Source organism: Macrobrachium nipponense, chromosome 5, assembly GCF_015104395.2.
Source record: "Macrobrachium nipponense isolate FS-2020 chromosome 5, ASM1510439v2, whole genome shotgun sequence".
NCBI lineage: Eukaryota > Metazoa > Arthropoda > Malacostraca > Decapoda > Palaemonidae > Macrobrachium > Macrobrachium nipponense.
The window spans coordinates 19,143,912-19,277,298 of record NC_061107.1 but is presented as its reverse complement, the minus strand read 5'-3'; the positions used below and the strand labels follow the sequence as shown (position 1 = coordinate 19,277,298).

General features: G+C 39.9%; 1 protein-coding gene across 3 annotated transcripts; it reads left to right on the top strand.

Annotated features, from left to right (window-relative positions):
- Positions 1-12,690: 12,690 nt before the first annotated feature.
- Positions 12,691-126,180, top strand: LOC135215228 (cysteine-rich with EGF-like domain protein 2). 3 transcript variants are annotated; one of them, XM_064249733.1, is made up of 8 exons: positions 12,691-12,751; positions 23,170-23,365; positions 45,738-45,884; positions 49,070-49,267; positions 72,658-72,819; positions 82,822-82,972; positions 86,754-86,849; positions 106,012-108,825. In XM_064249733.1, exons 2-8 carry the CDS (start codon positions 23,171-23,173, stop codon positions 106,248-106,250), a joined length of 1,188 nt encoding a protein of 395 aa, XP_064105803.1. In that variant the 5' UTR covers positions 12,691-12,751; position 23,170; the 3' UTR covers positions 106,251-108,825. The 3 variants fall into 3 exon arrangements, with proteins under 3 accessions (XP_064105803.1, XP_064105802.1, XP_064105804.1); XM_064249732.1 differs by lacking the exon at positions 12,691-12,751 and adding an exon at positions 12,803-13,004; XM_064249734.1 differs by lacking the exons at positions 12,691-12,751; positions 106,012-108,825 and adding exons at positions 12,816-13,004; positions 125,852-126,180.
- The last annotated feature ends 7,207 nt before the right edge of the window (positions 126,181-133,387 follow it).

The following is a 133,387-nucleotide window of genomic DNA, read 5'->3' as shown; positions in this document are numbered from 1 at the left end:
TAATTGATTATGTTAAACATCCTGACCAACTAACAACGCTGGATTCGTTATATATTAAAAGACTGGTGCCCTCATTAAACGGTAATTTGTTCTCGTCACCTCTGTACCTGGCATAGTTGTCGCTTCTCTCTGCCAACTGTAACTCATTCCATCTTCACCTCTGATCATGGACGGTTGGTGTTTTTAGTAGTCTCTCTTTTTATTTACTGCTCTTTTTTAATCTTTTTTAGACTTTATTTTTAAAAATTGTGAATTCCTTTTAACTTTATGTGATTGTTTATAATATGTCTTTGTATTTTATTCACAGACTGATGATGCACACAGTTGTGCGAAACGTATCATATGTAATAAACTTGGCCTTTTAAATCTGATATCATGGACTCCTTCTGGACACTATATAATTGAATGCTGAAGCACCCTATATATATATATATGTGACGGTACTACTTTCGTACACAGATCTAAGGTAACGTGTGCCGACTTGGAGGCTGTACCTTGGGGAATTAGGTAAAAAGGGTTTATATTAGGATGAGAAATTAATTGATATGTTTCTTTGCATTTAAGTTTATTCTTCGTTAGGGGTTCTTACAAATGTTTTCCACCTTCTGAGTTACTGAGCTCTTGGACTGATAAAACTTAATTGGCACTTGTTGCAATTACGAGTCTATAGGGCGCGAGGGAATTTTACTGAGTATTGATTGTCACTTTCATGTCTTTGATTTCTTCGCACGCCACAGCACCTGTTCTTCTTCTGGGGATTCTTCTGTCTTTCTCTCTCTTCTCTGCCTGTTGCTGCGCCACTGGTTCTCCCCTCTTATTCCCCTCTTCGTCGTTATCTTCTCTTGACTTCTCTGTTCCCTTTTTTCTCTCTGCTCCTCTCTCTCTGTCTTGCCTTTTTGTTGGTTGAAATCTCCTTAGCCCCCCGCCTTTGGATTTTTGGGATTTTGACTGGGCATGGTAACTTCTGAAAGACTTTTTGTGTCTTAGTGGTTATAGACATTATACAAGACCGCCTTCCTGTCATGTCTTCTACAATGATTCGTAGGCTTTGAATTTGTATACCGCCTCCTTCTTGATGTCCTGGCTTCTTAGGGGTGTATCCTTTTCGTAACCTCATAGGTCATTCGTTGATACACATTTCTGGGTATCCCACTGATCTGGCTCTGCTTCTTGATTCGTCGAAGTCTATAGGTCTATCTCGAAAGGGTGGAGCACTTAAGATTCGGCACTCCCCTCCTTTGAACAACTGGGTCATAGAATTCCTTTTTAACGTATGCCAGATGGCTCTCTCTGACCTGTTCACGAAGGGAACGGCGATTAGTCATAGGCGCTAATGAGAGTAGTTTCCATTTCTCGAATATGCCTGGGCGATATCCCTCGTTGACATAATCTCTTGTGGTCACTAATCGCTGGTACGGACAGAGGCTTTTTTTGGGGGAGATGAAAACCAGATGTCTAATGGCTAAAAGCCTAATGTTTGGAGTAACAAAATCCTTCGCTAAGAAAAATCATTATCTTATTCCTTTTCTCTTTTCTTCTTTATTATCCGTTTCGTGCCTTTTTCTTAAGTATTATTAAGTTATTGTCTTTTGGAATAACGACACTGTGCCACACTATTACAGTCTCAGCCCGCTACCTCGCTGACTCCGACAGCGTTAACTAAGCTGAAGCAAATATTAAACCTACAAGAGGGACTCCTAACTTATGCTTCTTTGAAAATCATATTGAAACTTTAACTCAAAAAACGTCAAAAGTGAATGTAAATATGAGCAAATCCTTGATTAAGTAACGTTAAGGCTAACAATCAAAATTGAATGTAAACATGAATAAATTCTTGAGCAAGTAACATTCAGAGAAACATTAAAACTGAATATGAATATGAACAAATACTTGATTAAGAAATATTAAAAGAATCATCAAACTGAATTCAAATATGAGTAAATCACATTAGGAAACATGAAACTGAATGCAAACAAAAAATAAATCACCAAAACCAAGAAAAACTGAAAGTTAAACATAGTACATAAGCCCTTAAGTCACATAATTTATATAAATGCATGGTAGAAGCAAAAAAAATAATGGTAACTATCCAAGTTTTACAGTACATGATTGGTTCAGTCCTCGTCCTATTCTATCTAGGTGGATATCGTCTTTCTTTTATGGAAAATAAATTTCGTTCTTTGTTGACGACACTTAATGGCTTCTTGTTCGCTGCGACCTGCTATCTTGGTGACAAGTCCTTGGAGAAAATATCCCTTGTGTATTTGTATGCAATAACAAGTGTGTCCTTGACTTCCTACTGAGATTGTGTATTGTGTTTAGCAAAATTTCATTGGACGTTCTTACTGTAATTTCTGAGTAACCTTGTACATTAAACAATATAACTTCACTGCTTGATACTAAAACAAAATTGGCAACTCGGTAAAGGAACCGGTTAGTGGTTAATACTTGTAGGTTTCTTCTACTGTGACAACAATTAGTAAGCTTTTCACCAATCAATATCTTGTTAGTAAGTTTTCAAACAACTACTATCTTGTTAATGAGTCTTCATCGATTAACATCTTATTAGTAAGTTTTCATCAATCAAACATCTTATGGATTTGAACAAAGTAAGTGTATTAATCACCCCTTCAAAATCTTAATAATTTCTGAAACGAATTCTCTTATCTTAAAATCACTTAATGTCTATCTTAACCCGTCTTATTTATTCTTTTACTTCTAAGAATGTTCTTATGGAACGATTAAACTTAATATACGTCTTGAAATTCTTATACTGCGCATTGAACTGTTTCTTACATACCCAAATATTTCCCTTCAAGTCAAAAATAAATTTGAAGTTAAGTGCACTTAACCCAAAATTTTGCTACAAACCAACTAATTAAAGTAAGAATTGTAACAATAAAGGATTATTCCTAAGTCGACCGATGAAGGTAAACTTAGCAATAAAGAAATCAAATAAATACATGGGAATAATGGGATGAATTAATGGGTTGTTCTTCTGTTTCACTGAAAAGTGACTCTTCTATTTCTTAGGTTATATCTAGTTCCTTCTTCTGGAATTTCTTCTGACGTCTCTGTCATTCGGATTTTTCTTAACCTTTATCTTAGTTTCTTGTACCTCTACGACCTTGTATGGTCCTGTGAATTTTTTGGCTAACTTATAATTAATACCACTTCTTAATTCCTTCTTAATATAGACTTCATCCCCTTTCATTGTAGTCTACAGGCCTTAATCCTTCTTGATGCTTCTCTATCATATTCTGCTGGGCTTCTTCCTAAATTCTTGTGCAATTGGCTTGTGGATTACTTTAAAGTTCCCGATTACCTTATCTTCATGATATCTTCAGAGTAATTAGGCTGTATTGGCTGATTCAGCCAATGCATAAGGTAATCTGGGTTGCATATCCCATCAAAGCTTTTAGGGAGTTGCTCGAGTACTCGTATGATGCCTTGCATTTAATGATAATTGGGACTAAAGGTAAATTGACGTCCCAGTCAGGATCCTGTCCTACGTGTGACGTAATACGTCTAAACCTTCCTGTTATTCCTTTCTACCAAGCCATTACTAGCTGGGTGATACGGCTGTATCGCTCCACCTTTTCCTACCTTAAAGGCGTTACAAATTTCTTGAACTAATGAGGTTGTTGAACTCGGTCCCATTATCAGAAATAATGAGCTGTGGGCAGAATTAATTCTGCAAAATATCTTATCAAAGAGAGTGGTTGCACATTCCTTGGCACTTTTACTAGTTAGTGGTACCAACTCTGTATATCTCGTGAGCGCGTCGATACATACTAGTATATTCTTATTCCCTTTACTCGTGGTATGAGATTTGTGATAAGATCAATAGATATCTTTCGAAAGGAGTCTGTGGGATAGGATATTTCCCTAGTGGTACTTCCTTGTCTGTTCTTCCCTTGTAGCTGTTGCATGTATTGCAACTCTTCACATAATTACTGACATCTTTGTGAATTCCCTTCCAATGGAAAGTTCTTTGGATTAATCTAATTGTCTCATCCCTTCCTGGGTGAGCTCTCATGTCATCGTCGTGCATTAGCTCATGACCTTGTTTCTTAGACTCTTAGGTACTAACCTTTTGTGCAGTACACCTAGAAATTGACCAAATGGATCATATTCGTGACACATCCAAATTAATACGCCATCTATGTCCGTTAGTGCATCCGTGGGACATCCAACCTTCCTCACCTAGTTCGGTTAACTTCTTGTTTGGCTGTGTTTTCTTTCGTTTCTAACGTATTTGAACAGTTCCCTTATATCTTCATCTCTTTCTTGTTCTTTTATGAAATTTTGCCGGGAAAGCTCCTCTGTATAATGCATGGTGAGTACATTTACGTCACTGCACATTGTTTCTTTCTTTTCTTCTTCTTGACTTATCATATTTATACTATCACCTTGTGACACATATCTTGATAATGCATCTGCTACCTTATTCGTCTTCCCAGGGACATATTTCACCTCTATATCATAATCTTGGGCTGTCATGAAAACAACGGGCTCTTCGTCCAGAAAATTAGGTTCTTTTAACATTTCTACTGCAGCTGAATGATCCGTGAACACGGTTATCTTGTAACCAAAAATGATATATCTGAATGCTTTAAAGCGGTCTATAATAGCTAGAGACTCGAGTCTGTTACTGAATAGTTCACTTCTGAGGGCTTTAATTTCCTACTGTAATAAGCTATCGCATTATACTTATTATCTTGTCTTTGCATTAAACATGCTCCTATACCAATGTGGCTTGCGTCCGTGGCTAAAAAGAATTCCTTGCCAAAGTCTGGAAAGCTAAGTACTGGGGATGTGTTAAAATCTTTCTTTCAATTCATCGAATGCTTCTTGCTGCTCGTATGTCCATGTAAATGATACGTGTTCCTTTAAAAGTTAAGTTAGTGGAGCTGATATGACTGCAAAGTTCCCTATGAACTTGAGTAAAAACCTGCTAAACCTAAGAATGACTTTACGTCCTTCTTGCACTGAGGTGTAGGATATTCCCTAATCGATTTAATCTTGGCGTCGTTTACTTCTACGCCCTTTTCACTTAGTGTATGACCAAGGTAGTCTATTTTCCTTTTAAGGAAGTTACACTTCTTTAGTTTTAAGCTTCAGGTTGGCTTTTCTAATCTCTTTAGGACTTCTCTGACTAAGTCTATGTGTTCTTCCTATAGTTGTCTGTTGCTATTACCAAATCATCTATGTTAACAGTGTACGTCCTTGCCTAGTAAATCGCCCAAATTTTATCCATTAATCTTACAAAAAGTTACCGGGCTTGACTTTAGACCAAAGGGCATTCTTACATACTGGTATCTGCCGTTACTAGTGGAAAAAGCAGTCAAAGGTTTACTTTTCTTCGTCTAGAGGGATTTGCAAGAATCCCTGCGATAAATCTATAGTGGTGAAGTACTTCTTGGACCCTATAGTGGCGATAAGATCTCGCATTGACGGCATTGGATAAGGAATAATTTTCAGTAATTTGGTTCAATTTTCTGAAATCCACAACTATTCTATAAGTTTTTGTCCCTTTTAGGAACTAGCAAAAGTGGAAAAGACCATGGGGATTTAGATGGTTCTATTATTCCTTGCCTATTCATTCTTTGTACTTCTCTTTCAATGATCTCCTTCTGAGAATGTGCTACTCTGTAAGCTGGTATGTAAATTGGCTTTGTGTTTTGATGGAATGTCTATCTTGTGCGTTATTTCGCGTGTATTTCCCAAGGTGTCGCCGTCTAGAGCGACTATATCATTATATTCGCACAGTAAGTCTATGAATTCTTCTCTAACATGGTTTTCCTTAATGTCCTTTAAATGAAATCCTATCTTAGCTCTTCTCATGTTTTATGTCCTGGAGCATAATTTTCATTTCCTTTACTGATCGCGGCTACCGTTTTCCCTTCTACAACTCGGATAGGTATAGAGTATACTTCTGCTAGGCCTATCTCTCTACCTGGTGTTAACTTAACCTTTCCTCCTCTGTTATTCGTAAATCTGTAACGCTATTTTGCCCTGTCTGACTTCATGTAAACTAGAAGAATAATGTATTCCATTTACTTGCGACTTTTCAGTAAGCGTGAGAATTCCTTCCCTTCAAAAATTGGATTTACTGTACATTCTACCAGTACTTTCTCCTGGTTTAAGTCTTAATTCCCACTCTAACTTTAAATAAGTGCATTGATTTGATTCTAAGAGGTTATTGATCTGTTGTGAACTCGTGATGCATTCTGGATATCTTCCCTCTGTCTTTATCCTTCTTTAAAATACCTTTCATCGTGGGATTCTCTTGAGTCTGGGTCTTTTAATTGGCTTGCATATTGGTATTCTAGAAATCTCACGACCGTTTTCAATCACTAGTTGTTCTCTAGGGGCATCAATGCTTATCCCTTGTCTAGCCATAGTTGGATAACCTATCAGCAAATGAGCAAAAGCTAATTGTATATCTCTGGCTACCAGAACATTTTCTCTTAGAGTAATTCTTCCTAGCTTAAATGGAAATCTAACTGTCAATTACGTGGATATCATTGCCCTGGACGTCTGTGATTCTACAATCTACCGCTGGGTTCAAACTTAAGTGAGAAAATACAATCGATACACCTTTTCTGACATTATATTCTTAGGACTACCTGTATCAAGAATGTAATAATAGGTTTCTCTAAACCGACATGTGCGGGAATAATGGTCTATAATTATATTCATTTCCTACATCAACTTTGCTAACCTGTGTAGCTGGGCTTAGCCTTGACATTCCGGACGTTCTCTCTGTTTATAGAAGAAGATTCATTGTACCAGTAACAGAAAATTTCCTATTGCGTCGTCTGACATTGACTGAACTGATTGATAACCTATGCTTGCTGTTTGATTAGCATATCTATTCGGGCTGAATCTCTATTTCCTCTAGCTGGGGTGGGGGAGATTGACTATTGTTTCTACCTCTGCCTCTCGGCTGAGATCTACCTCTAGGAGCTGAAACAAATTTATTCCTGCATTTCTCGGGCACTATGTCCTGTTCTCTTATGGAAAGGACAGAAGGCTATCCCTCGGCAGTCACTGGCATAATGTCCTCTCTTCTGACAGTTATAACACGTGACTGTCGAAAATCCTCCTTGAGAAGATTTACCTGGCATCTTATTCTGATTTCTAGATGGTGTCCTAGATCTATTTGACCCCTTTCCTTTTGTCCTATAGCGACTAAAGGTCTGTATATGGATTCCCTTCAGGTCTTCTACCTAGGATTTTTGTTTCCTCCTCTTCAATCTCTGCTACATCATCGGATGTCTCCCACTTACGAGTCATCCTTGCAATGACTTCTGTTGGCAGGCTTCCAATCATTTATTGCTAGTCTAAATATTTTTTTTAATTTTTTTTTCATGACTCATTAGCATTTTTTGCTTGCCTCCTTCTACCTCTATCAACCTGTGGATTCCATGAAGTTACCCCATTCATTCATATTGTTATACAACTGAGAGCTAAACTCTTGATAGCGTCTTTCGTCTACTTAAATTGACGCACTATCCTTGCCAAGCTAGTAACTGGATCTCTTTCACCAACTGTGGAATGAACCTTCCTAAATACCGTTTCAATTCTTCCCAATTCTTAAGATCTCGGCAAGTCTCGGAGTGGACGTATCGTTCTAAGTCTCCTCCGGCTTCCAAATCAAGATAACTCTTGGCTTCAATAAGCTTTTCTCTATCTGTCCCCGTTATGCTATCTAGGCGTGTCTCCACCTGCTCTATCCATTTCTCTAGGTTACAAGCTAACTGACCATACCTTTTTTCCACAAAATTTAGCTATGTGATTAATTACATGTCCCTTATGTGTTCCCATTATTACCGCTGCGCTCGAATTCGCGGACTGTGTACCTTCCGGCATGGTTAATTTCCTTGTTTGACTTCTCGTGAGCACAGGCGTTCTTACGTTCTGATAAGGAGTCGGTCTCCCTTTGACCATCGACTCGTTAATGGATGGAAATTTTCTTAAGTACTGAGTATCATTAAAAGTATCAAAGTTATGACAGTAATATCCCGAAAAGAAAATGATAATAACAATAAATTGTTTTTTCTTAAGTATTCGATCACCAAAAAAAACTAAAAGAATCTTCCCCAGAAATATTCTCAAAGTCTTACGTTACCGGTAAGCGATTCTTAAACAACAACAAAAACCCTCTAATAGTTCTGGTAAAACGTTACTGAAACTGACCGTAAAGTGTACGCTAACGAGGAGACCTCACCCGTGAATTACCCTTGTTAAAACAAAGTAAAAACAAGTAAACATTCACTCGACGTAACAAGTAAAAAAAGCAAATAATAAAACAAAAAAAATCAAAGTATCAGAAATCATAAAAACAACTACAAAAAATCACAAAAAATAACATAAAATGACACAATCAAAATTCAAATTAAAATTTAGTTATTGGTTAGTAAATACAGATGTTTGGAAAAGGTCTTAGTAGCTGATTAGTGTTATAATTAGTAAAATAAGAAATATCGTAAGGTTTTGTTGCCAAAAAAAGTTCAGAGTGAAAATCTTTTAATCTTGAAATACCAGAAATTGTCTAACTGAAATGTTAATCGCGTAATTTACTTTTAATAAAGTTTAATGTTATGTAAGTGTGGGGACATTTATTTGGACTTAACTTCTTTCGTCGTCTTCGACATCCGGGGTTACGTCTGACAGCTTGCGTTCGCCTACCAGCGCGTTGAATGATGCGTTGTTACATCTGCGGGAAGGGGACTTCTCTCTCTCTCTTCTTTCCTCTCAGAGCAGGATTGCGTTGACTGATGCGTTTTCGGGATTGTGTTTTCTTTCCTCTTGATATTTTTCTTCATGCTTTCGACATCTTGTTCTTCTAGTGGAACGACTGTTCTTGTTCTTCGGAGTGGAGTTTTTTTTTTCTCAGTGTGGTGGCTTTTTTTTGGAGCGCTTTTATTGTTACGACTCGGCAACTGTCCTTGTATTTGGGGAGAACCTTCTATTTTGAGTGGCGTGAATGAATTGAAATCTCTTATGCCGACACTAAACTTTTGATTATGTTTCGCTGCCGCTGTTTTTAACTGTCATTCGTGTCTTCGTATCACGTCGCTAATCACCGTTTCTTTGCTGTCTTTATCTTCACCGCTCGACAGCAATTAATCTTGTCACTATATCAATCTTTATCTCATCGTATCCCATCGCTCTGCCACCAATTAATCTGTGACGGTACTTACTTTCGTACACAGCTCTAAGGTAACGTGTGCCGACTTGGAGGCTGTACCTTGGGGGGAGGTTAGGGAAAAAGGGTTATATTAGGATGAGAAATTAATTGATATGTTTCTTTCCATTTAAGTTTATTCTTCGTTAGGGGTTCTTACAAATGTTTTCCACTTCTGAGTTACTGGGCTCTTGGACTGATAAAACTTAATTGGCACTTGTTGCAATTACGAGTCTATAGGCGCGAGGGAATTTTACTGAGTATTGATTGTCACTTTCACCTGTCTTTGATTTCTTCGCACACCACACTTTTGCACCTGTTTCTTCTTCTGGGATTCTTCTGTCTTTCTCTCTCTTCTCTGCCTGTTGCTGCGCCACTGGTTCTCCCTCGTTCCCCTCTTCGTCGTTATCTTCTCTTGACTTCTCTGTTCCCCTTTTTTCTCTCTGCTCCTCTCTCTCTGTCTTGCCTTTTTGTTGGGTTGAAATCTCCTTAGCCCCGCCTTTGGATTTTGGGATTTTGACTGGGCGTGGTAACTTCTGAAAGACTTTTTGTGTCTTAGTGGGTTATAGACATTATACAAGACCGCCTTCCTGTCAGGTCTTCTACAATGATTCGTAGGCTTTGAATTTGTATACGCCTCCTTCTTGATGTCCTGGCTTCTTAGGGGTGTATCCTTTTCGTAACCTCATAGGTCATTCGTTGATACACATTTCTGGGGTTATCCACCCCTGATCTGGCTCTGCTTCTTGATTCGTCGAAGTCTATAGGTCTATCTCGAAAGGGTGGAGCACTTAAGAGTTCGGCACTCACCTCCTTTGAACAACGGGTCATAGAATTCCTTTTTAAACGTATGCCAGATGGCTCTCTCTGACCTGTTTCGAAGGGAACGGCGATTAGTCATAGGTGCTAATGAGAGTAGTTTCCAATTTCTCGAATATGCCTGGGCGATATCCCTCGTCGACCATAATCTCTTGTTGGTCACTAATCGCTGGTACGGACAGAGGCTTTTTGGGGAGATGAAACCAGATGTCTGATGGCTAAAAGCCTAATGTTTGGAGTAACAAAATCCCTTCGCTAAGAAAAATCATTATCTTATTCCCTTTTCTCTTTTCTTCCTTATTATCCGTTTTGTGCCTTTTTCTTAAGTATTATTAAGTTATTGTCTTTTGGAATAACGGACACTGTGCCACACTATTACATATATATATATATATATATATATATATATATATATATATATATATATATATATATATATATATATATATATATATATATATATACACACACACACACATATATATATATATATATATATATATATATATATATATATATATATATATATATATATATGTATATATATATATATATATATATATATATGTATATATATATATATATATATATATATATATATATATATATTATGTAATATATATATACTATATATATGATGTCATTCAGCACTGAAAGGGGAATGAGAGTAAATGTAAAAGGTTTTAAAGGTGAAACAAGAGGAAAACCTCCAGTTGCACCATGAAACAACTGTGATGAGAGTGGAAAGATAAAAGAGAATGTGAACGGAAATACAGCAAAAAGAATGAAATAGGTTGCAACTTGGGCCAAAGGGATACTGCAAAGAACCTAAGTACATAATGCCTACATTGCACTGTGTGAGGTGCACAGAGAGCACTAACCCCCTACGTGGACAAAATCCTTTAGTATATGTCCATAAAGCATTATGATTTATAATAACCTAAAGTGTAGTCTTGCTTTTTTCAATCTAAAGCACAGAATTTGATTTCCGAATCTTATTCAGCCTATCCATTGCTTGATTTATCCTTTTTTTTTCTTTCATTAAATTTCTCCTCCCCCCAAAAAAAAATTAGCTGAAAACTATTTTTCCTAAATATTTGGAAGATTCAACTTCGTTAATCATTTCTATCTCATGTAATGTCATCCTTTCGAGCATACTCTGCCCTCCTGACTTCACTTTTTCCAACTTATTTTAGGCACACATTCCATTGTACTATTGTGGCATAATTTGTTCCATTAGAATCCAATATCATTATTACACACACACACACACACACACACACACACACACACACACACACACACACACACACACACACTACATATATATATATATATATATATATAATATATATATATATATATATATATAGTATATATATATTTTCATTCTTTTTTTGCTGTATTTCCGTTCACATTCTCTTTTATCTTTCCACTTTCATCAAACAGTTGTTTCATGGTGCAACTGGAGGTTTTCCCTCTTGTTTCACCTTTAAAACCTTTTACATTTACTCTCATTCCCCTTTCAGTGCTGAATGACATCATTGATCCCAGCGCTTGGCCTAATTTTTATATTCTATTCCATTCCTAAAAGTGTATTGACTAGAAAACAAAGCCTTAAGCTTTGGACATGACCTTGCTCAACTTCCTGTGCGTGTGAATGATAGTGTTCGCTGGACTGCTGGAAACACCAGGAGATTCAGACCTATGTATAGTACTTGGATAAGAATGATAAGAGGGGATGCTAGAGATTTGTGGAAGACAGAACAATAAGTCAACTTGAATGCATGCTATTCATGGTAAGAATTTAGGACTCTTGCAATACACGTCTGAAGCTACGTAAAGAACTTATAAAGTTATACATAATTGCCAAACATTTGTCTAGAAAAAGAAAGAAAAATATCTAACTTCTTTGCTTATTCTGAACAACACTCCGGATGAGGAGTCATTATTAAATTAGTAATATTGTAGAAGATTACAGAAAGTTCATTCTTACTGAAAACTACTTTCTTATCTATGTATGTCAGCGGTAGTGATTAGTGTAGATACAGAGGGGACCACTATATCTATGGTGATTAGCTAATGTTCAGTGTAGCTAGCAGGTATATAGATAACAGGAGATACAAAGAAATAGTATCAAAATTAGAAGTGTGTAATTAATTACATTTAAGCATTAAAAATAGTTACCGTAATGCTTTAATATGATCCTAAAGTTCATAAGGAAATTTATATTTAGCTTCAGTAGAAATATCAATTCAAATTTCCCGGTCTTATGAATTCTATTGACTTGTGGAAATAATTCCTTGAACACACTGCTGTGGCGTCAAGTGATTGGTTGCTTTGAAATTCAGAATTTTCCATGAAATCTATGAGCTTTTCATTGTCTCTTTGGTATGATTCTTGAATATTTATGATCTCTGGAGCAATACGAGACACCTTTACCTCGTAGTTTTGTTGCTTTTATCAACGTTTGATATTCTTGACGGCTTAAATTAATTGCTGTTGAAAGACGCTTACGTCAATATTTTACTAACCTGACTTCGTTTAGAAACTCAAACAGATGATATTATCTAATGCTATGGAAATGAAACTTCTGATTTTGCTGACATGCTTGTACAATGTGCACTTTCATAATCTATGGGTAGCAATAAAACGTTCCGGTAATAGTGGGGAGAAATTAATATTTTAGTGACGCCATCTGTCGCATTGTCATCTATTTTTATCTCTACAGAGAAGGTATCGTATATTGATAAAATGAGAAAGCTGTTAGCATTAAATGGAATTGTCCGAGGACTTTTTGACAGCTAAGTAGATAAAAGAATCTAGAAACTACCAGCTGACAGTGCGCAGGTCGCTTATGGCGAGAATCCGAGTCATAACCTCCAATGTTTTGATTTGACACTTGTGTCGGCATAACTTTAGTCGTTAGTCAATGAGTTTGTACGTTTTGTTTTGATTCCTTACATTGGGGGACGTATGTTTGTAAAAAGTAAGTATTTTATGAGTCTGTCTGTTATGAATAATCTGAAATACAGTATTTTTATGAATTACTTTGAATTAGGTATATTGGGGTATGAATTTGTTGACTTCTCTAGACCCTAAACTGAGACACTTGGGTAAGGCTTATGGACTCTTAAGACCTGGGTAATGTTTGACGTTTTAATTCATTAATAGGTACTATGCTAGTGCATTTCTTCACCAAAGAAACGAAACAAGTAGTAGGTAGATTGCCAGTTGTGTGCTTTGTTCTCAAAGGATTGGCTGAGATTGGGTGGTTAGGTAGCCTAGGGTAAAATACCGAATGGCCACCTGCCTGCCACCTCTACGGCAGCGCGACCACCTTCCCGAAAATCGGGAATTATGGCCTAAGTAATTTGTAACTTGTGAGAAAACCGAGAAAAATTTACTTCGAGAGGAAAGTAGACTCAAGGTATTGCTTCGACGGATGCTGCTCTTTGACTACTACCTAGGGTTACAGGGCATGTTACCGTTATCTTTTCGGGGAAGGTGGTCACACAACGGTAGAGGCCGGCCATTTGGTATTTTACCCTATAGCCTATTACCTAGTATAAATATTTTGGCAACCAAAGGGTAGTACCTAGTAGGATCTAGGCTAGGTACTACCCTTTGGTTGCCTAAAATGGAACACTAAAAGACAATTATAAAATATAAGAAGCAACTTATTTTGAAAATGCACAAGCGCCCTCCAGAGGGATTCATCCCTGTGGAGGGCTATAGGCTACATACTACCTAGTAAAACCAAAGTGAACAGCCAAGCATGTACAGAATGAACACATGTATCCTTTTTCTCTCCTACTAGCCCCATAATGTTAACTATTTGCTTCCACGCTTGGCTCCCTCACTTCCTTCCCATGCCATTGCCAGTCTTGTGTCTGGTTCTACAGAAATTAACCTTCCAAGTGATTGTTGTGTAGTGGAGGAGGTGATTATTCTGCCCACCGGTTCTTTTAGACCCAAGTCACTGACTTACTTCCCCGCACCTGGGAGGACCTGTTTGCATGTTCCCAGGTATTGACAGACAGCCACTGGAAAGGCGTATTCATGGAAGTGTAATAGAGGAGCAGACTGCTCGTCCCGCCGATTCTCCTATGAGAAGGTCGCTGGCTCACTCCCCTGAACCTGGGAGAAGCCATACCAGAGGCCCAAGGAAGGTCCTTTGATACAGTTAAACAGAGGTAGAATAAGTCCTTGTCTTGGAACTTAAATGTGGTGCTTAAATGGCTTTCAAAACCCTGTTTCGAGCCTTTACACTCAGTTTCACTAATAGATCTCGCAAGAAAGACCTTGTTCCTACATGATTTACAAACCCTTGGTCCTTTACATTAGGAATTACTTTACAACGAAGGTGGAACATGGCCATTAAAACTCTTGAACAAGGTGGTTAGGCAGTAACTGCCGTCCGGTAGGCGGGGAGACCCGCCTGCCCGGACTTTGCTTTCGGCTGTCTTCCAATGAAGATGTATGTTTGTGAGCTCGTGCTGACTAGCCCTTAATCACAATTTCCCGGTGGGATCTTTCTTTTATTGTTTTGAATATACTGCTTGATATTAATCATTAATTTCATGTATGACACTTACCTGTCAGGTATATATATAGCTATATTCTCTGTTCGCACTGGCAGAATTTTCAAAACTCGCGGCAACCGCTAGATCACTGGTAGTTCAGGTGATCGCCACCCCGCTCCCGTGGCGCTGGTGCTCGGAATCATTCCCATTTTCGTCAGATTTTTTTCTGCCACTGAACCGGCAACATCGTTGTTGGTTCCCTGCTAGAATTCGAAACTCGTTAGCTGACTTTCGCTGTACTTGGATGCTTTTTGGGTATCGTATTGGAAAGTTGGATTGGCAATCGCAATTGGAAGTTTATTATAATGTCTGATTCTGGGTATAGTATTTCGAGTGTGTATGGAAAGAAGGGTGTAAGGTGAACTGCCGAAGCTTCGGTAGACCCTCACACAGTATGTAAGAAGTGTAGAGAGGTTTTGTGTACTGGGATAACTTTGGGATTGATAGATGTAATGAGTGTGAAAGTTTAAATGAGAAAGAATGGAAGACTTTCACCAATATGTTGAGAGACTTGAAAAGGATAGAGTAAGAAGATCGGTGTCTCGGATGAGAGTCAGGTTCTTCTAGTAAGGCCTTGAATACTTCTGTTATGTCTCCCCCTTCTTCCCAAGTAGAAGTAGTTTAATCCTTCTCCTCAGGTATCTCCTGCGCCCGCTGCTGTTTTCTGAGGATACTAATATTGTGAAAGTGTTGCCGCCCTTGCGTCCATGGGCGATCAGATTCAGCGTCTTACAGACAAAGTGGGTACGTTTGAAAGTGTCATGTAGTGGAGGGCGGCTGATCGTCTCACTCGTGCTCCTAGACCTAGGCCTCTGCCAAGCTCCCAGACCCAAGGGAGAAGGCATGTCGACAGTCGAAGGGAGGCGAGAGGGGTTCCCTTACGATCAGTCGTCCCTTCAGGCAGTCCTGTTGCGTCCCAGGCTGCAACAGTGCGCCATAGAAAAGGCGACACTGGGAAGTGTTTTTCCTCGACAGATAGTGCTCGTCGTCAGGCAGGTATGGACGTTATGCGGAAGCTTCGCGTCCTCTGAAGAGGACGCATAGACCTACGTCTTCTCAAGATGAACGTTATCCGCAAGAACGGTGGAGTAGTCCCGAGATTTTCTCTTCTAGTGATGAGGAAGAGGTGGTTCCGATTAAAAGGAGGAGATCCGTTAAGTCAAGACAGACGCAAGACCTCATGAGTAACGACGTTTCTCGGGATAGGAGCTCTCCGTCTGAATACGGAGCAGTCTCTCCGATATCTTCTCCTTATTGTAGGACTCAAGATCGAGTTTCTCGTGTTGATGATACGTCTCGTCGTCGTTCTCCGCTTGCTCAGACTTCCCGCCAGGAAGCAGAGACTAGGAACTTCCTTGAAGAGATGCAAGGAAGGTTAGCTGAATTTGGTTAAACTCGTGGGGACATCGGAACTTCCTCCTACGAGGCGTAAGGACGCCAGCTCTCCCAGTCAAGTCGTCTAAGAGGACGCATGATGGTTGGCCTACTTCTCGTCAGGCTTCGGAGGATTCTCGGGCAGGACGCAAGTTACGGGAGCAGGACGCAGGACGCAAGTTACGAGAACAGGAACAGGACGCAAGTTTCCGGAGCAGGACGCAGGACCGCAAGCTTCCGGAACAGGACGCAGGACGCACCTCGGAGCTCAGAAGGACGCAGGACGCAGGCGGCATGGAGCCGTTTTTCTTCCGCGAGGTTGGAGAAGATTTTCTGCAGCAAGACCTGGGTTTACAGGATGTGTCGTCGGCAGAAGAGGAAATAGAGGACTTAGAATCTGAGGAAGGAAAAGAAGGTGAAGCACCTTCTTCAGATTATAAGAAATTGACGAATTGCCTTATTTCACTTTTTGGAGGGGATTTTCAGCCTGCAGCTCCAACATCTCCCCTTTCTCAATTCTCCAAGAACAAAACTCCGAAGAAGTCCCTCGTTTTTGAAGATGAAATTTTTCGATTACGGCTTAAGAAGGCGCTTCAAAGAATTGATACGTGGTTGAAGGCAAAAGGAAAAGAAGCGGGCAAGACTGTGTTCTCTTTCCCTCCCCCCTGCCAAATTGGCATCGAAGTCCGGAATTTGGTTATGCGACAGGGAAAATCTCGGCCTGGGAGTGCCTGCCTCCTCCCGGGGAGGGGGATTTTTCCAAACATTGTTGACAGTTCCCGCAGACATTGCCTTGAATTCGGCCAAAGTGTGGGTGGTCCCCATCGAAATTAGATCATCTCTTGAAAGGGATTTCCGGACCTTCGAGGTTTTTAATTTTTTGGATTGGTCCTTGGGAGCTCTGGGACGAACAGTGGAAGATAATGAAGCAACGGCTTCTCAACTCCCAAGCAGTATTATGTCCTGCATGGACAAAGCCTTAAGGGATGGAGCGAATGAATTAGCATCTCTTTTCACCGCAGGAGTGTTAAAGAAAAAGAAAAGGTCACTCCTATGCTCTTTTGCTGCTAAGGGCGTTTCTAACGCCCAGAAATCCGAATTGCTTTTTTCCCACTTTCTGAGCAATTGTTTACTGCGGATATTATCAGGATATTTCGCTTTCCCTAACGCAGAAGGCGACGCAGGATCTGTTAACTTCTCGTAAGGAAATTTTTACCCAACAAGGTAGTTAAGAAGACCCCATAAGGAATCAAGGCAAGCTATTCAGCCCTTTCGAGGCAAGTCCTTTTCTCGTCCGGCTTTCAGAGCAAGAAGAGCTCCGTCCAAGAGGGGTTCGAAACCCAGTACTAAACAATGAACAGCAAGTCCTTCAGACATCAGTAGTGCCAGACTCCAGAAGTTTTTGGGAGATTTGGCAAGAAAAGGGAGCCAGATCCTTGGGTAGTCAAGGTGGCAAAAGAAGGTTACAAGATCCCTTTTCTAAAGAGACCACCTCTTACGACATCGCCAAGAGAGCTGGGAGCTCACTACAGCGATCCAGTGAAACAAGAAGCACTACAAGAACAAGTTCTTTCTATGCTCAAGAAAGGAGCAATAGAACCTGTTCTGGATCACTTATCTCCGGGATTTTACAACCGGCTATTTTTAGTAGCAAAATCCTCGGGGGGATGGAGACCAGTACTGGACGTAAGTCAACTCAATTTATTTGTGGAGAAAACAAAATTTACGATGGAGACGACCGATTCAGTACTGGCAGCGGTACGTCCAGGGGACTGGATGGTCACCCTGGACCTTCAAGACGCATATTTTCATATCCCAATTCATGCAAGATCCAGGAAGTACCTGAGATTTGTGATCCAGAACAGGGTTTTTCAGTTCAAAGCCCCTCTGTTTTGGACTGTGCACAGCCCCACAAGTCTTTACAAGAGTGATGGCGAGCGTGGCCAAGTGGCTACACATTCTAGGAATAAGAGTGTCTCTATACCTGGACGATTGGCTCATAAGAGCCCAATCAAGAAAGCAATGTCTGGAGGACTTAGAAATGACGTTAACATTAACGAAAGAGTTAGGGTTGATGGTGAACTTAGAAAAGTCGAATATGAACCCCAGTCAGGAGCTAGTTTATTTGGGGATTCTGATCTCCTCAGTGACTTTTCGGGCTTTTCCGTCTCCCAACAGACAAGATCGTGCATCCGGAAAGTGCAAGCCTTTCTAGAGAAAGAACAATGTTCAGACGAGAGTGGATGAGCTTACTGGGGACACTCTCGTCCCTGGAACGGTTCGTTTCTCTAGGAAGACTTCACATGAGACCCTACAAATATTTTTGAACCAAGTTTGGCCAAGAAAATCGCAACCAGATTCTTCCTGTTTCGAATTCCTCGCAAGATCAAAGAGGAGTTAAAGTGGTGGCTAACTCCGGGGAAGTTAGCAAAGGGAGCGTCTCTCAGCAAAAGAACCCCAGACCATGTATTGTTCTCAGACGCATCGGACGCAGGCTGGGGAGCGACTCTCGGACTTCAAGAAGTTTCAGGTCGTTGGAGCAAGGAGGAACGGCTTGGCATATAAACAGAAGGAACTGATGGCGATTTTCTTGGCCTTGAAGGAGTTCAACGCGGTGATTCGCAACAAGGTGGTACATCAACGCGGACAATACCACAGCTCTGGCGTACATCCGCAAACAAGGAGGGACACATTCAATCTCTCTTTGCAAGTTGGCGGAGGAGATCCTTCTTTGGGGCAGAGAAGGAAAACGTAACCCTTCTCACCAGATTCATTCAAGGGGAGAAGAATGTGAGAGAGGACCTGTTGAGCAGGGAAGGTCAACTTCTATCAACAGAATGGACGCTTCATTTTAGAAGTATGCCAGAGTGTGGAAATTATGTCGCCCAGTGGTAGACTTGTTTGCGACAGCAATGACGAAGAGATTGACGACGTATTGCTCTCCAGTCCCAGACCGTCAAGCAGTCGCAGTAGACGCCTTTCTTCTAGATTGGACGGGGCTAGACGTCTACGCCTTTCCCCCGTTCAAGATATTAGGGAAGGTTTTGAAGAAGTTCAGGGAGAGTCAAGGGACAAGAATGACTCTCATAGCTCCATACTGGCCGGCCCGAGATTGGTTCACAGAGGTACTGGAATGGACAATAGATGTACAAGGGACTTCCAGCAAGAGTAATCTACTCAAACAGCCTCACTTCACAGGTACCACAAGAACACCCTCGCTCTGGGTCTGACTGCGTTCAGACTATCGAAAGACTTGTCAGAGCGAGGGGGTTTTCTAGAGAGCGGCCAGAGCGGTGGCCGGCAGCTAGACAGCCTCTACATTAAGTTGTACCAGGCGAAGTGGGGAATCTTTTCGCAAGTGGTGCAAGAATCGGAAGATTTCTTCATCCAGTACCTCTGTGACCCAAATTGCCGACTTCCTTTTATACTTAAAGAAGGAAATAAAATTGTCAACTCAGACGATTAAAGGGTATCGGAGTATGTTGGCTTCTGTATTAGACTAGAGGTCTAGATATTACAAATAATCTAGATCTGAGAGACCATCATAAGGTCTTTTGCAACAAGGAAGGAGCCCCAATACAGAGCTCCGTCCTGGAATCTCGAGTGGTCCTGAAATTTTTAGGAACTAGTAAGTTTGAACCGATGGATCAAGCTTCGTTGAGAGATATCACAAAAAAGACCATCTTTTTGGTGGCATTGGCCACAGCTAAAAGGGTGAGTGAGCTACAAGCAATTAGCAAACATATTGGTTGGAAACATGACAAAGCGGTTTGCTCTTTTCAGGAGGGGTTCTTGGCCAAGAACGAGAATCCAGCTCATCCATGGCCAAGGTCGTTTGAAATTATGGGTCTTTCAGATCTAGTAGGACAGGAACAAAGAGATAGTTCTTTTGTCCAGTAGGCAATTGCGCTATTATTTGGATAAAACCAGTAAGATTAGAGGAACTTCAGATCACTGTGGGTGCTGCTGGTGAAGGAAAAAAAAACCAAAAAAGGAACCCTAGCAAGCAATGACCAAAACAAATGGCTACTTTACCATTTGCCTTTTTCCTTATAGGGAATTAATTAAAAAGAGTCCCTCATATGTTATGCCAAGAAGAAAATTTCGGCATCCTTAAGGTTAAAGCACACGAAGTGAGAGCAGTAGCTACTTCGTTGGCTTTTAAAAAGAATATGGCCCTCAAAGATTTAATTGAAACGACGTTTTGGAGACTAATTCAGTGTTTGCAAGTCATTACCTTAGAAACGTCACAACGTTTGACAATGTCAAACGTTGGGTCCATATGTATCCATCAGGAGCAGTATTGGGTTGGCAAAGGAGTTTCCACCCCATAACTTACTAACATGCTAGGTATTTTAATGAAGTGGTGTTGTTTTTACGGTTGTCTGAGAGGGTGATTTCCTCTTCAGTCTGTGAAGTGTAGTGTGTTAGGTTAGTGTTGTGTGTGGTTCAGGTGGTCTAACTTATCCTAGCATGAATGCCCGTGGTAAGAGAGGGCTAGGGTTTCTTGTCAACAAATTGGTCCCGTCCATTGTCAAACCCTTGTATTTAGCTTCATCCTAATAGGTCACGTCCTAGTTGGAAGCTACTAAGGCTTGGCAGGCTAAGAGGCAGGAATGCTGAAGTCAGCTACCTTAGCAGGTAAGGAATCTAAGAGTTAATTTTAAATTTTAAATTTTTAAAACTCTTACAATGTTGCTGTCTTTGACCCACCTCCAAATGTGTCAATCAGCTATATATATACCTGCCAGGTAAGTGTCATACATGAAAAATGATGTTATTATGATATAACAAAGTTTCATGTATACTTACCTGGCAGGTATATATAATAATTAAATTCCCACCCACCTCCCCTCAGGAGACAGGGTTCAGAGAGGAAAAATCTGACAAAAATGGAATGATTCCGAGCACCAGCGCCACGGAGCGGGTGGCGATCACCTGAACTACCAGTGATCTAGCGGTTGCCGCGAGTTTTGAAAATTCTGCCAGTGCGAACAGAGAATATAGCTATATATATACCTGCCAGGTAAGTATACATGAAACTTTGTTATATCATATAACATCATTTTATGCACCCACTTTTTGTGATAAGCCTTACTAGCTCCCTTTCCCCATTGTATGTTAAGGGTAGGAGTAAGGGTATATTGTGCACCCTTATCACTTACTCTCACCCTTTAATGATAAGGGCACGACTGTATATTTATTTGACATTTATGCTTACCGCCTTAGGAAAATTTACTGTGGGGGGGAAACTTCAGAGGCTTGCCCCCTTTTTTTTTTTTTTTTTGTCTCCCGGTATTCTTCCTTCTCCTTCTCCCTCTTCGCTTGCTTATCGGGCAAAAGGGGGATGTGTGTGTGTGTGTGTTGTTGATGTTTGGGGCTCTCTCGTTTTGGAGGGCAATGCCCTTTCGTCACTGGACACTGTTTTTACTTCTGTTGATGACTATACTTCATCCTGTAGAAGAAGTTCTGCGGAAGTTGGCGAAGAAGTTGAGGAAGAAGAGAGCTCATCAGGTGTCGTCATCTTCCTCATCGTTTTCGTCTTTGTCGTCGTTGTCATCTTCTGCTGCCTCCTCTCCTTCGACTTCTAAGGCTAAACCCCCGAAGAAGAAGAAGGTCGTCTCTTGTCTCCCTAAGAAGTCTCATAACAGGTTTTCTAAGGGTCTGTCCCCTTGCACTGAGGAGACAGTTGGGTCTTCTGCTGGCTCTCGCATTTCTTCGGAAAGAGGAACCGTCAAGCTGTCCCCAGGGTCTAGATGATGGGAGCCACAGGATTGCAAACTTTGGTTCTTGTTTCTGCTGTTAGTCCTAGAGTTGTTGATGCTGAGTCCTCTTGGCATCACAACTCGGGTGTAGAGCGGAAGAAACGGTCGAGTCATGCAGGTGTCTCACCCCTTCCTAGTGATCCTCCTTGCAGCGATCGTTTATGTCCCAAGACTGATGTGACGGTCTCGTGAGATTGTTCACACGGTGAGACTGGTAGGAGGTCCCTATTCAGTCCTCTTGCGAGGTTTCGACCTTGAAGAGGACTGGTACGCATTGAAAGGACAGTGCAAGTTCTCGCCAGTCAGGTGCATGCTCAACTCCACCCAGCTCGCGATCACGTTCGTGTGATCGCCCTAGCTCATTGGTGGCAAGCTTTTCTTCTGCCATGCAAGAGTCTCATGACCCTCCTCGAGAAAGTGTTTCTCCAGGGTGAGAATGCTATCCTTGACTCACATTGCAGCCATCATCACGTGTTGATGGCTGCTCGTACTGGCTGCTCCTGGTAGTTCTGCTAGCAAGGTGAGCGAGAGTGTCCGATCTTCACGTAAATGTTCCCTCTACTTCCCCAGGCTACGTTGAGAGGGGCAAGTTGAATAGGAGGAATCCTGCAGACTGCTCTCTGCAGGATTCAGCATCGGGGGCTTACATTCCTGGAGGGGTCATAAGGTCCCACCATACGTATGCCCGTGTCATTGAGGAAGGATCTTTTCTTTCAATGACGGAGAGACTTCTCACCGTCTTGACATCTGGTGTGCCGACGCTGATTCGAACACCTAGAGACTTTGTTCTCCCTGGCTCTTTCCAGCCTTTGGGCGGATTCCATTTCGCAGTCCCCTGTTGGGGGCTTGCATTTTGGTAGCCTCAAGTGCATATTCTGTTCAATCGCACTCTTGATCCAATCTTAAATGCTTGGTTTCTTGCGATTTCCGAGCACTCGGGTGAGACTAGAGACTCCCAATGATTGATCTTACGAAATTCAGGAGTCTCGCCGAGCACTAAAATATTCACTAGAATTTTTGGTGCTCACTGAGCGCTCGCATTCTTGTTATCATGAGTGCTTGGAGTGTGAGAGATGCGCTCCTGATGACTGTTCTTACGGGATTCAGGATCCTTGCCGAGCACTTGAAGTACATGGATGAAAGGGCATAAACAACTGAACTCTTTGCTGAGTTGGTTTCTTTTCACCCCAAAAGTGGGCAGGGTTAGTCACCTAGCCAAAACAAAATAGCGTTATCACGAATTTCCAGAATTCTAGCTGCCGATGGACAGTGAAACTATAGCTTTGTAATTACTTGGTAATTATGTATAAAATCTCATTTAATTGTTAAAATATCATATTTACTTTTATAAATTGTGATATAGGTTACTGTATTTTTCATGACAAATTTTCTAAATTCTCGAATTCTAATTTTTATTTTTATTTTACAGAATGTATCTTTTAAAAAGGAGAGGAGTATGCATTACTGTAGCCCTAAGTCTCAATTTTTTTGTGATGCACGTAATGGCAGAATCAGCTGGTGATGCAACTAAAACAGATAAGGGCAAGAGTAATAAGGAGGTACAAAAAGCAGCAAAACTTCCACCATGTGCTGCTTGCAAAGCTCTTACAGACTCATTTAAAAAGGTAATTACCAGCAGGCTTGTGCATAAAATGTGCTTTTAAATGTTTTACTAAGATAGGCACTCCTTTAGCTGTGTAGGGTAATTGCTGTCAAATTTATATAAACAAAGGTCTTTATGTATCTCATGCTTTACACTTTGAAATTTGTGGTTTTATACATTCAACTTACCTGTCAGATATATACATAGCTATTACTCCGTCGTCCGACAGAAATTCGAATTTCGCGGCACACGCGGCAGGTAGGTCAGGTGATCTACCCCCCACCCCCCCGCCGCTGGGTGGCGGGAATAGGAAACCATACCCGTTTTCTAATTCATAATATTGCAATAATCACCCCCTGAACACCTGAACTAGCCCTGGTCACTTACCAGCCCGAACCTCATTTATTAAAAATTTACCAAATCTTTGGTTAAAATAAACGATCAGTGTTGCCAATCTCCTGGCAAACACCCTCGTTACCTAGTTACCCAGCCCACCGCTAGTAGCCCTGCCTCACGGGCCGGTCACACCTGCCCTCTCACGTCAATCATTATCGTTCGCGGTGGGAGTACAAGATGTATCCACAGCGAACTCCTTTTTGGTCTTGCCCGGCCTTCATTTGCACCTTTGATTTGATTGAATTTGGTGACGAATTACGCATCCCTTTGGATTAACGTTGGATTGCTCTTAATACCTTGTCATTAGACATTGATTCTGCAAAGGAAGAAACAACACAGGCTACGACAACGACTACTGCATCCTCGGCCACGACATCACAGAAAACGACGAGCGGGAGTTCAACAACGTATCGTCTTTGCCAACGAAATGCAAGAAAAGGATGAGTACCCTATGACACGATAGTCAAATTCCTTATGCGTAAATTGTAGGCCTGTTCAATATAATGTAAAGACCAGATGTTTGGAATGTCAGGAGTGGTCTTTGGACCAGATGTTAGGGTATCTCAACATAGGAAAGGTCTCGTATTAAGAAGTAACTGTAGGCAGGAAGAGACTAACGTAGATCAGATAACACTTAGAGACAGTGCTCTTTAAGAGACTTGAGAGTACGCTGACATCGAGTATGACATCTCTGTTACCGATTTTATGTCAAGATTATGTGAGGATAGATCGAGCAATAGGGATACTGAAATTACTAATCGTTCTTTTCCAGCTACCCCCCTGCCTGTTCCAGAATCAGCCCTAACCGGTGCTGGGTGGGGGTTATGGGGATCCGCAAGCCCACGGGCAGGATCCGCCGTCCCCCCTGGCGCGGAGCAGGCAGTGTTGGCAGCAGATTCCCCTTCCCTCGATGTGTAAGTTCTCAGGATGATAAAAACTTAGGTCAGATATAGACGAGTGGGGATAATAGGCTACATAGTGTTTAGTTTAGGAAAGAGAAGTGCAGGCTTCTTCGGGGTCGGTTTTCTATTAAAAGTAGTAGTTTTAGAGGCCACAGTGTCCTTAGAGCATCTTTAGGCTTTTTCCTGCTTCGAGTTCCTTGCATCAGAAGCTTTTAGGCCAGAGTTGGTCTTTCAGATATGCTCCTCGTCTTTAAGGTTACTTTCCTCTACGCATACGATACGATAATTGTTAATATCAACTAATTCTCCGTTCAATGCATATTGACTTACGATATTCAGTATGAAGAGAAATCGAATAAAATTAACTACGGTTAGCCTAGTGTTCACAATGATATATCGTATGCATATTCACTAGCCTAGCCTAACCTAAAGTATTCGCTGTACAACATATCGGTAGTTATTTTTATTTTGGCTACGCTGTAGGCTTAAGGCATTCTTGACTTCGGATAATTCAATACAAGTGTAATTGAAAACGAACGAGAATCCGATCTGAGGATAATTAATATGAATGTAATCGAACAGAATGAAGATCGGATTCTGTCCGACTAAAGCATTATATTTGTATTATGTGATCATCATATTGGCGTAGTATAAACACTAAACTCGGCAGTCATTCACGCTGGAATCAGCGGATGACGAATACGGGTTTGCGTCGCCGTATCCATCTCATCTCTCCTGATTGACTAAAATGACTAACGTAACAACATCTCACTTATGCCAAGTTTGTACAAACGTCTTAAAGGAGAACGTTGTCTTCAACTATGTTGACATTTAATATAGTCAATGAGGTATCTATCTTGGGCATATAATCAGATGTCAATATAAGGGAATTTGTATGTATGACGTTCTTCATACGTTTATCAGACTATTGCCGTCAGTATTTACATTGAGCTTATGTCAATTACAGTTACAAATTATTACCAGTCGTATTATCAAATTACAATGTCAACTGAAATTTAATATTAGGCCTAATAAAGTTAATTTAATTACCGGTTTTAAATATTATTTTTATTACTTTTCAAGTTAAATTATAATTACACTAGCTTGTCGTCAAACAGCACTATTGTAAGGAGGTGTGGTTTAGACAGACAAGGATGCCGGCTAGTCTATTTTTTTTTTCTCCTTGGCCTTCGATTCAACCATATCACTTGGTCTCGGCTAATGTTTTTTGTCCTTAGTTAGCATATTAATGAATATCTGGATACTTAACTTATGTAACGAAGTCATACTGTTTCGTCTTACGATGTAATTTAAGACCAAAATTTGACTGATACGTCTCATCGGAAGCTAGTTTTTGCCCTCGGGTTAGATGGCGTTAAATTTAGGATTCCGTTCGTTTTTCACTCGTTTTCATAGGTATTACGAACCTTACACTTTATATACGTTATTAATCTTTGTCTGTGTGAAAACAACAGTAATGAGCTCTTTCATGCTATTAGTTTCTTTTACCACGGCTGCGTTGGAATTCATAAATAAGCTCGGGACTTCTGTCCAGGTTGCCGATGACGTAATTTTGCCTTATTAGCTTCAGCTGCATTTATAACATGAATACAGTAATTACCGTCCCACGCGGATGAATACAATAACGGATGTTGCTATCGGATTCGATTTACTGTCACACGCTGATCAATACAATAAAGTATGTTGTTATAGGAGTCGATCGCATTAGCAACAAGTTCTCGTTCGGTTTGTCATAGCTGTACGGAGTTATACGAGTATTATCGTTAAGATAATACCCTTTTAACTTGCTGCAATTTGCGGAGGTGGAGATATTAGACGATCGTAATTTCTCTCTCTCTCTCTCTCTCTCTCTCGATCTCTCAGTGCCTCTCTCTCTCCAATCTTCTCCTCTCATCTCTCTCTCGCTCGGCTTGTTTTCCCCTGTTTTATTTTATCTCTCTCTCTTCTGGTTCTCCTCCCGATTTTTATATTCTCTCGTTTATCTAGACACGAGTTGTGTTTATCTCTCTCTCTCTCTCTCTCTCTCTCTCTCTCTCTCTCTCTCTCTCTCTCTCTCTCACTGATTTGCATATTCTCTCCATATTCTCTCATCCTATTTTCCACGCTCTCCTAACACTGGACTCATTGTGCAACAGAGGTTTTTCTTCCTTTCACACCTTTTCAAACTTTCTCAATTTCCCTTCAGCGCTGGAACTGACCTCATTAGGTCCCAATACTCAGGCCTTTGGCCTAAATTCTATTTTTAAACCCAACAATCTTGCTGTCTGAGTTAGTATTAGAGTAGGGAGCGAATATTCGGAATATGTATAAGGTATTCATGATATGATATATCACAAGAGGATTTTAAGTATTAGGAAAGATAGGAAAGAACATGTCTGGGTCTATCTGAGGGTATTCTTCCAAGTGCCAACCAGGCAGAGTACAGACAGGCAGGTACAACACTACAAGAGAGGACATCACTACGATCGACGACACCGTTGTCTCCTCCGTACATGAGAGGCCTAAGGCCACATGGGAGGTCTTCAGTTTCCCTCCATACATGAGAGGCCGAGAGCCACATGGGAGGTCTTCAGATTCCCTCCATACATGAGAGGCCGAGGGCCACATGGTAGGTCTTCAGATTCCCTCCATACATGAGAGGCCGAGAGCCACATGGGAGGTCTTCAGTTTTTCCTCTACTCAGGTGAGGCACATAGCCAGCTGAGAGGAAACAGGTTTGTATCCCTTCCGCACTCAATGAGTTTTGACCTTAGGGTAGAGGTGCAGGGAGTTTTTCCCTCCACATATGGGCAGGCCTAGAAGGCCATACATGGGAGATTAGCTTGGACGAGTGACAAATGAACTTGAGACTGACTCGCGTACTCAATTATATTGACTGACAACTAGTACAGTGGAGGGCCGGGCCAGATTTGATTCCCCCACCTCCAAATTAATGTTGTTAATCGGGCTAGTTCAGGTGTTCAGGGGGTGTATTGCAATACGAAGTTTTTATTGTAAAACTAATATTGTAATACCTACCTGAACACCTGAATGATTCCCACCCTCCTCCCCTCTCATACAGAGTTATTGAGTTATGATTGACGTGAGAGGGCAGGTTGTGACCGGCCCGTGAGGCAGGGCTACTAGCGGTGGGCTGGTAACTAGGTAACGGAGGGTGTTTGCCAGGAGATTGGCAACACTGATCGTTTATTTTAACCAAAGATTTGGTAAATTTTTAATAAATGATGGTTCGGGCTGGTAAGTGACCAGGGCTTATTCAGGTGTTCAGGTAGGTATTACAATATTAGTTTTACAATAAAAACTTCATTTTTCTGTCGCTTGGAATGTAAACAACGTTTGCAGTTCCTCCTGATGGATTTTCGTGTTTCATCGCCATCGATCGTCTGGGCTAACTTTTACAGGGAAGTAATGGATCTTTGGTTCGGCATACGCTTTTGTTAACTTTTTGATAATATTAACTTCGAAAAATTTCGAAAGATTAGTGACGTGTAACTACCGAAGTTTTCGGTAGACACTCGTCCACTTTCACGAAAGTGAATTACGTATACTTTCATGAAAGGGAATTACTTATATTTATTCATTAATACAAATAAGTGTTAGAGTTTGATTGAGGAAATGTATATCTTTCTTCCTAGTTGGGGAAGTCAGAAAAGTAACTATCCTTTAGAAGTTTTATTAGCTCTTGTGTTAACGAGCAATTTATATAGATAACAGTACTATAGTTGTTGCATCCTCATCACCTTCTTACTCCGCAGAATCTACAATATCATATTTGCAAATTGTAGACTTGGATATAGTAGTTCGAATGCGAACTCTTAGAACGTAAGAAGTGAATATAGTGTTCCCCCATTACAATGGAGGGTGCGTCTGATCGGCTCTGTCTCGCTCTCAGGTCTAGACCTCTTCCAAGCTCACAAGCCCAGAGGAGAAGGAATGTCGAAAACCAGTAAGGAGTTTCAGAGAATCCCCACCGGTCAGGCGTCCCCTCGGCAGGTTCTGTAGAGCGTCCCAGACTGCCAGGGATAGCCATTGGAAAGGCATCCTAAAACAGTGTTTTCTCCCTTTTTATGCGTACGATTCCTCGATGGATAGAAGAACTTGAAATGAATGAAATTGGCGAAGATCCTCGTATAATGCCTTCTGGTAGAATTATTCAAAATTAGAATGACATTAATCGATCCACCTTTCGGAATCAGGCGACGATTTAGCGCCTTCTAATATTAGAGATCATTCGATAAAAACATTTTGGTGATACAGTACATTGTTCGAACATTTTGTTTTTTTTTTTTTTTTTCGCAACTAGACGAGAGCGCCTATCCAATGGGGGTATTTGAAATTGTTATTTCAAACATAAGATTCCCCATCGGTGCATTTTTGATATAATCTATTATGATGAGAACGATTTAGATTTGTCAATCGAATGAATTATATGGATCTCGTTAAGTGATAAAGCATATATGTATGACTTTTAAGCTTCTAGCTCCTACCATGCTTAGGACAAATCGCCTTAGGACTACGGTATGGCAAGGCATAGACACATACCAAGAAATTTATGCTGTAATGGTCAAGTGAAATCCTTACAAAATTTCCTAAATTAATACGGTTTACCTTAATGTAACAGTATTATAGAGGATTCTATTAAGCTAGAGTATAGTTATATGATGCTATCGTGTCTTCGAAAGAATGAATCGGAGAAGCATATCTTATTTTTGGTGGATTGAGATAGGATAGAACATTTTTCTTCGTGTTAGAAAGAGGTTTCCATGAATTTACCAGTACCCTTCTAGGACTATCCTAGGAAGGAATAGGTTTAAAAGAATTGTTTAGACGACACCTATTAGTTTCTAGACTTGCGAGTCTCGTTAGCTTAATTATGCTTATATAAAAACTTCCGAAGTTCGATAATAATTTATAAGATTCCTTTATTTAATGGAGTAACTGGCAACTCTGGAAAGGGAAGGCCAGACTCCTTTCGCTTTGAAGACCAACCAACGCAGTCGCAGTACCATCTTGTTCTCAGTCGTGAGAGGTCGTTTACAGCTCTCTCTCCTGCGGAATGGGTATAACTAACCGTATCTCGTCCCTACAATCGTGGTCTTAGCCTCGGATTGAGGGAATACTGAAGCTATCATAAATAATATATGTCCTGCCTTTTGTTAGGAATCTTTTTAATAAGAAGGATATTACACCTTTCAATGCTGTTTACCTAGGTAACAATGATTAAAGGATTCTAATGCAGCAGAACATGATATTATTTAATGCACTCATACTTACGAAAGCATGGCTTATTAGAATACATACTTATGATAAGAGAGATGTAATAGAGATTCACTTCAAGACTACGGTATGGTTAAGTCTTTCGAAAAAGGACACAACCGTATTTAGAATCGGATATTGCGCAGAAGTTGTATGAGTCGGATGGGAAACATTCTTTTAGTGGGAAATGGTTTCCCTGAATGGATTATACTGCGTATATAAAAGTTTTTCATAATAAGAACGGAATTAACATATGAAGGATGTCGGGTACCATAAATACACAGATGTTCTGGCACATAACATAAAGATAATTAGTAGGAGGCGCCAGCCTGGCGCAGATGCGCCACCCTGGGCGCGGGTTGCGCCGGCCTGGCGCGGGTTGCGCCACCCTGCGCAGGTTGCGCCCCCTGGCGCAAGTTGCGCCACCCTGGCGCAAGTTGCAGCCACCCTGGCGCAAATTGCGCCAGCTTGGTGCAATAAGCCATAGAGCACCATCCAAAAAATATTTCTCGTTTGAGCAGAGTTATTAAATAAAAAGCAATACAAGAATTTGCGAGTCCGTGAGAACCTCGATCGACGATAATAACTGTTTAAGTATGTCTAACATTTATTACAAAGAGTTTGTGAGAACCTGCGAGAAGTCTTCTTCATAGATCTCTTAGCAAGAAGAAGACGAATAACAGTCTTCCTGTAGACTGCTTCCTTTTCCTCAAACCATGCCATAAGGAATCATAAGCGCCAGCCAGACGCCTGGCTCTAACTAGAAATAATTAGTTAATAGATATACCTTAGAGCAAATTATGCTTTCCTACATAGAGCTGGGAAGTTACTCAGTCCCTCGCACTGGAGTGGTCCTTCTCGTTCAGGAAAAAAAAGGGGGGGATACGGAAGAATTAACCGAGGAAAGAATAATTCCCCTTCCGATATACTGTATTAGAGGAAAATTGAGAAGAAACATCCAACTATGGAAGGACTGTAGAATTATAGGATTCTTACAGCACCTCTTCTTATTTTGATATCGAGATTTCCTGACCAAGGTTGCGAGTAATAGGCCATAAAGGCTCCAGCCAGGCTTTAACCAAGCGATAGGCGCCAACCATGGCGCGAGCGCCAGCTAGGCGCGAGGCGTCACCCAGCCGCGCCAGGCTTTAACCAGGCGATAGGCGCCAACCAGGCGCGAGGCGTCAGCCAGGCGCGAGCGCCAGCCAGGCGCAAGATATCAGGATCTCCAATTTCTCAGTATTTGGAGATAGACTTTCCAAGAGTTTCCTCTTTGAGAACTGACACAAGATCAGTTTTTTCCTGACAGTGACACAAGTTGTCCGCACAGCGGCCGTGGCCCTTGTCAGGATTAACCTGAAATTGCGGAAGGTCTCTAACAAGAACAGACTTCTCATGTCAGGTAACATAGTGGTCGCGTGAGCGACTTCTTTCCTGGCAAGAGGAGTTGTTTTGGGAGAAACTCTTTTTGCCAGATCAACCCTCTACTGACAATTATTCTAGATATCGCCACAGGCGAACGTAGTACGTGTCAGGATAAGTGGGTTCTTCTGCTTTATAGACTTTACATGGTGAAGAGAACTGAATATCTTTAGAGGTCTCTCGCTTTCCTCAACCTTATGAGACAAGGGATAGAAAATATATCGGACTCATAAGTTAATCTGGGTGCAGGTTTTAGAAAAGACCTTAGCAACCTCTTTTATATTGCACGTTTCGGCTAGTCCCTTGAACCATGCAGCTCCATCTTTCTCCTCTTTCATTGTTATTAACAGGATGGTATATTATCCTACTCCCATGTAAACATATAACAAGGAAGACCTTGTAATGTTTTGGTACTAGAAAAGACTCGTAGGAGCTCTCAGTATTGGGTGAGAGGCTCTTTCAAGTATCTGAACCGTACATTACGGCTGATTGTCTAGGATAGGAATCTTAAATGATTCTCCTCGATCCTGGATCAGTTAGTAGGAGAATAGGATAATAATAATTTGTTTTGCAGAAGTAATGATGATAGAATTTTTCCATTCTCTCGTTGCCCAGGCACGAGGACAGGAAGAAAGAATATAAGAGAGAGGTAGCAATATACGCCATCTTTATGTTATAGAAAGGGGAATAAAATTTAGTCTTTTTCCCATAAAAGATAAACTCTTTACAGAATGTAAGACAAAGGGCGTCAAAGAAAGAGAGGATATATGTTATGCCTCATTTTAGACTTAGTGAGGTTGGATTCTCAGAGGTCACGTTCTTCTCACAGCAGGTTTTGGAAGTCTTTTCCAAGACAGTCTGAATATTCTTTCAACATCTATTTTAAATGGACCTTAACAACCTCTCCACTCTGAGTCTGTCTGCGTCAGACTGACCAGAAGTGGACATGAATGAGAGGATGTTTTTTCAAGGTAAATGACAGTAGTTCATGGATAAGATATATAATGTTACTGCAGATCGTGCTTGAGGGAATGAGGAAACTGTCTCTTCCGATACCTCTGTGAAACCACATAGCGGTTTTTTCTTCCCTTTCAGAGGGAAGAATTACCTTTGTATATATCTGCTATCAAAGAACGCAGTAAAAGGCTATACTCTGTCTATAAAGGGAATTGGAGATAGCAGAGCATTAAGATCTTCGGGATCTTACACAATACCTCTATACGACAAGACTTGGAGATCTTATAGTTACAATGGGATCCTATTTGGGCCTGTCAGATTCCGTGTTCTGACAAAGATGGAACTGCTCCTCATCAATGTCTCTCTTGGTACTAATCGACCAAAAGGACGAGTGAGATTTTGGGCTTGGAATCTGGAATCAAATTCTAGAAAGACTCGGCAATGGGTTCCTGCCAGCATGGTATGTTTGGCAAAAGAACTATAACCTTTTTATTCCTGGATCAATGCTTTCAGATAAAGGATTTGTTGTCCAGGCAAGGTATTTACATTGTTATCTACAAAAGAAGATAAGATTTAAAACATTTGCTGACAGAGTCTTTGGAATACGATGAGGGCTCAAAACTACTTCCCAGAAGGTTCGAAGAGATATTTAAAGAGCTAGAAATCGGGAATCCTCCCAATTTCAGCTCAGAGTCTCCTTAAACTTCCAGGCTCTTTCCCTGCCTTCGTGCAAGGATAGGGAAGATTTTGCAACGAGAGAACTCTTCACATGTAGGAAGAGTGCTCGTTAGCAACTGAAGTATCAAGTATGATCCTCCTCGGAGGAAGACTGGGTCTCTCGGACTATTAGATTTCCTATCGTCTACTGGATGTAGCTGACTAAAATTACCTCCCCTTGTTGCAGAGGCCGCATAAAGCTTCAAAGTGGAAAAGAATTGTTTTTCTTCCACCCTTTTCCTTTCTCCTGATAAACGATTGTGGATGTTCAGACTTCGGACAATGTAGCGCCATCAGGCGCCAAATGCCAAACAGTGGTTAAAGACGCCAGAGCAAGACAGTCCAATTAAACACTGTCATTGTCTGATGAGGAGAAGGAGTAGGCCCTCCAAGTCTGGCGCAGATGCGCTAGAGGCGAATGAATCAGGCAAATAAAGTGTCCGAGGTGGACATCGCCAGTTTTCATCGAGACTCTTAACAGCTCGAATCTCCAGCAAGTGGGAGAAGTCAGCCAGGCGCGAGGAGTCCGAGCCAGGCGCGAGGAGCCCCAGCCCGGCGCGAGGGCGCCAGGCAAGCGAAGACACCAAGCCAGACGCGAGCACCAGCCAGACGCGAGCACCAGCCAGGCGCGAGACGCCAGGGCAGGCGCGAGGCGCCGGGCGGCGCGAGGCGCCAGCCAGGCGCGACGCCAGGCAGGGGCGCGAGGCTCCAGCCAAGGCGCGAGGCTCCAGCCAGGCGCGAGGCGCCAAGTCAGGGGCGAGGCGCCAGGCAGGCGCGAGGCGCCAGTCAAGCGCGAGGCTCCAGTCAGGCGCGAGGCTCCAGTCAGGCGCGAGGCGCCAGCCAGGCGTGAGGCGCCAGGCATGCGCGAGCGCAGCCAGGGGCGAGCGGCCGGCGCGAGGCGCCAGCCAAGGGGCAGGGCGCCACCGGCGCGAGGCGCCCGACAGGCGCGAGGCGCCAGACAGGCGCGAGGCGCCAGCCGGCGCAAGCCATGCTCTGGGCTTCATCTAGAAGAGATCTGTTGCAAAGAAAGCCCTGGTCTTCTTTGGAAGAGTGGAATCTCTAAAGCACTTCTTGAGTAACTTGACGTTTCCTTCAAACAGCTAAGAATTAAAAGCGCTTGAAGTGTGAGCTTTTAACAATTCTTGTTCTTTCCATAACAATATGTCATGAGAGTCATATTAGCTGTATAACGGGAGATGCAACTCTGTGTTGACTTCTCTTTGCACGAAGGAGATCAAGTGGGCCGATGAGAGATCTTCTTTCTTTGTTATACGTGTCCACGGATGCGTGCTGGGATAGGGAGCCGACACTGATCCTTAACTAGTGAATTAAATTTTTTTATTTTTTATTTTTTTTTTTTATTTTTAGCATAAGTGTATTATTTTCTGGGGTTATTTGAAATGAGTTTGGGGATAGCTCTTTTCAAATTAAGCATACAAACCCTCGTGTTAGGATCAGGTGATCGGGATCGGTGTTGTGCTCCTTAAATTATGCCAATAGGCATTGGTGTATTGTCATGTAATGGGATAAGCCCCCATTGACAAATGACCACTAGATTCTGTCAAGTAAGTGGATAAGACCCCATTGACAGATCTACAAGAACTCTTAGCCATAGGTCACATCCTCGCTGAGGCTCTTGAGACGAAGCAGACTACTAGCAATAGCTAGGAAGTGCGACCCTTCGTCTAAACACATAGGAACCAACCAATGGTTATATTTAGTTTATTGACCTAAAACAACATTGTTGTTTACCTGTCTATTCAGTAATAGCTGTCTTTTACCCTCCACCAATGGTGTGAATCAGCTATGTATATATCTGACAGGTAAGTTGAATGTATAAAAATGATATTGTTATGATACAATAAAGTTTTATACATACTTACCTGGCAGATATATACTACAATTAAATGGCCCACCCAGCCTCCCCTCAGGAGACAGCTGGAAGAAAAATTATGAATTAGAAAACGGGTAGTGGTTCTTATTCCCGCCAACCCAGCGGCGGGGGGGTAGATCACCTGACCTACCTGCCGCGTGTGCCGCGAAATTCGAATTGCTGTCGGACGACGGAGTAATAGCTAGGTATATATCTGCCAGGTAAGTATGTATAAAACTTTATTGTATCATAACAATATCATTTTTAGCTCATTCCACCTTATTTATGCTCCGTTATTCTTATCAAGGGTACCTGTACTTGCAATACATGTTTTCATGTATGACACTTACCTGGCAGGTATATATATAGCTATATTCTCTGTTCGCACTGGCAGAATTTTCAAAACTCGCGGCAACCCGCTAGATCACTGGTAGTTCAGGTGATCGCCACCCCGTTCCCGTGGCGCTGGTGCTCGGAATCATTCCCATTTTCGTCAGATTTTTTCTGCCAGCCGAACCGGCAACATCGTTGTGGGTTTCCCTGCTAGAATTTCGAACTCGTTAGCTGACTTTCGCTGTACTTTGATGGATTATTGGGTATCGTATTGGAAAGTTGGATTGGCAATCGCATTTGGAATTTCTTATAATGTCTGATTCTGGTTTAGTATTTAGAGTGTGTGTGAAAGGAGGGTGCAAGGTGAGACTGCCGAAAGCCTCGGTAGACCCTTCACACAGTATGTAGAAGTGTAGAGAGGGTGTGTGTACTTGGGATAATAGATGCAATGAGTGTGAAAGTTTAAATGAGAAGGAATGGAAGACTTTCACTAAATATGTTGAGAGACTAGAAAGGGATAGAGTAAGGAGATCGGTATCTCGGAGTGAGAGGTCAGGCTCTTCTAGTAAGGCCTTGAATGCTTCTGTTATTTCTCCCCCTCCTTCCCAAGTAGAAGTTGTAGATCCTTCTCATCAGGTTTTCTCCTGCGCCTGCTGCTGTTTCTGAGGATCCTAATTATGTGAAAGTGTTTGCCGACCCTTGTGTCAATGGGCAATCAGATTCAGCGTCTTACAGACAAAGTGGGTACTTTTGAGAGTGTCAGTGTAGTGGAGGGTGGGGGCGGTCTGATCGTCTCTCTCGTGCTCCTAGACCTAGGCCCTCTGCCAAGCTCCCAGACCCAAGGGAGGAAGGCATGTCGACAGTCGAAGGGAGGCGAGAGGGGTTCCCTTACGAGCAGTTCATCCCTTCAGGCAGTCCTGTTGCGTCCCAGGCTGCAGCAGTGCGCCATAGAAAAGGCGACACTGGGAAGTGTTTTTCTTTTACCGATAGTTCTGCGTCAGGCAGGTATCGACGTGTTGCGGAGAATCGCGTCCGCTGAAGAGGACGCATAGACCTACGTCATCTCCGGATGAACTTGACGCTCAAGAGCGGTTGTAGTAACCCGAGATTTTCTCATCTAGTGACGATGAAGACGTGGTTCCGGTTAAAAGGAGGAGAACTTTTCGTTCAAGGCAGGACGCAAGACTTCATTTGTTTAGGACGGTGGTTCGCCTGATAGGAGCCCTCCTTCTGCATCCTGGCAGTTTCTCCTGTATCTTCTCCTTCTCGTAGACCTCAGGTTCGAGCTTCTAGTCTTCGTTACCCATGCTCAGGCATCCCGTCAGGAAACAGAGACTAAGGACTTTCTTAAGAGATGCAAGGAAGGTTAGCCGATCTAGTTAAATCGTGGGAAGCAACGAAACATCCTCCTACGAGACGTAAGGACGCGTCTCTCCCCGTCAAGTCCTCCAAAAGGACGCATGATTGTTTGCCTCCTCCTCATCGCACACTTCGGATTCTGCGTGTAGGACGCAAGTTACCGGGACAGGACGCAGGACGCAATCTCGGAGCGGATTCACGTTTGGTCGACGTATCTCAGAAGGACGCAGGACGCAGGCGGCAGGAGCCTTCTTCTTCCCGCGAGGTTAGAGAAGATGTTCAGCAGCAAGACCTTGGATTACAAGATGTTTCTTCGGCAGAAGAGGAGATGGAAGACTTAGCGTCTGAAGAAGAGAAAGATGGTGAAGCACCTTCTTCAGACTACAAGAAGTTAACTGATTGCCTTCTGTCAGTTTTTGAAGGGGAATTTCAGCCTTCAGCTCCGATGTCACCCCTTTCTCAATTCTCCAAGAATAAAACACCGAAGAAGTCATCGTTTTTGAAGATGAAAGTTTTCAATTACAGCTAAGAAGGCTCTTCAAAGGATCGATACGTGGTTGAAAGAAAAGAGGGAAGCGGGCAAGACTTCTTTCTCCTTCCCTCCAGCCAAATTGGCATCGAAGTCCGGAATCTAGTATGCGATGGGGGAAAGTCTCGGCCTGGGAGTTCCTGCCTCCTCCCAGGGGGATTTTTCCAACATTGTTGACAGTTCCCGCAGACATGCATTGAATTCGGCTAAAGTGTGGTGGACTTCATCAGAGTTAGATCATCTCTTGAAAGGTATTTTCCGGACATTCGAGGTTTTCAATTTTCTTGATTGGTCCTTGGGGGCTCTGGGACGAACCTTGGAAGATAAGGAATCAACTGCTTCGCAACTTCCAAGCAGTATTATGTCCTGCATGGACAAAGCCCTAAGGGATGGGGCGAATGAGTTAGCATCGCTTTTCACCGCAGGAGTTTTAAAGAAGAGGTCACTCCTGTGCTCTTTTGCTGCAAAGGGCGTTTCTAACGCTCAGAAATCCGAATTGGTTTTTTCCCCACTCTCGGATCAGTTATTTCCTTCGGATCTTATCAAGGATATTTCGCTTTCCCTGACTCAGAAGGCGACGCAGGATCTTTTAACGTCTTCGGTAAGGAAATTTTTACCCACCAAAGTGGTTAAGAAGACACCTAAGGAGTCAAGACAGGCTAGTCAGCCCTTTCGAGGCAAGTCCTTTTCTCGTCCTTCCTTCAGAGGAAGAAGAGCTCCTTCCAAGAGGGGTTCGAAACCCAGTAATAAACAATGAAGAACAAGTCCTTCAGACATCAGTTGGGGCCAGACTCCAGAAGTTTTGGGAGATTTGGCAAGAAAAGGGAGCAGATCCTTGGGTCGTCACGGTAGCCAAGGAAGGTTACAAGATCCCTTTTCTGAAGAAACCACCTCTTTCGACATCGCCAAGAGAGCTTGGAGCTCACTACAGCGATCCAGGGAAACAAGAAGCACTGCAAGAGCAAGTACTTTCTATGCTCAGGAAAGGAGCAATAGAACCTGTTCTGGATCACTTATCCCCAGGATTTTACAACCGGCTTTTCTTAGTAGCGAAATCCTCGGGGGGATGGAGACCAGTACTGGACGTAAGTCAACTCAACTTATTTGTGGAGAAGACAAAATTTACTATGGAGACGACCGATTCAGTACTGGCAGCGGTACGTCCAGGGGACTGGATGGTTACCCTGGACCTTCAAGACGCATATTTTCATATCCCAATTCATGCAGGATCCAGGAAGTACTTAAGATTTGTGATCCAGAACAGGGTCTTTCAGTTCAAAGCCCTCTGCTTCGGACTGTGCACAGCCCACAAGTTTGTTTTAACAAGAGTGATGTCAAGCGGGCGAGAAGTGGGTACATATTCTAGGGATAAGATGTCTCTATACCTAGACGATTGGCTCATAAGAGCCCAATCAAGAAGACAATGTCTGGAGGACTTAGAAATGACGTTGGCATTAACGAACGAATTAGGGCTGATGGTGAACTTAGAAAAGTCGAATCTGATCCCCACTCAGGTGCTAGTTTATTTGGGGATTCTGATTTCCTCAGCGACTTTTCGGGCTTTTCCATCTCCCGACAGGCAAGCTCAGTGCATCCGGAAAGTACAAGCCTTTCTAGAGAAAGAACAATGTTCTGCACGAGAGTGGATGAGCTTACTGGGGACTCTCTCGTCCCTGGAACGGTTCGTTTCTCTAGGAAGGCTTCACATGAGACCCTTGCAAATATTTTTGAACCAAGTCTGGCCAAGAAAATCGCAACCGGATTCCTTCCTGTTTCGAATTCCTCGCAAGATCAAAGAGGAATTACTTTGGTGGTCTAACTCCGGGGAAGTTAGCGGAGGGAGCGTCGCTCCAGCAGAAGAACCCAGACCTTGTATTGTTTTCAGACGCGTCGGACGCAGGCTGGGGAGCGACTCTCGGCCCTCAAGAAGTGTCAGGTCGCTGGAGCAAGGAGGAAGCGTCTTGGCATATAAACAGGAAGGAACTGATGGCGATTTTCTTGGCTTTGAAAGAGTTCAACACGGTGATCTGCAACAAGGCGGTGCAGGTCAACGCGGACAATACACAGCTCTGGCGTACATCCGCAAGCAAGGGGGAACGCATTCAGTCTCTCTTTGCAAGTTGGCGGAGGAGATCCTTCTATGGGCAGAGAAGGAAAACGTAACCCTTCTCACCAGGTTCATTCAAGGGAAGAAGAATGTGAGAGCGACCTGTTGAGCAGGGAAGGTCACTTCTGTCACAGAATGGACTCTTCATCTAGAAGTATGCCAGAGTCTGTGGAAATTATGGGGTCGTCCAGTGGTGGACTTGTTTGCGACCGCAATGACAAAGAGATTGACAACTTATTGCTCTCCAGTCCCAGACCGTCAAGCAGTCGCAGTAGACGCCTTTCTTCTAGATTGGACGGGGCTAGACGTGTACGCCTTTCCCCCGTTCAAGATATTAGGAAAGGTTTTGAAGAAATTCAGGGAGAGTCAAGGGACGAGAATGACTCTCATAGCTCCCTACTGGCCGGCCCGAGATTGGTTCACAGAGGTACTGGAATGGACAGTAGATGTACCAAGAACACTTCCAGCAAGAGTAGATCTACTCAAACAGCCTCACTTCAACAGGTACCACAAGAACACCCTCGCTCTGGGTCTGACTGCTTTCAGACTATCGAAAGACTTGTCAGAGCGAGGGGGTTTTCTAGAGAGGCGGCCAGAGCTGTGGCCGGAGCAAGAAGAGCCTCGACTATATTAAGGTGTACCAGGCGAAGTGGGGAATCTTTCGTAAGTGGTGCAAGAGTCGGAAAATTTCTCATCCAGTACCTCTGTGACCCAAATTGCGACTTCCTTTTATATTTAAAGAAGGAAGTAGGGTTGTCAACTCAGACAATTAAAGGATATCGTAGTATGTTGGCCTCAGTATTTAGACACAGAGGTTTAGATATTACCAATATCTAGATCTGAGAGACCTCATAAGGTCCTTTGGAACAAGGAAGGAACACCGATACAGAACACCTTCCTGGAATCTTGATGTGGTCCTGAAATTCTTAGGAACTAATAAGTTCGAACCGATGGATCAAGCTTCGTTTAGAGATATCTCGAAAAAGACCATCTTTTTGGTGGCCTTGGCCACAGCTAAAAGGGTTAGTGAGCTGCAAGCAATTAGCAAAACATGTTGCTGGAGCATGACAAGGCAGTTTGCTCTTTTCAGGAGGTTTTCTTGGCCAAGAACGAGAATCCAGCTCATCCCTGGCCAAGGTATTTTGAGATTATGGGTCTTTCAGATTTGGTAGGACAGGAACAAGAGAGAGTTCTCTGTCCAGTAAGGGCTTTGCGCTATTATATAGAGAAAACCAATAATATTAGAGAACTTCAAATCACTGTGGTGCTCTGTGAAGGACCCTAGCAAGGCAATGACCACCGAAAAATGCTATTGCCTTTTTCCTCAGGGAACTGATTAAAGAATCACATATGTTATGCCAAGAAGAAAATTTCGGCATCCTTAAGGTTAAGGCGCACGAAGTGAGAGCAGTAGCTACTTCCTTGGCATTTAAAAGGAATATGGCCCTCAAAGATATCATTGAAACGACGCGTTTTGGAGGACTAATTCAGTGTTTGCGAGTCATTACCTTAGAAACGTCAAAACAACATTTGACAACTGTCAAACGTGGGCCCTTATGTATCCTCAGGAGCAGTATTGGGCAAGGGAGTTTCCACCCCATAACTTACTAACATGCTAGGTATTTTAATTAAGTGGTGTTGTTTTTATGGTTGTCTTGAGAGGGTTATTTCCTCTTCAGTCTGTGAAGTTGTAGTGTGTTATGTTAGCTTTGTGTGTGGTTCAGGTGGTCTAACTTATCCTAGCATGAATGCCCGTGGTAAGAGAGGGCTAGGGTTTCCTGTCAACGAATTGGTCCCGTCCAGTTGTCACACCCTTGTATTTAGCTTCATCAACTATTGATCATGTCCTATTGGGAGCTACTAAGGTTTAGCAGGCTACAGAGGCAGGATTTATGAAGTCAGCTACCTTAGCAGGTAAGGAATCTAAGAGTATTTGGGATTTATTTTAAATTTTAAAACTCTTACAATGTTGCTGTCTTTGACCCACCTCCAAATGTGTCAATCAGCTATATATATACTGCCAGGTAAGTGTCATACATGAAAATGATGTTATTATGATATAACAAAGTTTCATGTATACTTACCTGGCAGGATATATATAATTAAATTCCCACCCACCTCCCCTCAGGAGACAGGGTTCAGAGAAAAATCTGACGAAAAGGGGAATGATTCCGAGCACCAGCGCCACGGGAGCGGGTGGCGATCACCTGAACTACCAGTGATCTAGCGGTTGCCGCGAGTTTTGAAAATTTCTGCCAGTGCGAACAGAGAATATAGCTATAATAAAGACCTGCCAGGTAAGTATACATGACAAACTTTGTTATATCATAACTAACATCAATATCAGGATCTGTATATTTCTGTTGTCTTTTTTAGTAAATACAGAAATGTGACTTTTAATTTTGATATGACAGAGTCAGATGTTGATTTAACACTGTATCTATTTGTTTTGATGAGTTTGGTTGAGGTACTTGTTTTGGTTTTTAATTCATCAATATTTTTACATTTCTGTGTTTCCCTTTTTTATTAAACAATACAAGTACACCACCATTTTCCCAGCACCCTTAGTTTCAGTGCCTTGATCCGTTAGCAGTTTTACCAGACTATTAGAGGTTTAGGTAATATGTAGGTAATACGCTTGCTAATTAGAGGTTGTTCCTTCTCAAATTCAAACCTTCAGTCTTTACATAGGATATTGTGTGTAAATGTGAGCTGGAACTGCTATTTAACTTTAAAACAAGGTTGTTAATTACCGATGGTTGGGGGGAAGCCCTGCCCACTTATCAATCTGCTCTTCACTTTGCTTTCGGTTGCCATCGTGTTCAGATGTCTTTTTTTTCTGAAATACAGTACTATATGGTGGTTTGTTGTTATTTGTGAAATAGTACTGTATACATTATGCAAACCCCTAATTTGTAACTGCTGGTGGAGAGGAAACAGTTAAATCTTAGGCACTGTCCAGAGAAGGACAGGCCTTGCAATTGGTTCCTCTCATCTCTTTAGATTGATCCACATATGCTGTGTGTATCATGCCGCAAGCAGGATGTAACCAATCAAGTCCTTGTATAAAGTGTTGACTCCGGCCTTCTGGACAGTGGATGACGTTTACTAGGAAAAGAAGTGAGAGAAGGAAACTTCTCCAGTGTCAGTGGAGTGCAATACTTCACTGGTGACATTGAAGATTCTTTCTGGTATTTTCTTGCCCCCAACCCAACTTACACCTGCTGTAACCACCTTAGGGAGCAGAGCAGGTACACCTGCTGTAACCACCTTAGGGAGCAGAGCAGTTTCTCATTCGCCAGCTACGTAGCTGGTAAGGGTCCCTGGTGTATGGATCCAGGCCAGTAAAGTTTCCCAGTCTACAGATGTGGCCCTGTCTACTAGCAGAGCCCAGTGAGAGAAGTGAATAGAGACTGGGCAGGCTTCCACTTAACCCCTTCCCAGTCTCCAAAGAGAGCAGTGCAAGGGTCCTGGAATGGTGATGCCAGCCAACTGGTCTGCTTATCTGGCCAAGACAAGGGAAGGTCCCCCACCTAGTCTTCATCTCCTTTAGAGGCTTCAGTTTCTAAGAAGACAGTAGCATGTCACGGGGACAGCCCCATTCACGTTTGTGTGATTGGGCTCGCTCTCCTTGACCCTTGCAGATGTCGTTCTGTAGGTTGATGACTGTCCATAGCCGTACTCACCTGCCGGGACTTCGGCTTCCAGCAGGCTGATGAAAGATGTTAGGGATCTCTCACCTGTCCTCTCCACCTCCGCAGGGTTTTCCGTGAGCCAGACAGACTTATGGCAGCCGTCTGTGTCCTTACTTTCGCTCTTAACTTTGTCAAGTAGCACTTCAAATTGAAGGTAATTCAACAAAGAATGTAGCAGATACATCAGTTCTATATCTTATTCTTTTCAGTTGATACTAGATGCATTTTAGACTTATCAGTGCTTGCATTTCAATGCTTTCTTTCATTCTGATATAATAAACATCAAAATAAGGTTGAAAACACATATGTTTTTTAAAACTAGCCTTTCCTAACACATTTAACATTAAACGCAGGGAAATTAAAATGAAATAATGATGTTTGGATGATAATCATTACCATGAGATCACAGACCATTGTGCATTTAGCACTCATGCCTTAGACAATCCTGATAAAAAGCAGGAACAAAAATAGTCTCAGTGATATGCAATACACTATTGAAAAACTAATGTATCTTGAACATTCAAATAACTGGAAGCATATGCCAAAAGCAAAAAAGAAAAAAAATAATGTAACCCCCAGCTGCTTTATATTCATATTTATGCGGGAAAGAAAGCACACCACGTTAAATCTTGACATTTTTTAAACACTGAAAGGATATTCAAAACACTATAAACAGAAAAAGGCAAGATTTATGTTGCCATCATCCCTCATTTCTCTTCTTTGACTGTATTTTCATGAGAAATTTTTATCAGAACAAATGTTCCACTTGGAGAATATACCACAGAAATGCAGATTGCTAAATCTATTAAAAAATAAAAACACACACACACAAAAGTCTTTGCACAAGCATGCTTTGGTGCATCCCAGAGACAGACATGTCCATTGGCAGCTTCTAGTTGCACAGCATATTTCTCTTGATGAACATCGACACTAGGTCACCTCCAAGCAGGCAGCAGTTGCAGGTTCTGTGGTGAGAAGTTTGGGCTTCAGATGAAAAGTATTTTGAACTCCCAACCATGTTCCTGAACAGGTGGCAACTTAAGGAGTGCTATGTTTGCTCTTTTCCAGAGCCACTTTATCTCCCAGAAATTTAGCAACTTTTTCCTTTCTGTCACTTCTGTATGGGCCTGCATTTGCACCATATTCATGTAAAAGGTTCTCAATGTAGTAATCCCAAACTGCTATTCCTCGCTCCAGCTCTTCCATGAGCATTCCAAAGCAATCTGCTTGCTCATCTTCCATCCCAGAAGAGTCCACTTCTGACCTCTTTCTTTTGATGAAAAGTACATAGCATTTCAAATGATACTTCCCTTCTGTAGCAATAATGTCATTAATGCCTGCCAATCTACATGCCATGGTCTGATCACATTTGCAAAGCTCAAGCATTGTATTGGAAGTGTGCTTTGTCATCACTTGGCAAAGCTTTGAGTCTGTAACATCTAACTGGCAAAACATGCATTTTGCCCAATTAATAGATCTTAGTCTGGTCTCAGAGACTTACTAACAGGTTCAGCCTCAAGGTCTGGTGAAACTTACATTTTGTGGTCTCCTGATTATGTCTCAACTGGATTTTGCTGACTTTTACACAGTCTTGCAAGACGTGTCTTAGGATGAAGAACATTGTGTTCTTTAAATGTCTCAATACATTTGAGATATGCTTGATCATGATGCTGTAGTCTTTCTACGATGCTGCCATCAACACTGTGCAGTGAATCCTCACTTCCTGGTCTCAAGGGAGTGCTTTTCTTTTTTCTTCTCTTATCCTGGCAGAATATAGTATAGAGATTGCATTTCACAGGAGTCTAAGAACAAACTTTTGAAAATGGCATTAGCAATCACTCAAAATGCAAAAAGTACCAACAGAATTAACATTATCACCCTTAAATTTAATTCCATCTAAATAAAAACTTTTGAAACATTTTGCATTAAAATGCATAGAAAAAGACGTAAAGTGTCTTTGAATTCCAACAGAGACCAGAAATATGTGAAAACCCGTATTTAAAAGTATGCTGTTTTGTATTCAATATGGTGGCCAAACTATTTGTTGAGCAGGGTGGCATCCCATCTGAATGCATTCACAATCATCATCATAACAAATTCAGATGAGATGCCTGCTTCTAACAAGCAAATGTGATCAAGTTCACCATTTCTGACCACAGCCACCTGAGTACATATTTACTCAGTATTGACACTGTCACCATTAATACTGTAGTAATATGTATACTATAATGTTTGCCATACATCCAGCTTTTGATCATGTTATCTATCTCCCTAAATTACTAAATTTAACCTGCATTCTTATATTTGAATACCATAGATACAACTTTTAGGTGTCTTAGAATTTATATTGGACAATTGGCAAATATTTTAGAGCATGTTTTTATCCAGTTCAGTGGTCTGAAGAAAGAAATTATTCGGGAATAATATTAAACATATATAACATTGACTGGGGTATTCACATAATTATCTGTTTAGCCTTATTAGAGTGTTAACCTTTCTGCTTGACAAACTATGTTCCTAGACAAAAATGTATTTCATGTTATCCTGTACAGTAGTAGTTGTAACCACTATGTACCCGACTTGTTTTTATTTTATGCAAGTAACCTAGTCAAATGTAAACTGTGTCCAGTATATATATTTCTTTCCCTGTTGCTTTGCCTTCATTTTTATGGTGGAGTACATACATACACATTGTACATGATAGCCTGTACTAATGAATACATATGTTATACTGTTTTGAATTGAGCAGGCAGTATGACAGTAGATTAAATTTTATTTTATTGTTTTCAAATATATTTATAGAGTAAAATGTTTTATTTTTTCATAGGGTGTGGAAAGTACAGCTCGGGGGAAATTTGAAGGTGGTGATTCAGCATGGGAGGAGGAAAAAATGAAATCTTATAAGACGTCTGAAATTCGTCTTATAGAGATCCAAGAGAAGCTCTGTAAGGATGTAGATCGTGGTCAGAAACAAGTGAGTGGTATATATAGTTTTGTATGTGTATTGCTCTTATGTTCCTTGTTGAGAAACCTTTTTTTCAGATCATCAGCTTTACCTTTCTTGAAAAGGTATGTGTATCTCAAGATGTTGCTTAATATCATTATAAAAAATAACATGGTTCTTAAGGAAATACAAACCTACATTTTCATGAATGGAGTTTCTTGTGCAAGGCATGCTTTGGGTATTACTGACTAACTAAAAAAATGAAAATCCTGTTGAGTAAGCATATGAGTCATGCAACCTATGTTCATCTAGCTTGTCCACTGTTTTCAGCTGCAATAGTGCTGAGTTGTCATTGTGTACTCTCCTGTTTTTTTTGTTTTTTTTATTTATAGATTTTCTCTTTGTGCATGCCAAGTGTGCATTATGCAGTGGTCTCCCTGTATTCGCGGGGAATGCGTACCAGATCTCCCCATGAATAGTTAGAACCTGCGAATAGTTGGAACCCCTATAAAAATGCTTAAATCCTCCTATTTTGGTAGTTAAAACTCAAGAAAAACCCACTAAAAATTTGTACACCTGGTTTTTTAATAGTTTTATCACAGAAAGTGCATTTTATGATGAAATTGATAAAAAAAAACCCAGGAATTTGTGGATATTTCTCATAGAAAAATACCGCAAATAGGCAGATTTTCTGCCAACAATGCAGGGAAACTTTCCAGAGAGAAATCCGCGAATGTGTGAGTCTGCAAATCTGGAGAATGCGAATATTGTGGGGGTCCACTGTATTCTCGTGTTTCTGCTGCAATGTTACCTTCATTGCTGATGGCCCTTCTGTAGACTAGTGATTGCAGAATTTATGCAAATTCATCAGAATTTATAGGCCGAGGTTGTAGTAGTGTGTGCTCTCTGTGTCCATGGTGTGTGAGCCATGTGGTCAACCTCCTTTATCTGTGTGTGTGTGTTGTGTGTCCTACATGTGTAGTGAGTCCCGTGTGTATTAATATGGCTACCGTGGAGTAGAATAAGCCTGAATTTAGGCATTAGGTGGACAAAGGCAAGCCATGAAGCAAATTTATGTCCCAATAGAAGTATTTCCATTCTTTGTTCCTACACAAACACAAACCTGAAGGTCTTTACTTAGGATTTACCTTGTGAATGTGACTTGTTTCTGAAAGTCAGCTAACAGAGAAAGACCCCCTGATCTCAACCCATTGTCGAGGTGTTTTGGGGGGGAGGGCTTAGGGGTCCACTATAGAGGTGGAATGCTCTGTTGTGCCATCCATTTCTGCAGTAGGTTCAACCAAACATTGCAAATCAGTCATTCTTTTACTCCTCCCTCTATTAAGTTTACCTGCTTCCTTCTCTTCCTCTATCATTGACATTTGCATGGCACTGAAATATGAACAAGACTGCTCTTATGAATTAGATGGAGGGTGGAGTTGGACAACATGCTTCTTCTGATGTGATTGATCAAGGTGAAACTTTTATATCAAACCTTGCCTTCAGTGCTAGGTCCAATCTCATTGGACTGACGACCACCTAAGGCACTGAGGGTATGGTGTATATCCAGGTGAGGATCCCAGAGCAGTTTCCACATTGGGTAACAGTATTGCTCCTCCCCCTGTTGGGCTTCCCTGGTGAGAGGGACCTCACCTTGGATGAATTTGAGGTTATTCGTTATATGAATACTAACGCAAACCTCCCTATGACTTCTGACATGGCAGTGGACACCTCTGAAGGAAACTCAGTTCTTATAAATAAAGAAGGTATTGATACACTACCTTCTTTGGAAGTGGAAGTTGGTCAAGGTTCCATACCTTAGAAACGGACAGAAAAAATATCTGCTGTGAAATTAGAAAACTGCTTACTGAGTAGACACTCAGCCCCTGAAATGTCATTCAGACAAATAAAAGACCAGATATGGCTAATAAAAAAAGATCAATTAGAACATTTAAATTACATTAGTATAACAAGTAGATAATGCAAGTGTAAAAATAAAAATGTAACAGTATGAACAGAGTACCATAATACTTCTTGATAATAATGATGAACCACTTGAAAAGAACATATTGTTGGATTCATTTAAAAAGAGATATACTAATGTTAAGATTGCAAGATATTTCCACGTATAAGAGAACCTTTAAATCCTAAAATTTACCTTTAAAAATTGGGGGTTGTCTTATTCTACATTTCTAAAAATCAAACCTTGAATTCTAAGATGTGTTTCGGTAGGCTAACCTCATCCTTGGTGTTATAGCCTAATTACCAACATACATGAAGATTCACGTTATGAAATAAACTGATAATAAAGGTAATAAACCATTTTGAACTTATACATACATTATTGGCAGATCTTCATAACAAATAGCCTATTTGAGGAATAATTCTAAATCAGCTGAGAATATGTAAACATTAAGTTACGGTTGCACTCACAGCAACCTTTATCTTTCAGTAGCCTTTCAGAAATTTTAATAGTAGTGTAATTATGGTAGTAATAACATTTAGGATAACATAATATTAATTTTTCATTAAAAATTTCTCATATCACAAGATTGATCACATGTGCCATCATCATAGGGATTCCAGTCTGGTTCTGATGAGTCAACTTTAGCTTCGTTGTCAATATCATACAAATCATCTTAGTACCATCCATGGCATTTTTAAATGGTTTTATGACACTTTCTGTTTTCATGTTCCCCCATGCTTTCACGACAAAAACGCAGCAGACATAAAGTGAGGCAGCATGTAATTGTATACGATAATTATCATTCATTATTATATTGTGATGAGAGGTTGTTTGAGAATGGTGATGAAACATAAAGAAAACAATGGTTTCCCTTTTAGGCGACGTATGTCTAATAAAGATGATATAGAATTGGCTTTATTTAACCCAGCTTTGATAATTTGCAAATGGAATGTATCTCTGAATTAAGTTCCACTCGGCAACTAAAGACAGTGACAGCTGAAGTGTTCCTTTCATGAGAAACTCAATTTTTTAAAAGCAATGGTTTGTGTCTTGAAAAAATACAAAGTTATCTTAAAAAAAATCTTATTTTAAAAGTTCATTTTACACTCTCTATAGCAACAGTCCTTTGAGTGAACTTGAGTTTATAACAGTCATTCTGCTAATCAGGTTGTTACAACACATAAAGAATTTTATCTAAGGTTTCTGTAGTTTTGGTATTTTCATCTTGATGATTGATTTTTTCTTGCAGTGTGAGTCTAGTGCAGAAGAACATGAGGGTCTCCTGGAAGATTGGTGGTTCCGAGAGCAAGATAAAGAACCAGATCTTCATGCATGGCTATGTATTGACAAGTTGAGAGCATGTTGTCCTCCTAATCATTATGGCCCCCAGTGTCTTCCCTGTAAAGGAGGAACTGAGACCCCTTGTGGAGGCAATGGGAAATGCAAGGTAAGATTTTCTTTAATGCATATAAATACTAGCAGTATGATGATGGGTTAGTAGTCATTGTGCTTGAAATCCTCTCATATACCATTTTTCATTTAGCTATAAATTCAGTATTACAGTAACCCAAAATTTTTCATTGACTAATAATTTGTTTGTTCTTACACAAATAGAAACCTTCATTTTGTAATAGGATTTAGCTGGTGAATGCGAGCTGGAATGGCCGTTTAACTTTCAGACAAGGTTGTTAACTACCAATGGTAGGGGGAAGCTCCACCCAGTCAAGAGTCTGAACTCCACTTTGCTTTTGGTTGTTGTCATGTGAAGAGGTCTATGCTTCTCTGCCTAACTACCGATTGCCTTCTGTTCTATTTGTTTGCTTGAAATATATTTGTGCAATTGTTGTTTGGTTTTATATACAAATCCCTCATTTACTTTAGCCTTTATTTGGAGATGAAACAGCAGGGTTTAGGCACTGTCTAGGGTGGACAGGCCGTGTAATCAGTTTCTTTCTTTTATTGAGGTTGACTCCCACTCATTATGTGTGTCATGCCATAAACATGAGTGTAATCAACAGCCTAACCCAACTTCCATTTCAGGTGTTATGATGACCAAGGGACTTATAGAGTTATAACTTTTCAAGGGTCTTGGGGGAGCCGAGTGCCTTTGAACTTTTTGATCACACATAGGCTATGAGGGGTCTTCCGGTTTCTGCTAAGACCATGACTTCACCAGCCATGGTACTTGCCACCTGTAGGACTGCCCCTACTTCCTTGGCAACCCCTCATGCTTCATCGGTAATATGTCCCCTGGTGCTGCTGTATACATCATCTCTCGGTGATGCTCTCCTCCACACACTGGAGAGGAGAAAGAGGTCATATCAGTCATCTTTGTCTTCATTGTTGAGTGTTGTTGCCTCCTCCCCTTCTTCTTCCAAAGCTAGCGATGAGAAGTGGAAGAAGAAAGGCATCTTGCTCTCCTGCAGAAAGTCTTGTAGAGCTTCCAGAAGCCAGCCCTCTGCTGCAGAGAGGGCTGATGGGTCTCTTGGTAGCGTATCACTACACCCTGTTGCCTAGTGCACAAATGCAATTGCTACCCAGGGTTCTCTGGGCCCCTGGTGTCCTGGTATACTGTTCCTGGTCACCTGCTTACCTAGGCCACTGGTACTGGCCCTGGTAAGCCACATACCGAAGCTATCATTACCAGCCTCGGTCTCTTGCAAGCGTTACTATGAGTACTGCTGCTCCCATTGCCAAGCGCATAGGTGGATCCACTACCCTGGGTTTTTCAGACCCATGGTATACTGGGATGGCAAGGGTCCTTAGTTTACAGACCTGATCCCAACTGCCAGCATGTCCCAGTGAGAGAAGGTGAGCAGAGAGCATGCAGGTGCTCCCTCACCACCCTCCAGTTTCCTGGGCAAGGCAAGAGGGGTTACCCTGCTAAGTCTTCTGTAGAAGTCAGGACATGTCTGGGGCTCGGGACTGGGATAGTTCTCACTCCTATCTGGCCCATTGTTTGTTTCTTTATTATTTTTGTATTGAATTTTATTTATTGTTATTTTTATTTTTTTATTTTATCTGTGATCAACAGGACTCTGATCATAATGAATTTCAGATTGACTGATGGCTCCTAGTGGCCACATGCTGAGTGGTTCCCGGACCAATTGGCTCTATTATCCAAGGTCCCAAGAGAGATTCCCTACGGCACAACCTGCTATGCCAGCTGCATATCAGAAGATACCACTAGGCAGTGAAAGTCTTCATGCCTGGAGACTATCCAGCGTTTCCTGCGAGGAAGAAGGTTGTTTCTTGATGCATAGTAAAGGAGATGTCTGGATACCTGCTGAAATCCTTAGCAGCTGTGTACCAGGGGAAATGGGCCATCTTCTGTAGTTGGTGTAGTCAGTGAGGTATCTCTCCATTCAGAGGTTCTCTTCAACAGGTTGCAAACTTTCTCACCTTTCTTCACCAAGAGAAGCTGCTCCCTGTTTTTGCCATTTAGGGCTATACAGCTTCCCATGGCCATGTCCTTCGGTTGAAGGGAATACTGTTATGCTTCTGAGAAATTTTGAACAGTCTTGGCCATCCAGGGAACTCTGAACCCCCGAGTGGGTTGTGATTCTTGTCTTAAGGAGCCTAGCTCATACGCTTTACAAACCATTAAGAGAGACATCAGACAGAGTTCTGACTCTATGACTGTTGTTCTTGTTGCCCTGGCTTCGGTGAAGAGAAAAGACAAACTTCATTGCCTCCCATGCTAAGCACTCGAGGGGATGGGGATCTATTACGCTAAGTTGTTCCTGAAATTCGTAACTAATGATTATTTATCAGTTTAGTCAGTTATATTTTATTTTTATTGTTATTATTTTCTGCGTTGCATTGGTGAAATGTGGTTGATGTTCAATGTATGGGAAACAAGTGTTTGATCTTGGAAAATGTCTGGATGTATTTAAGTTGTGTTGTGACATCATACGATGTGATGTCATAGAGAGAAGATGGCGGCGGCGTCGGGTGGAAAGATAAAAATTAACAAAGGAGAAGAGGACACGCAGTACTGGAGATTGGTTGGGTAGGAGAGAGCTTTCTGTCTGATAGGAGATAGTGGGTTGTAAATCTTGTTGTGGTGCTGTTCAAGGTCTTGTGTTGGAGTATACTGGGATTGGGAACGTGAACAGGTGGGTAGATTGCACATTTGTGTTAAAAAGGAAAGATTAGGCTAGGAAAATATTCAAATTGGTAGCAGAGCAAGGTTGATCAAAGATGGTTGGATCAGACAGTGAACAAAGGGAGATAATATGGAGAAGGGGATATCCAAGATTTAGCAGGATACAAGCCGAGTACAAAGGATGGAGAGGACAAATTGAAGATTGGCTGGAGGTGTTTGGAGAAGATGTAAAATACCCGTCGTTAGAGATAAGAATGAGCAGTGACGGAAGGAATAGATAGAGACGAACTCAAGGGTACTGAGGGTCCAAAGATAATCTTATCCAAACTAGATGAAGCCTATCTAAAAGACACGCTAATGGAGAATTACAGTAAAATGAAAAACCATATTTAAATAGGAAGAGAATCGAGTGAAAAGATGAGGGACTTTTTAATTAGGTACAAAAAGACAGCATCAGTGTGTGACAGAGCAATGGGGAAAAGCACGCATGAAGTAGAAGTCAAGGGTTTTCATGTATTGGAAAATGCATATATCATGGAAAATGAAAAACAAATGGTATTAGCAGCTTGTGGTCAAGGAAAGTTAGAATACGAAGCAGTGTCGCAAATAATGAAAAGACTATTTGAGGGATTAGGAAAACCCAGCTAAACGAATTAGTAGGATTTTCTTGGAGTAAAACTTTTAATGAAGTTGTAGTAATGGATATGGGAGAGATAGAAGAAAGTTCCTGGTAATGGTAGATATGGCAAATAGGTAGTGTCAGACTTTTTGGATAAAAGATAAGAAACCAGAAACTAATAAAGACAATTTTTGATGGTTGGTTTGCTATATTTGGGGCCCCTTCCAAAATATTGTCAGACAGTGGGGGAGAATTTCAAAATAAAAAAGTGAAGAGGATGGCAGAAAGATGGAATATTAAGGTATTAGCCACAGCATTGGAATCTCCATGGAGTAACGGATTATGTGAAAAGACCGGAGGCATAATCAAGGGAAGTTTAAGAAAGATGAGGGAGGATGGGGAAGTAGATTGGTCCATGCATTGAAATCGGTAGTGAGTGCTAGGAACTGCTTAATCAATAATGGAGGTTTCTCTTTTAACCAATAAGTATTTGGAAAAACTCTTCCTTGCCTAATCTAATGGGAGATTGATTGATTGATTTGTTAGTTCTTACTGGCATCGCAATGACAAGGTTATTGACGCTGATCTAATGGGAGAAGATAGTTCAAGTCCTGCAAGCAGAGAGAAATATGGAAGAGAGTATGGTAAGGGACATACTAAATGCAATGCATAAGCCAGAAAAGTGTTTATAAAAAATGAGTCATGTAATAAGATAAGAATTACGTTAAATAAAAACATAAGAGAACATAAATTTGAAGAAGCAGTGGCTGGAGATGAGGTATTCTATAGGAGAGAAAATGAAAATGAATGGAGAGGACCTGCTCAGGTAGTGGGAGTATCAGGGAAAACAGTAGTAGTTAAACATGGGGATTCTTTAAGAGAAGTAGCTAGAATACACATTACTAGGATTCAAGGACTATCACCAGAAACAGAAAGGATATCTAGAGTACATAAGTCACATGTGGTTAAAGGTAGATCCGATGGGCCAAATAAAGGGAGTGTAGATAGGCAGGAAGGAAAGGAGATAATAGTGGGCTGGAGAAGGAATGCAGACACAGAAGAGGCTATAGAAAGAGAGATGGTAGAGAAAACAATGGAAGACAACGGGGAAAGTGAGTAATTGAAGGGGAGTTAGTAGAAGAGATACCAAAATTCAAAAAGGGCAAACAGAGTTAGAGCGGTAAACAACGATACAGGACAAGTAGAAGAATGGACCATAGTAATCTTGCAGGAAAAAGGTCAAGCAGATCATGATTTGATTCGTACTATGTACAAGACTCATAGTCAGGTGACAATGGATGGGTTAACTTAAGGGATTATAGTCAGGTAGAAAAAATTGAGGATGAAGAAGTGTTGCTAGGATTTGAAAATAGAAGTGTAATGGAAGCTAAAGAAAAAGAACTACAAAGTTGGAGAGAAAACAAGGTATATGAGGAGGTAAATGACGTTGGACAAAAAGTTATATCAGCAAGATGGATAGTAACTGAAAAGGTAAAAGGGGGGGAAAGGATATGTAAAGCAAGACTGGTAGCTAGGGGTTTTGAAGAAGAGATGGCGGAATGGGAAAAAGACGCTCATACATGCAGTGCTGAAATTTTAAAATTTTATTTGACAATAATAAAATTGAAAGATTGAATAGTTATACATTGGATGTCAAAACAGCATTTTCATACAATCAACTTACCTGTCAGATATATACATAGCTAAGACTCCGTCGTCCCCGACAGAAATTCAAATTTCGCGCCACTCGCTACAGGTAGGTCAGGTGATCTACCGGCCTGCCCTGGGTGGCAGGACTAGGAACCATCCCCGTTTTCTATCATATTTTCTCTGTCGCCGGTGGTATCAACATTGTTGTTATTACCTCCTGACTTAGATTCATTTTTCAACCTTTGATCATCGTTTTCGGCTTTTTTGGTGACGTATTTGGATCGTGTTTTGGCATTCGCTACAGTGGACTGTTTTTGGAATAACTCTTTTGGATTTTTCTCAGTATGTCTGATTCTAATGTGAGTGTGAGAATGTGTGTGAATGTAGGCTGCAGGGTGAGGATACCGAAAGCTTCGGTTGATCCTCACACTGTATGCCGTAAATGTAGGGGGTTTCAGTGTTCTGCTATTAATACTTGTAAGGAATGCGAGGGATTGAATGCAGAAGAGTGGAAGACTTTGACTTCTTATTTGAAGAAGTTAGAGAGGGATAGAATTAGACGATTGAAAGGTGTGAGTTCAAGGCCTATTGAGCCTTTCACTGATATTTCTATTCCTACGATGTAGATTCTCCCTATGTATCTCATTCTCAGAGTGCTTTTTCGGATTCGGCATCGGAAATCGCCAATCTGAAAGCTACAATTAGAGACATGAAGTCCAAGATGGCTGACTTCAAAGGTAAGGCTAGTGAAAGTGAGCATTACAGTGAAGTGAGTTCTCCCAGTGTTGTGGAGGGGGCGTTTGATCGTCCCTGCGACGCTCCCACACAGGCCTAGACCTCTTCCAAGCTCACGAGCCCAGAGGAGAAGGAAAGTCGAAAGCCTTAAGGAGGTTGTGGGGAATCCCCAACGGTCAGACGTCCCTTCAGCTAGCTCTGCTTCGTTGCAGGCGGCTCAAGGGCGCTTTAGAAAAAGCGTCCTTCGCGAGTGTTTCTCGTCCTCTCCCTCTCCCTCACCTAAACGAGGGTGGAAGGAATCGAACTTGTCGAGACCGCTGAAGCGTCATATGACGCCTGACATGGATTCTAGTCCAGAGCGTTTCTCAGATGACGCTCCGTCTTCTAGCAAGAAAGCGAAGGGGGCGTCAGCGTCACCTGAAGTGTACGCGGAAGTACCCTTTCCTTCTTCTCCACCGAGTGATGACGAAAGACGTCATGCACTGGACGTGGAAGAAGCGTCAAGAAAGATCATTATAGCAGTGCAAGAGCAACTGTCATCTCTAGTGGGAGTTTTAGCGCCACGTCGGAAGGACGTGACGCTTCCAATTAAGAAGTCTCGTCCTCTCTTACCTGTTCAACGTCAAACGTCATACAGACGGGAAACGGCTAAACGTCTTACAGAAGCGTCTAGTGCGAGAGCGAGAACAGGTGCTTACGAGAGTTTTTCGTAACGCCAGAGAGACGTAAGACGTCTGTTAGACGCGAAGCGTCATTGGAAACGGAGCATAGACATGACGCTCCGTCCAATATTATGACGCCAAGTAGGACGCCTTTGGAGAGCGGAGCGTCTTCCAAGCGCGAAGCGTCATCGAGACGTCAGCAAAAGACGTCATCCATGACGCTTGGCAAACGCGGGAAGCGTCATGTAAGCATGAAGAGTCTTCTAAAATTCTAGAGAAGCCGAAGCTTATGACGCCTTCCAAGACTACTAGAGCAGGAAAGAGGAAGGATTACCATTCCCTTAGCCCCTCTCCTGTTAGGAGTTTGTCTCCGCAAGAAGAATGTTCGGAAAGGAGAGCGGAGACGCTTGTAGATCCACCCGAGTTGGAGGAAAACTCGGATGACGAATATAGTGGAAGAGAAGGTCTGTCTAACTATAAGGTGTTGACTACCCTACTTCTTGAGGAGTACGGAGACGAGTTTGACGCCTGCCGCTCCTCCTTCTCCTCGCTCGCTCTTTTCCAGTGCTAAGACGAAGAAGCCTTCGTCTTTTCTAAAAATGAAACCCACCATATCGATGAAGAGAGCATTACATTCCTTAGACTCATGGATGAAGTCTAAGAAAGACTTAGTGAGGACAGTCTTCTGCATGCCTCCAGCAAGATTAGCTGGGAAAAGAGGCATTTGGTATCAGACGGGAGAAAATATGGGTATTGCTCTCCCTTCTACAACCGAAACAGATTTTTCGACTTTGGTTGACGCTTCAAGGCGTCAAAGTCTCAATTCTGCACGGATTACGTGGGGAATTTCGGAACTGGATCATCTCCTCAAGGGACATTTTCGTGTATTGGAAGTTTTTAACTTCTTAGATTGGTCCCTTGGGGTGATGTCCAAGAAAGCCCATGATTCGGAAGGAATCGAACCTGAAGCCCTGTTATGCATATTGTCTTGTATTGACAAGGCGGTACAGGATGGATCTTTGAAATTTCCTCTTTGTTTGGGGCAGGTCTTTTAAAGAAAAGGACTGTATATGGCGCCTTCTTAACAAAGACAGTCTCTCATGCTCAGAGAGCGGCACTTCTATATGCGCCTCTATCTGACTTTTTGTTCCCTTCTCAGTTAGTAAAGGACATTGCACATTCTTTAACTGAGAAGGCAACTCAGGATCTGCTGACGCAGTCAGCAAGGAAGAAACCTGTTACTGCATCGGACAAGAAAAGACCCAGTACTACGGTGCAGCCCTTTCGAGGTGGTTCGACATCCAGACCTTCCACAAGGAGGAAGGCCACAGAGAAGAGAGGTAGATCTGCTTTTCGTCCCTTTAAGAAGGGAAAATGAAGATTCTCTCCTCCAAGCACCAGTAGGTGCCAGGCTCCTGGGATTTGTGGAAGCCTGGACACTGATAAATGCAGAAGCGTCATCTTTGGCGATCTTAAGGAGGGATATCGTATCCCTTTCCTGAACACTCCTCCCCTAACGTCAATACCAAGGGAACTATCAGCCAAATACAAGGATCCTATGCTGAGGGATACTCTTCGATCGATGGTGGAACAAATGTGGGACAAGATAGCGATAGAATTGGTACGGGATCAACACTCCCCGGGGTTTTACAATCGCCTTTTTCTGGTTGCGAAAGCCTCGGGAGGCTGGAGACCAGTACTGGACGTCAGCTCTGAGCAAATTTGTTCAGAAGGAGAAGTTCTCCATGGAGACTTCTGCTTCAGTCCTAGCGTCATTACGACAAGGAGATTGGATGGGTGTCTCTAGATCTCCAGGACGCCTACTTTCACGTCCCGATCCACCCTTCATCGAAGAAGTACCTCCGTTTCATGACGGGGGGAAGGATCTTTCAGTTCAGAGCCTTGTGTTTCGGCCTGTCCACAGCTCCTCAGGTCTTCACAAGCCTGATGAAGAATGTGGCGAGATTTCTTCACCTCAAAGGAGTGAATGTCTCTATGTATCTAGACGACTGGCTCATCAGGGCCAGATCGGAGAGACAGTGCTTGGAGGACCTAAAGTTAACTCTGGATTTGATCAAAGCGTTGGGATTGCTTGTGAACCTCGAGAAGTCTCAGCTGACCCCAGACAAGACCTAGTCTATCTGGGGATTCGGATGGATTCTCGGGGTTTTCGAGTTTTTCCTTCGCAAGAGAGAACCGCAAAAGGTTTGCGGATAATCTCTCTCTTCTTAGAGAAGCAACAAACGTCGGCGAGGGAATGGTTGAGCCTTCTGGGGACGCTTTCCTCGCTAGAACAATTCTTCCCTCTAGGAAGACTTCATATACGTCCGCTTCAATTCTTCCTCAAGAGGTCTTGGAGCTGGAAAACCGGACAACTGTCGGACGTTTTTTTCACATTCAGTGGAGATAAAGTCACACCTACAGTGGTGGTTGCTACCTCTGGAAGAGAACAAAGGGATCTCTCTAAGAACACAGAACCCAGACCTAGTGTTGTTCTCCGACGCGTCGGAGACAGGTTGGGGAGCGACATTAGGCTCAGAGGAAGTGTCAGGCACCTGGGAACCAGCACAGGTGTCTTGGCACATAAACTGCAAAGAGCTCTTCGCCGTACATCTGGCCTTGAAGAGCCTAGAACCTCTGGTGTCAAACAAGGTAGTGCAAGTAAACGTGGACAACACCACCGCACTTGCCTACATTCGGAAACAGGGAGGGAACGCACTCCTCCTTCCTTTACGAGCTCACGAGAGAACCTATTACTTTGGTACGTCTCACAGGAACATCTCCCTGCTGACAAGGTTCGTACAGGGAGTAAGGAATGTGAGGGCGGACAGGCTCAGCAGGAGGAACCAGGTCCTTCATACAGAATGGACTCTACACGAGGAAGTGTGTCTCGATCTCTGGTCTCTGTGGGGAACTCCTCATGTGGATCTCTTCGCAAACATTCATTTCAAAAGGCTCCCAGTGTTTTGCTCGGTCGTGGAAGATCCAAGAGCAATTATGGTAGACACCTTCCTGCTAAACTGGTCTCGAGTAGACGTTTATGCTTTTCCCCCATTCAAAATCCTGGGGTTAGTAATGAAAAAGTTTGTGGCGTCAAAGGAGACGAGGATGACGTTTAATAGCCCCCTTTTGGCCTGGCCCAGGAATGGTCACGGAGGTGGTAGAGTGGATCGTAGACTTTCCAAGATCCCTACCAGGAAGGACGGATCTTCTCAGACAACCACACTTCAAGAGGTACCATCAAAACCTCCCCGCTCTCGCTCTGACTGCCTTTCGACTATCGAAAGACTTGTCAGAGCGAGAGGCTTTTCTCGCGAAGTGGCAAGCGCGATCGCGAGAGCACGCAGAACCTCCACTACGAAAGTATACCAATCGAAGTGGAGGTATTTAGAAGGTGGTGTAGATCCAAGAAGTTGTCCTCCTCCACTACCTCTATAGCGGAAATTGCTGATTTCCTGCTATTCCTAAGAGAAAAATCTCATCTAGCCGTATCCACAATAAAGGGATACAGAAGTATGCTCTCGCTGTATTCAGGAACAGAGGATTAGATCTGGCAAATAATAAAGATCTCCACGATCTCATAAGGTCTTTTGAGACTTCAAAAGTCTAAGGAACCAGTACCTCCGAACTGGAACCTAGACGTAGTCCTCAAGTATCTGTCATCGGAAAGATTCGAACCTCCTCATCTGGCATCGTTTAGGGACATGACCAGAAAATGCCTATTCCTGTTATCTTTAGCTACGGCAAAGAGAGTTAGTGAATTGCATGCTCTGCAGGATAAAGTAGGATTCAAGGGAGACTCGGCTATTTGCTCGTTTAAGACCCTGTTTTTAGCGAAAAACGAGAATCCCACGAATCCCTGGCCTAAGTCTTTCGAAGTCAAAGGACTGTCGAGTCTCGTAGGCAGAGAAGCAGAAAGGTCTCTATGCCCTGTTAGAGCTCTGAAGTTCTACCTTCAGAGAAAGCATCAGATGGGAGGTTCTAGACAAGGTCTTTGGTGCGCGGTAAAAGACCCCACAAGACTGATGTCCAAGAATGCGCTGGCATTCTTTGTAAGAAACGTCATTACAGACGCTCATAAGGCCTGTCCTGACGAACAGTTACAACTGTTGAGAGTAAAAGCTCATGAAGTGAGAGCTATAGCGACGTCTCTCTCGTTTCATAAGAATATTTCGCTTAAAAACATCATAGATTACGACATTTTGGAGATGCAACTCAGTATTTGCATCTCATTACTTGAAAGACGTGCGTCGTGTGACATATGAGAAGTGTTTTTTCTCTAGGTCCTTTCGTATCGGCGGATACGATTGCTGGTACGGGAGCCGACTACCAATCCTTAAATGTATATACTGTTGCTTCTTTTTGGATATGGTCGAGAGTCTCTTCGAACAATGGAGGACTTGGCTCGCACGGGCGGCCGTCTATGTTGTTCAGTAAGAGAATTCTTGTCATATCCAATTAGTTGAGTATAATTTTTTTTTGGAAATTATGTATGTGTGCGTAGTGGTTTTTGAGTTACGGTTGTTGTGACGAGTTCGGGGATAACTCGTAACAATCCTTAGTTCTAACATATGGTTAGGATCAGGTGGTCAGGATTGGTTGTGTGCTCCTTCATAAGGTGTATTGTCATATAAGTGGATCAGCACCCATTGACAAAGTCCTTTTAGGCTCTGCCGAGTAAGCGGATAAGACCCCACGGCAGACCCACAAGAACTCTTGGCCATAGATCATATATCTCGCTAAAGTTTCTTGAGGTGATGCAGACTACTGGGCAAACACCCACGAAGTCTACCACCTATTAGGTTTGGAACCAAGGTTTTATTTATACCTACAACATATGTTGTTTACCTGTCTATTCCATATAGAAGCTGTCTCTTACCCTCCACCGAAGGGTGCCAATGTATATATCTGACAGGTAAGTTGATTGTATGAAAATGATATTGTTATGTTACAATAAAGTTTCATACATACTTACCTGGCAGATATATACAATTAAAGGCCCACCCAGCCTCCCCGCAGGACACAGGTGGAAGAGAGAAAATATGATAGAAAACGGGGATGGTTCCTAGTCCTGCCACCCAGGGCAGGCCGGTAGATCACCTGACCTACCTGTAGCGAGTGGCGCGAAATTTGAATTTCTGTCGGGACGACGGAAGTCTTAGCTATGTATATATCTGCCAGGTAAGTATGTATGAAACTTTATTGTAACATAACAATATCATATTTACAAGGTGACGAAAGAGAAGTATATTTAAAGCCACCTTGGGAAGATAGTTGGATTGGATTATGGAAGTTGAAGAAAACTGCTTATGGGCTCAAGGATGCAGCTAAAGCATGGTATTGTAAAGTGGTAAAAGTAGTGAAGGAGCTTAAAGGCGAGAAAAGTAGATTAGAGCCTAATATATTGTTTTTGAAAAAGACAATAAATTGAATGGCATTTTGTGTACACACACACATGATTTTTGCTATGGAGGAACTGAAGGATTTTTAAAGGAAACCGTTGGGAAATTGAAAGGGAAATTGCAAGTCGGAGAACAAGAAAGTAAAAGGTTTAAGTCTATAGGAGTAATAGAGCAGAAGGAAAGTAGATTTTGTCTAAATCAGTGGCAGTATATAAATTCTTTAGAACCAGAGGCTAGAAGATTTACAGGTAATAGAGTGTTAGGAGAAAAGGAGTTAACAGTATAGATCAGTGGTAGGATAATTGAATTGGGTATCGCTACATACCATGCCAGAAATATCATACGGTGTTAGTGAATTAAGTAAAGTCTTTAAAGAAGGAATGACTCAAGATATGAAGCAGCTTATTAAAATTGTGAGAGAAATTAAGAACATAATGGACGAAGTTACAATAAGTGAGATAGAAGAAGAAAAGATTTATTGGGAACCCTATGGAGATGCTTCATTTGGGAATATAGATGGCCATACTCAATTGAGTTATGTTATATCCTTGACAGATGATAAGAGGAGAAGCCCCATATGGTGGAAGTCCAGGAAATCCAGGAGAGTAACAAAATCCACCATTGAAGCAGAAGCTCTGAGTGTGGGGGAGGCTATAGAAGGATTGGTATATTTCAGACATTTGTGGAAGAGGTAGTAGAAGGGAGAAAATTAGAAGGGTTGGTTAATACTGAAAGTAAAACACTGATAACTGCAATAAAACAGAGTACTGGGGTAAGTAGTGAGATAAAAAATATGTATTGCAGTAATAAGGGAAACAATAGAATCTGGGGAAATAAAGGAGGTGAGATGGATAAAAGGAAAGGATCAAGTAGCTGATGTATTAACTAAAGCAGGAGTTTCAGGGGAAAATATTTGAAATTATGTGGAGGGTAAAGAGTTGGAGAATAAAGGAAATTAGAGGGGATTAGGTTAGGAAGCAGTCAGAGGGGAGGGAGAAAGAGATAAGTGTGATAGTATATCAGTTTAGTCCGAGTTATTTTATTTTTATTATAATTGTTATTTTCTGCATTGCATTGGTGAAATGTGGTTGATGTTCATTGTATGGGAAACAAGTATTTGATTTTTGGAAAATGTCTGAATGTATTTAAGTTGTGTTGTGACGTCATAGAGAGAAGATGTCTGCGGTGCTGTCTGGAAAGGTAATGAATAACAAAGGAGAAGAGGTCATGCGGTACTGGAGATTGGTTGGGCAATCAAAAAGGACTCAAATGTGGCACCAGGAACCAATAGACTTTGAGTCTTAGCTTTTTCTGATAGGAGATTTTGGGTTGTAAGTCTTGTTGTGGTGTTGTTCAAGGTCTTGTTTCGAGTATACAGTGGTCCCCCCGTATTCACGGGATGCGTACCAAATCCCCCCGTGAATAGTTAGAACCCGCGAATAGTTGGAACGCCTATAAAAATGCTTTAAACCTCCTATTTTGTTAGATAAAACTCAAGAAAAACCCACTACACATTTTTATATCTGTTTTTTTTAATAGTTTTATCGCAAAAAGTGCATTTTTTGATGAAATTTATAAAAAAAACTGGAATTTGTGGATATTTCTAATAGAAAAATACCGCGAATAGGCAAAATTTCTGCAAATAATGCAGGGAAATGTTCCAGAGAGAAATCTGCGCATGCGCGTGTCCGCGAATCCGGAGAACGTGAATACATGGGGTCCACTGTACTGGGATTGGAGAACGTGAACAGATGGGTAGATTGCACATTTGTGTTAAAAAGGAAAAATTAGGCTTGGAAAATATTCAAAACTAAGACTCAAAGACTATTGGTTCTTGGTGCCAGATTTGAGTCCTTTTTGATTGCCTCCCAAAAGAACTTTGTAGGTAACGATCAGGAGGAGATATCACTTTGTCTTGTTTGGATGCTGTGGAATCACCTCAAGAAAACTCGGCATCTTAAGCCTGAGTCTTGACACATCTTTGTTAGTTCTGGTCTGGCCAAGAAAGAGGTGTCTAAGAACAGTCTTTTTCGGGCTTTGTGAGACATCAAACAATCTTACTCTTCGTCTGACCAGGTAGTTGGGAGTTCAGCCTGGGCCAGACCTCACAAAGTAAGGGGCATTCCAGAAAAACCTTTTGGTTCAGTAGGTAATACAAGCAGGTATGTGGTTGCACCAGATTACATTTACTTCGTTTTGTCTTTGAGACATTGCCTGCCAGTCTTTGTTCATGTTTTTTCCTTGGGTCTTGTGGTGGCTGCCCAAGAAGATGTGTACCTCATCCAGCTCCACTAAAGGGACAGACAGCATTCCATCTAAGGTTTTCAATAAGTGAGAGAGAGTGTGTGCGAGGGACTGGTCTCCTCCATTTCTCTTTTATCTGTTTCTCCCATAAGATAGAGAGGCATGGAGCAAGCCATCATGTACTGGACTTACAAGTTTTGTGGATGACTACATAATAGGGGCATCCTGTCCCTCATCTTTTTGTAGACTGATCGGGTGCATATCCCCCCCTCTCGCTAGACAAGGGGAGAAAGGGATAGACAATGAGATAAATCCTTTAGTTTTATTAGCAAGTTTTTGTCTCTGACACTTTTGGGATCCTCCAAGCCTTCTTCAAAAGTAATGATGCAAACTGATTACTTTAAGCCCAGAAGTTTAGCAGTTGCAAAATCCTATGTGTCCAACAAGCTAGAGGTGGGGGATTCCTTCCTCAGCTGTTCCAGATCAGGAAGGTATTCATGGGCTGGTAGAACCAACTATAGTTGGTTCAGAGATTTGCCAAGACCCCCCACCAATCGTATTGTCAAAGTTTTAAAGTAATTTGTAAAGTAGGTAAAGTTTTTTAAGTAGGTAAAGTTTCCCCTCTACTCCGGCAGTAGTTAACAACCATGGCTGTTCATAACTCATTTAAAGAATTTCAGGCTTGTATGTTAGGAAAAGTACAAATTACTTCAAGAATTTACTGTACATTAACTCAATATACAGTGGAACCTCGACATACGAAAGTCCCTACTTACGAACAATCCAAATTACGAAAGCAAAGACAAAGATTTTTTTGCTTCTGTATGCGAAAATAATTCAGGTTACGAAAGGGTGTACTGTAAAGTCCAAGTTTTATTGTAGTGTCTTACCGAACAATTATAGAGCCGTGATTTCCACGAGCGGCAGGATACTAAATTCAAATTTAGCGCGTCGGCGTCGCCAACACTGGTGGTGATGACGTCATCTCCCTCCACTCGCGGGAGAACCAGGTACAACTGCAGGTGAATCCAATTCTTTTCCTGCCGGCGTCCGGTGAACATCGGTGGTCGGTGCGGTTGGATAACTTTGCTTCGCTTTTTTTCTTGTGGATTTGATCTTCGGAATTGGGTGAAGTACTCTTTTTTGGCGTTGTTTGTTATTTTTTGCTTTTTATTTAGGCGTTGCCATGTGTCGGATTCTAGTCCGTCGGGAGTTAGGTTTTGCATCTCAGGATGTAAAACTAGATTATCCAAGCTAGAGTATGATTCTCACACTAAATGTGTTAAGTGTAGGGGACAGGTTTGTTCAGCAGATCGAACATGTAACGAGTGTAGTGATTGGACTGATTCTCAATGGAAGTTTTTTAGTTCATACTCGGAGAAATTAGCTAAAGACAGAATTAGAAAAGCAGCGCTTAGGGAAAGTAGACTTAGCTCTGCTTCGTCTTGCGATGCATCTGTTCCTTCTGTTTCTCCTCAAATTGTTATGTCTCCTTTAACTACACCTCCTATTCCTCCTACTAATCCCACTTCTCCGGCTTCCCGTGTAGTTTCTTCCGACACCATTGCCAGTCTGGAATCGAGGTTAGATCAGAAATTTTTGGTACTAGCGAATACGGTTTTGCAACTTGGTAATTCAGTTAAGACGTTTTTGGAGAAAGCGGCTTCAGGTAAGAGTGTAGTTTGAGGGTGCGTCTGTCTGTCCTGACACGTCTCCTAGACAAAGGTCACTGTCCAGCTCCCCCGCACCGGGGAGAAGACATACCGGAAGTCCAAGGGAGTCGATCGGATTTGCCCACAGACAGGCGCCTCTCTTGTTGAGCCTGTTGCGCCTCAACAGGGCTCGGTTAAGCGTTGGAAAGGTGTTGCGGTCAGACGCCTTTCAAATGATTCAAGCGATTCGTCTCCGGTCGCACGGCGCTCTTGGCGAGATTCGCCCGGTTTCGCGTCCCTTAAAAGAGGCGTTCAGGCGCCGATTCTTCGCCTCCTCCAGTCAAGCGGTATAAGGAGCCTGAGAGTAGGGTTGCGCCTCGGCCGTTAGCGGCTCGTTCGTCGCCTCAATCTGTGCCTTTTTCGGCTCCATCTACTAGTAGAGATTGTGGTTTTAGCGCTGTAGCTAGCAGTTCTAAGGGTGTTTCTTTAGGCGCTTTTTCGTCTGTTACGCCTGATGCGCCTGTTTCGCCTCGAATTTCGGCGGCTCCGAGCGAGGCGCAAGTAGTTTTTCCGCCTCCTGCTGAACATTTAGGCTCTTCCAAGCCTACGTTAACTGTTTTTGATTCGTCTCTGGCGCCTTTGCGCAAGCAGTTAGAGATGTTAACCAACTGGATGAATGAGTCCAAGGGTGGTTCGAGACCTTCAGAATCCGGTTGTAGTTCCGTCTACTTCTTCGGCGGTATCGGAGAATGAAGAAGAAGTAGAGGAGGAGGATTCACATCACCTCTCGTGTTATTCACGTCTCCTTAGATTTCTTCTGGTATCTTATCCAGATTATTTTGAGAAAGCGGCTCCGCGCTCCCCAACTTCGACTTTTTTGATGAGGAGGAAAACTTCAGACCCTCTCCTCCCAAAACTTGTTCTATCTAAAGCGGTTAGACATTCGTTGAAAGAGACGGAGAAATGGATGTCTATGAAAAGAGACTTAGGGAAGGCTCTTTTTGCTTACCCTCCCTCTAAGTTGCTTCGTAAGAGGTATAGGTTTTATGTAACTGGGGAAGCTCCTTCTCTGGGAGTTTCTGCCTCCTCCCAGGGAGACTTCTCCAGTTTAATCGACTCCTCTAGAAGATCTGCTTTCGCCGCAGCGAAAGTTTTCTTTACAGCGCCTGAGTTGGACCACGTTGTAAAGAATCAATTTAAACTTTTGGAAGTCTTTAGCTTCCTTGATTGGACTATTGGCGCTTTAGCGGCCAAGATCGAAGACTGTCCTTCTCTTTATTTTCCCAGGAGTTAGCGGAGGATTGGATTGGTGTTCTGTCCTGTGCGGACAAATCCATTAGGGATGGATGTGATGAGTTAGCTTCGCTCATCGCCTTTGGTACCCTTAAGAAAAGGCAACTTTGGTGCTCCTTTGCTTCTAAAAGGGTTACGTCCCAACAGAAGTCTGCTCTCTTGTTTGCTCCTTTTGTGAAAGATAACCTCTTTCCAGACGATGTAGTGTTGTCAATTTCGTCTGCGCTAGATAAGAAATCTACTTCGGATTTACTGGCACAGTCTACTAAGAGACCTAAAGCTCCTGTGGAGACTGTTCCTTCGGTTTCTCCTCTGGCCCAAGCGCCTTTTCGAGGGAGAAAACCCAAGCGCTTCTTTCGGCCGAAATCGAATTTGCGACCTCAGTCTAAGGCCTCGGCCAAGGTTAACAAACCTTCCAAATGAAAGCTCGGTTCTTCATGCACCAGTGGGAGCCAGGCTGGCTCTGTTTTGGGAGGAATGGGAAAACAGAGGAGCAGAAGCCTGGGTAGTGCAAGTACTCAAGTTCGGCTATCGTATTCCTCTCGTTTCACCTCCCTCGCTCTCACCTGTGCCCAATTCCATTCCAGGCATACTCTCCGGGCTCAGACAAATTTCTGGCGCTAGCCGCAGAAGTGGAAGCGCTTGTTCTCAAAGAAGCGATAGAACAGATAGAAGGGGATTTTCCTCCAGGCTTTTACAATCGCCTTTTTGTAGTTCCCAAGTCATCAGGGGGCTGGAGGCCGGTTTTGGATGTGAGCGATGCCCTGAACTTGCATGTCCAGAAAACAAAATTTCATATGGAGACCACTCGGTCGGTTCTGGAGTCCATCAGACAGGGGGATTGGATGGTCTCTCTGGACATGCAAGACGCTTATTTTCACATTCCGATACATCGCGAATCTCGGAAGTACCTGAGGTTCATGTTCGAAGGCAAGGTGTTTCAGTTTCGGGCGCTTTGCTTCGGACTAGCGACCGCTCCTCAAGTTTTCACCAGGGTTCTATCCCCGATAGGAAGCTGGCTACACATAATTAGGAGTAAGATCTCCCTCTATCTGGACGATTGGCTTCTCCGGTCGGAATCAGAGAGTCGGTGCATGAAGGACCTTGGAACAACTCTGGATCTTGCCAGAAAGTTAGGAATTCTGGTCAACAAACAGAAGTCCCAGTTGGTTCCATCTCAGAGCATCCTTTATTTGGGGATGATTCTGAATGCTCAAGTTTTTCGGGCTTTTCTGTCCCCGAAGAGGGTTCAAGGCTGTCTGGAGACAGTTCAGGAGTTCTTGGACAAAAAGGTAAGTTCTGCCAATCAGTGGATGAGGCTCCTGGGCAAATTGACGTCAGTGGAGAAATTTGTGACGTTGGGAAGACTGCACATGAGACCTCTGCAGTTTTTCCTGAGAGCCTCTTGGTGCAGGAAGACACAACCAGACTCGATTACCTTTCCTGTCACAGATCAAATAAAAGAGGACCTAAGGTGGTGGCTCTCTCGAGCAAGGTTGGAAGAAGGGTTAGATTTACGACCCATCCTCCCGAACCTACAGTTCTTTTCCGACGCATCGGACACAGGTTGGGGAGCCCTACTGGGAAATCAACGGACTTCAGGAGCTTGGTCGGAGAAGGAGAAGAAGTTCCACATAAATGTAAAGGAACTGTTAGCAATTTTCTTAGGGCTCAGACAGTTTCGGAGCTTAGTAGAAGGCCGAGTAGTGGCAGTGCATTCCGACAACTCCACGGCTCTCTCGTACGTGCGGAAACAGGGGGGGACTCAGTCTTTCTCTCTGTACGAAGTAGCCAAGGATCTCCTCCTGTGGTCAAACGAAGCGAAGGTTCAGCTAGTCCCGAGATTTGTTCCGGGAAAGATGAACGTCCTGGCGGACGAGTTAAGTCGTCAACAGCAAGTGTTACCTCTGGAGTGGACTTTGGACAACAAGATTTGTCAGAAACTTTGGCGCCTTTGGACGACCGTCAATAGACCTGTTCGCGACATCGAGGAACAACCGTCTTCCTCTCTTTTGTTCTCCAGTCCCAGATCCTCTAGCTTGGTCGGTGGACGCAATGCTGTTGGATTGGTCGGGTCTGGAAGCTTATGCATTCCCTCCGTTCGGTCTAATAAGAGAGGTGCTGAACAAGTTCATGTCGCCACAGCAATGTAACGCTAACGTTAATCGCTCCCTTTTGGCCCAGGAAAGAGTGGTTCCCGGACCTTCTCCAGTTGTTAGTAGACTTCCCCAGACTTCTTCCTCCAGAGAAGTGGCTTCTCAAACAACCTCACTTCAAGAGGTTCCACCAAAACTTGTCCGCTCTAGCTCTGACAGGGTTCAGACTGTCCGGAATCTTGTCAGAGCGAAAGGATTTTCAAGAAGAGCTGCAGAAGCTATCGCTCGTTGTAGGAGAGAGTCTTCTAACAAACTCTATCAAGGGAAGTGGAGATCTTCAGAGAGTGGTGTAGAAGTGCTAAAGTCTCTACTTCTGCGACCTCTTTAACAGAAATAGCAGATTTTCTTCTATTTTCTTAGGAACTCTAAGAAACTGGCTCCTTCGACGATCAGAGGATATAGAGCCATGCTCTCTTCGGTTTTTCGACATCGAGGTTTGGATATTTCCTCCAATTCAGATTCTGTCGGACCTCATTAGGTCTTTCGAAACCACTAAGCTCCCGCAAGATACAGTGGCTTGGAACTTAGATGTGGTGCTTAAGTTCCTCATGGGGCCACCCTTTGAGCCTTTGAAGTCGGCTTCACTCAGGAACTTGACTAAGAAGGCACTCTTTCTTATTGCACTAGCTTCTGCTAAGCGTGTCAGCGAATTGCACGCTATAGACAAAAGAGTCGGTTTCTCTCAAGGCAATGCTGTATTTTCGGTATCTTTGACCTTTCTAGCCAAAAATGAGAATCCTTCTAATCCTTGCCGAGGAGTTTTGTGGTAAGGAACTTATCTGATTTGGTTGGACATGAGGAGGAAGAAAAGGCTCTTATGTCCAGTCAGGGCTATTAAGGCAGTATCTGTTTGCCACTAAGGGTATCAGAGGACAATCTTCTAAGCTCTGGACCTCGGTTCAAAATCCCTCTCGTCCTCTTTCTAAGAATGCTATATCGTTCTTTATTAGAGAGCTTATCAGGGAAGCTCACTCGCAGTCCGAGAACGACAATCTTTCCGTTCTGAGAGTTTAAAGCTCACGAGGTTTAGAGCAGTGGCAACTTCTTTAGCATTCAGAAAGAATTTATCTTTAGCTTCGATTCTTCAGAGCACGTTCTGGAGATCGAATTCGGTTTTTGCGAGTCATTATCTCAAAGAGATAGAACGGTTTTTCGAGAATTGTAAAAAGTTAGGTCCGGTGGCGGTTTCTGGCATGGTGTTGGGAGAAACGGCACAGGGGTCGTCACCTCTATGCTAACTTTTCACCTTGAATAGGTTGTCGAGTTCAAGGGAAGCTGGGGGTACTGAGTACCTGGGATACTCACCAGTCTGTTAGGTCAGATTTTACAATGGTTGGGTATATATGTTTTTAAATCTGGTGTTGGTGACAAATGTTTTGTATGATTGAATTTCTGGTCTTAGCCCAGGGCAAGGGCAATCTTTGTTGTTACTATCCTCCGTCAGTCAGCCTTGACTCGCTTGAACTACGGAAGGATTCCCACTCCTGTAGAGGCTAACTTTGGTCAAATTCCAATTCCTCTACAATAGTAAGAAGAGCACCGACCAGAGGCAGTAACAGTCTGCTGTAGCTCTCTTACAAGGTAAGGTACAACAGACACCTTGAGTGTTTACTGGTATTGCAATAATGTAACCATTTAAAATACTAGTGGTCCATCTGAATCCCACCTTCCCATAAATGTGTAATCAGCTCTATAATTGTTCGGTAAGACACTACAATAAAAATGAAATTTTCATTATTAAAATGAAGTTTTATTGTATACTTACCGAACAATTATGATTATACCCACCCTCCTCCCCTTAGGTGGACGGACGGGCAGAAAGAATTGGATTCACCTGGGCAGTTGTACCTGGTTCTCCCGCGAGTGGAGGGAGATGACGTCATCACCACCAGTGTTGGCGACGCCGACGCGCTAAATTTGAATTTAGTATCCTGCCGCTCGTGGAAATCACGGCTCTATAATTGTTCGGTAAGTATACAATAAAACTTCATTTTAATAATGAAAATTTCATATTTGCCCGGACCGCCGAGAACAATTTTAAAACTCGCACGCCGCTAACTCAGTAGAGTCGCCACCATCCTCCTGCTCTCCCATTGGTTCCTGATGCTAATCACCGGCGTAAGATCCTGCTCTCCTATTGGTCAACATCTATCCCATCATGCCTCTACGTAAAGGCGTCTTTCGGCCACTTCATCGCACCAGCGTTATCGTACGCATGCGGAATTCGTTCGTTCATATATACGTATTTTGTTAGTTAACGTATATTCGTGTCTGTGATTTCGCTTTGTACTTGTTATACTCTATCGTGTTGTGTGTAAACTTAATCAACTTAATTAGCCATGGGTCCCAAGAATGTTGCTGTAGTTCATGGAAAGAAGAGAATGCTTTCTATGGAGACTAAGATAGAGATAATTAAGAAGTATAAAGCTAGCATGCGGTTGAGTGTGATCGCTAAGGAATACGGCCAAAATCTGTCGACGATAGGCACCATCCAGCAGAAGGAAGCCATCAAAGCAGCTACACCTTCCAAGGGCGTGACTATTTTGTCCAACAAGAGGAGCCACGTGCATGATGAGATGGAGAGGCTGCATCTTGTATGGATTAAAGACAAAGAAATCGCTGGCAATACGATAACCAAGACGGCAATCTGCCAGAAGGCCAGCGCTATTTTCGGTGATCTGATTGCCTAGGCCGAAGACGACGGAGGAAAAGGGACATCAATGGCAACCCCAGACTTCAAGGCTTCTCATGGGTGGTTTAATAAATATCGTAAATGGACTGGCATCCACTCGGTGGTGAAGAAGTTCAAATTTTGTAAAAAAAAAAAAAATAATATAAAAAAGTAAAAAAAAATATATATATATAAAAATCAGAAAAAAAAAAAATTTAAAGTTTTTTGTAAAGTTAAGTGTTAATGTTTTCTGCCATTTGTTAATGTGTTGAGTAAAGTTTAGTGTTAATGTTTTCTGCCATTTTTTAATGTGTTTCGTAAAGTTAAGTCTTCATGTTTTCTGCCATTTGTCCTCCTCCTCTGTCGCCACTTTTGGAGATCGCCTCACTCGAAAGGTAAGGTTCCATATTTTACTACATATGTACGTACAGTATTTCGTGTACCATGTATACACTAATGCACTTTATTCACAGGTACAGTATAGGTTATGTTAGGTATTGAATGGTCCAAATTGTTGTATTTCATTGTTTATTGGTCAATTCAGCTTATTATAAAATTTACTGTGGTGTTTTTGTAGGGCTTGGAACGAATTGGGCAATTTAAATGTAAAACGTAGTTTGAGATACGAAAAAATCAGGTTACGAAGGCCGCTTTGGAACGGATTAATTTCGTATCCTGAGGCACTACTGTAGTTGCTTATTGAGAGCAAAATTAAATGAAGTAAGATAATTCCCCCGCTTCCCCACAGGTGTGTGGAAGCTAGTCATTTTTAAAATTTAATTTCAAAGAAAATTAACAAAAATGTAAGAACCATAATTTAGGAAAACAACTTTTCAATAATGATGACATTGCCATAGTTTTTCAGGAGGTTTAGAAAATAATCACAATAATTTACTGTATTTCTCATATCATAATGATTTTTTTGATAAAGAAAGCATCATAAAGATTGGCTGAAAAGTTGTAAATAATTTTCTGTTAAAGAATGCAATTCATATTTGTTAGTTTTAATGGCAAATGAACTCCAGTTTAAAATAATAACCAGAAACTTTTTCCTGTTGTGAGTTAAATATTTGTCTCATTTACAAGTCTCTTAGGAAGTAACAATTATCCTTCGTGCCCCTTGATAAAATATTGTTTTATTTTATATCATTGCAACCACTTGCTATTTTTTATCAGTGGGTGAATTACAAGCGGCTTAGAACATGGCTCGCGGACTACAGATTTGATTATGATTATTGTAGGTTTTAGTTGTTTGTAATGAACTTGTTGTGGTGTTATGCCTAAAATGTCTTCATTTGTAACCAGCCATCGACTTGATCTTTATTGTAAAAAGCAAGTCGATGGTTGATAATGAAGAAACATTAGATATGACATGTCTCTGTCGTTATACAGTACAGTATTTAACTATCATTTGATTAAACAATGTCAGATATACTTTTCCTTTATTTCTTTATAGTAGCCAAACTTAATTTCATAATTATTAGTAGTGTTTAAAGGCTATATAAAGTGTAGTGAATACTATGTGCTGTTTCCATTCATTAATGAGCTGTGGGATTTGCTGTGATTCATTCTAATATTATTATGTAAAATATAAAAGGAAATTTTTCTTAATTTCATATGTACTATATATATATATATTTTATAGGGTGCCGGAACAAGAAAAGGCAGCGGAGAATGTGCGTGTAACCCAGGTTATGGAGGAGAGCTTTGTGACTCCTGCACATATGGTTATTTTCAGGCTTACAAAGATGACACAAAAATCCTTTGTGAACAGTGCAACAAAGCTTGTAATGGACCATGTAGTGGGGTAAGGAAGTGCTTAATATTTATTTAATGTATTACAACTTTCTGTTCTCTTCATTTCTCTCATGTAATGCTGGAATTTTTATTTTAGCTTAGAAATAGATTAAATTCTGTTGCTCCATTACAAAACCAAAATTTCTATCCTAGACTATATGGCTGCATGAATACCAGAAGTGCTATTCCTTAGGAGCCTTAAAAATAAGAGTAGTTGTTCCAGTAAGTTGGTTGATGGTCATATGGTTACTTCAGGTCCCTCATTGCTTAACTGCCTAACTGCAGAGCATCTGGTGACTAGTTAGCAGTTCAGTCTTCCCTGGACCTTTTGGATTGTTTAGGAGTAATTTTACATTTTGCATCCTTAATTCATCATGTTTGTAAACCAGCTTTTCAACCGAGTTTGTAATAAGTGTCATCATTAGCTAAGCTTTTCTTTTCAGTACAAGAGGTATTTATGTAAGATGTTTTGCAAGCAGTCATCTGTTGTCTTCCTAAGTAGCACTTTGTGATTGCTTTATGCTTTATCAATGTATTTGCGTGTTTTTCTTGTTTTTCTGTTCACTGGTTTGGGCTTTGGTTTAAATGCTCAGCAGCAACCAGTTGCTTGCCAGGTAGTTTGTTTTGTTAATGCTAGTTTTTCCATGAATTTTTTTGTTTACTAAGATTTTTTGTATCGTTATTAATTGCTGTTAAACATTTTACAATTAATTTTTAAGTATGATGTACAGTGTTCACCCAGTATTTGTGGGGGATGTATACCACATACCCCCGTGAATAGTTAAAACCCGTGAATAGTTAAAACCACCACTAAAAATGCTTATAACTGCTGATCTTGAAAGTTCAGATACCAGATGTATACATTAAATAACATCTTACTTCAAATATACCTAAAATTACTAACCTATTACTGTATTAATCTTTGAGGTTATATTATTAATATAATTTCAAAGTCATGTAAACATTTTACCATTAAAAATATATACATGCAGCCAATAACAGAGAGAGAGAGAGAGAGAGAGAGAGAGAGAGAGAGAGAGAGAGAGAGAGAGAGAGAGAGAGAGAGAGAGGATAACTCCTAGACTCCGACTCTTTCCCCTCCAGCTTGTATATCAAACTGTTATTTACTCCCCGCCCACCTTCCTTCAGGTGGATAAAAAGACTGGGAATCGCTATTTTATATTATTCTTATTAATATTTGAAAATTAGTTATAAGTTAAATAATTTATTTATTCTACAAAACAAATAAAAATACTTAAGCAAGAGAGAGAGAGAGAGAGAGAGAGATATTTGATATATTTGACAGCTATTAGACCTCAGCCTGGATCTGGAGTTCGAAAGAAAGAAGTTAAAATTTATAAACTAATATCTTACTAATTCACTATAGTATTTTCTTTAATGAGTTGATTGCTCTTTACATTAATATTTGAAAATTAGTAAATAATTTATTTATCATACAAAAAACACATTTCTGTAAAAGAGAGAGAGAGAGAGAGAGAGAATTATTATTGTTATTTTGTGATATCATTTAATCTTATTAAACTTACTAATACAGTATTGATCAATATTAATATTTTAAAATTAGTAAATAATTCTTGTATAATAAAAAAGGAATTTTGACAAAGGAAAAATCATTTCTGGGGGAAGACCTGTGTCACCCGGTGAAATGTTCCTGTAGCATACATTTCTAGGTATAAATAGATGCTAAATATACCAGAGAAAAAGCTAAATGGAATGCTGAAGTTACTACCTTCAGCTCGCTCACCCATAGGGTGTCGGTATAAACACAAGGGCGAGTGGAAGCCACTACCACAGGTATTCTGCCAATTAGAAGATTCCTCTCAAAGTCCCTCTCTAGTTAGGTGCTGTTACAACGACTACTTACGTCTACCTTCCGCTCGCTACTACTACAACTCCCGCCCGAAGGCTTCATTCCTGAATTACGCACCCAAGCTTGGGCCAGCTAACGGGTGGGGATCAGGAAAAAAGAGGAATGGGTTCACCGGGCGACACAGGTCTTTCCCCAGAAATAGATTTTTCCTTTGTCAAAATCCCTTTTCTGGGTTCGACCTGCTTCAGCTGGTGAAATAGTATCAGAGAATTGGCCATACAAGCTTGGTAAAACAAAATTTAATAGATACATAAGGAAAAATAAAAGTAAAATTTTCTCTCAAAATTAAGTTTTAATAACTAATGTAAGAGTAACAAGTTAGAATGGTGAAAAAAAAGGGGGGTGATCAAATATGACCAAATCCATACTGTCCTAGGAAAAACATAGGTAAGGAATACAATCAATAAATATAAACTATGTACATGTCCGGGAGTGGGTTGACAAGCAAACCAACCCGGAACCTAAGGGAGACAGGTAGGGATTACGAGCGAGGCAGGTAGGAAAGAGCGAGTATCAAAGGAAAATTAGTTGCAGAATAAAGGAATAGGAAATAGAGTTATAAGACTAGGCCAGTATCAGCGGAGACAATGCTCCCTGCAGCCACTGCCGAAAATTTAAAGGCCTCTAAATTCTTTAGATAGTGGCGTTTAAATACTGTCTGGGATTTCCAACCCGTATATTTTTTAAGATCCTCGAAATTCATGTTGTGAAAATAATTAATTGAGGTAGCCACTGCCCAGATATCATGGACGTGAGGGACTGAATCCGGATTGGCTTGTTTGATAAAGTAAAGAATTTGTTGTGTGATTCCTTTTAAGGAAATGGTTCCGCCTTTTTCTCTAATAAAAAAGAGTACCTGAAGACTTTCAGAAGTTCTGCCCTGATAAGGTTTTAATGTGACAATAGGACACAAAGATGGGTCCTGTGTGAGAGGTATAATCTTCCATGGAGCCCACCTGTTTTGTGGGTCTTCATTCTTTGCTAAGAATTTCCGATCAGGGGAGAGTAGAACTTCACCTGATGGGAGGAAATCAATGTGATTTGGTTCTCTAGAAAGAGCCGACAGTTCAGATATTCTGGCGCCTGAAGCCAGACTCATTAAGAACAATGTTTTCCTGAGAAGGGTTATATATGAGCATGATTCATTATTAGTGTCTGAAGCCAACTTGAGTACATCGTTTAAAAACCAGGAGACTGTGTGGGGGCGGTCCACCGATCTCAGACGGGCACATGCTCAAGGGATAGATGAGAAGAACGAATCTGTCAAATCAATATTAAAGCCAAGCTGAAAAATCTTCCTTAGGCAGATTTAGTCGTAGTAATGGTACTAGCAACTAGGCCTTTCTCAAACAGGGTTCTAAAGAATGAAATTGCCAGATTTGTAGTCATCTTCTGGACATCTGATTCTTTTAGAAAGATGGCCAATTTCTTTACTGCTGAATCATACTGTCTGAGTGTTGATTCTCTTTTATCTGACTCTACGAACAGGATGTTTAGTGGATCAACACTAGCATCCTTCTGTGCCGCAAACTTCATGAAGTGCATAAAGTTAGGGCATTCAGAATTCTTGAGGAAGCTGACACAGTCCGAGTTTGTACTATTTGAGTCAGTTCTGGATTGGGAATCCGTCTGGGATGGAGATTCAACCCTAGTAGGAGAGGAAACCAATTGCTCTTCGGCCAATTGGGTGCTACCAATGCTACCTGGCCTGTGAAAGATCTGAGTTTGTGCAGGACTTTCATCAGGAGGTTTACTGGCGGAAATAGGTAAATCTTCTGCCAATTGTTCCAGTCTATGGACATCGCATCTGTGGCGTGAGCTAGAGGGTCCAGATTGGGAGCCACATAACACGGAAGTTTGTGGTTGGACTCCGTGGCGAACAGATCTATCTGAAGGCCCAGGATTTGATTGCAAATCCAACAGAATGATTTTGTGTCCAAGGACCACTCCGACTCCAGCGGAGTTGATCTGGATAGTGAGTCTGCAATGACATTCCGTACTCCTGCCAAGTGAGTAGCTGACAGGTGCCAATGATTTTTCGTTGCTAACGAAAAAATTGCAATCATTACATGATTTACTTTGCTCGACTTGGAGCCCCCTCTGTTTATGCAATGAACTATCACTGCGCTGTCCGAGACTAGTCTTACATGACTGTTCTTGACTGGAGCTGGACATTTTAAGGTCAGAAAAATGGTAATTGCTTTTAGGATGTTGATGTGAAACTGGCAGAATGTATTCGACCACGTTCCTTGAACCTTCTTGTATTGGGAGTAGCCTCCCCAACCGTTCAGAGAGGCGTCCGTGTGGACTATCAGAGACGGCGGGGGAAATTGCAGTGGCACTGATTTGGAGAGACTCCGGACTTTTGTCCATGGACGGAGTCTTTTCTTCAATATCGGCGGAATCAGAGAGATCTTGTCTCTGAATTTGTTGTTGGCTCTTTTCCGCCAGACTCGATTGATATCCTTCAGTCTCGCTTTCAATAGAACGTCTGTTATTGAGGCGAACTGAAGAGAACCAAGAATTCTCTCTTGGGTACGACAAGAAGCCCTTTTGTTCTTGAAGAACTGTTTTGTAGCCTTCGCTATCTCTCTGCACTTCTTTGGTGGGAGAGATAGTTTGTGTGAGGTTAGGTCCCATTGGATTCCCAACCATTGAAAGCGGAACGCCGGAATGAGACGGGACTTTTCCTTGTTTATCTGGAAACCCAGATATTCTAGGAATTCTATTACCTTGGCTGTTGCTTTGCGACACTCCTCGTCGTTGGTTGCCCAAATGAGCCAGTCGTCTAGGTAAGCTACTAACATTACCCCTTGAGCTCTTAGTTCTTGGACTACTGTCTCCTAGCTTGGTGAATACTCTGGACGCTATGTTGAGCCCGAATGGCATGACTGAATGAGTAAGCTTGTTTTCCTAGTTTGAAGCCTAGGTACGGAGAGAAGATTCTTGCTATCGGTACATGATAGTAAGCGCCTTTAAGATCGATAGAGGTGGTGACGACCCCACGGGGAAGTAAGGTCCGCACCTGCGAGACGGTCAGCGTGCGGAACTTGTTGCATTGAATGTATGAGTTGAGACGGGACAGGTCCAGAATCACTCTTCGTTTGTCCGAGTCCTTCTTCGGTACACTGAACAGACGTCCTTGAAATTTCAGGCGATTGACTTTCTTTATTGCCTTCTTTTGAAGGAGATCTTTGGCAAAGTTTAGTAGGTCTGTCGTTGGAGTCTGGTGAAAACTGACTGATGGAGGAGGCCCTTTCTTCCATTTCTACCCCAGACCTTTCGATACAATGCTGTGGGCCCATGAACTGAAGGTCCAATGGTCCCAGAAGAGATACAATCTCCCGCCCACCTGCGGAGCCTCACTGATTGGTTGAGGTCTTACTTCCTCTGCCTCCTCTGAAGCCTCTGCCTCTAGAGCCAGCTCTTTGTCGGAAGGCACCTCTGACTCTGCTACTCCTTGCGTGTTTATTGTAGCCACGAAATGCTCCTTGTGACTCAAAGGAGGCGTTGAAAGCTGGGGAAGTTACTAGGGCGGTTGAAGTCGAAGCCTATTGAGTCGGTTGACTCTGCAGCAGGACAAACTGTTGTTGTGGCTGTGCCTTGGATGTCGAAGGCTTGCCAATCTAGGAGACAGGAACCGCTTGGACCACTGTTTGAGGTTGAGAGGACTGGAAAGGCTGGTATTTCCTCGGCCTCAAACTTCCTTTTGAAGGGAAGTCCCCAACGGACACGAAAGTTCTGGTTAGCTCTATTTGCCTCGCTGAGGACTTTGTTAACCATTTCCTCAGGGAAGAGGTTAGTACCCCAGATCGACACCTTTATGAGCCTGTTCGGTTCATGTCTTACGGAAGCATTCGCAAAAACATGCTTCCTGCAGGCTCGGCTAGCCACTATAAAGTCATACAGGTCTGACTGGAAAGCCTGTAACAGTGACTTTGTGTGGACCCGAAATAGAGGCTCATCTGCAAAGGTCATAGCAGTCAACTCCGCAGTGGTGACTGAGTTAATCAACCTACTCAGCCTGCACCTTGCTTCGAATTCCGCTTTGACCATGGGGTCCGGAATTCTAGGCAAACGTTCACCGAGTTGGGAGGAGGCACACTCTGGATCGAGTCTGCCCACCGTGAATGTTGCCGGAGCATCAGCCCAAAATTCCAGATCACCAGGGAAGAGCAGGGAGGTAGCCTCCGTCTCTTTTAGCTGAGGCATAGTTTTGTCCTCTACTGCGGCTTGCAGTGTCAATTCTGCAACCTTCAACGTACAAGGAGTCGGAACTCCTTGTGGGGCCACGAACATTGTGTAGCATCTTCTATGGGGTGTCAACTTTGTGTTAACACACTCCCAATCCGTGAGGGTGCAGACCCATGCAGACTGGGCCTGGTCCCTAGGGTAGATAACCGTCTCCTTTGGGACTTTGTCTACCCTGACTAACGCATCCTCGGCTAGTCTAGCATAGCCTGGGAAGGGAAATTGAAGGCCTGCTGGGAAGAACTCAAAGTCTTCTACCTTCAATGGTAAGCTTGCCCTCTGAGAACAGGGCGTGCAGAGGCAACTGCCACGGGTTGCTGTTTTCAAATGGCGGTAGCTTGGATGCGTCCGGTACCGTCAAGGACTGCGGTGTGGTTCTGGACTGGAGGAGTCCGGACACCAATTCCTCCTGGGCCTGTAACCTCTGGGAGGCGAAAGCCTCCTGGCCGAAGCCAGACTCCGCCGGTCTGGCTTTGGAAGATTTGGCTCTCGACCCCTTGGGTGGGGGAGAAGCTTTAGCAGAGGAAGTCAAAGGCTTGGAAGCCGATGACGACCTTGCGGAGCCTGCCGGAGAAGGCTAACAAAACATGTTCCAACATAATCTCTTAAAGGCTTCACCTACTCCGGAATCCATAATCCCGTTATCATAACAGTAAGAGCTGGCGGAGACGGGCTGATACGAGCAGAACAGGGAAAATAAGTAAAACCTAGGCCTGAGTCCGATCACACCGAGGAAGAGAAGCAATTCTAAGGTAATTAGAAACGCAGCTCTGCCCAGCTCTGCCCCCACATGAGTGGGGAGGTGGAGACAACAAGGGAGAATAGACAGCTGAGCGGCGGAGCAGTGGTACGTACAATCCGGCGTATAGCCTGCTGGCTGGTGTGATGGTAGACCCCACCTGGCCAGAGGACTCACAGGCCCGGAGACATACTAAAAGAGATTACACAATATACTATTCAACCAATCTCCTCTGACTAATCCCCCCTTGGGTAAGCTATATGCTCTAGTGGTCGTTCATTGGTAGGATTACACGAACAGCGAGCTAGCTAGGTAGCGCCGGAACGAGACCGGGGCAGAGGGGGGGGGGGGGTGTGTGTGTGGAGGAGAGTGGACGAGTCATGATCTCCTGGCCACAGCAACCGATCGGTGAACCACCACCTCTCGGAAGCTGTAACTAGCCTACCACTAAAGGGAGCAGAAGACGGTAGGCCAACTGACACCCTAAAGGCCCAGGCTGCACACAACAAGACAAACATAAACATAAAATAATTGATGAGGAATTACTGGGAGAACTGCGAAAGGAGGAAAGGGGAACGCACCCAGCAAGAACCCAGCGTAACCCTCCGAGATTGGTACAGATCCGGTCAGGTAGGCTAGCATGGCCTCCAAAGGACGTCATGAAGTGGATGGATAGAACCTAACTAAACCCTTCAAAATCGAATCTTCCGATCTGGTCAGGTACAAAAGGTCTAGGCCCTACAAACATGACACGAGAGGGACTCTGTCGTGGACCACTCTCCCAGCAAGCATAATCGCCTGGACATGAGGCGGTAGGGATGGGGTCGAAAGGGTGGAGGGGCAGGGCGGGCTGACCTACCTTCCAAAACTTAGCTTAGGTCTGGTCGGGTAGGCCAGGGAAGGGCATCGCAAGAACTTCCAACCTCAACAAAGAATATGAATATTTGAATAATTTATCATAAACGTGCATATAATCGAGTGCATTACTGACTAACATGGAAAAACACACTGAAAGAATGCATGCATGAGTACCGCGAGAGAGAGAGAGGAATTGCCCTCTCCCCGAAAAAAATAGCGTACTGCTAGGCATGCCTAGAAGTCAAAAATACACTATTCGCGTATAACATGAAAAATAAAATAAAATCGTGAGTACGAAGGGAAACCAACACGCTCCTGAGGGACTGAGGACAAAAAGGAGGCCACAAAAGGCTAAAATAACGAAAGATAAACATAAAAGAGAGACCTCAGAGTACATCAGGAGCGAGTGAGGCCCTACGACGTAAGGATAAAATAAGTAAAACTAAAGCTCTAGAATACGACAGGAGCTAGAATAATGAAGGGGCATGACGAAAATAGTAGTCTAAACCGTGAAATGTAAACGGTTTGGCAAAAATCATCATAACATAACAAAGGGAAAAAACGCACGCCGCAAATGATGCACCCAATATGGCGGATATAAAAGGAGCGTCACCCCTGTTCACGAGAACTAAGGGGCTAAAAAGGGGATGCATCGTGCCCTCACAAGATACAAAAACGAAAAATGGAATACTCAACTTAGATGAAGAAGCTTGGGACTCTGGGGCAGACATGCTTCGCCAAAAACACTCGAAGAAGGGCAGCGAGAAAAGCGCGTGCGGACACTGTAGCGAGCTAATACAAGAATGAAGCCTTCGGGCGGGAGTTGTAGTAGTAGCGAGCGGAAGGTAGACGTAAGTAGTCGTTGTAACGGCACCTAACTAGAGAGGGACTTTGAGAGGAGCCTTCTAATTGGCAGAATACCAGTGATAGTGGCTTCCACTCGCCCTTGTGTTTATACCGACACCCTATGGGTGAGCGTGCTGAAGGTAGTAACTTCAGCATTCCATTTAGCTTTTTCTCTGGTATATTTAGCATCTATTTATACCTAGAAATGTGTGCTACAGGAACATTTCACCGGCCGACACAGGTCGAACCCAGAAATGTATTTAGGCATGAAAATAACATCAAAATACACTAATTAGTGATTATTTACCATTGGAAAACCCTGCGAATAGGCGAATTCCCGCAAATGATGGGTAGATATGGTCTAGAGAGAAATCCGCAAATCCGTGAGTCTGCGAATCTGGAGAACGCGAATATGGGGGCCCACTTTATTTAGGGTAATTGTGTAGCGTGAATGATTTAGGCTTAAATGTTTAGTTGTAAGGTCTTTTTGTGCCGCTTATGGAATTTTATGTAATATGAAGGTCTAGTACTGTTTGGTTTTCCATACTTTCATAATTTTTTTTATATAAGTATATACGTTATTGTTGCTGGTAACTGTCTTGTTTGTTTTTTTAATGCTTCAAGTCAGTCATTATTCCATTTTTACTATGATTATTGAATGATTTCTTCTTTAATGTGCTTTTTATGTTTTCGGCTCTTAAGTTTTTACAGTATTTTGTAAGATCCTTGTATGTCTTTTCATAGTTTGTACTGCTAACAGAATTTTGCTGGATTTTCCCACTAAACTTTGGTTATTCTGGTGGTGGTAGTTTCATGTTAACCATGGCTCAGCATTGGGTCTTGATTTTCTAGGTAAGTTATGTGGTGCAGTGTACTTAGACACACTAAGCAAAAGAAAAGCTTGTTAAGTTGAGGATGCATTCTAGCCCAGCTTTGCCAGGTAGTGTTCAGTGTAGAAGACTTTACATTATCCCAAGCATCCCCTTTGACATATGACACTAGCTGAGATGGAGGGGCTGTTCAACATCTGAATTCATTCCTACATTTGAGTCCAGAATTCCTACATATTTCATTTGGACTTATATGGTGTGAATTTTTCACTTATGTAAAATATTTTCTTAATTAAGGATAAGATAGTGCAGCTGTATTGGAGTTAACATTCAAAACTAATTGTTGGAGCTGTAATGTTTGTGTGCACTTGTATCTACTAACCAGCTGTTCATCAGTAGTAATTGTGTCTACCTAACAAACATCAAGTATAAATGTTTGGTAAATATAGGTTGTTTAATGTGAAGTATCAACATTGTTGTAAGAATTTCATTTTGTATTATCACTGTATAATGGAACCAAACCATTTTATAAGAGCTGATGTATTTTAACTTTATTTCATTTGCATTTTCTCAAAAGGATGGTTCTCTGTATTTCAGCCTGGCCAGAAGTCATGTGTGGCCTGTAAAGATGGATGGTACATGGATACTGAACATGGTTGTGTGGATGTAAATGAGTGTGTTACCGAAAAAGCCCCTTGCAAGAAGAATCAGTTCTGTATCAACAACGAGGGTACTTACACTTGCCTTGGTAAGTACAGTAGCTGCTGAATTATTTCAGTTATTATTATTACTATTTTTTTTTTCTGTATCACAGTCATCTTGTTCAACTGGGTGGTTTTTATGGTGTGGGATTTTGGGTTGCATCCTGCCTCCTTAGGAGCCCATCCCTTTTCTTACTATATGTGCTGTTTCTAGTAGCATGAGTCCTGGAGCTACTTCAGGATCTAGTTTTACCAGGTTCTTTTTCACAGATCTTGGGATCATGGCTAGTGTTTCTATGATTGTGGGTGCAATTTCCATGGGCTTATCCCATACTCTTCTTATTTCTATTTTCAGGTCTTGATACTTATCAGTTTTTTCTTTCTTTCTCATCTACTCTAGTATCCCATGGTATTGAGACATCAATGAGTGATACTTTCTTCTTGATTTTGTCAATCAGTGTCACTTCTGGTGTATTGGCACATATCACCCTATCTGTTCTGGTATCACAGTCCCAGAGGATCTTTGCCTGATCGTTTTATATCACTCCCTCAGGTAGGTGTTCATACCACTTATTACTGCAAGCTAGTTGGCATGCTTGCACAGACTCCAATGGAAGCCTTTTGCTACTGAATCATGCCTCTTTTGTACTGGTTCTGTGCAAGTGCCTTGCTGGACATTAGCTGGTCATGTGGTTTATGGTTCTCTTTTTTTTTCATATTGCATTCCCTGCATAAGGATGAGATGTTTTGCCATCTATTGTTCTTTGAACATATCTGGCTCTTAGAGCCTGATCTTGTGCCACTGTTAGCATTCCTTCTGTTTCCATTATTATTACTGTATTATTATTATTATTATTATTATTATTATTAATTATTATTATTATTATTATTATTATTATTATTTTATTTTATTTTATTTTTTTTTTTTGTTTTGTTTTTTTTTTGTTTTTTTTTTTTTTTTTTTTTTGTTCTATCACAGTCCTCCTATTCGACTGGGTGGTATTTATAGTGTGGGATTCCGGGTTGCATCCTGCCTCCTTGGAGTCCATCGACTTTTCTTACTATGTGTAGATTCCTTTTCAGGGATCTTGGGATCGTTCCTAGTGCTCCTATGATTATGGGTACGATTTCCACTGGCATATCCCATATCCTTCTTATTTCTATTTTCAGATCTTGATACTTATCCATTTTTCCCTCTCTTTCAAAAATCTTCAACTCTGGTGTCCCATTGTATTGGCGACATCAATGAGTGATACTTTCTTCTTGACTTTGTCAATCAACGTCACGTCTGGTCTATTTGCACGTATTCACCCTATCCGTTCTGGTGCCATAGTCCCCACCCAGGATCTTTGCCTGATCATTTTCTATCACTCCCTCAGGTAGGTGATCGTACCACTTATTACTGCAAAGTAGCTGATGTTTCTTGCACAGGCTCCAGTGGAGGGCTTTTGCCACTGAATCATGCCTCTTTTTGTACTGGTTCTGTGCAAGTGCCGGGCATTCGTCTTGCTATGTGGTTTATGGTTTCATTTTTCGTATTGCACTTCCTACATATGGGAGAGATGTTATTTCCGTCTATCGTTCTTTGAACATATCTGGTTCTTAGGGCCTGATCTTGTGCCGCTGTTATCATTCCTTCAGTTTCCTTCTTTAGCTCTCCCCTCTGTAGCCATTGCCATGTGTCATCGCTGGCTAGTTCTTTAGTCTGTCTCATATATTGTCCGTGCATTGGTTTGTTGTGACAGTCCTCTGTTCTGTCTGTCATTCTCTTGTCTCTGTATATTTCTGGGTCTTCGTCTACTTTTATTAGTCCTTCTTCCCATGCACTCTTTAGCCACTCGTCTTCACTGGTTTTCAGATACTGCCCATGCTCTGTTCTCGATGTTGACGCAGTCCTCTATACTTAGTAGTCCCCTCCCTCCTTCCTTTCGTGTTATGTATAGTCTGTCCGTATTTGCTCTTGGGTGTAGTGCTTTGTGTATTGTCATATGTTTCCTGGTTTTCTGATTTATGCTGCGGAGTTCTGCCTTCGTCCATTCCACTATCCTGCGCTGTATCTGATTTACTGGCACTGCCCATGTGTTTATGGGCTTTTATATCTATTTCCGGCGTTGTGTTTTGACTTGAGTATCGCCCTTGAGTCTCTGCATATATTCTTTGCTGATGGTGTCCTTCATCTCTTGGTGTTTTATATCCCCTCCTTCCATTATTCCCAGATATTTGTATCCCGTCTCATCTATGTGTTTGAATGTTCTCCATCTGGTAGCTTTATCCCTTCAGTTCTCATTACTTTGCCTTTTTGTATGTTGACTAAGGCGCATTTTTCTATCCCAAACTCCATCCTGATGTCCCAATATACAATCCTTACAGTCTGGATTAGGGTATCTATTTCCTTGATGCTCTTACCATACAGCTTGATGTCGTCCATGAACATCAGATGGTTGATTCTGTTGCCTCTTTTCTTGAGTTGGTACCCGGCATCCATCTTCTGTAGTACTTTTGTCATGGGAATCATGGAATACTAACGAAGAGTAGTGGGGACAGTGAGTTGCCCTGGAAGATCCCTCTCCTGATATTAACCTCTGCTAGTCTTATTCCAGAGCTTGTAAGTATTGTATTCCAGTTGCGCATTGTATTTTTGAGGAAGCTGATGGTGTTTTCCTCTGCCCCATATATTTTTAGGCATTCTATTAGCCATGTGTGTGGTATCATGTCGAAGGCTTTCTTATAGTCTATCCATGCCATGCTTAGGTTGGTTTTCCTTCTACTGTTCTTCATTTATTATTATTATTATTATTATTTATTTATTTATTTTTTTTTTTTTTTGCTCTATCACAGTTCTCTACTTCAGCCTCTAGTTTTTCTAGATTCCTTTTCAGGGATCTTGGGATCGTGCCTAGTGCTCCTATGATTATGGGTACAATTTCCACTGGCATATCCCATATCCTTCTTATTTCTATTTTCAGATCTTGATACTTACCCATTTTTTTCCCTCTTTCTCTTCAACTCTGGTGTCCCATGGTATTGCGACATCAATGAGTGATACTTTCTTCTTGACTTTGTCAATCAACGTCACGTCTGGTCTGTTTGCACGTATCACCCTATCCGTTCTGATACCATAGTCCCAGAGGATCTTTGCCTGATCGTTTTCTATCACTCCTTCAGGTTGGTGCTCATACCACTTATTACTGCAGGGTAGCTGATGTTTCTTGCACAGGCTCCAGTGGAGGGCTTTTGCCACTGAATCATGCCTCTTTTTGTACTGGTTCTGTGCAAGTGCCGGGCATTCACTTGCTATGTGGTTTATGGTTTCATTTTTCGTATTGCACTTCCTACATATGGGAGAGATGTTATTTCCGTCTATCGTTCTTTGAACATATCTGGTTCTTAGGGCCTGATCTTGTGCCGCTGTTATCATTCCTTCAGTTTCCTTCTTTAGCTCTCCCCTCTGCAGCCATTGCCAATTGTCATCGCTGGCTAGTTCTTTAGTCTGTCTCATGTATTGTCCGTGCATTGGTTTGTTGTGCCAGTCCTCTGTTCTGTCTGTCTTTCTCCTGTCTCTGTATATTTCTGGGTCTTCATCTACTTTTATTAGTCCTTCTTCCCATGTAATGATTATTATTATTATTATTATTATTATTATTGTAATGATTATTATTATTATGCAGTTTAGTAGAAATATAACTGGAAAATCTGTAAAATGTGTTGTAAAATTTTGTTTTAGTGTTTCATGTTGGATTGAATATCAGAGCTTGTTAGAAAAATTGGAACATTTTTGTATTTCCATCTCTTAATGTTTTTCATAAGAGTTATGTTTTTGTTGTGTAGAATGTGACAAGGCATGTGAAGGATGCACTGGTGATGGTCCAGATATGTGCTTGGAGTGTGCTGAGGGTTTCATCAGGGAAGGCGACATGTGTATTGGTAAGTAGAATTTCAATTATTCTGATGTATAACCTTTATAAAGAGAATTTGATAACCTTCATTAGTAAGGTGGTAATTCATTCCTGTGGACCTTCAGTTGTTTACCATTTTATGTGGTACATTACTGTTCCTGTGTGTGAAGTAGTATTCATTAAGAGAATGGTGAATTGGTTACTCACATAGGAGCATTTCAAACTAGCTTGTAATATTAAAAGGTATTTTCTGTGGAAATATCTTGAAGGGATATTATTATTGCATTTATTGAATGTGTTATTCCTTTAAAAAAATATTCAAGGTAGCAGGAAAGACAAATCTAAATAGAAAACAGAGGCAGTAAAATATACCTGCAAGTGTGATAAATTAAATGGGCAAAAATTTATGATTTATGAATTGAAGGTAAAGTACTGAGTAATGTGATGATGAATTTTTAAAATGGCAAAAATTATGACATTTTACTTATGAATTCGAGCTGAGGTACTGAGTAATTTAATGATAAATATTTTAAAACATGTATAAATAAAAGATAAAGGGAATAACCATTCACGTATTGACTATAGTCGACCCTCGTTAAACTGGACCCCATTAATCCGAATGTCGTATAAGATGGACACCAAAAAGGGTCAGCCAATTTACAATACGAAATTTTCATCCACGATGTAAGATAGTTGCTGTTCCTCTGCTCATCTTGCACAGTTTTCCTTTTTCTAACTTTCATTCATATTTTTATTTTAAATATACAGTTCTGTATTTTTACTGTACTAAACTAAAGTTCTTGTAACTTGTAACTGATTCAACTTGTGCACAGTACATACAGTCATTACAACATACTATTGTCTGGAAGGGTAGGAAATACTGTAGCCAATCACTGAGCATTAACAGGTTTACCTGTCTGCTGCCTGACTGGTAGCTACAGTACAATGCTTTGTTTGTTTTTTAGAAAAGAAAGACATGACAAAGGTAAACTTTAAGATAACAAAATCTGATTCCCTTTATGCAGCTTAATTCTATCCATGAGAGATTAAAGAGATGAATTTTGTTTTCAAGGTATGTCAATGCAGCATTAGTAAATATTTTCAAAAGGAAAAAAAAAATTTAAAATAAAAAGAGATTATTTTGTTACTGAAGAATCTCTGAACCAGCAATTTTGCACTCAAAGTAATGAGAAGGAATTAATCCTGTTCTTCATATAATCATTGAAATACACTATTAAAAACTATGTATTGTATTCAAAACACACATACGTCATCGTTATGTTATCTAAACTTCTTAATCAGACAGAATAAATAGAGCTAAAACTTGATTGGCTGGCTGGTTGCCATGGTGATCTGTTAGCCAATGACGGCCCTCCACTTCTGTTCTATTTACAGACATATTTTGATCCCAAATTGTGTGTATGACACTAAGTGTGAACGTTGCCATGATTGTGATTATTTGACTGTTGATAGCAAAAACTACTTAGTAATTTGCTTTATATATATGATTATTTCTTCATGAAAACAAGAATTTAACAATATTAGTTTTACCTTAAATATAGTGGTATGAAAAATCCCACGCAGTCTGCCATAGCGATGCGTCATCACTTGCGATCTTGTGCTTGGGCTGTCCTCACACATATGACTGTAAACTGATGACGACTTTAGTAACAATATAAAGAACAACCCTCTCCAAGATCGATATGATGAAATGTATTTTGTAGTTTTACTTAAAGTTAAAATTCCCCAGTTGAATTAATTATTTTGGTCATATATATTTTTGCATTTTGCAGAATGTTTTTGTTGAAAAAAGGTGTTAGTGAACATATGGTCTTAATTGTCCCACTATGTTATTATTGGTGATCTTGATTATCCCACATTTATTTAACAGTATATTAATCTAAATACATAATAGTAAACTATAATGAATAAATAGAATACAAGAAAATGAAAAAAGGGAAAAAATGTTTTTGCTGTACTAGTGATGTTTGATTATGCTCCTGACCCTGCAATTCTAAAATCCAAAAATTCCCCAAATCCAAATACTTCTGGTCCTGAGAATTTTGGATAAAGGATTGTTCATATGTAATCTAAATTTAATTACTGTATCTTAACTTTTTATTTTAGTGTCTCAACTTCTTTTTACATAACAGTTATGCATTCATGTCTTGGCCTAGGCATCCACATATGTGGCTGAATTCTATAATTTTTATCATGTTTTAGTCTCCATGTTTCATCCTTTACTATGAGGTTTATTCAAATATTTCTACATTGGTTTATAAGAATAATAAAATACTACAGTATATATTTATATATATATATATATATATATATATATATATATATATATATATATATATATATATATATATATATATATATATATATTCTCATGAATTGATAAAAGTTAAGGGAAAACTCCATTTCCCTGGCATTATCTGCTTTATTGTTTAATCTATGCTTATACAGTTGCTGATACAGCCATCCATATATTGGTTTATAGAGTAAAATGTTCATATATTTCTCAGAATTTCAATATGCAGGCATGATTTAATGAGTGTGGTAGATGCTTATGTGAATTGTAGTGAAAAATAACAGTCCCAGTAGTGAAAAATTTGGTTATTGGGTATACACAACTTGCATTTTTATTGCTTACCTGGTCTTGAGAGCTTTTTGACATTTGCTAGGGAAAAGACAAGCTTATGTTTGGTTTTATCTCACTCATATCTTACCTTATATTTACATTTATATTCCTTAAGCTGATGTAGTGAGGAGACATTATTATTTTACTCACCTATATAGTACTAAAATCCCTCATACCTGGCACCCCAGGGATTAAAGGGTTAATGTTAATTGAATTTGCAGGTTGCATGAGAAATATCCTTCTAAAATGCTATATTGTATCTTGAACTGTCATTTGTCATTCATTACCAATGTCGAACATATGTGTTTAACATCTTAAACCGACATTATTCTGCACTTACCTTGCTCTGACAGTTGTGTGTAGAGAGTAAATCGATACAATAATACAACCGATGACTGACACACACACAGCCAATGATGCAGACTGATAGACAGACAGACAAGCACAATGAACTTGAACACTTACTGAGCATTTGTTCCTTTTTTATTTTATTAATAATTTGGTGTTTCATTGCTTTTTCCTCTCTAGATTATTTGAGAAACAAATGCACAGTCTGTGTGTAATGACCTTAATGCCATGCATATGGTACATTTATACATGCACACATACAGGCTACAACAAGTGTATGTATGTAACACTATGGTAAGTGTGTGATTTATCTTAACGTATGCATATACATACAATATCTACACATACAAAGTAGGCTGGCGTGTAAGTTAGTAGTAGAGTTTACTGATTGGCAATTAGAGCCTACACTAGGTCTGTTTTGCTGTGTAAAAAAGGAGAAAAAAAAAAGCCCTGTCTATGGAAAGGCAAATGTATCTTTTTAGAAATGGTGTCAGTTGCTTGAGAGTTCCAATTATCTTAATTACAAAAAACAGGAGAGTTTACTGTCTTAAGAAGTTTACCCATATATTTTTCTTACAGGTTCTTTAAGGAGTTAAAATTTAGACTAAAAAATAAACTCACAGAAATCAAGGTAATTTTTTAAGAATTTAACTGTGGCAGGAGTTACTGTCCTGCTGAAAAAAAATAAAGCTTTTGTTATCTCATAACATTTTCATCTCTTACATGCCAGCATAGATGATATAAATTACTTTTCTTGTGATTTGTATGAATGTTAAATTAACTGGCAATGAAATTCGAGAGCAAGTTTCAGTTGAGTGGATTTAAATTTGCATCCATTATGCTTAGAATTACAAGTAAACAGCATTACCAAATATGCAATGGGATACAGTAGAAATTTTTTTAATTCTCTCACTCCTAAGTTAGTTCCACATGTTCTTGATTGCTGTTGACCTTGAGCATACTTTCATTAAAAGCTCTCCCACCTGTCAGAATAGATCATGTAAATAACTTTTTCATGTGGAATATATAGAAATATTAATGTACGTAATTGGAAACTAAATGAGAAGTTTCAGCCCTTAAACTGAATGCCTTGACCTCTGTGCTTACAGCATTACTAACCAATGGCCTGCAAAAAGTATTTTCTCCTGCTTGGAAATCGGTGCAATGTTTGTGCTAACACCTTATAATTCTCAACCATAAGTTATAGAAAGCTCTCTAGTCTAATTTTGCTCTTGTGAAATGTATTTGAATTCAACAGATATGAATATATGCATGTATGGGCTTGACTATACCTGAATTTATCTTTCTCTGTGGGTTGTGCTTTAAGACTACTTCACTGTAATAACTAATATGCATAGGTTTTAATCCTACCAGGAACAGTTATAGTTGCTTTATATATTTCTCAATCAAATTGAGTGTTTACTGTATTAAGAGTATAAAAAGTGTATAGAAATCAAGAAGTTAAATAGTCTTTGCGATTTAACATGAACCCTTTTAGATTCTATTGATATTATTTGTAGGAAATAAAATGTATTATAAATGTATGTAGTTGAATATTGGGCAGTACTATTGGGATGATGACAGGAGGGTGGTTAGGCAATACTAGTTAGATTCCATTTCCCCAAAAAGTAGGAGCATGTCAAAGAAAATTGAAACAACTAGTTGTGTATAGAGAATTAATTTTTACTTTATTATATGTATGTATTTATCTTTATTAGTTTTTATTCCCCTCATTTTGGGACCACCTTGACGTGGTGAGGGGGCTCTCGAACCTCAGGATCTCTTCCCAGGTTCGAACCCAAGAGTCCCATATGACATTATATAGTTCGAGTAAACTTATGTGGACTTTTCCATTTTTTGCCAAAATTTTTAAAAGCAAATAAATGAGAAAACATATCATGGCTTAACGTGGAGTTAAATCCGAAGCTAAATAGTGAGAACTGTGGTAGATCCATCATCTACCCGACAATGTTCGGACCTGTTTTTTCAGGCGGAACTATTCTGTGGAGCTGGACCACGGATTGCCAGGGGTGCCTGGTTTCTAGGAATAGAACTCTCGGCATTCTATCCAGTTTTGCCCATAATGTGATTAGATGGGGGATAATTGTATTAACATAATACTCTTAGTCCTAGCAAGCGGGTTCTGCTTACACTTGGGCCATACTAATCATGTTATGCCATCCCGGGGTTTTGGGTAGGGTAGGGATGCGGACATTTGGGAGTCCTTTCTCACTTGTGCCTTTGGCAGAAGATTTAACTTCGCGAAGGGCCAATGATATCTTTTCAAGAATTTTTTTTTTTTTTTTTTTTTTTTTTTTTTTTTTTTTTTTTTTTTTTTTTTTTTTTGTAAAAACTCAAAATTTATGAACTGTGAAATAAATGATTTGAGTACCCCTGGGCCCCATGATGGAAAAACTACGGCACAGTTGATGACCATTGGCACGTCACTCCCGAATTTCCTAGGTACTGCCACAAGTAGTGGAAAGTACTATAAAAGATACAAAGGAACACCCTGTTCCAAGTAAAGCAGCAGAGCCAGAAAAACCAATAGAGTGCATAAATAAAAAAGAAACAAACAAAAATAAATTGGTAAACTCCAATATCGTAACAATGGAACCATATATGATGAACAATAATTCTGAATTAGAGACAAATAATCCTCCCAGCAATACAAGAAAAATATAAAAATCATAATAGACAAGCAACATACATAAAACAAAACAAGGACCAAAAAGAAACAAAAATTACCGACTTAATCCCACATTGGTACATTTTGATGACCTCTTTGGACCAGATAATTGGTCAAGATTTCTAGTCCTCAAAGCTGACACAAAATCTCAGCAGCGATGCTAGAAAAACAAAATTACTTAACATATATCCAACACAAGACATGGAATGCAGACACATCAAGGACAATGAATGCTTATCCAAGTAACCAATAAAAAGCAGTCCACTGCCTTTTTAAGTATAACAGAAATAAATAATATAAGTAATAATTACAAGCCACGAAACATTGAATTATGTACAGGGTACAGTCATCCTACCCAATAGCGAGCAGGAGCTTCCTTCAAACAACTATTGCTAGACTCCCTAAAATTGAGATATAACAATATCCACGATTTAGAAATATACTCTATTTCAAGTAGGAAAGATAAAAGTAAAAATATCAACATTGCCAAAATAAAATTTACAGGCCAAGACTTACCATTTAAAATAAAAATTCTTGGACAAAATAGAGAAGTTCGTCCTTTTGTTCCTAAACCATTACAATGTACACAGTGCTCAAGTATGGACACACATACAAAAGATGCCGTAATAAAGCTATATGTGCAGTCTGTGCATCAGATGACCATACCACTAATTGGAACTGTAATCAACCAAATGTATTAATTGTGGACTAGCCCATCACGCAAAATCTAAGGAGTGTTTCATTTTACCAATATAACACAGAACTTCAGTTGTTAATAAATAGGACAGGAATGTCAGTCATGGAAGCCAGACTTGAGCTAAAAGTAAGAGGCGTTAACAATCCATCCAAAACCCCCACCTTTTCAAATGTGACTAAAATAAGACATCAAACAGCACAATGACAAACAAGATAGTATAAACAGGGAAACTGGATTCATATCCAATAATACTGAAACACAAAATAAAAGTGATATTACAACAACCAATACCACCACTAACATAGATGATTCAGTTATCCATGGAAAAGAACTTCCAATAGAGAAGAATTAAATAATGATGATAATCGAACTGGCAAAAAGAAAAAGAATTCTAGAAAGAACCCCACCTAAGGGAAAAAAGGTAAATATTGAAAATTACAATCAATCCAGAGAGACTCTCCCAACTACACAGGAGAACATTTTAAAAAAGATATTAAACTAACCTCATCACAAGTGGAAATACACAATTACCCTCAATCTCAATCAAACAGCCAACATCTGGACAGTAAAGATCACTCTTTACAAGTTCCATCAAATAATACTAATGAAATCATACCATTAAACCAAACCAAAATATAACTATCACCCCCCAACCATCCACAAGACCGAACTATCCCATTAACAACAACAAAACAAATAACCCCTCAAACCAACAGTCCTTATCACTACAGAAAAGGAACAATAGAATTACAAAACCAGAAATTTCTAAAGCTAGACAAAAACTTCTGAACCAATAATTAACATTACCAAACATGCTTCATCTTGTGGTTGTAATGAATGCTTTGTAAGTACATATAACCAACTAACTACCAAGACAGAGGACACAGTACGAAATTGTATTGACAATTTTACCAAATTAAGGAGGTGCCCTTTAACACACCAACATGAGAACGAATTATGTTCTGAATCCTTAAAATACAAAAAGGAAATTATAAAATCAAAAATAGACTTATTAATATTCAACTATGAAAAACAAACAACTGCAGAATCTAATAACCACATACAAATACAACGATTAAAAAACCACAAATAAATTCAAATGCATATAACTACGAGATAAAGTAAAATCAGCAATCAATTTACAGAATTTAACACCAATTCCTCCCAATAATGGAATATAAAATCATTCAATGGAATATAAATGGTCTCTTAACCCGACTACGTCTGGGTGAATTACAAAGAATCATACGAGACCACAACCCAATGTGCATATGTCTACAACATATAGGAAGTAACCCTACAAATATCCAACACTATAAAATTGCCTGTTATTCACCAACTGACGGTGGAAAGTTAGGCACAGCCATATCGTTCATAATAGCATTACATATGAACCTGTTGACATACCATCTATGCCATATCAAATAACATCAATTAACTGTATATGCCTGATAAAAGTAAAATTACTATTTGTAATTTATATAACCAACCAAATTTCAATGCAAATTTCAGTGATTTTTCTGAACTTATTAGCAAAAGTATACAGGAACCACTACTTATAGTAGGAGATTTTAATGCACATAATCCATTATGGGATATTAATAACCCCACTGACACATCCGGAATCAACATAGAGAATACTATAATGAAACACAACCTGTATTGTCTCAATGAAAGTGAAGTTCCAACATATTTTTCAAATACACACCTAACCTTTTCTTCAATTGACATTTCATTATGTTCAAATGATGTAGGCGGAGAAATTTGAATGGAACGTCCTAGACGATTCATACACAAGTGACCATTTCCCAATCATTCTGAACTACTTAAGTAATGTCAAAATATTGCCACCTACAAGATATAATATCCAAAAAGCTAACTGGGATGAAATATTCCTATACACACGAAACCTACCACCATTCATAATGAAGATCACAATACTACATGTGAATCCTTCTCAAACTTCATAATAAATGCTGCAGATAAAAGTATTCCAAAAACCAAACACATTCCACCAAAATCCCCTGTCCCCATGGTGGAATCCAACATTAACAACATTAAGTAAAATAAACATATATTGAGTCGCAATCTAAACAGACTCAAACTCGCTTAAATCACTCACAAAAGCCCTATAGTATAAACATATTAAACAAAATAGTTATAACAACACATACATAACAATTAACCACATTAACCACATATATAACAAATATACAGCCAAATTTAGTAAACGGTAATAGCTGAAAAAATCGCATCATGGAAGGAATATGTCTCAAACATATCTTCAAACACATCCACAAGGGATGTCTGGCAAAAGATAAGGAAAATCAATGGAAAACATATAAGACCTCCAAGAAGTGCAATACATTTAAATGGAAAAAATATACCATGATACTTATTGAAATATCAAACACATAATTGGGAAAGCAGTTTTGAAAACATCAGTGCTTACTCCCAGCCCTAGATACCACATTTTCAAAGTAGCAGAAAAACAAAAAGAAAATATAATACTCAATTTTGAAACTCTTGAAGACCTGGAATATAACTATATTTTTAACATGGATGAACTAGATAATGCCATCAACTCTTGTCATCCCTCTGCACCAGGATATGATAAAATATCATTTGAAATGATAGAAAAATTAGCTCCTATAGCTAAATCATATTTATTAAAATTTTACAATAGTATCTGGCTAAAACGTCGTCTTTTCCTGATAAATGGAAACATGCCATAATTATTCCAATAAACAAACCAGGAAAGGATGCAAGTAATCCATCCAATTATAGACCGATATCTCTAACAAGTTGCCTATGCAAAATCTTAGAAAAAATGGTTAATGCACGATTAACGTATGGTAATAACCAAAGAATCCATTTTAACACCAACACAATCTGGTTCAATAGCTGGCAGATCAACCCTAGATCCCTTAACACATTTAGAAGATCATATCAAAAAAGGCTTTGAACAAAAGAAATTAACAGTAGCTATATTTTTTGATATAGAAAAAGCATACGATACAACATGGAAACATAACATCATGCAAAAACTCCACTCCAAGGGACTAAGAGGCCACTTACCAATATTTATTAAGAACTTCTTAACAAACAGAACTTTTCAAGTAAGAGTAGAAAATTCCTACTCAGTAACCTATAAACTGGAAGAAGGAATCCCTCAAGGTAGTGTCTTGAGCTGTACATTGTTTGCTTTAGCAATCAATGACATTACTATAAATTTACCAAGTGGTGTAAAAAACAGTTTATATGTTGATGACTTTGTCATTTACTATACGAGTAGTAATCTGAGACATGCTCAGAGAGTTCTCTCGTACTGCCATTTCAAATATATGTAGTTGGCGAAATTCAGTTGATTTAAATTTTCAACTGATAAAACAAAAGCAATCGTCTTCTACAAAGACAAAGGTGGATGAAGTAACCAAACAATCAAAACTGCATCTTTATAGCACTGAAATACAATTTTGTACAAAAATCAAGTATCTAGGAGTAATATTTGATCAACATTTAAATTGGAAAGAGCACATCAAATACATTAAAGCCAAGGGCATCAAAGCCCTTGCCATATTAAAAAAGTTATCACACTAATTGGGGAGCAAAGCGAGACATTTTATTAATGATATATAAGGCAACAGTCTTATCCATAATAGATTACTGCTGTCCAATATATTCATCCGCCTCAGAATCTGCATTAAAATCTCTCGATGCAGTGCACCATGAAGGCGTGCGATTGTGCACAGGAGCTTTCCGATCGTCCCCAACAAACTCACTTTTGGTGGAGGCAGGTATTTTGCCCTTAAAACATCACCGTAATTTAATAACAATACAAAGAGGTCTTCAATGCAAGCGGATCGTCTCCTGCAACTTACTGCTTCCAAAACTGTAATCAAGTAACAGCAGTTAATAGTACTAGCTCTTTCCCAAAAAGAGCTAGATACATAATGAACATACATAATATGAATCCAATTTTTCACCCACCAATGGAATTGCCAACCACCATGGATTTTAAATAGAGTAAAGATATGTACCTCCCTGTCTTACCTACTCAAAAAACAATGACAAGTACGGAAATGTACCGCAACATGCTTTGGAGCACATTAGATAAGAAAAGGCGACAAATTATGATATATACAGACGGCTCCAAAAATAATGTTGGAGTAGGAGCATCTGCATATTCGAAAAATATGTTAAGTAAAAAAAGCCTACCTTCAATATCATCAGTATTTACTGCTGAAGTCACAGCCATACAGATGGCTCTAGATATGATATCTGAGCAAAAGCAATGTCTCTGTAATTTTCAGTGACTCACGTAGCGCTATAGATGCAATAGGACAGTATAAATCAGGAAACCAAATAGTACAGGAAATTCAAATAAAAATTCATCAACTCCTCCAATCAGGAATATCAATGGAAATATGTTGGATCCCAGCACACGTGGGAATAAAAGGAAATGAATATGCAGACTCTGCTGCCAAATTAGCCTGCACTATCCCTCCAACAATTTCATATGCCCCAGTGTCAGACTGGGTAAAATCAGTTAAAACATTAATTTACCAGGATTGGAAAGAAGAATGGGCCTCGGTGCCAACAACAAACAAACTTAAAAATATAAAAACTGAAGTCTATGCATGGAGGACATCCCTCACAGGAGGAGAGCAAAAAGAGGTGATCCTAGCAAGGCTACGTATAGGACACACAAGATTCTCACATGGTCACTTGATGTCAACACCACATGCTGGACCCAGTGAAATGTAACAGATGTCAAACACCCATGACAGTACAGCATTTGCTTGTTGAGTGCCCAAATTGGACCCAGCAAAGATCTATTTATCTGCGGAGTTCAGAAATGAAAAATATTCTTGCGGAAAGCAGGGATTTTTCAATTAATAAAATAAATCATAAATTTTTTTAAATAAGACGGGTTTCTCAAATAAAGTCAATAATTTTTTTTTTTTTTTTTTTTTTTTTTTTTTTCTCAGGATTGATCCTGAGAACCAGCCCGAGAAGAGTCTACTTGAGACTCAGAGGTCTGGAAAAACTAACACCTATTAATAATAATAATATTAGTTTTTATTACTTAAGACTACAGTATTGCATATACGTACAGTTGACCCCACTGTTCACGGACTCTGGATTCACAGACTCATGTATTCGCAGATTTCTCTGTGGATCTTATATAACCATTATTCGCTGGAAATTCGCATGTTCACAGTATTTTTCTATGAAAAATATCCACAAATTACTGAATTTTCATATCCATTTCATGATTAAATGTACCTTTTGTGATAAAACTATTACAAAAACAGGCATAAGCATTTTTAGTGGGTTTTTCTTGAGTTAGAACTAATAAAATAGGCAGTTTTAAGCATTTTCATAGGGGTTCTAAGTATTCGTGCATTCTAGCTATTTGCGGGAGGGTCTTGTACGCATCCCCCACGAATACGGGGGTCTACTGTATACTGTAAGTCCTTTTTGTTCTTTGCAAAATTCAGTGGAATGCTAAAAAAGTTTTTGGTTACCTTACTTGTGGTTTTATGTACCACTGGGTTTCACCTGTATCTCTCATTCACCTGTATGTACTATGATGTGTACCACAACCCCTTGTGAATAGTTAAAATCCATGAATACTTTAATCTCCTTTAAAATTGCATATAACTGCCTATTTTGATAGTTCAAACACCAAAAAAAAAAAACCCTCTAAAAATGCTTATATGTACCCAAGTATTTTAATAGTTTTATAAAAAAAAATGCATTGTCACAAAAACAATATGAAAATACAGCAATTAGTGAATATCTCTTTATGAACAATACTGCGAATAGGTGAGTCTGCAAATCCGGAACTGCAAAATCCACTTGGGGCCAATCCAGTGTTGTGAATTTCTACCTGTGCCCTTTACTCATCAAAAGGAGCACTCTTTATCTTGGTCTGTACCAAACCGATACCTCAAGTATATAAACTTAAGTCGCTTTCTCTTTCGGGTCACAGAGGAGGGAAATGGATGATCCGGAGGGCCCTATATGTAAAAGACTTTTGTCTGGGGGGCAGTCTTTGCCAATGACCCAGCCCACCAGGCAGCTTCCTATGACCCGTTGTGGGGTTAAGGAGGATGTGATTCAGTGTTGTTTCAAGTCACTGTGCAAATTTTGGCACAAACTCAGTGCTGGCAGTGAGAATTGGCCCAGCTCTGGCATCTATGTTAATCCATTTAGGATGAAATGTAGGCTGTGGTGAGGTTGGTGCAGTTGACTACCGGCACCCATTCATGTCACGCAGTGTTTGTAGGCTCCCAGGCTCATAGGGAAATGCAGTTGAACTTTCATGTTCAGTTGGTCTTCCCTTCTTTGGGACTGTGGAGGTTCAACTTTGTTTTTTTCCTTGAAATTTCCCAGGCTTCTCCAATTAGGAGTTTATCACTCTTCCATTTACAGAAAAGTGGTAATTGGAGGAAGTGAAGGCAGAATATAAGGGTGGCATTCTTTCCCTGTGACTGCCATTTGTAAGAGTGCTGGTCTCTTTTGAATCCCCATCAGCTCTCTCAGTCTGTGTCCTCACCTGATAGATAGCTTACAATGGGATGTCACCCTTAGTACGGGGTGCATGGCGCTGAAGATTGGCACTAGAATTTGATGGGGGCTGACTTCTTTCTTCTTTCAAGGGACTAAAAGGATAGGTATTTTTCAAATACACACATTTTGGTTGTCTCAAAATACCTCAGCTTTACTCTCTGGGAGGAAAATCTTTTTGTGAAATTTTTCAGTCACCTTCTTTAAATTTAAGATCTACGAAGGGTTTATGTTGGTATCAACTTATACTGTTTCGTGAGAGGTATTCTGAATGTATGCAGATATTGGCTTGTCCTGGCAAACATGTTGCAGTTTTAGCTGAACTTAGATTTTTTAGCCTCTTTTCCAACCAGAAAGTGAACACCTGGGTTGCTGGTTTATGGCAGCAATGAGCATTTTCTTATGATTCTTGCATCAGCAAACTCAGGGAGGCTGCACACAAGTTCCTGTTGCACCAGGGACAACTCGGTTGGGGTTGTCACCATTTTTTAGTTCCCTGAAGTTGTGTCTTCAGGTGACTGAGACTGCAATAAGACGAGAGGAACTGCACATGGGAGTGTAACTAAATTTTCCTCCACGGTTGCTTTTATCGTCAAATGCACCCAGTGAGGAGCAGGAGGCCGAGAGTGGCGAGTCTCACTTTACAGCTGATGGCTAGATCATTTTGACACTAGCCCTATAGTTGGAGACAAGCAACTGGGACGTTGGCCCGTAATCAACTGTATGTCAAAGAAATTTTCTGAGATTTCCAGGTTCTGACCTTACCTGTAACTGCTGCTTGGCACAACAGGTATCTCTGGGGTTGTCTTCTCCATGTTTACTTTGGTTAAAGCATGGATAAAGGTTTCTTTCCTTATAGGCAACTTTAAACTTTGTCTTTATCACCATTTCACTTTTTAGTATGTAGTAAACAGCAGGTTTATTTCTCATTTCACTTTTTAGTATGTAGTAAACAGCAGGTTTATTTCTCATTTCACTTTTTAGTATGTAGTAAACAGCAGGTTTATTTCTCCTGTGCCCCTGGCAAAATCTCAACTTCCCATGTGTCTGTACCAAGTAATTTCCGGACTTGCTAGCTCTGTGGTTAGAGGTCCTAAGAGATATTCTTCTCTAGTTAACTTTGGATCCAGCCACTCATATGTGGTTTCTCTGGGCAAGGAGAGCTCTGCACTTCACACTTCACACCTGATGTTTTCCGGTCTCTCCCCTGACAAGAGGGTTCTTTCCTCACTCACCATTGGAGTTTTCAGATACTTCTGTTCCATGAGTGGCTGTCTACAAGACTAAAAATGTCTCCAACTATTGGTGTGGAGACAAGGTTTCTCTAGTTAGAGCTGTTTGTCACCAGGTACCATGATTTTTTCACCTACCTTTGCCATGATGCTTCTTTCTGCCTTGGTTTGGAAGGCTTGGTCAGCAACCTTCAATCAACCAGTTTCATTCTAGTAGATCACTCCTTTTTTTGAGGGCGATCTTTTGTACTCCTGAGAAGCTATAACAGTCTCGCTCACTCAGTGATTCAAACCCCAAAGGGTCGTGACTCCCTCCTTTGGGAGTTTGACTCGTATGTGAGCCATCTGGAGGATGGAAATCTGTTTTATTTGGGATTCTCCCAATTTTGTAACAAGATTCAAAATGGTTGATGATGAACCTTTCTCATTTTCCTCCCTAAAGAATATCAGTCCCTGCTTATCGGCGGACTCGGTTAATGGTGATGTATTTTATGGCGGTTGTCTAGTGCCATAAAATCGGCTGTTTATGGTGCCATAGCAGACCAAGTTTCGGTTATCGGAGATAAGGTCCCAATAATAGAGTTATGGTGCCATAACGCCTAACAGAGGTGCCATTAACTAAAACTCAGCGCCATAAGCGCCGTAAATCGCCAAGTTTCGGTTATTGGGGGTTTTCACTTATCAACACCCACCTGAGAATGGAACCCCCACCAATAACCGGAGACTGCTTGTACTACTAAGTTTGGTTCACTGTTGCAGTACTATTTTGAAGGAACTCGACACCACAGATTAGTACTAACAGAGTTAAGGAAGGACTTTTCAAGTATACTTCCTCCTGGCTCACTCTGTAAGTTGATCCGCTGGTTGTTTCTTCTGTGGAAAGAGAATTGCAGCCCAGATAAGAGCTCCTGATAGTAGGGACATTACCCTATACTTTGCACTTAGTAGGAACCTCTCAGCTTTATATGTGTAGAGAGGTGATTGAGTATGATCACCTGCACATTGTTTTACTTGCAGAATGTTGCTCACTAGCCTTAGGCATGCATTCCATGAGCCAGCAGTGGCAGCTCAATAGATGGGTTAGCAAGCCCAGCTGCCTTTGAGACAGGTAGTACCTCGTTTATTTATCTAGTTGGCAGGAGACTGGTTAGGAATGACTGGTTCTTCTCCCTCTCTTTTACTTCCTTTCTCTCTGGTAAATGGAGAGTCAGAGTGCCATTTTGTGTACAAGCTGGATGGATGTGGGTGCAGGTTAGGTATCTGACTGAGCACCAATCTTCATTGATACTGAAGTGATGCAAGTTCCCCTCTCTTGGCAAGGGGAGAGGAGGACAGACAATAAAGCAAGCTCATTGGTCGTATTTACCCGTTTTATTGTCTTGACACTTGAGTGTGGGTTCTTACAGCTTGATTAAGTAATGGAATACAAACCTTTACTTAATTGTTCAGAAGTTGAGTATCTGCTCCATCTGAACCAGGAAGGTAAAACCCCTTGTTGGGTAAACCTATCAGTTGGTTGTGAGGGTACCCAGACTTGTCTCACCATTGGATGAGTCTCCTATGTAAAGAACAAAGGTTTACAGGCAGTCCCCGGGTTACGACTGGGATTCCGTTCTTGAGACGCGTTGTAACCTGAAAATTGTCGTAAGCCGGAACATCATCAAAAATCCTAAGAAAACCTTAGTTTTAATGCTTTGGAAGCATTAAAAACTATGTAAACTGCATTTTTATTGCATTTTTCATAAAAAACCTTCAAATATTAATTATTTTGCATTTTTGGTGTCATATTTCTTCTGCCAGATCAGCGTTGGAGGAGTCATAACCCTGGAACATGCGTCGTAACCCTGGAAATAATTTCTGATGAATATAATTGAAAAGCGTCTTAACCTAGGAACATCGTAAGCCAAACCCGCCGTAACCCGGGGACTGCCTGTATATTTGTGTAGGAACAAATAGCAAATTTTAAAAGTAGTAATTTGTAGTTTTCCTAACATACAAACTGGGTTTTTTTTTACATTTACTGCCCACTTCAGCCACCCCTCACATTGGTACCTGGGCCGAAATGCAGTGGATTACAGACTACTGACTTGTGGGGAGGGCTTCCCCTTCCTGCTAGTAGTTGACTACCTTGTCAGTTAGTCTGAATGGCCATTTCAGCTCACACTCACAAGCAAAATCCTATGTAAAGAACTTCATGGTTGTATGTTAGGAAAAAACATATTATGTAATGTTAAAATTGGCTATTTTTTGCGTCTGAAGTTGAGACAGCTTTTTGCTTTGTTGCTCTCTCTCTTTTTGACAGACAAATTTTCCCCAACTGTTATCACAAGAAATCGTTCTTTTTTTCCTTTTAATTTGAATAGTAATTTGCTTGGTGTTCTGTGTACTTTATTTTAAATTTTCTCCCTGACTGTTATCACACCAGTTTGTGCATTTATTTTAAATTTTCTCCCTGACTGTTATCACACATGTTTGTGCATTTATTTTAAATTTTCTCTCTGACTGTTATCACACCAGTTTGTGCATTTATTTAGTAGGGGGTATCATAAAACTTTCAAAAGTAATAAAAATGAAAATTCACCCAAGTACAGTAATACTAAATATAACCACTTGAATTTTTACCATGCCTTGACCTTCAGTGTAGTAGCTTCTAATATAATAATTGTACATTACTGTTAGTAGACAGTATCAATCATTGTCTCTTTCTCTATTAATGACCTTCTTTCCTCTTTATTTATTTATTTTTTTTTTTTAAATTCATCCTTTTGTTTTCATTTTGTTCAGGTAAAAAGACACTCAAGACATGTGATGCATTAGAAAACATAAGTTTAGAATGAAAGGTTTTTTTATTTAGCAGATGCACTATGTTATTGTACTTACGTTACAAACCCTTGTGTTACATGTCGTACACCAATGACTAAAGGTTTCTCAGGCTTTGTGAGGAATATAATATCAAGTTATATGACACCTTGATAATCAGTCTCACCGTTTCTTTGGGATCTGAATTTCAAGGGTCACAAAAGACAATTTTCTATGGCGTTTCTTCTAAAATACGTAAAAAAAATTTTAGAAGTACAGTTGCAGTTTATCATCTACATGCAGTAGTAGTTTCTAGTATAGGATCCACCTACTAAAATTTACCCTGTTGGCTTATTAGTGTTGAATGAGACCATTTTGGGGAAGTGAGTGGTGTGTTGAATGCCACTGTTGATTGATGGAGTTGTGGAGCATCTACTCTTAAAGCTAGTAAGCTCAAAATACTGTCTCATTGTTGGAATCATCTTATGTAAGAGTAGATGCTGTAATTGTATATAAGAGTACTGAATTTATCAGGATGCTCAAAAAATGTTTAAACATCTCCTATGTTCAGCCTCATTATTTTGATGTTCATAGAAGAATTGTGATGATTGGCCAATGCTTTAGTAAATGGACATTATTTTTCAGTTTTAGCACTTAGATTGTCAGTTGGTCTCAGATTGTAGTTCAAATTGACACATCTGCTTTCCCAAAAATGTTTCCTTTTGATGTAAGTTACTACTAATGCTTTGTTCACCGTAATTGACTTAATCTTAACCCTCCCTTTGCACTAGATCATCTTACTATACTTGCCACAAGGTTACTGCTCTCTCTCTCTTTCTTTTCTTTCTATCGTAAATACTATTTTGGCCAGTACTACTATTCCACTTAGGCAGAGTATACGATCTCTCTCAAATTATCTGAGTTGCTGTCCCTCTGATTTTTGTGTTTTGGAATTTTCTTTTTACCTTTTCCATAATTCCCATCATCTGTATTAACAGGTATAATGCTTCTGTTGAGTATGACTTCATTTTTACTTCTTCCTTGTCCTTGTTTTTCTTCAATGATGGGCTAAGTGTGTGCATTAGTTTGTCTATGCCCTAGATCTGTGTAGTGAGACTAAAAAGTATAAGCTCTAAATCAGTAACATATTTTGAACACAAACACGTAACTTAAGATATTTTCATAATTTTTAAGTTTTACTACAAAAAATGCAACCAATTGTTGTGCATAAGTGATTGAAGTGCAGTTTGATTTTTTTTTACATGCACAGTTGCCATCTCATCATTTGTAATTGTTTGATTGGGTGGGGTTTAGGAATAAAACACTTATCAAACATTGTACTGGAAAAAGTTCAAAGTTAGCTGTAGTTAGTGCTTAGTTTAACAGGAAGTGATAACTAAAGACAGCTTCATAGGTTACACAATTTCTTATGTTGCCAGTGCTTGCTACCCTATGCTTTTGAGGCACTATGTACTACATGAGGTTAATATAAGGTTAATGAAACAGAATTCTTTCTTCTTATTAGTATGAATTATATAAATGATTATTGGGAATCTTGTGCTGTACCCAGAAGCCCTGGATAGTTTGATATGAAATCCCATTAGTCAGATTGCCAGCTTTAGGTTTCACTTCTTTCTTTAAATTCAGTTTAAGTTTGTAGTAGAATACGTAATTGACTGCATTGTTAAAGAGGATGCTGACACTTCATTTTTTTGTAACTAGTTACTTCCCTCACATTCAGTTTTTTCCTGTCCTGTGCATCTTCATCCATGACTTTTTCAGTCAGTTTGTCTTGACCATAAACTGCCAACCATTTCCACAACTGCTTTATATACCTTCATATTCTTGTACAGTTTATGTGTAGGCTGCAGAATTGGGACCGACTTGTTTGATGTCTTATTTACTTCTGGGATGTGGAGTCATTTGCCTCCTTGTATTACGATGATTACTTAACCTACCTCTTTTTAAAAAGCCTCTTTGTCATAGCATAACCCGAGGTTTTTATTTGGGCTGCTGTGCCTGTGTGAGTATCTTTACCATAAGAATAAAAGTATTTTTTTCTGAAGCCTGTTCAATCTTTGGTCAAGGAATAGAGCATGCAAACAGCAAGGGTTTGTATGGAATTAAATTAGAATAATGAAAAGTTTGGATACTATTGTATTCTCTTCAACTATTTACTTTCACCTGATGGTGGCTATGTTGCAGACAATGGTCCAAAGGAACGCGAGAGGCAAATGGCTTTTGCTCGGTATGTTACATACGCAGGCCTTACACTGGCCACATGCATTATTCTTCAGAAGAACACCGTTATAGCTGCTATAATTGGTATATGTGTGGCTATTTACATAAGTTTTTCAGAATACTATCTCAAAGATACAACAGTACCACCAGTGACACCTCAGCTTCCTTTGTCAATGCTCTCATCTCAGAACATGAAAGATTGAAAGTGGATGTAGAGGTCTTTAGAATAAATGAGAGTTTGTATATACTGTACTGTGATTTTTATTCTAAGATGTGTTCTGTGTGGGTACTGTGTTGTAGACTTGGAATTACTGGACTTGAGATCTTGAAAATATGCCCTTAATGTAAGTTTGAAATAGTGATAAAAATGTAAAAGTGTAAGAATCAGAGGCATTATGATGTGGTTTTTCTTTTCAATGTATTCATGGATTGGATATTTGGCAAACAGGGAATTATAAAAAGTCTTGTATTGGTGATGTTGCACAAACTGCAGGATTTTTTTCTGCATCTATGTTTCCATGTCAACTGATAGATATAGGTATACATGAATTGCACCGCAAATTCTCCATTTACACAGTTACTACTGGGGCATCAACAAAAACCATATTTCAGTATGTACAGTATATCATTCTAACTGTTAAGAACTGTACAGCAGTTGGGATGATCTGATATTATTTCTGCTTTAGATAAAATATACTTTATCAGCACTCCACAATATGTCTGATGCCTTTCATCACATTGATCATCCACAAGTTTTTAAAGATAGTAAATTTTAACTGCTAGTAAATACACATTGTTGTATACGTAATTGTTTCCAGTATAGTATGAATATCAAACAACTTGGGTCTCCTTTGGTAGAACTTGAAAAGTTAGTTATTTTGATTGTTGCAACACTAGGAATAAGCTTTAGTTTGAAGTACTTAATATAGTTACATATTTATAGAAAAAAATTGAAACTGTAAAACTGTAATGTGTTGTTACTCATTTAAATAGGACATTAAAGAATTTTTGTTAATGTATGGTTACTTTTGATACCAATGGGATCATAATTTGCTCCATTTTAAAAGCAGTTGAAAAAGAGCATTTCAGGAACCAGCATACATTAACATAATGTAATTATACATTTTGTACAAGATAGCTATGACAGGGATATAAACTGCACAAATCTTATTATGTTCACAAGAGGGAATCTGAAAAGACATTCCATGAAGTTACAATGTTTTGTGTAATGTTTTGTATGTGGGACTGTGATGATGTAATTTAGAGACCTCTGGGATTTGATTATCTTGAAAAGTAATGGTAGCAGTTGTGTAGTCGAATATCTCTTAGTAAGCAAGTAAGCTAGAAAGTGGAGGTGTGGTAAGCTGGGAGTTTCAATAGTACAAATTGTAAGAGGAGGGAAGTTAACTTACCACCAACCCTACAAGGTGGATGCTCATTTAGGAAGACGTCAGCTTAAGTGATAACTTTATTTGCCAAGAATTTTATTATCTCACATGAGGGAAGGATAGAGTTTGAATTTATGCAGTTTAGAGTAGACAAAAAGGAAGTCATTATAGTATGTTATCCAATTTCTCTTAAAAGAATTGATGTTGCTTGGACATTCATGATGTTTACCCTTATGATGTTTACAGCCTCTTCATTCTTCTTGTGCTTAATGCTTAATATTTTAATGAGGTTGATAAATGTGTCAAGAGTGCATGTTACTTTTTGTTTATTGTCTGCTTTGGTTTTCAACTTTCTTAAACTGCATAAACCTTGAGACTGAGAAGTTGCTGTCTTTCTCATTTCTGGCTTTCCTGATTGGTATACTTGCATGGGAAATAAACTTTTATTTGCTGTTACGGTATTCTGATTATTTTACACTTAATTTGCAAAGGAATATTTTGCAGTAGCCTCAGATGTGTTGATAAGTTTTAATTATAATTTTGGGGAGCTGAATGAAAATAGTTCCTCTGCAAGTTCACTTCATGAAAGTTAATTGCAAAAGTTTCTTTTATTCCAATGCTCATAAATGTTCAGAATACACAATATGCCAGTACAATTTAAGGAAGTGGACAACTGATTGCGAACAAATTTCTTTTTTGGGGGAGATGTGTTTTGTACAATTTTTGTGGGCTGAATAGACTTGTATTTATATATAAATTTTACCTTGTGTGTTGGTATAAAGAATATTCCTGACAATTTGATTATGATTCAGCACTAAGTGGATGAAACCAAAGTAACAATTGAAGCCTTTTACATGTTATGTATTAAAAATTAACAATATTTCACACACAATTCTGAAAAGAATGAACTTATCAGTGTAGTTACAGTGTCGATTAAATATGAGAATTCTTGATTTACAGTGCTTAGTTTATATACTTTGATCACTAGGTGGTTTTAATAGACAATTTTTTTGTCCCGTAGAACTGTTCTTTATTAACTATAGTACAGGTAGTGTATTGCAGTCATGTTTGAAATTTAATGTATTTTATTTCTTGAAATTTTTAATGCAACTTACTTAAAAATTGTTGAAAACTGCAAAAGTCTACTCCAAAGGACAATGAAAGTATCAATTATCCTTAATTATGACACTTCTCTTGTATCACTGAACTAATTTGCTATGAATTAATCCTCAAAACATTTTGGTTTGATTTATTTAATGGATGATGTTTAAAGTTGACAATATAACATTTTAAAAGATCAGAGTTTAGCCATCTGTTTAATTTGGTGAGAGTTGACTGAATGATACTGCATAAAAATTTGAGCAGAAGAAATAGTTATGCTCAGACATTCCCTTTCGTGTATATTTTTTACCCCCTTTGAATGTGCTTATCTCACAAATGTTATAAAAATAAATCTAGTACTATTTATACATGGGGAAAATAGCATTTGAATAAGAGCAACAGTAATAATAAACAGTAGTATTATATGCTGGTAATTAGTATTCAGATATGCTTTCAGTCCATTTAGGTTTAAATTAGTACTAAGATATATCATGTCAAAGAAAAATTACCCAAGACTTTTGTTATTTCATGTGTGGACTCAAGTTTTATAAATGAAAATATAAGGAAATCTGAATACATGAACAAATGAGTATCTGGAGATATCTAAAAGTTCAAGTTCATTATGTTCGTTATAGGACATTATAGTACCTACTTACCACATGAAGTATAAAGGGTAATAATATAATGAAATAGATGCCTTGTACAATGTTTTGAATATGCCAGAGATTTTATGGCTGCTTCTTGTAGCACTGTAGAAGGGCTGGGCAAAAAGACTGAAGCCTCGTTTCACTACCATATCATTGTAGATATTTCAACAAGTTTACTCAGTCACATTTCTAAGCTGTCATAGAACTCTCGTGAAATACTGTATCTTCGGTTAGGTGAAAAATTTGAGCAGAGTAAAGTTGAAGGAGTTGGAAAGCTAGTTAGGAAGGGCAAAATAAGTTGAAGTCAAATAAAAGGAAACAGAGCAAGAGTGCGGGTTGAACTCATCACTAAAATAGTAATGGTTGGATAGCGAATACAATCACCTTATCAGAAAAGCATTGTAGAAAATATTAATGCATAATCTGGATTAATTTATGTAATATGTATATGTAACATTTATTTTAATAAGTTTCACACTCAATTTATCAGCACATCATACTCGTTTCATGGTAATATTACCAGAGATTTCATAAGCTTTGTTAAGTATATGAAATACTTAAACTTTAAAAAGTGTTAAAAGGTATTTTTCCACCTTGAAAGCTGATAGGGTACTGGGACAACGATTTTGTCGGCTATTTTTTTCAGTATTTTTTATATTTAAGTACGTACATGTATTCCTGTTATAGAAAAAGAGTGAGATCAATGCATTCAAATTGAAAATATTCTAAAGAAAATTTGGTAGTTGATATATACAGCTTGCATTTGAAAATTATTTGAATAAAAGTATTTATTCACTTTCCAGTATATTAAATTATTAGAAAAGTAAGGGGGAAATTTCTTATTGTTAAATGTTAAGTGGAGATGAAGGTTCATATATACGTACCTATTAGTGAATTTTTATTAAGTCCTAAAGCATTATTCACACACAAGCTGGACACCATAGGTCAAAGTATAAAGGCTGATTAACCCAATTTCTTTGTGATATGGTTATGATATCCATCATGTACATAATGTGTACAAACCTCTAATTCTACTTAGTATATCATTCATTACCTGGCAATAGTAGATCAAATGAGAAACAATCTTGAGAATTCCACCCTGGTGAGGAGCCATCACTGAAGGGAGTCCCCTTTTCTTAGTACAGTAATGAATGTCACAATGTCTCTAGTTGCCTCATTTATGTTAACTCTGCTATTTAGTATCATTTATCGGCTACATTGTTAAATGAAATCAGGTATGCTCTGTTTTTTATTGCAAGATAACAGATAGCATGTAGACTATCCAAATGTACATCCGAGTTATTTGGCATTTTTGTTCCTGACATCTTCAAAATATCCTGACTTACTTCATAATACCCTGACTTATTAAGAAATTCACAGTTCCGTGAAAACAAATTGTTTAAAAAATATCCACAATTATATGTAAAAATATATTTCTATGTAAAAATATAAAAACAGAGACTTTCGAACACCCGAACGGTGTTCCTCATCAGTGTGACGTTAAAATGTAATGAAGAGGATAGTTTCCCTCCGAAGAGCATCTAAAAAGGTGGGCGGGGCGAGAAAATAATAATAGCCCATCATCAAAGTGCTGGTTCGTGTTTTAGGTAATCCCAAACTCAAAAGGCAGTTGTGCCAACCTCCTTGATCTCTGAACCTGCGAAGTTGCTCCTGCTTGCACTGCATAGGTGCCATAGTCGGAAACATCCGCTGGGACGTCGGCTATCTGGAGAGAGAGGGGAAGAGGAAGCAGAGCATCATGGTTCACATGGTCAAAGTCAGTTTTAAAATTAAATTCTTTCAAGTATTGCCTGGCAATGAAACTGTTTATAAAAGGGTCTTCATTTGTAAACGACTTATTATCCTCAAAAGATATTCCCATGTTTATAGCGGCGCCTTCAACTAGTCTTCTCACGTGAGAAGACTAGTTGAAGGCGCCGCTATAAACATGGGAATATCTTTTGAGGATAATAAGTCGTTTACAAATGAAGACCCTTTTATAAACAGTTTCATTGCCAGGCAATACTTGAAAGAATTTAATTTTAAAACTGACTTTGACCATGTGAACCATGATGCTCTGCTTCCTCTTCCCCTCTCTCTCCAGATAGCCGACGTCCCAGCGGATGTTTCCGACTATGGCACCTATGCAGTGCAAGCAGGAGCAACTTCGCAGGTTCAGAGATCAAGGAGGTTGGCACAACTGCCTTTTGAGTTTGGGATTACCTAAAACACGAACCAGCACTTTGATGATGGGCTATTATTATTTTCTCGCCCCGCCCACCTTTTTAGATGCTCTTCGGAGGGAAACTATCCTCTTCATTACATTTTAACGTCACACTGATGTGTTCGAAAGTCTCGGTTTTATATTTTTACATAGAAATATATTTTTATATATAATTGTGGATATTTTTTAAACATCCTGACTTACTTCATCCACTGGGCAAAGTAGTATGCGATGCTCATTACACTGTTTTGTTGTGTGCAATTAACTTTTAAGGAAACTACATGGCAACCCAATTAGTTCTCTTTTTCCTAATTGCTTTGAGATTAATTATTTTTACCTAATCAGTGTCTCATTTTGTCCGTTTAATACAGTAAATCCAGTACATCAGTTTGTGTGACACTTTGTTATTGGAGAGAAGAAGACGGTGTACAAGATGAGCATTTTTATGTCAGTTGGGCCTGGAAACTTTGAGAAGTATTTATCCTTTTCCTCATAAGTCCTAAAGATCAGTATTACGTATTTATTTAAATGCCCCAGTTTTCCCTTAAGAAAGAAGTTTAAAGGATATTGAAACCATGATGGCCAAGGGATTAAGAGGCAAAGGAATACTAATAGAATTATGTTAGGTGCCAGCACATGTAGGAGTTAATAACAATGAAGAGGCAGATAGCCTATCAGAGCAAGCTGCAGTTGAACTACTTCCTAAGAGACTAAGCACTTTTGTACAGAGGCTTTGTATAACAAATCAAAACTTTATTTTAAGGAATCTTGTAAGGTCATCAGGATTTGGTAAATCAGAGCAAAATGAAAGAAATCTGAGTGCTTAGCCCCTTGACTGCGAGGCATTTACAAGTTGAATTACCAAGCCATGGAATCTTAGAAATTGCTAATTTTATGAGGCTTATTGTGAGCAAGGCAGGTGCATCCTTGCTGGGATTTTGGAAAAGAGTAGCGCTTCAAAACTTATTTCAGGATCTAGTCTTCTGCAAAAAACAGTGAATGCATCTTGTAATACATTACAATTGTTGAGATTAGTGGTTCTCATTATGAATTGTCATTCTCAATTCAGACAAGCATTTTATTTTAATAACAATTGAAAGAGGTTCAATAATTTTCATGTCTATAAATACAGATACGTACTATTGTACTTGACTGGGGGTGCTATCCTCCTAGGCCTTCTTCTTTTTTTCCTCTTCTGCATCTTCAGCTATCTGAGGCTGATTATGGCATTGTGAATAATTCTAGTGAGAGATACTTAACAGAAAGGAAGGTTTGTAAGGCCTTTCTTTGGCTGATGGCTCTCCTGTATGTTAAATGTATTCAGTTCTAAGCAGTACTGCATAAGTAAAATTCAGGTTCTGTTTTCCAAATGTAGCCCATTGCCTTACTTCTTACTTATTTAGATATCTGACTTTCTGATGACGGAAATAGTCTATCAAGAGAATTGTAAGTTAATCACATTAGCTGCTATGGTGTGTATATTATAGGAAAGTATACAATTAAAAATAGTGTAGCCAGTTGTAAATCATAAATTTGTCATTAAGAAATTTTTTTTTCTTTTAGCTTAAATACTCAGTAGCATGTATAATTGCATGTGTTTTTTTAGGTACAGTTGTGTGAAATTCCTTTTCTGCTGCAGAAGAGAATGAAATTTTCGATACAATAAGTAGCCTGTATAAAATTATGTTAAATCTTTTGGCACAAAGTAGACTCAGAGTAAGTAGAATGAAATTAAGAACCAATTCATATTGAAAGCACTACTGCTTGTTGGAAAGTCCAAAATGAAGATTGGAATATGCCCTTTTGTATTGTGACCTTGACAGCGCTTTGTGGACAAATGAAGTACTTACTAACAATGTTTTTTTCATGTTCAGCTTCAAATGAAAATTTTCATTTCACCTTTATATTAGTGTAGTTTTAATTAGCTAATACTGTAATGCTAATTAGGCAAAATCTTTTCTGTAAGTTGGAACAAATTGTCATTGTTTGCCAAAGTACACACCGAGTAATACCGTATGCCCGATGGAGCCATTGTAGCTTTTTTTTTTTTTTTTTTTTTTTTTTTTTTTTTTGCATTTCAGCCAATTATATTAGGCTCACACCTAAGGTTTTGTTTTGTATAGTATGTGGTAAAGTAATTATTTTCCAAAGTGTCACCGAGAAAGGCAATGGTAAAAATCAGTGCTGAGTTTGTTCTTAATTTTTTTTTACTTATGGTAACTCTTCTTGTTACTGTCAAAATTAAATATTATTTAAACTAATAGCTCTTCATGATAAGGGATTGCAAGGCCAATTCACACACAAAAAGATAGCATTTTATATTTTTTAGCAAGTGACAAAAGGAAAACTAATAATTTTATTAGATATTTTAGGGATTTTGAAAAATTTTTCTACTTAAATAGATACTTTACAATCACAGTGTGTCCAAGTGTATTTTATAATGCCTTCAATATGAGAATCATTTGAAAATTTATGGATGCATATGTTTTTTCCGTACTGTTTAGCACAAAATGTGCATGTAGCATTGCTCTAATTATCATATTATTTGTTTTTTAGTACGTACTTATTTCAACATGGAGAAGTATAAATGACCAGCATTCATGGTATTATACTTTTAATTTACTTAATCTAGTCATGTTTTCATATTTGATATCCAGGGTCAAAGTTAAAAGTTTTAACTTCAGTCCTGCGATCATCTGTTGTGAAGTTTTTCACCTTAATACAGTATTACATACTGTACATTGTTAAGAATGTGTTCCTTAATTATTATGTAATGCACACTTTAATTTTGGAACCCATAAAAACAGTAGTTTCCTGAAATCTTATTTATGATATTGCTGTATTTATATTTTTGGGAAACCAGTTGATGCTGTATTCTACAACATAATTTATAAATTTACCCAAAACAGTGTTGTTTTCTTTTTATTAAACCATTTACTTATTAGATTTAATAATTTGTGCAGTGATCTTATACAATTTAATGAAACCATATGCAGTATAATTACAGGCAGTCCTCGGGTTACGTTTGGGGTTCCTTTCCAGAAGCGTGATGGAAGCTGGAACACATTATTAAAAAATTGCTAAAATGAGAAATAAAGTGATGAAAGCCTTACCTTTAATCCTTTGATTGTCTTGAAAACTTCCTAGTTGATTTACCATGCTTCTGGTGAAGTGCACATCCACGATCTTGTAGAATTTCCTTAAAAAATTTACAACTATTCTTCTGTCACTGTAAGACTGAAATGACTTAACCTCAGAACAAAAAGTTTTAATGAAATTATTTGCTAAGCGCCGTAAGCTCGGAACTTAAGTAAGCCAAGGCCGACATAACCCAGGGACTGCCTGTATTGGTATTTTCCCTTGTTATGCTTTTTGTTCCATGGCATTTTCCCTTGTTATGCTTTTTGTTCATTGGCTTTTCCTTGGTTCAGGTTTTGTTTTCCCATTGGCATTTTCCCTTATGGTTTTTTTGCTTATTTTGTTCCATGGCATTTTCCATTGTTATTATGGTTTTCCTTGTTCCATGGCATTTTCCCTTGTTATGCTTTTTGTTCACATGGGATGCAAACACTACACCTATCATACATGTATTATCTTCCCTGCACATTCACTTGGGTGGGGAAAGGGGAGAGGGGATACCTGTTCTCACCCAACTGACTACCCATTGAGCTTCCAGCTGTGATATATTTCGGGGTTGATGCCTTTTCGTGTTCTGTTTTGTTTTTTTCCATTGTTCTTTTGTCTTATTTCCTTTTTGCAATGGGTTTTTGGCTTTTGCTTTTTGAATTGAAATTAACATTCTCAGTTTATAAATATATTTCATACTGAAAGTGTCAGTGTTTATAGTGCCTGTTGTTGGTTCTTTGTCTCAATGGACAAAGGACCAATGTCATTATGAAGGTCATGGTCAATCTTGCAGTCATGTTACGTTAGTGGTAGATCTGCACTCAGTGTGTACTTCTTGCATGGGCAAAGAGTATTCTCTTGATTCCCCTTGCTTTGAATAAGCTGAATGGCCTCCAGAATGTGAGCATTATGGGAAGAGGAGACAGAAACCTAAGTAGGACGCTTCATCTAGCCGAGACCCCGCACCAAGTCCTTCCAGAAACCACCCCCCCTCCCTCTGCATTCACCCTTACAGTAACTGAGAAAGGCCTGGCTTTCATTAAGTATTCTAGGCTTGCCTTCTCTTTTAGCATTTTAAGTCCTTGGCTGGGGAGAGGGGTATACATCAGTACAATTTTCCCCTCCCCTCCTTCCTCGCCATTGCATGCTTTATCATTCTCGCAACCAAAGTATCCGTCAAGTGACCCAAGCAATGTTGTGGAGGTTCTCATCTCTCTCTCTCTCTCTCTCTCTCTCTCTCTCACTCTCTCTCTCTCTCTCTCCCCCCCCCCCCCCCAACCTTTCCCTGGGCCCCTCTCCAACCCCCAGCACTTCTTGTGTAAATGAACAAATAGGTGATCCCCAACAAATGTCACTTAGTGTCACTGCATTCATTATCCTTCTTCTCCTTTTCTTCATCGGACTACCCCTATCGACAATCAAGACTGAGAAAAAGCAAGCACTCTCATAAGAGAACTTACTCTCCATATTGCCACTCCTCTCCCAGGAGGCAGAGCAGATCCCATCCTGCTTCAGTGTCTAACCTTTCTAGACAAGACACTCACCACTCACCCTCTGCTCTGACAAGAGCAGGGTCTTTGATTCTTGTAGTCTCCAGGCACTGTAGGTATTCCTGCTCCTTTCTCTGCTTTGGGGGCAGACACTCCTCCAGGGAGAGTCACATCCTAGAGCTCTTACCTCCATTTGAAGGGTTATATACATGATATCGCCATTCTCACTATTACTACTTCTGTTCCATGGACCGGGGAGAGAGGGGGTGCCTTTAATGTTATGCGAGCTCTTGTAGACGTCCCTTGTTGACTTTTCTCTGTTCCAGCTGGTCTTTCTCCTCTACGAGGGCATATAGTGACCGGTTCCTCTCCTGCAGGCAGAGGTCAAGACTATAATGCAGAAGGGAGCAATTGAGATTGTTTGAACCAGGTCACTACTGATAAACATCCAAAGAGCCCTGCCCCTTTGTTCCACCATTCTATCATAACTGTACATTCAAAGGTATCACCAGGTGGCGCAGTTGCTACACTTCACAGGTGGAGATTAACCAGCATCTAGAGAAAGGCTTTTCTCACAAACTGCAAAAGAGATTTTGGCATCTAATGCATATTCTCAGCTAATGTATCCGAAGGAAAGTGGGCCATCTTCTGCAGCTTAGGTCATAGAAGGGGTTATTTCTCAGTTACTGCCTCTCTTCAGCATGTGGGCGTCGCAGTCTTTGTACGTTGAGACAAGGGCCCCCGCTATCTCAGCAGGTAAAGGGTATTGAGCAACACTCACTCTCAGGTTCTGCCTATATGGTGTGGGTCTGTCACCTCCCCAGAATTAGCAATGTTGTTGATCTTCAAATAGTCATGCCCTCTTTGAGAGATCAGGGCCCCAAGTGGGACCTGACATTGGGTACTTAAAAGCCTCAGGACAGCCCCATACAAACCCATTTCAGTCATCTGACAGGGATCTTAACCCTGAAAATAGTCTCCGTTCTAGCCCTTGCCTTGGCCAAAAGAGTGGAAAAGTCGCATGGGTTGTTATACCTTGTTAGGCACTTGGAGGGATGGTCTTTCTCATTCTCTTTAGTCCTGAAATTCATGGCTAAGATGCAAAGTCCCTTTGTTCCAGACCCAAGGTTTGAAAATTTCTAGATTCCATCCTTCCAAGAATTTGTTGGTGGAGAGCCAGACAAGATGTTGCTATGCCTGATTTGCACCCTAAAATGTACTTAAGAAAAACGAAGAACCTCAGACCAGAGTATACAAGCATTTTTCTTGAGTACACATCACCAGGAGGTATCCAAGAAAATCATCTCCTTCAGGCTGTGGTATAGTGCCAAGGACCCTTTGACCTGCCCACAAGTTTGCAATACTATGGGTGTTGGACCGTCTTTCCCCTTCCGTAAGAATTTCTCAGTCCAACAGGTAATGAGGGCGCAGTCTGGCACCATCAGACTACCTTCACCTCATTCTGCCTCAGAGATATTGCCCACATGTCCCTCGACACCTTTTTGCTAGGGCTTGTAGTGACAGCTCAACAAGTATCCCATGGGTCATTCAAGTATACTTTGGCTTGAGTTGTATACTACGTCCTGAGGGAAGAGAGGGGTTTGTGCACCAACCCATTCTCATGACCCAGCCTGTGAGCATTCATGGTGGAGTACGAGCTGAGCCTGTTTTACAAATTTAGAATGCAAGCCCTCATTTTCTTATTTATAATGAGGTGGGCGAGGCAAAGTAGAGCCTTTTATATGAACCCATTGGTTGCATAATCCATACATAGGCTGCTAATTAATGGTTCTTGCCTCCATGGACAGCATACCAAGTTCTTCAGTGTGATTCTGGTCTTTTATATGTGGAACTGGGAGATACTGCCCTGCTCTTTTGGGTGGTGGTAGTGGAGCAACACCACAGCACCTCATGGCAGTGTCAGCAGAATGGCACTGGCACTTTTTATTTTTTATTTTTCTGCACAGTAGCGCTCCTCCCCATCCTCACAGAAATTAGCCCTAACTGGAGATTCTGCCTTCCACCCAAGTAGTAAGTCTCCATATAAGAAAGGCTCAGTGTTTTATCCCTGAAATTAGGGTTGTGATAGTAATTGGCAATCATGTGTAGATTCCAGGCATAATTAGAGACTACAGTAATGCTGGATTGTACCTAAGGTGGTAAGGTTTTTGTAATAAAATGGCAAGGATTTTGTAATAAAAAGGAGCAAGTATATTTTTCAGCAGGAGCATTCATTTAAATTAAGGTTAGAAAGTTTTCTTTTAGTGTCTGTAGTGTCTATAGAACAAATTAATTCATTTCTTATACAAAGCAGTCAACACATGGACACTGGTAAACTAGGGTCAGCTGTAAAAATCACTGGTACTCTTGATGCATTGCAGAAGTACATTATATCTTGAGACATTCTGAGGAGGCATGAAAGAGAACGAGAAGAAAAATTGGAAAACTAGCTGAGCAGTGAGAAAAGATGTATGAGAGGAAAAAAAATGAGAAAATAACTGAACAGTGAGAAAAGATGTACAAGAAGAAAGAAATGAGAAAACTAGCTAAGCAGTGAAAAAAAATGTTCTATCACATCATAGTTACATACACCCCAAACATACCTAATATGAGAACTGAATCAAAGAAACCCAAAACATTGACAAATATCTCTCAATGTGACTGGTTTACTACTCATCCTTTTCCATCTACACATATACTTTGTATTAATGGTACATATTAATATAGCAGTTATCTTTACTTGGAATACAAAAATTACAAGAAAGAAAAGACCATATTTCCTGTGGAGCAAGGCAAGACAGAGAAGTTACATTAATTCCAAAGTTACACACTCCCCAAACTGCTTGATTAAAGACAGGAAAAAATTATTAATTCCTACCGCCTGTACTTCTGTACTATATTGTGTATTATCATTTATATATCAGTAATAATATAATGTACCATTGCTGAGACTACAGAAATTACAAGAAACATATTAGTAGAGATGTGACTAGACATTTCTGAAAAGTTAAATGAAAGGGAAGGTTGACATACTGAATATTGGTACCAATATTCAGTATGTTATGAGGATTTTACAACAGCATTATTAATTGTGAGGGTTTGAAAATAATGATATGTTTCAAGGATTTTTTGACGGCAAGGTCTGAGTAAACTTTATGAAATAAAAATAGTGTTACAAAGCAAAAATATTTCTGTAATGTTTTCTTGTAATTTATATGCAGTATTAATACAGGCAGTCCCCGGGTTACAACAGGGGTTCCGTTCTTGAGACTCGTCGTAAGCCGAAAATCGTTGTAAGCCGGAACATCGTCAAAAATCCTAAGAAAACCTTACTTTTAATGCTTTGGGTGCATTGAAAAACTATGTAAATAAACGCATTCTTATGGCATTTTTTCATAAAAAAAAAAAAAAAAAAAAGAAAAAAAACCTTCAAATATTGATTATTTTGCATTTTTGGTGTCATATTTCATCTGCCAGATAAGCGTTGTAGGCGTCGTAACCCTGGAAATAATGTCTGATGAATATAATTAAAAAGCATTGTAACCTTGGAACGTCGTAAGCCGAGACCGTCGTAACCCAGGGACTGCCTGTAATTTGTTAGAATTACTGATATGTAATATTATGTTTTTATTATAAACTAATTTTTTCATGCAAACTCATCGATCATAATTTATTTTAATTTGCAGTCTTATTTCCCAGTTTCATCATATGATAAGAAGAAAGATAATAGCTAATTGTGTCCTGTGACACCTCATCCCATCTGTCAGAGTTAGTGAGAATTGCTATTTAACAAGAACGACAAGATATGGCAAAAGTGGAGCACTTGGGGACAGAATAGGTCAAAAACTAAATAGCCAAGGCAAACTCATGGGGGTACTGTAAGTAGGTAAACATCATGAGGTAAAGAAACATATTATGCCTGTGTTACTTCAACAAAGGCTCAGAGAGAAACTAACATAGTAGCTTGTTATCCCAGAAGACTGTCTTAAGATTAGATAAACCAGGGCAGTTGGAGGAAGAAGAATAATGGTCTGCATTTTCCATTGGTGTTTAAGCATGACTTATTGTGATTAGCAGACCTAATGACTACATCCCCTTGTGCGTAATATCTCTTAATGTAGAAGTTTGCAAAAGAAGACTTGATATTTTCATGTACAGTGCCTGCTTTCAAGATGGGCCAAATCTCAATGTTCCTTAAAGGCAGGGGAAGTTGAGAAAGCTAGGATCTTATGTGCATCCACTCATTTCAGAAGCCTCCTCCTCAGACACCTCTGAGTATGTGTGAAAAAAATATATAAATATATATCAAACTCAAAATAAAATAAACACCTTCAGTGCTTCATAAACAACAAATCGGAGGATAGAAACACAAAACCACTTAGTGTTGTAGTCCAACTTGTTTGGTAGTTAATGTAAAACAAATTACTAATATAGCAGTGTATGTATAAAAAATTTTTATATGGACTTACACTGGAGTGAAACAAACAGACTTACTGAATTGTGCAAAAAACACAAAATGCAAAATTAAATAATGTAAGTTAATAAGAAGCCAGAATACTAACAGGCAGTCACTATATGTAATTATTGCACTTTAGGTAAAAGAAAAAAGAAAGAGGAGTATATAATAATAACATAGAATCTAAAAAGGAAGGAAATCTAAATGGGTAATAAGCTTATTTTCCCATCTTGGCTGAACAAATCTAGGGAGATTTTGGATGGCTGTGTTCATACATCAGGGTTGTGTCAAGTCAGTTTTAGCTATTTCTTGCCCTTAAGACTTGGAAGATTTGTCTGAGGAAACTAACCTCAAAAAATTAAAACAAATTAAGATTGATGGGGTTGCCATGGAACAAATAAAATGTATAAAAATTGACGTAAAGTGAAAAATACATGGAGAATTTTACAAATGGTAAAGCTAAAGGTAAGGTGGTTGTGTGCAAAAGTGATGTGTTATGTAAATTAATCAAGAACTTGTGTTAGAAATCTTGTTACAGCAATTTCTGCAGGAGTTTTTTTGTGAGATTTGGGTAATTTTAGAGATTAAAAATTAATGCTGTATTGTGGAAAACACAAAAATCAAGGAACAGTTTATATACAGTAGTGTTCCCACATATTCGCGGGGTTGCATACCAGACCACCCTGCAAATAGCTAAAAAATGCTTAAAACTGCCTATTTTGTTAATTAAAACAAGGAAAAAAACCCTAAAAATGTCTATACCTGGTTTTTTAAAGTTTTATCACAAAAAAAAAAAAACAAAATTTGTGGATAGTTTTCGTGGAAAAATACCGCGAATACGCAAATTTCCCACGAATGCTGAGAACGCGAATATGGGGGGTCCACGTATACATACTTTTGTATGTACTGCTTTACTTTTTGTATCAATAATGTCTCCGGGTTATGTTGGACTCTGCAGACTCGGCTCATGTCGTCCTGAAGTTACGTCACTCTTCAAATATATTTGTAAAAAATTATTTCACGGGTTACAGTGTATGTTCCGGGTTTACGCTGCCAGTCCGATGGAAGACTGAACTTCAATATGGCTCCAAAAAGGCAGAATGGTTAAAATTTGGAGGTTTTTTATGAAAAGCTCAATCATAATCCAGGTTATGTAGTTTTCAAGGCACCCAAAGGATTAAAAGTAAAGGTTTCTTACAATTTTATGCCGATTTTTGGGCACGTCGCAGAGTAGGAACAGAACCCCGGATGTAATCCAGGGACTGCCTGTGTTAATTTAAAATATGGTAAAGATGATTACAGACTTCTCTGGAAAGGGGAACAAAACAAACAAACAACCAAGGGTAATGATATATGAAACGTAGGTGTCTATGAATTTAGTGAGAACTTGAAGCTCCAAAAAATTTTCACATGGATTTTCCTAATCTGATTAAACTTTACTTATAACTTGAAAATTATTATATTTATGTATTTCACTGTTATATACACAAAAAAAATATGTTTAAACACTGTACTTACTTGACCATTTTTGTAAGTCCAAGAGTATGGCATAGGAAGAGTTAAGGCCTGTCCACACGAGCGGGCCTGATTGGCATGCTCCGGGGTTGACGGGCAAATTCTGGCGGGCTTACCCGTGAATGTTGTCCACACAGGTGAGGCGATGGAGAGGTGGGCGTGCCCGATGATACCAGTAGTGTGTTCAGTGCGGTATGATAAACATGGTGCCTACCGCAAAGAAGAGGATATTGTGTAGCACGATAATTGCTGTGTGTGTGTGATGAAAAAGAAGAAAAAGAAGAGAATATGGTGCAAAGAATGGCTCGGTAAAAGAAATGTATACGGTTAACTTACGTCTGCCAGGGTCGAAGCTCAAGTCATTGGGCACCACAATGGTGATTTTGCTACAAGGCCCATTGGGCAATTTGACGGTTTGCCCGTCAAGTGTGCCCGTTAAGAGGGGAGGTCCGCCGATCAGGCCCGATCGTGTGGACAGGCCTTTAGTATACAGATCAACCTTCCCCATTTTGGAGCCTCCCTTTCTGACAGCAAAAGAGTGATGAACAGTTAATCAACAGAAAGAAGTAAAATGAGATTATGATAAATGCTGTGAAAAAGAGAATAGAATGGGGAAACTACTGATATTGAGCAAATGCTGTTAAACAAAAATTAGTGTATTTATAGGTGAAATACATGTTCTAACAAAACAATTATCCTCTTCCTCCTTTACTTTTACCAACTACAGTAGAGAAGGGGCTCCATTATTGTGGGCAGCTACTGTGTTCAATGCCAGCGGGAAATTAGGGACAGAAAAAAAAGAATTTAGCAACTTGTGTGGAAAATATGCACATTAGGAACCCTATGAACTCAGTTTCTTAAAAATGGTAAGCTCTCCTGTTGTCTAGAATAGAGGGATGACCAAATAGTCTGCTGTACACCTTTTACTGGATTAACATGCATTTTGGGTGTGAGGTTGTAGTAGTAGGACAGTTATGTAAAGGCTGCTATGGTTCATTCATACATGGGCTTGTACTGTACGGGCAAATGTTGGACATCTTTCACTACCCTCAGATTACTAATTATGCCCTCCAAAAGCAAGTATCAAATTTTGAAGTTTTAATTTCTCCTAGGTATACATACCAGTACCTTTTGTATAACAGTATCTTTCACTTTGACGAGCTGGAATTTGCTGAAACCTTGCAACAAGGTAATTAGCCAGGTAGTGATAGGAGGTGATTATTCCTCCCTCGATGACCTTCACAAACCCATGCCCCTGACTTCCTGAGCCCTCACATGGAAAGGAAGGCCAACCTCCTCCCCAGAGACGGTATAGGCCATCTGATTACTTCACAAAGCAAAAAGAAAGTTGTTCCTAAATGCCCCCTTCTCACATTTGCCAGGACTAACAAAAAGGTACCTACACTCCTGCCTCAGAGAGTGGGTTCTTTTCAAATAGTATGATCTGTGCAGAGAACTCGTCCAAGTCCTCACCTACAAAGTCTTAGAGGAGGGAATAGAGAAACTCTTGAACCATCTGTCTGACAAAGACAGATCCTGAGTGTCAGCTACAAAGTGAATCAATGAGAGTGAAATGCTGGACAAAATATGATGCCATGTAACTGCCCACCCTTTTTGCTGATGCCAGAGCTAAGAGGAAAACAGTCTTAAGAGGAAGGTCTGTTTATAGAGCTAGATAAGGGTTTGAAGGGCATCCCAGTGAGACTCCTCAGAACCAGAGTCACATTCCACTTGGGGCCTCCCCCATTCCTGCAGGGGGCAAGAACATTTCTAGGGCTGAGAACTAGAAGGGCCAATGTCATAAAACCATGTTTTCAGAAAAACACATTTAAAATATTGCTTCCTTTATTAAAATTCGGGTAAGTACAGCAAATGAAAGCTTTTTTTGGGGAGGTGATTGCTTAACTTATAACCTGGCCATTATAGCACTGAAACAGATAAATTTCTAGTTTAGTGACGGTCTTAACTACAATCGGCCATTTTTTGACATTGGCCCTCTTAGTTCTCAGCCCTAGATTTGAAGCTCCTCATTAGCATAGACACCTCCACTTAAAAGGAGAGATCAGCCCCTTTGGTTTAAACCTGCAACAAAGGAGAGCGATACCTCTTAACCACAGCTACTGAAAGGACCCCGTCTCAATACAGGCAGTCCCCATTAACCGAAACTTGGAGATTTATGATGCTTATGGCGTCGAGTTTCAGTTAATGGTGTGTCTGTTAGGTGGTGCCGATAAGCAAAAATTGGCTCCGTCATGGCGTATAAATCTTCGATTTTATGGCACCTGACAAGTGCCATAAAATTGGATCAACATTAACTGAGTCTGCCAATAACTGGAGACTGCATGTAGAGATGAATGAGGAAGTCTCTCAGTACCTCGACCAGAAGAGACAGCGATTGGGATACCACTTGGCATGTGGCCAGTGAGGAGCCACCAGAGTTATCTGAAGATCTGGGGTGACAAGCACTCGGCTTACCACCGTACAGAGAATCTGAAGGGTGGAAATGCATGCATGTCTAGGTTGGAATTGGAATACACTCGACCCCGCTATTCACGACTCGCCTATTCATGGATTTTTCTATGGAAAATTCACCTATTTTTGGTATTTTTGTGACTAAATGCACTTTTTGTGATAAAACTATTAAAATAAAATATAAGTGTACTTTTACTATCAAAATAGGCAGTTCTAAGTATTTTTAAGAGGAGTTTTAAGTATTTGCAGATTTTAGCTACTCAAGGGGAGGGGGGGGGTGTCTGGCATCCCCTCCCCCATGGATACGGGGTCTACTATAAAATTTAAGCCACAAACCAAATGCTGGGACCAGTGGGGTCATTCAGTGCTTCAAGCGAAATTAAGAGTAAAGGAGATTCTAAACGTGTAACAGGAGGAAAAACTCGCAGTTGCACTATGAAACAATTAAAAGAGAGGGTGGAAAATAAGATACTATGAACGGAGGTACAATAAAAAAGAATGAAAAGGGGTTGCAGCTAGGGGCCTAAAGGACACTGCAAGGAACCTTAAGTAATGCCAACATGAAGTGCACTGATGGCACTACCCTCCTACGGGGTACACATCTAGTTTGTCCCAGGTGTGTTGGAGAACGTTTTCTAATATTGCCCACGAAATGGAACTGGAGAGCATAAGACAGGAAGCTTCCTGTTCAACCTAGTCGTGAACATGTCAGGGGAAGTGAACCCCACAGCTCGATAGTCTTAGTGCTGATGGCATTAAGCTTTATTCTATAAAACTAATATGTAGGAAGCCACAATAAATGTAATTAAACAAGAGGAAATGGCAATGAGAGAATACGCCCAAAACCAAGTTCTCAACTAGCAGTCATGGTTAACCACCACCTTATTGTGATATTTTGTTCGAGTTTGTGCTGAAAGATACTTCTATATAAAGGCTCGGGTTTATATTCCTACAATCAGTGTAACTTGAGCTTAAAATTTTCTGTTTCTGCCATAGGTAATAGTACACCCTGCTTGAAAAAATGGACTTGGGACTGACTTGAATACAAAATAGAAAACCAAATTTCCTTGAAAGCAGATTTTGAAATATGTTATCATCTATGAGTAGTTTAAATGGAAGTGTAATGACTAAACTATATAATAAAGGGTTCAATTATGAAAACTATGTAGTCTTGTTCTTGTATCTGTATAACTAGTGACATACAAATTAATATGAGATGAAATAAAGTTAACTGAGCCTTTACTATTGTCCATACCTGTTACAGTTGTGCTACTATGTTTCGATGAAGTTATGCAGATTACGTGTATCAGTTGCATGTATTTATAAAAGGCAAGCTTTGAATTTTAGAATTATGCTTCATTTTCCACCACATTTTTCCTTATCAGATGAGGACAGCATAGATGATGATGATGACCAGGATAGAGCAACCGAGGATGATAACGCTACCGATGGCATCAGCCGCAGTGACAGAAGCAATGAAAAAGATTTGGATATGAAAGGTGAACCAAGTAAACTTAATGAAGAAATAAGGCCAAAAGCTGAATTGTGATTGCTGTTTCTATAGGTGATTTTTTTATTTATTTTTATTAGAAATCAATCCTATCAAATGAATTGTGTGATTTTATTGATGGCACATATCACTGTTATCAGAGTTAGTATTTTTTGTACTATATACTGTCCTTGTATTTTCAATAAAACTCTAGGATAGCAAAAATAGTTTGTAATTGATGGGTAAATTCCTTCATTTTAAGCTTCTAATTGGAATTATTTTAGACATTTAACAATACAGTGATGACATACATTATTATAAAAAGTTATTATCTTGAGAAAGACCAATCCACAAATTAAACTTGTGACATTTTGATGACAACATGAAAATTTCATCCCTTCATATTCAAATGATGTAATCAATAGAAAATTTTGTTACACAAACCAGCTTATATGCCTATGATATTTATACCATTGGAAAGAAAAAAATGATGAAAGATAAAGAATTTCTTTTCACTGTTAACTTCAATACATCATTCTGACTATAATTTTGTTGCTTTGAATTTTCAAAGATACCAAAATAAAATGACACCAGAAATAATATCATGAAAAACCAATTTACAGCAAGCAATGAAAGAAAACTATCTCTTAGCTTACATGCAGTAAGCGAGAATGGAGTGTGTTTTACCAGACTAGAATTCAATGTCCTCCCTTCCTTGCATATTGGATCACCCATCACAGGCTTAAGTACTTGTGCAGTGGCCATCTCTTGCACGATAGAAGCGTGTGTTAAGCCTGGGTCACACAATGGAAATATCAGACTGCGACTGTCGTAAAGGCTGGATTTGGCAATCAATCTCCTATAGTCACAGGGCTTGGGCTCCCCAAAAGAAGAAATGTCAGCTGATATTGACTCCATGATGACTTCCACAATGAACTATTGCAACAGCATCCTGCAAGTTGAGATGTGAATACGTATTTACGGGGTCGTATGCACAAGTCACCAATGATTTAGGTCACATCCACATTTAATGGTTTTTACAGGACGCAAGTTCCGCGAAGGCGTGACATTTTTTGACAATTTATTTGCGATTTAGTTACGTAATATTCCGGGATTGTACAGTCATGAACATGGATGTCACCATATGTATAGTACTATAAAGTCTAATAACTAAATCAATATTTTCCATTTATCTCCCATAGATTCAATGTTGCAGACTAACCATAAATATTCTTCATGATCGTATCGAGTCCTTTGTGTTGGCTGCTTTTGTGTTGCACAACTTAATTTTGATATATACAAAAAATCTACTGCCATGAGTGAGGCAGATCGAGAGGACTTGGTGACACATGAGGTCATCTTTGTGATTATGTAAACTCCCTTGCAGGCTTCGTTCACTGGCAGGAATCAATGACATAATAAAACAATAAAAAATGCCTTTTCATACTTGATAAAATCATGTTGAAAAACTATATAAATTCCTTGAATAAAATTAAAATTAAAAAATATTTATATAATTACCAAATATATTTTCTTTTAAGTAGTAGTATTCAGTGTCATATCTATAAGTATCTGAGGTTCTCAAATCATATCAAGAATACCTATTGAAAATCTTTAATGCAATATATTCCAAATAGAAAATGCTCTTCCATTTCTTATACTCCAGAACAATGCTAATACATTGAATTTGATTGCAATGAACTCACTGAAGAAAATCTTGTTGGAAAACTGTAAATTTTGTGAATAAACGTTAAACTTCACTTTATTTATAGTACTGAATATATTTTTGTTTAAGTTTTATTCATTGTCATATTTAGTTATATCTGAAGATCTCTAATTATATCCAGAATACAGTTGAATCCATAGGCGTAACTGCGGGGAGCATGCGCCCCCACCAATTTGAAACTGGTGCCCCCTCACCCGCAGGTGTCCCCCATTTTGAGTTCATGAAGCTTGTAGTAAAAGCCTAAGTTTAATTTTCATATTATTATTATTTTTATTATTATTAATGTTAAAGTTTTATACATCAAGTAGTTTGGCTGTTTTTTCCACAAAGATAAGTAGAGTTTTACTATATTAACTGTAAGAAATAATTTTTTTATATATAAAAACATGATTCACAAATTGATAGGCTTAAAATATTTTAAAACAACCTTAATATCTTTCCATATTACTTAAAAAAAAAGAATGAGTATTATAATTTGTGCACGCCCAGTGCACAAATTATAATACTTCAGCTGTGCCACCCAGGAGGTCCCCCATTAACAGACTCCTAGTTATGCCTATGCTTGAATCCAGAATATATTTTACTCTAAATTAATTAATTAAGCCCTTGAAGTATATATTATATATTTAAATTGCTTTTTTTTTGTTGACCTATGGTTGATAGGCAGACACATTTGAAAGTCTATTCAAATGGCATACGTCGAGGAACCATTACGAAATTGTTGTGTGTTGCGCCATGACATGGCAACTTTTGACAGCAGGGAATGACGGTGACTATGCAAGGCACCCTTGCATAGCCGCCATCACTAGCGCAAAGTCGTCAAACTTGGGGACTTGGTTACAAATTGCCAATGTGTGACCCAGGCTTAATAGGGATCTTTTGCTTGGGAAGGATGCTGTTATAAAGTATGATTTCTATAATGTGTTCATTTTACAGTCTGGTGGTCCTATGTATATCCCTGTACATAATTGTGTTGAGTGGTAATTTTGAATCATTGACAAGCTTTTTAATTTTATTAACATTACCATCACTACTTTAAAGATCATCAGTCTGTCAAGGTCCAGCACTGAGGCGAGAAAGTGTACAGGTGAGGAGGCATGCCATCCATCCTCACACTCTTATATTGTAAAATAATCCAAACCATATTTAAACTCATGCATTGTGTTAGCACCAAAGGGCCAATCCTGACAAGAGAAAATACTGAGAGGGAGAAAATTAGAACACCTAGCTGATTTACCTTGTGACAAATTTTTAAGGGTAAGTTTCAAATGTAGGTACTGTAGTGACACTTAGAAGCTCACCAGTAATGAGGTTTTACAAGATGTGGGTTGTAATATTGTTTAACTTAAGATTTTTGGGGAATCCAAAAATATGATTAATGGGCTCATATGAAAACAAGTTTTATTTTTTAAAAGAGTACTATTTGTTCACATGAACCCCTTTAATCATATACTGCCTGAATCTCAAGTTAGGTGGGAGGGCTAAGAGACGACAATTCCTTGAAAGCTTTTAGGACTGTACCTGGAAGGTTAAGAGCAGCAAGTAGAACTTTTTATATGGCAGAGCTTGTAAAGATGAATACTGCTTGCTCACCAAGATTATCATGAAGATGTAAGGTCATGATCAATGCCTTCTAATAGTACATGACTGCCTGCCACAGTATGTAATTGATCCCCCCCCCCAAGAAAAAATATCTATCTAGATCTCCATAGGCTACATCATGAGTAAAACTAGGTAAAGGTAGAATAACAGTTCCATGTTTCTCTACTAATAATGGGAGCAAAGAGCTCAGACCTCGTGAGCTTTAATTGCAACTGTAGATAAATTTGTACTTGATACTGGTGATTATTTAATGAACCTAATAGATGCAGTTCTTTGAAATCTTTTATTTCTGTGATCTATATAAATAAACTGTCTAGATTACCCTTTCTGACCAATAAAGAGGGTACGGCAGGGATTGCAAAAGGCTTACCTATAACATGTAATACCATAGGGGACTGTTTTAGCCACAAAACCTGAAGCAAATGGACACATAGGTTGTACTACAAGGTTGTTTAAAAGTATTGCCAGGTCTCAACAATGCAGACTTGCTGCTAAATGAAAAATTACCTGACCAAACTGTCTCAATAAACTGGAGATATCTTTATCAGCACCCACATCCACACTATGCTGAATGATGAACTGAAAGAGGAGAGATCTATAACCTTTCCTGCAGAAAGGAATATTTTTTGCTAAAGGAAAGCTAAAGCTTCCTACTACTGGAACAGAGGCATTGAGTGGATTTTTCTATTGCTACGCCAGCAAAAGATTGGCCCAGTTTTATGGTGTACGGTAAGTTAATTGTTGATTTCCTACAAGGGGTTGCTGTTGCTCAACCTTCCTAAAGCATACCTCTAAACCTAAACTGAAAACTCTCATGTATAACAATGGTGATACTACAACTGATCACAGACCTGTAGAAGAGGGGTTGTTTCAGAAGATCTCCAAAGACATAGAACTCTGGGACTCTACAGTCTCCACAAGGTCAGTTTACCTTTCTTGCTGCAGTTTAAAGTGGAGCAATGAGGATCATCCTTGAACTTGTTGAACTCCATAACTTTATGAAGACCTGTCTGATGAGATTGAATGGGTAAAAGGCATATAGGCCTACACTCCCATGTCTTAATTACCGAGTCTACTTTCCATGAAGTTTTATCTGGATAAGAACAATAAATTAGTTCATTATTTAAGGAGGTTGCAGATCAATTATCATTATTATTATTATTATTATAAAGGATTAGTTTATCTAGACCTCTGAGCCTAATAAAGGCTCTTCTCAGGCTGGTTATGCAGATCTATGAGAGGGGTCCCCCTTAACTGCCACAGAGAACTTCAGATATTGTTGTCAGGCACTTAATATCTGAGATTCTAAATTAGATCCTGATCCCAAGAAGTTAAGTATAATTTTGATGGCTATTTTAATAAAGTATGTCATTAGAAAGGTCATCAAATTCAGGCCAAATGACCAGCCATTGTTTGATGATGCATGTAGACTAGCTTACCATGACAAACAGACCAATTCAACACATGAAAACAAATTCAAGAGAAAATAAACTATATTTTTGTTGAGTCTAGCTGTGCTGCGAATAGAACTTAACATACAGCCGAAAGAAATTATAATAATTCCTTAAAGAGGAAACTTGAAGGAATTACTCAGCATCATTGGTGGTGGACCAAATTGGCATCATCTATCTTTGGGTCAGGATCATGGCTGACAACACAACTGCAGTTGTTTACCTGTGGAATCAAGAAGGAAACAAGATCAGAGTCCCTTTGTCTTCTGGTGGTTGAGAGCTTTGCTTGGGCAGAGCATTGTACTAAGGTTTGTCCTGGAAATTTGCAGTCGTTAGTGGTTGTCCTCTGCAGATTCTTACTTTGCAGTGACTCCTTCACTTGTATGTCTGTAAGGCTATGGGGAATATCATGCCCCTACAGGATCAGTTCACCACATTATTGAATGGCACACTACCCTAGTACTAAACTCAGTAGCTGGACTCATCAGCTTGGGAGATACATGCCATTCTCCAGGCCCTGAGCAGCCTGAATGCCTAAGTCTTTTCCTCAATCTAAACCTCTAAAACAGGTCCTGGTAAAGTACCAACTTTAGCAAACCTTCAGATCACTCTCACTGCACCCCTTGGACCACAGCAGGCATGGTTCCTTGACCTCTTACATCTGGTCATAGGCAGCCTCAGTTAAGAAGTGCTATGTCAGCTATTGAAGGTTATAGACCTACTCTCTGGTCTTTCTTCTGCATAGCTTGGACTTGGGAAATGATAGGAACATTTCTTACCTCTTTTGCCATTTTCCTCAGTCAAATCCTCTGGCTACGGATGAACCTCCCAGTTGGGACTAGTCTTGTGTACTGTGCATCCTCACCCAATCATCCCCTGGCAGATACCTCTTTATGTGATTTGACTCTCCAAATTGTATTTCTACTACCCCTTCCCTCCTATAGCCTTGCCTGTGAACTTCATGCCAAATTGTGTGAAGTTCCTACTTCCAGTCACTGGTTTTCTGTTGGTCTCTTGTCTTCCCTAGAGTTCATATCCTAGACCTAGTCTTCCATAAAACCTGGCCTGCCCATGAAATCTATTGTTACTTCTACCTTGTCTGTTTCTTTAGACAAAGATTGCCATCTATGTCTGGTGAGGACCATCAAGGAATATCTCCAGTGAACATAAGCTTCTAGGCATTCTTCTTAACATTTCCTTCATATTGGTTGCAAGACTCTTCCAGTCTGGAAAAATTCAATTTAATTTTAACAAAGGTATGTTAATTCATGAGCCCATATAAACTTTCTACATGAAGACTTCTCTCACATTAAGATCAAATTACTACTCGAGGTTCAAACTCTTCCATTTTCTCTGCCTTTTAATTTCAGTCTGGAGCTCTGCCACCTTTAGAGCAGGGACTTAGTGTATTAAAAACACCTTTGCAAGATATTATTTACAAGATATTACCCCTAAGCACTTGATATTGATTCATTAGAAGTGATCATCTCAGTGGTTCATGTTCCACCTGTTAGGAGGGATATGGTCCAATCATCTTCATCTAGACCTTCCCTCATGTACAGTGTCTGGCAAATATAATGGCTAGTTTTCTGGAGCACCAGCAGCCAAGCCTCATGTGTTTGATGAGTGTTTTGCCTTTGGGATTGTTGACTTACATCATGAATCCATTGCTTTAAGGAATCTCCCATTGTACAACTATGATAAACCTCTTGCATGATGATTTTCTCTTCATATGCTTCTTCATCATCCTTACTCCTAAACAGCAACTTATGTTATTTATAATTAATGGGTTTGTATGAGGAATGAAAGGGCACCTTTTCTAGTGCTGGAGTGTGATCTAGGTATGTGCAGTGGTGTCTCTCACCTTTTAAGGTCTGTCATATTTTTAATCAATTTGTATTTTTCATAGCTAACAATCCTTCGGCCATAACAATAGGCGCTAGAATCCTGTTGTTACGACCGATGGTTTGTTCCGTGTATGAAAGTTGGTATGCTGGGGAAATTTTCTGCCAGCACAAGCCAATTTTTAATTACGTACATCCTCCTATTTTCCCACATAAAAACTTTTTTTACACTCTTTGCAAGGTTGTCACTGTGTCATACACTTACTTTGCCTCAAATTATTTTTTTAACAAACATAGACTTGACAGCTGAATTATACCTATAAGCAATCTCAATATTCTTTTTAAACACTTGCATGATCTTAAAACTGTGATATATGAAACCACACCATACTTTTTCCTAACTTTTTACTCTTTTTGGTTCAGTACAGTCATATATAAGTCAGGACACTTTAAACTACTAAATATATCTAAATTTACAATGCTCTCCCTCTAAGAAGTGAGGCTTACATACTCATAAAGCTTAAAAACAATTATAATCCATATTACAGTTTCTATATACAGTAGCTCACTGACATAATAGATTAAAGCATCCGAGCCTACACCATTATAATAGAAAATCCGATGTATTATTGTATCTATATATACATACAGAAAAGTAATCATTTGCTAAAGTTAAACAGTACAACTACATATATAATAATGATGACTTAAATAAGGTTGTTTTGCTTGCTATACCTAATTACAATATACTATATTGCAAGTATTATTATCATATTGGTACTGTATTACAGAATATAAGCATTGTCATC

Coding starts and splice junctions, on each gene's coding strand:
- LOC135215228 (XM_064249733.1), top strand. CDS start 23,171: ATGTATCTTTTAAAAAGGAGAGGAGTATGCATTACTGTAGCCCTAAGT. Junction 45,885..49,069: donor TAGATCGTGGTCAGAAACAA/GTGAGTGGTATA, acceptor TTTTTCTTGCAG/TGTGAGTCTAGTGCAGAAGA. Junction 49,268..72,657: donor GAGGCAATGGGAAATGCAAG/GTAAGATTTTCT, acceptor TATATTTTATAG/GGTGCCGGAACAAGAAAAGG.